The following is a 144,179-nucleotide window of genomic DNA, read 5'->3' on the forward strand; positions in this document are numbered from 1 at the left end:
GAGAGACTAGAACCCTAACAGTGTGTGATAATATCAAATTGAGTATTTGGGGTAACTTAGGAGCCTGATTAATATATATTTTTGCGAATATCTTTGGATTTAAGCTAAGAATCTTACACGACCAAAACCAGGGCATAGTCGTATCGAGCATCTCAAGTTCGACCAGGACCAAAGACCGCCCACATAACCCAACCATAACCTCCCTTTACCGTATGTCGGATGAATTCTGAACATATAACAACATAAGTCAACAATAATTCTAAGACATTAAATAAGTCTTTAGTAATAATCCAACAACCTCAATAAAATATCCAACCGGTGCCAACCCGAAATGCCAATACCAATACAAAGACTGACACCAATACTGACACCACCTATGCCCATAGTTGTCAGACAAATCCTCAATCCATAATCAATAACATCCGGTAGGACATGCACCCCTAACAATAGTAAAATCCAATTCAAAAGAGTAACAAAAACAAAGAAGTCCATAGTATGAAATGGAGCCTTTCGGAATATGGAAGATTACCACTTCTGTCTGACTCAAAGCTATCCCCAAATCTAAGTCACTGAGCAAGAGGTACAGTAGTTTGGCCAATTCCTGCATTACGTGGGCATACAACACTTGAAGATGGCTAGAGGAGTGAACACTAGCATGTACTTACGGATAAAAATAAAATAATTCCACCATTTAAAACTAAGTCAAAGAACCATATGAAATCACATATATACTTATATATCATGCTGGGAAAGGGAATTGGGTTTAGCATGCATTTATACCTTTACCTGGGCTGAGTAGCTTGACCATCCTAAAACTACCCAAGGGCTATATGGATTCACCTCCCCTTCTGAAAGGGCCCCAGTGAGTGCTAGCTTCATGACCGAAGAAAAAAACATGAGATGACTAGTACATCTCCCAAAATATAAAGTGTGATATCATGCACATGGTCACCAAGACCACCCTCACATTGACAAATGTGAGTTTCTTGTGTCGGTCCCCATGAGACCCCTACCTTCCACTATTTTTCTACTAGAACATCTTTAAGCCCATATTAAAACTGTTTACCAATTCCTACAATTTACCAAGGAGTCTTTTATTTTGGCATTAACCGTTGGTATAGTCATACCAAAATTAAAGCTTTGCAAGTCTATCCTTTTATGCCATACTAAAACCATTAAACCAAGTTGACTCCAAAGTTTCCAATTAAATGAAAACCAAGGCCATCAAGGCCTTTCCAAATCATTTAAAATCAACCATACCAATTTAGGTTCCATTACAATTTATGCAATGCAAAGATATAAAGAGTAGTCAAACTATGTGACAAAATCATTCTCATTGGTATTTCAACAAACAAGTTGAGGGAACATAAGTTTCAAATCGATAACCAAGTAATTTGGGGAAATCCAAAGTATCCCTAAATCCATTTACCATAATAACTATTTCCAAAATGTCAAAATCATATTAAAAGCATAAAAGAAATATCATTAAACCACGAGAAACATTATTCAACCATAAACCTCCAAAACCTCCAAACATTAATTCAAACCATAATAATATCATGAAAATCATACATCAAAGCATATGAACTTTGTAAAATAACAATGAGGGAGGAGTAACATGCCTTAGACACTAAGAAAGAAGAAGAGAAAACAACCTTTGAAAGCCTTAATTAGTTATCTTGAAGAAACCATCGGCTTTTGCTTGAGACAGATTTAAAGAGAGATTTTGAGAAAGTTTGATTGAGAATAATAGGTAAATGAAGCCCCAAAGTGTGTTTTGTGTCATGGTATCAAAGGGAGTTACAAATGGAAAATGTCCAGAATGCCCCCAACTTAAAACTGTAAAATTACTACAGGTGGTTTCGAGTCGACCTTTTGACTCATGACCACAACATACGAATCATACTATGGAGTCGTTATAGAGACAATTGGTTGGACCCCCATGCATTGTCCACCATGTCACTCCCTAAACCCCACTAATGACCAGAACATACAACAACCGGTATGGTCCCGTTGCAGCTAAGATAGAAACCAAAGGGGATTGGACACTGGAGATCATACGATTCGAGCTTACCACTCACACTCAATCTTCACAACTCTTAGTGAGCCACTCATACTCAAAGCCAAGTCAAGTCATGAAGTTACTGATTTGATTAAGGGACCTACCAAATGAACTATCCCCACCACTAACAACAAGTACCACCAAATCATGATCAGAATAGAATCCCAACCACAATTCACTAGACACCTTACGAGTTGGGTAACTCGACTCGTGCCCATATTATATACCTTGTATGGTGATTCGTTACAAGGATAGTGGGATTAAAGATCAGGAAATTTCCAAGGATCAAAACTAGGGTGTTTTAATTCTCCCCCACTTTCATCATTCATCCCTGAAATGTGGAACAATGTAGTACAAGTACAATTTGGACCCCACACACCTCTACTCTTACCATTAAATAAGTTAGAAGATAAAGAGACCATGGAATCAGTCTTTCTTTTAACAAAGTTAAAAAAACAAAGATACTAAAATCAACACAAACCTTACACACGATCTTCTAGCACGAAAACAAAGATGGATACTTGGACTTTATGTCCTCTTCAGCTTCTCATGTAGCCTTATCACCTTGTGGTTCCTCCATAGAACCTTTACCGAAGCTACTTCCTTGGTCTGGAACTAATGAACCTGCCGATCCAAGATTTCAAAAGGGACCTTCTCATATGATAGAGAATTCGAAATACCAATATCCTTGATAGGGACAATTGATATGAATTGCTCACACGCTTTCTCAACACAAAAACATGGAATACCAGGTAAATGGAGCTCAAACTAGAAATAAACTCTAAATCATACGCAACATTGCGAACCCTTCTCAAAATCATGTATGGACCATCATACCGGGGACTAAGCTTACCCTTTTTCACAAACCACATCACTCCTTTCATGGGAGGCACCTTCAAGAACACCCAATCCTAACCTTAAACTCTAACTTCTTTCGCCTTACATCCGCATAGGACTTTCAGTGAATTTGGTCATCTTTAAGCATATCCCAAATTACCTTTACCTTTTCTATGGCTTAGGGTACCGAACCCGAGCCAAATAACTCTACCTTACCAAGCTTGAACCACCTAATAGGAGACCTACACCTCCTACCATAAAATGTCTCAAACGAATCCATTCCAATTCTAGAATGATAACAATTATTATAAGAAAACTCTATTAGAGGTAAATGATCAATCCAACCACCACCATAGTCAATCACACAAGATCTAAGCATGTCATCTAATTTCTAAATAGTCCTTTCCTCTTGCCCATCTAACTATAGGTGAAAAACAGTATTAAGACTCATCTTGGTCTCCAAACCCTTCTAAATGACTGCCAAAAGTGCCATGAAAACTACGTACTGCGATTCGAGATGATAGAAACAAGTACCCCATGAAACTTCACAAAATCTTGGAGATACAACCTTGCATAATCTACTATCGAGAAATTAGTCCTCACAGGAAAGAAATGAACAAACTTTGTCATCCTATATATGATGACCCAAACGGAATAAAACTGATTCTGAGATCAAGAAAGATCGGTAATGAAATACATATTGATCACTTCCCACTTTCATATAGAAAACTCAATTTGTTGATACAATCCTCCGAGCCTCATGTTCTCAACCTCCACTTTTTGGGTCACCATGTACTTATCCACAAAACTAGCCACATCCCACATCATATCATTCCACCAGTATATATCCTTAAGGTTATGATACATTTTTATCGAACCAAGATGCATATTATAGCAAGACTTATGCGTCTTAGTCAAGATCCTCTCTCATAACTCATCTATGTTGGGAACACATAACCTTTCTTAGTACCGTAAGATACCATCACCAGTAATATCAAATACCACCACCTTCTGCCACCTATATCACCTTTGATCCTCATCAAGACTGGATCCAACCAGGGAATAGTTGTGTCGGACATCTCAAGTTTTACCAGGACCAAAGACCACCGCCAATACCCAAGCATAAAGCCCTTTACCCTATGTTAGATGAATTTCAAACATTTAACAAGATAAGTCGATAATAATTTAGAGGCTTCAAATAAGTCTTTAATAGTAATCCAAAAACCTCAATCAAATATCCAACTGGTTCCATCCCCAATGCTAATACCAATACCAAGGATGACACCAATACCGCCACCGCCCATGACATAGTTATCTGACAAAGCCTCTATCTAGAATCAATAACATCCTGTCAGGACATGCCCCTGACCATAGCCAAATCCAAACCAAAAGAGTAAAAAAAATAGAAAAATTCCATAGAATAAAATAGAGCCTTTCGGAGTATGGGATCTCACCACTTCAGTCTGACTCAAAGATATCCCCAAAATCCAAGTCACTGTGTAGGAGAAATGGTAGTATGGCCGGTTTCTGTATCATCTAGAGATATATAACCCGAATATGGTTAGAGGAGTGAACTCTAGTATGTACTCAAGGATAAATATAAAATAATTCCATCATTCAACTCCAAGTTCATATGCAATCATATAAATAGATATATCGTGCCAGGAAAGGGAACCGGGTTTAGCAACATTTTAAACCTTTACCTTAGCTGAGTATCTTGACCATCCTTAAACCATCCATAGGCTATATGTGCTCATCTCCCCATTCTGAAGGGGACCCACGTGTTAGCTATACGATTAGAGAAAATAACCTGAGATGACTAGTACATCTCCCAAAATATAAAGTGTGATATCATGAACATGGTCAACTAGGCCACCCTCACCTGCAAACATAAGTTTCCAATGTCGATCTCCTTAGGACCCCCACCTTTCACATTTTTAGTACTCGAACATCTTTATGCCCATATTAAATCCATTTACATATTCCAATCATTTACCAAGGAGTCTTTTCTTAAGGCATTAACCATTGGTATCGTCATACCAAAATTAGAGCTTGTAAGTCTATCCTTTTTGCCATACTGTAACCATTAAACCAAGTTTTCTCTAAAGTATCCACTTAAATTAAAAACCATGGTCATCAAGGCCTTTCCAAACCATTTAAAATCAACAAGACTAACTTAGATTCCATTACTATTTTATGCAATGCAAAGATATAAAAAATAGTTAAGCTATATGACTGACACGACCTGAACTAAAGCCTAGTCATGTCGGGCATCTCAAGTCTAACCCAGAACGGAGGCCACCTCCTATATCCAACACACCCAGCCAATCTACAACTAGTTTTGGATAAATTCTGAACAAATAACTTGATAGTGTATTTAGAATTCAATGACTTTGGGATAAGTCTAAAACCAAGACAGACCCAAAAAAGTTATGCCATCCAAACAAAACAAAATAAACCATAATACGCCTAAGTCCTCAATTGTCCATACAAAGCCTCTAGACCATATCAAATAATATTTAGTCGGGACATGGCCCCGACCATAGCCAAAACCTAATGTCAAAGAAATAGTAAAGGCATAAGATAAACTATAACATGAAATAGGCCATTCGAAGAATTGAATCTCACCACTTCTGTATGACTCAAGTTGTCCCTGAATCACCAAGTCACTAAGCATGAGGTGTGATAGTATTTTTAGTTGCTGCATTGTGTAGGGATACAAAGCCCAAAGATGGGTTAGTGGGTGAAAACTAGCATGTACTCAAGAGTAGAGATAAAATAATTCCATTATTCAAAATCAGAGTATATAACAGTATGCAATCACATACATACATATATATATATATATACACATATATACACAAATCATGTTGGGAAAGGGAACCAGATATAACATGCATTTAAAACCTTAACCTAGGTTGTATAGCTTTACCATCAAAATCCACCCACGGGCTATATGGATCCAGTGTTACCCCTTGAACGAGCCCCAGTGCTTGTAGCCGCACGTACTGGAGAAACTATAGGTGGCCAGAGATTAACTTGTAGCCTTCCCCCTCTATGATACATATGTATGAGTATATACTTGGGGGATTTCTTAGTACTACAGAAGTATGTGGTCATCAATACCAATCCTCATATCAATAAACAAGAGTTTTCAGTGTCAACCTTTTGGACTCACTCCTTTACGATTAGCTATTACGACCTGCTATTATTGCCCAATTAAAACATTTAGCACATAAAAAAACCATCAATTCTAACAGTCAATTATCGAGGCATTATGAAGTAGTATTTTCATACTGACTATAGCTTTCAAGAAATATCATTAGCCAACACTTAGGGGATTCCCATATACCTAGAAATCCATTATTAAAATCACTTGGGGGATTCCGATGTACCCTACAAGGTTTTCATGGATTACTCACTTAGGGGATTACATTGTACCCCATAAGGTTTTCAAGTACACCTTTAACCAAATCCATGGTTACCAATTGATGTTGGTTGTATTTATGAATTCTAGCGTTACAGTTTTAGCATTTTTAACCTTGCTTTGAGGATAATTCTTATTATATATATGTTGATAATGATATAAATGAGATTTTATATGTCCAAGTATGTGTTTACAATGTTTAATGGTGTTTTCACATGATTTTTGATTCAAATTGAACATTTAGAAGTCAACCGAGAAAACTAGTGTAACTATCTTGAGCTAGGTATTTGTCTAGTCTCTTAAGTTGGGTTCTAATGTGTTTAAATAAGTTACTAAGGTTTTTATTATGTGTTTATATGTAAAAAACTTATTTATAATGTTCAATGGTCAATTGGATCAAGAAAAGTGTCAAAACAATGAATTTAAACTCAATGTGAATTTAACCTAGGCTTAGCTCATGTTTTAGTTCATCGATGAGGAAGTTGTGTTGTTTTGAGCTCTAAATTTTAGTGTTTAATACTATATGATGCTTTTTAATGGATTATTATGATATATGAAGGATATACAAGCTTCAAATCAAGTGGAAACATCTCAATATGGTTTGGAATGGCTCAACGAAAGCACAAGGCGCAAGCTGGACGCAATTTGGACCCCTAAAATGTATGGGGTACGTGGAGACTGGAAAGTCAGCAAATATATGAGTTCAAAACACCACTAGATTCAGATGTGGAGGACCTATTTTCTGACAAAGAGGCACGTTTATCTTATAATGGGGATTAAGGAGGCCCCGTGACGCATTGAAATCGCGACTAGCTACTTGAATTTGACAATTTTTTTAACAATTGTGACCTGGAACTATGGCGCGACATGGGGATCACCAAATTTGGGAAAATTTATCCAAGATGAAGGAAAACAGCATGTAAACCTAATCCAACTTGGTATATAACTTGTCTACTATAAATATAACGTCCTAAAAAATGTTTTAAGCATCTTGGAACATTTTGGAACACCCTAGATCACTTGGGACATCATTGGAGGCTACAAAAACTTCTTTTTAGATTTTATCATTATTTAATTTTTTTTTTTTTATAGTTTGTATCATCATTCCAAGGGATTGGATAATGAAAATTTCAATTCAAAGCTAAACCCTCTTTCCGGGTTAATGCCAAGAACATGATTATTATTATTTTGGATAAATTTCATTTAATTTACTTAATATTATTGGTAGTTTGTTTATTCCTTTTTTAATTATTTATGGGTTAATCACCCATAAAATACATATATTGTTGACCTTTTGATCTCGAAAGAGGGAATAGGGAAATAGAACATGGGTATAAATACAGTTTGGATTTTTATTCTTTTATAAAATAAAAAATTAAACTTAGCATCTATGACAAGAATGTAATTAGATGCCTTACTCGATTCAAATGTAGGATGATAGCTTTAATTAACTTAATTGGATTATTGCATTCTCGTTGAACGATGTAGTTGTAATTTCCATATTAGATAAAAGATTAGAGGTTGGGAAACCATGATCATGCAATTAACCCTACGAATTAACAACCAAGATAAGCAAGTTGACGAATGAAGTTCAATACATAGTATGATTGTTCGAAGTGCTTTAACCCTGGGTTTTTATCTATTGATTGTCCCAAGACTTTTATTTTTATGCATTATTTATTTTGTTTACAAAATTACAGACACTCTTCTTGTTTACTTTATCTCAATTAGTTAGACTATAATTAGGTAGGTGGAAAATGCAAGTCCCCATGATATCGATACTTGGGCATCCTTGAAGCCACTTTACTACTTGATAAGATCACATACACTTATGTGTGCTCTTGGATGTTGTCATGTTTTTGGCACTGTTGTCGGAGACTTGTTATTAGGAAACTGTCTTACTTTTAGTTTTTCTATATCGAGTTGTAAATAGTTTTTGTTTAGTTTCTTTTTATTTTCCTTTATTTATATTTTTCTCACACTCTTCACAAGATGTCAATCTGGAATAGATGGTTTTCGAGTGATGACGATTCTTAGTATTTTTGTGGAGGACACCACCTTGTGGCTTATTGTCTCAATTTTTGTGAAAGTATGTGGACGGAACCTTCACAATATGATGCGGATAATTCGAGGATGTCTGAGTACTCAAAAACTGATATTGTGGAAATTATTAAGGAGACACCACTGCCACTATGTCTATAGTGGATAAGCAAAGAAATAAATAGGGAGGATATTAAACAATGTATGGAGAAAACACAAGAATCATAGCCACTCGATTGTCATCTTGATCTTGAGACTGAAATTGAGAAGGTGAATAAAAGTGAAGGTGTTGTTGATTATGTAAATTTTGAAGTAGGATTAGCTGGGTCGTATTAGAAGCACTTTTCTACTTTATGTTTAGATGATGTCTTGTCTGTGGAATCATTTAAAATAGGAAAAAAGTATGAATATGAGGAACAAGAATCCTATATTCTTGATTTTACACCGGACAAGAAATATAAAAATACACCTCACTTCAAGGTTGAGTGGTTTACCATGCACATTCCATTACTTGGTTCTTTAATTTTTGTACCACCACCCTATGAGTAGGTAAAAAGATGGATGCGATGTTTGGGGTGAAATTTATATACTCAAGGTGGAGAAAAAAGTTAATTGGGTTGTACTACGACACTAAATTAGGCGTTTCTTGGGAGACAACTCAAGCTAAGGTTGTTTTCTTTTTAATTTTTAGTTTTTATTTCACGTAGTTTTTATTTTTGGTTGAGCACAGGTTCATGGGAAGTCTAAGTACCATAAACATGAGCTAAGGAGCATGACAAAAATTGAGTATAGGGTTGTACGGATCCCATTTGTGTAAAGATGCTACTAGCTAGGCCTAGAGGCCTCAGGGAGTATTTCTATCTCTTACCTTTAAATTCACTTTGGGGACAAAGTATATTTTTAAGTGTGGGGTGGGGAAATTTTTAAAATTTTGGCTTAGTTTAAAATTTTTTAGTTAGGAATAAGTGAGATTCTTGTTGGTGCTATTTTTGATTACTTGATGTAAATGGGTTTGTTTGATAAAAGCATGTTGAATGAGTGAATTGCTATTTTTGAGACTCCTAGGCTTAAGTTTTTGACTTTTGTACTTGTTGGCTGAAAATTTGAATTTATGCTATGGTTTGGTAGGGAGTATATGATGATCCTATCAAATTGAGCATGTGCCATGTGAGTGTAAGTTTTTTTTTTTTTTTGTATATTCCTTGTTGCATGTGATGTCTAGAACTTGCCCATTATGTATGTGAAGCGAAATAAATAATGTGGGTTTAGGAGATGATATAGGCATTTCTTTGATAGCCCTGTTTTATAACTTCTATTTGACCTACCCTTGTGCATTATCCTAGTTAAACCCTATTGATACTTTAGCTTATTTTCTTTGATAGCCTCATATGTAGAATAATTCTCTTCTTTGATAGACCATAATTTGATCCAAAAAGCTCCTAAGTGCTTTAATAAAATTTTGAAATAGTAAGGAGTTTGAAAAGTTGAAGAAGAAAAAGGTAAAATTGATGCACCAAGGTAATAATTATTGGTGTATATTTGATGTGTGGTGGTTGCAATTGATATAAATGGTGTTAAAAATATTTCCATGATTGTAGAGAATGAGAAAAATTGAATCTTGAAGGAATAAACAATACGCTCACCATGGGTTTGTGAAAATCCTTAAAAGAGATGGGAAAAAAATAAAAGGTATGGGTGGATGAAAAAGTGTAATTTTGGTTGTTGGATATTGATTTTAAATGTTTAATGTAGTGTATTAAAGCGCTTAAGGAGGTTAGTCACTATTCTCAAATAGTTCCTACCCTTTCCTTAGCCTACATTACAATCTGAAAAAGTCCTAATTGGTCCTAAACTTTACATTCGACTATTAGTAGAGCACTACACTAAAGGCAAGCTTATAGTTCATTATGTTTAACTTGTGAATTCTTTGTGAGAGTGAGTGTAACTTGATTCCTATAACTATCATGTTATGAATTGCTTAATTTTGAATGATTATGGGTAACTCTCTTGTTGTGAGGGATGCATGTTTGATGAATATGAGTGATTTGTATGATGTCCTTGATTGAATGAGATACATGAGTTTTCTACTTGTGGAGTCCATTCTTGAGGCTAGGACGTTTTAGAAGTAGGATTCTAGAGCTTTCAATTGTGTATAACATGCTTAGTGTTGTGAACTTGAATTCCGTGTAGTCATTGTAGTGTTAGCTTGAATTTCTTGTAAGTAGTAAAAGTGTGGAGCCTCTTCAGCTCATGGTGTTTATATTTAAGAGTTGTTCGAGGACTAACAAGGCTTTAAGTGTCGGGTGGTAATGTTAGGTGTATTTATGCATTCTAGCGTTACTATTTTAGCCTTTTTAGCCTTGTTTTGAGGATGATTCTTATTATGTATGTGTTGATAATGACCTAAATGAGAATTTATTTGTCCAAGTATGTGTTTACAATGTTTAATGGTGGTTTCACATAAGTTTTGATTCAAATTGATCATTTAGAATTCAACTGAGAAAACTAGTGTAACTAGCTTTAGCTAGGTGTTTGTCTAGTCTCTTGTGTTGGGTTATAATTTATTTTAATAAGTTAATAAGGTTGTTATTATGTATTTATATGTAAAAAACATTATTTATAATGCTCAAGGGTCAATTGGATCAAGAAAAGAGTCAAAACAATGAGTTTAAACTCAATGTGAATTCAGCCTATGCTTAGCTCATGTTTCTAGTTTATCGGTGAGGATGTTGTGTTGTTTAGAGCTATAAATTGTTTTTTTAAATGCTATAGGATTCTTGGTGAATTTATTATGATGATATATTAAGGATATACAAGCTTCAAATCAAGTTTAAACAACTCAATAAGGCTCGGAATGGCTCAACGAAAGCACAAGATGCAAGCTGGATGCAATTTTGACCCCTAAAATTTATGGGGCATGTGTTGACTGTTAAGGTGGATAATGGATGAGGTAAAACATCATTGGAATTATAATATGCCCAATTTGTCGACCCACAGGCATGTGTATCTTATAATGGGGTTTAAGGAGGAGCTGTGATGCGTCGAAATCGCGACTAGCTACAGGAATTTGACAAATTTTTTGACAATTGTGACCTGGAACTATGGCATGACGCGGGGATAACCAAAATTGGGAAAACTTCGCCCAGCTGAAGGAAAACAGCGTGTAAACCTAATCCAACTTGGTATAGAACTTATCTACTATAAATATAATGTCCTAAAAAATGTTTTAAGCATCTTGGGACATCTTGGAACACCCTAGATCACTTGGGACATCATTGGAGGCTACAACTTCTTTTTAGGTTTTATCACTCTTTAATTTAATTTTTTTTACTGGTTTATATCATCATTCCAAGGGATTGGATAATGAATATTTCCATTCAAGGTTAAACTCTCTTTTCGGGGTTAAAGCCAAGAACATTATTATTATTATTTTTGATTAATTTCGTTTAATTTGCTTATCATTATTGGTTGTTTGTTTATTCTTGTTTTAATTATTTTATGGATTGATCGCCCATAAAATACATATATTATCGACCTTTTGATCTTGGGAGAGGGAATAGAGAGATAGAACATGGGAATAAATAAAGTTTGGGCTTTTGTTCTTGTATAAAATCAAAAATTAAACTTAGCATCTAGGACAGGGATGTATTTAGATGCCTTACTCGATTCAAAAGTAGGATGGTAGCTTTAATTAACTTAATTAGATTATTGCATCTCCACTCAACGATGTAGTTTTAGTGTCCATATTAGGTAAAATATTAGAGGTTGCGAAACCATGATCATGCAATTAACCCTACGAATCTACAACTAAGATAAGCAAGTTGACAAATGAAGTTCAACACATAGTATGATTGTTTGAAGTTCTTTAACCCTGGGTTTTTATCCATTGATTGTCCCAAGATTTTTATTTTTATGCATTATTTATTTTATGTACAAAATTACAAACACTCTTCTTGTTTATTTTTTCTCAATTAGTTAGACTAGAATTAGATAGGCGGCGAACACAAGCCTCTCTGAGATCAATACTTGGGCCTCCTTGAAGCCACTTTACTACATGATAAGACCACGTACACTTGTGTGTGCGCTTGGGCACTGTCACCAATGCCTTTCAAAAAATAATTTAAATACCATTTAAACCAATTAAGGTCCCATTACCATATCATGCAATGCAAGGTTTTCAAAAATAGTCAAGCTACGTCACAAAATCATTCTCACAGGCATTTTAACAAACATGTTGAGGGCATATAGTTTCCAAAACCAAAACCAAGTATCACTTGACCATTCCCATGCGACCATATGTTAAAACGACTATTATAATTTGGAAACCATAATAAAAACATGGAAAAAAATTATCCAACAAAGAACAACAAAAACCCTCAACATATAGTACAAAACCCAAGCAATACAATAATAATGCCATGAAAATTATCCATGAAAACATGATTTTAGTTTAACTAACAATGAGGGAGGAGTAATATGCTGGGTTACAAAGATTCACAAAGAAATTTTGATCTGTAAGCCTCTAGATGACCACCTTGAAGAAACCCTAGCCCAATCTTCTTGGAGGTTGTTAGAGAGAGTTTAAAGAGTGTTTTTAATCTTCTAAAGTGAGTAATGAGAGGCCAAAAGGTGTTATAGGATGTGGGGTCTAAAGGGTTTGGGGTGGGAAATGTCCAGAATACCCATAGCTTAAAAATTGTTAAAATAACACGTTGGTATAGTTTGGACCCCTCACCCATATCCAATCATACGAGTAGTAACCCTACCGCGTACCTTAGGCAGAAATTTAGACTACAATTTTGTCCAATATATCACTTCATGGCCTAACTCGTATCAACATCATAAGATTGTACTCTATAGTTATACCTTAGGCATACATGATCAAGAATGCACATTGTTTAACATACAATTGGCCCTACCCTCTCGTACCATCTCCATAAGACTCATATGGAGTCTTGTCATACCTTGGACAAAAAATAACCTAGAACATACTATTTATCGTACGACTTGGGCACCTAAGTCATTAACACAACATGAGATTAGTACGCTTGAGCCATATTGTTCCTAGAGAGTTCAAAAACTCACAAAATATTTAAGGGTCAAAAGTCAGGGTGTTTCAATTCTCCCCCACTTGGATCATTCATCCTCGAATGATGGAGCGAGGTATGACTAGCATTATTTAAACCCCAAAAACCCCTACTCTGACCTTTAACCAGGTTAGAAAACAAGGATGTAAGAAAATCAATCTTTCCTTTAACTAAGTTAGAAAACAAAGATTTGATGAAGAACACCTAGTTTAAGCACGATTATCTAGAATGGAGAGCAAAAATGGGTAGTCGGACTCTATGTCCCCTCTATCTCCTCACAGAGCTCCTTCCTCCATAACCAATGGATCTAATATCCCTTAAATATGACTATACTCTCCACCAAGATTTCAACTATGAGGACAACACCCCTTTATTTCAACCTTCCAACTCCCTCCCCATGAACACAAAACTACGACGGCCTGAGTATAGCTGTATATACATCTCATGTTAAAGACTAAATTTAAGTTAAAGGTGTTAGTCAAAGCCACGTGACCTTATACTTTACACCGCCCTGATAATACTACCCCATCTATCACTATAATCAAGGAGCTGTAGCCGTATAATAGAATGGTTGGGTATTTATCAATCACTACAGTCTTGCCTATCCTCACTACACCCATTATATGGATTTCCTCACCAAAACTAATAACCTTAATTACTATCACAAAGGTTTTCAACACGCCTCCTCTTTTCAACTATTTTATATGACAACATTTATTTTATTCTTCCATCTACATTCATAACCTTAGCTCTAGTAGTCACCCTAGGATTACACAACAAAGGACATATACTCTCTCATCCAACATATTACTATGCTTCCAAGGATACACCATCCTAACATAAGAAGTGTCACTGGGAACTACAGTAAAAACATAAAAAAAGAGGAGGGGTTGCTTCCCAATTACAACTCCTATCTGTCGTACTACCAAAGGTGAGACCTGAGAAATGAGACAAAATACAATAGGCACGAGGTACTCCAAAGAAACCACGTAGGTTTTAAATGAAGGATTACTCCAAAATAAACACACCATAGTATGAGTCCTTAGGTTTGGGAATCGGAAGAAACACGCTGCATACATTAGAGGTAGTGTAACATAAATCCGAGATTCATATTCAGGGAACAAAGCAAGGATAATCACTTAAAACTAATATTTCTTAAAACCAGGCTTAACGTGAGACATGAATATACAGGTCTTGAACACTTGGAAGCTAAGATTTATGAAGACCATTATTTCCTTTGATTTAAGGATCTGGAGTATGGACCTACACGACACATAGAATTCAAACCTTAGGAATAAGCACTATTGGAATACGTGAAACACTATTAGAGTGCCCTCTTAACAAAAATAGGAGGGAATCACTGGAATAGGAGTAAATTCACCCTGACGTTCCCTTGAAGTCCACCGTTAGAAGAAAATTTAAGATCAACCCTTCAATTTCCATCTTACTATAACTACAAGAAAAATACTTTGCTCTAAGGGGTATGACAATGGATATGTTCTCGAGACACTTGGCTTTATTATACTTAAAACCTAATGTATCTAAATTTTACCTGGGGTCTAACATAGACTCACAAACCACATGCCCTAACACATACAATGACTTAGCCCCAATCCATTAGTTCAACCTGGACCTCCGGCCTTTATATCATAACTTTCCCCACCCCTGTATTTACTAAGTCATTAACCTCATTCCTTCTGCACACCATACGAAGCCTACCAATCTCTCCCCATAAATCTCGCATTGCTATCCTCCAGCTAACATACTTTCTTTACCAAAATCAACATCTAAGGTTCAATCACAGTGTTTATCAACCATCATACACTACCTACCTAGTACCCCATGGAAAATATATATATATTCCACCCTACAAGGAGGTTACCCAAATTCCTTATCCACCCTCTAGTAACCTATACATACCTAGAGAAAACCATCCCCCTGTAAAAAGAATGAAAGAACTCCATGAGGACATACTAGGATGGATGAAATCATTGTTTAAAAGATCTTTTAGTTGCTCTTTAAGATTCTTCAACTCAGCTGGGGCTATTCTATAGAGGGAAATAGAAACAAGATAAATGTCTAAAACGAGATCAATCCCAAACTCAATCTCCCTATCAGGAAGAACACCACGAAGGCCATCAGAGAAGACCTTAGGAAATTTATTCACCACTAGGACAAAATGCAAAGAAGGACCATCCAAGTTAGAATCCTTAACCCAGACTAGATAGTAGAGAAACCCCTTGGAGATTAATTTCCTAGCTCTAAGATATGATATAAACTTCCTCTTTCGAGCTAGGGAAACACCTTCACTCAATAACTAACTTATTATTGAATTTAAAAACAACTTTACAGGTCTGAAAGTCTAGAAAAGCATAGAACAAGTGTAATAAATCCATCCGCAATATGATAACAAAATCCTCGATATCTAATTCAAACAGATCAACCAAAGTTTCTTTGCTACCAACAGATACCACACATCCCTTATAGACTCTTCTAGTAATTATAGAGTCACCCACTTAGGTATAAATAAAAAAAAGGTCCAAAACACACTCCGAACTAAAACCAAAATACACAGCCGCAAATGGGGTCATATAAGAGAGATAGGACCCTGGATCAAATAAATAGTACACATCACAGGAAAAGAGTTTCAATGTACCAGTCATGACATTAGGCTTTGCCTTGGACTCCTGTTGGGTAGTGAGAGCATAGAGATAATTGAATAGTGCATAAGCCAGAAGCAACACCCCTTGGCACATTAGATATGGAGGTGGCAACTAGGATTCTATTTTCCCTAGTGGCAATCTTTGTGGGACACTCCCACTGTATGTGACACAAATGACTATAACTAAGAACTAATTCCTCTCTGCATAGCAATAACTATAGTATAACAGACAATAAAATCGACAGGGAGGATAAGGTGTGGCTGACTGAGTTCCACCAGACCAAAAATGATAATCACCAAAAAACTAAGGATAAGTGACACTGACAACCACTTGGGATCTTTCTGGATTCCCTTACTTAGACAAATATCCACCACCTCTCTCACTATTTCTCTAACCCTTCCCCTAGTTTAAATATTGGGACTTCTTACTCTGCTAATTTCTCAACCTTGCCTTATACTTTCTCCCACAAATATGACTGAACTATCATGAAAAAAATATCACTATATAGGTTAAAAATTGAATAGAACATCGAAACTCAGCATTGGTAATATTTTCTTGGGGTAACTGAGCATGAGTGTCACTTTTTAGACTAGGGTCAGTGGAGACCGACAAAACTCCATAGGGTAAATCAAAAATAATGACCCATGACTGGGTCTGTACCCTATGAGTTCGATGAGATCCGTCCATGTCATCCTTGAGTGAGACAAGTGAGTTTTCATAAGCTTTAGATCACTGTAAAGGCATGATCTAAAAAGAAAACAAAAGAAAATTTAGGGAAAAGTTAAAGACCCTAGATCTGTAGCCCAAAAAATAGAATAAAAAAGAAAGTGAAACATTCATAGATATCTCGTATACTCTCCCTAATAAGTGTGGTTCTCTACATACCATAAAAGAGACTCTACTCGACACGGCTTTGTGGATACCCCATGACACCAAAACCTAGGCTCTGATACCAATCTGACATAACCTGAACTAGGGCCTAGTTGTTTTGGGCATCTCAAGTCTAACTGAGACCAGAGACCACCCCCTATACCCAATCTAACTATCTAATATGCAACCCATGTTGGATAAATTCCAAATATATAAAAATATAGCATATTTAGAGTTCAATGACCTTAGGATAAGTCTAATATAAGAACAACCCAACCAAGTCATACCATCCAAAACAAACCAAATAAACCATAATATGCCCAAGTCCATAGTTGTCCATACAAATCCTTTAGACAATATCAAAGAATAGCTTGTCCAGACATGCCCCTGACCATAGCAAAAAGCCAATGTCAAAGGAATAGTAAAGGCATAAGACAAACTATAACATAAAATGGGCCTTTCAAAGAATGGAAGCTCACCACTTCTGTCTATCTCAAGCTATCCTTAAATCACCAAGTTATCGAAATGAGGTGTGATAGTATGGATGATTCCTGCATCGCGTGGGGATACAGTGCCCGAAGATGGGTTGCAGGTGAATGCTAGCATGTACTCAAGAGTAAGGATAAAATAAGAAAGCCGGGTTTAGTATGCATTTACAACCTAAGCCTAGGTTATGTAACTTTACATAATTATACATGGGCTATATAGGCCCAGTGTTACCATTTAAATGAGCCCTAGTCTGTATAGCCGCATGATCTAGAGATACCATAGGTGGCCAGGGATTTCCTTGTGCCCTTCGCCTTCTATGATACATAGGTACGAGTATATACTTGGGGAATTCCTTTGTACCCCATAAGTACGTGGTCATCAAGACCAATCCTCATTTTAGAAAACATGATTTTCTAGTATAAACCTTTTGGACTCACACCTTTATGGTTAGCTATTATGACCTACGATTATTTCTTAATTCCAATATTTTGCACATAACCAAACCACCAATTCCAAGAGTCAATTATCAAGGCATTATAAAGTGGTATCGTCATACCAACTATAGCTTGAAAGAAATGTCATTATCCAACACCTAAGAGATTCCCATGTACCTAAAACTTCATTATTAAAATAACTTGGGGGATTTTCATGTACCCCATAAGGTTTTCATAGATTATGGCACTTAGGGAATTCTATTGTACCCCATAAGGTTTTCAAAACCATATTTAACCAAAGCCATGTTCACCAATGACTTTCCAAAAATCATTTTAAAACGATTTAAACCTAGTTAAGTCCCATTACCATATCATTAAATGGAATGTTTTCAAAAATAGTTAAGCTATGTGACAAAACCATTCTTATAGGCATTTTAACAAACATCTTGAGGGCATATGGTTTCCAAAACCAAAACCAAGTATCAATTCACCATTCCCATGCGACCACATGTTCAAATCACCTTTATAACATGAAAACCATAAGAAAAACATTATCCAATAAAGAACAATTAAAACCCTCAACATATATTTCAAAACCCAAATAACATAACAATAATACCCTGAAAACCATCCATTAAAACATGCTATTAGTTTGAACTAACAATGAGGGAGGAGTAACATGCCTAGGTTATGAAGATTCATGGAGAGATTGTGATCCTCAATCCTTTAGGTGACTACCTTTAAGAAACCCTAGTCTAATCTTCTTGAGAGGTTGTTAGAGAGAGTTTCAAGAGTGTTTTTAATTTTCTAAAGTGAACAATAAAAGGCCAAAAGGTATTAAGGATATGGGGTTTTAAGGGTTTGGGGTGGGAAATTCTAGAATATCCATAGTTTAAAAGCTATAAAAATAACGTAGGTGGGTATGGTTTGAACTCCTCACCCGTATCCAATTATACAAGTAGTACCCCTAAATCGTAGGATGTCTAGTATTTACCTAATTGGGTTCTGTATTGACTATAATTAGACCCTATGAGTTGTATGGATTGATTATGAGTATACTAGTACAGTCATAGGGTCAAAAGTGTGTGGGGGGTACTAGATACAATCTTGGTTACATCATGTGGTGGCAAGTCATAAGGACTGGCTAGGAGTCAAATGTTGCCTCGTAGTTAATGGAAGCACCTTTTTCGCTTTTAAGTTAAGGGCCTTCTAGATATTTCCCCTCTTACCCAAATTGAAACCCATGTCTTATAACCCCTTTAGGGTGTCATTAGCACTCAAAAACAAATCTAAATAAATTCTCAAACACTCCAAAAGGCTCTTTAAATTCCCTCGAGTGAGTCAATCTAGGGTTTTATCAAGTTGGTCATCTAAGGGCTCAAGAGTCAATAAAATATTTTTGTATTTATGGTATGTTACTCTCCCCTCATTGTTTATTTGTTAAAAGTACATATTTTAAAGTATTTTTCATGAGATATTCATATTATTTTTATAGCAAGGGTTGAGGGTTTTTTATTCTTGTTGTTGAACAATATTATTCCTATGGTTTACATATGATTTTTCATGTTTTAGTTATGGTATTGAACTTATTGGTGCATGGGTATGGTGAATGAACTAAGGAATTATGATTTTCCCAAACTTGTGACTTTTAAAGTTGTTATGAACCCAACCCTATAATATAGAACTGGTTTTTAATTATGAAAAATATGAGAATTAATAAAATTGAAGGGGGGAAAGGGTTATGAATTTCCCCAAGTGATGCTATTGTTTTGGCCTATTATTGTTACCTATCAAGTGTTGTTAGTATGACATAACCAACAATGTATCCCTAAATGTTTATTGTGGTTCAGTGAATAAGATTGTGTGATAAATGATTTAAATAGCATTTAATGGGGGTTGTGTAATTGAGTTATCAAAATAGAGGTCTGAATAACCGATTCTGGAAACCGCATTTGCTAATGCAGGGGTTAAAGTTACTAGCAAGGTTCAAGCCCCTCTTATTATTGTTAAATAATTAAGGAGGTTTGAGTCCCCCATAAATCATCATATGATCAGGTGCTTAAGTCACCTTAGTATATGATTGGGAGGTTTGAGTTCCCCGTGCATATATATGAGATTATTCTCTAGTTTGAGCAGCTACACATACTGGGGCCCTACCAGGGGTGAGACTTTGGGTACATGTTATGATGGTTGAGCTACATAATCTAGTCTAAAGTTATAAAGAGCATTTCAAGCTTTGTTCCCTATCCAAATATATCATATATATATGTATATGACTTTGACTGTGCATTAGTTTTGAATGATTTTATACGGTTGACCATGTCCTTATGTTAACCTTGTCCCTGAGTTTTATGCTAGTGCTCCAATAGCTAATCGTCTTTGGATGTTGTATCCCCATGTGATGCAGTAATTGGTTATACTTCTAATGCTCCTTCTAAGTGATTAGGATTTAGGATCATCTTCTGAATTGACATCTATGTGGTTAGCTTTCATACATTTAAAGTATACATTTTATGTTTTGGTTTCTTTTATATAAGACTATTTAGACTTATTTTTGGCAATAGTCGGGGGCATATCCCAACACTTTATTGATATTTAGTTTTGGTTCTTTATTTACAAGGCTTTGTTTGCATTATTATGGATATTAGGCTGTGTTGGTTGAATGTTTGGCCCATCACCGGTCATCAGTTATAGATATATTTGGAATTTCCTTGAGTTGTTTCATGATATCTTGTTTTATGTTCAAAATTCATCAAACCTTGGGTATGATATGTTTGGTTTGGTTAGGTGTAGGGGCTGATCGCCGATCCATGTGGCACTTGATATACCCATTATGACTAGAACCTAATTTAGGTCTTGATATAGATGGTATTAGAGTCAGGTTTGGTATCATTGGGTATCCAACAAAACTGTGTTAGGTAGAGTCTCATTTATGGGTGTGTAGTAAGCCACACTTATAAGGGCTAGCTGTGAGGAATTTAGTAATATTTCCCTTTGTTCTTGTTCTATTTCAAGCTACAGAGTCTAAGGTATTGAATCTTTAATAATTCCTATATGTTCGGTTTTCACATCATGCCTCCCTGAAGATCTGATGCTTGTGACAATTCTTCTATCCTGTATGAGGACAATGTGGATCGAGCTCTTCCAGCTTTAGTTTTTGACTCGGTTAAGGTTTGTTGCTTCTGATTTCCCTGAGAAAGCTCCACTAGTTTCCCCTATCACACCTAAGGCACCTCGAGCTGATGTGTTTAATTTTAAGTTTTGCCAATCAATTCATTTGCTTATCCAGTTGGTGGCCTCCCTGATTTAGAGTGTTACTTTTGTTTCTCCATCATGTGAGGCCACTTTGGTTGGCCAATTTATGAGGTTGAGTCCTCATATTTTCACTAGTTTTAAAGTTGAGGAATAGCCTTAAAACTTTATTAGTGAGATTAAAAATATCTTTTGTGTGATGCATGCTACTAATGTAGAGGGTGTAGAGTTTTCTTCTTATCAGTGAAGGATGTAGCATATAAATAGTATGAGCAGTGGGAACATTCTAGTGGTGATGATGTTGATTCCGCTTTGTGGGATGATTTTTCTAGTACTTTCCTTGAACGCTTCTTTCCTTATGAGTTTAGGGAGGTGAAGGACAAGGAGTTTATTAATCTGAAGCAAGGGAGGGTATCAATAAAGGAGTATTACTTGAAGTTTTATCAATTGTTTTGTCTGTTCCTAAATTGGTTTCTATAATTAGGGATAGAATAAGGAATTTTTCTTTAGGTTATCCCGTGATTTGATCTTGAAGAGAAAGGCTACCTTGTTAAACAAGGATTGGACATCTCTAGACTTGTGGTGTATATGTACTAAATGGAGGAAGAAAAGAAGAAGCAAGTAGGGATGAGTGTATATCTGTTTGGCGGGCCGTCAAGTTTACCGTCGCAACTTTTTAGTAGCTTAAGTGCGCCCAATTTTCCTCGTTGCAGTACTTCTGGTCCTGTACACTTCATACACATATCAAAATTTCCCCAAAACATAAAATAGACTCTACTTATGGTTACAACAACATGTTGTGGGTTGCCTCCCACTAGCTCCTAATTTAACATCACAGAACGACTTAGGTATCTCAAATACTCAGATTGCATCAAGGTAAAAGACATCAACACTTTTTATTAGGTCTTTTGGACCAATATAAAGTTTGATTCTTTGCTTATTCACTTTGAAGACACTACCATCTTCGTTTTCAAGATAGACTACTCTAGATGAGTAGACTTGGCTAATTTTAAATGGGCTTGACCATTTAGACCTCAACTTGCCCGGAGATAGCTTCAGTCTGGAGTTAAAAAGAAGGACCAATCACCTTTCATAAATTCTCTCTGTGTAATACTTTGGTCATGGTATTTCTTCATCCTTTCTTTGTACAAGTCACCTCTTTCATAGGCTCTGAGATAGAATTCATCCATCTCATTGATTTGCTCCAATCTTAGATCAGTTGTTTCCTTCCAATGCATATTCAACCTTTTAAGAGCCCACAAAGCCTTATGTTCCAGCTCAATTGGAAAATGACATGCCTTTCCATAAACTAGCTGATATGGTGACATGCCAATTGGTGTCTTAAAAGCAGTTCGACATACCCACAAGGTGTCATCAAGCTTTCGAGACCAATCTTGTCTACTGGCATTCACCATTTTGATGAGAATGGCCTTGATCTCGCGATTCGACACCTCCACTTGCCCACTAGTTTGTGGGTGGTAAGGAGTTCCTACGCGGTGTTGTTTTACTCCATACTTCGCCAGCACAGCCCTGAAGACTTTATTGCAGAAATGGGATACCCCATCACTTATGATTGTTCTTGGTACTCCAAACCAGGATAATATGTTCTTTTTCAAAAATGCCACAACTCTCATTCCTTCATTGTCAGCCAATGCCACAGCTTCTACCCATTTTGATACATAGTCTACAGCTACTAGGATGTATTTTAACCCATACGAGCTTACAAATGGGCCCATGAAGTCAATTCCCCATACATCAAATAACTCTACTTCTATTATCTTGGACATTGGCATCTCATGACGTTTGGAGATTGATCCTTGTCTCTGATATTGATCACATCTACGAACAAGCTCATATGCATCTCTAAATAGTGTGGGCCAATAGTAGCCACTCTATAGTACTTTCTGAGCAGTGCGGTCGCCTGCATGGTGACCACCAACAGGTGAAGCATGGCATGCTTCCAAAATATGCAGCATCTCCACGTCTGGTACACAATGCCTAATAACACCATCTGCACATTGCCGAAAAAGATAGGGCTCATCCTAGAAATACTGGGTAATATCATGAAGGAACTTTTTCCTTTGATGAAAGGAAAGATTCTCTGGCATTACCACACTTACCACGTAGTTTGGGAAATCAGCATACCACGGAATCTGCTCGAACTTAGCAGCTAGTATCTTTTCACCCAAAAAGGAATCATCAATATCTAATATGTCCTTGATTGCTTGTTTGTATTCAAGTCTAGATAAGTGACCAGCCACCTGATTTTCGCGCCCCTTGCGATCCTTTACCTCAAAGACGAATTCTTGAAGTAACAATACCCACCGGATCAATCTTGGCTTCGCATCTTTCTTAGCCATGAAGTACCTCAGAGCAGCATGATCCGTGTGGACCACCACCTTAGTTCCTAGAAAATACGCCCTGAATTTCTCAAAGGAATAAACTACAGCTAGAATTTCTTTTTCAGTGATAGTGTAGTTCTTTTGAGCCCCATTCAGGGCTTTGCTGGCATAGTAAATTGGATGAAACAACTTATCCTTTTTCTGGCCCAACATAGCTCCAAGCTCCACCCCACTAGCATCGCATATTAGTTCTAACAGCTTTGTCCAGTCGGGAGAAACAATAACTGGAGCCTCTACTAACTTCAGCTTAATGCATTCAAACTCCTGCCTACAGTCATCATCAAAAGAGAACTTGGCCTCTTTTTCAAGAAGTTTGAACAATGGGTTTGCACCTTCGAGAAATCCTTTATAAATCTGTGATAGAATCCTGCATGTCCAAGAAAGCTACGCACCCCTTTTATAGAAATGGGTGGAGGTAGTTTCTCGATAACCTCTACTTTGGCCTTATCCACCTTAATACCATTTGTAGAAATTTTATGACCGAGAACAATTCTCTCTTTTACTATGAAGTGGCATTTTCCCCAATTAAGGACCAGGTTAAACTCTTCATATTGTTGTAATGCTTGACTTAGATTAAGCAAGCATAAGTCAAGGATTCTCCGACCAGTGAAAAGTCATCCATAAACACCTCCAAGGTGTCTTCAACCATATCAAAGAAAATCGACATCATGCACCTCTAGAATGTAGCCGGTGCATTACATAATCTAAAAGGCATCTTTTTAAAAGCAAATGTGCCATATGGGCATGTGAACATCATTTTCTCCTGATCTTCAGGAGCAATGGAGATCTAATTATACCCAGAATATCCATCCAAGAAATAGTACATGCCTCTGCCTACTAATCGATCAAGCATCTCATCCATGAATGGCATTGGAAAGTGATCTTTTAGTATCCATGAATTTAACTTTCGCTAGTCCATACACACCCTCCAACTTGTGACAGTCCTGAGTGGAATTAGCTCATTCTTCTCGTTGGCCACTACTGTCATGGCCCCTTTCTTAGGCACACACTGTACAGGGCTTACCAATTTACTGTCTGAGATTGGGTACACTACCCTTAAATCTAGCTACTTGATGATTTCTTTCTTCACCACCTCTTGCATAAGTGAATTTAGGCGACGCTGATGCTCAATAGTGGGTACACAATCTTCCTCTAATTGAATCTTGTGCATACATATGCCAGGAGAAATACCAATGATATCTGCAATAGTCCAACCAATAGCTCTCTTGTATCTCTTAAGAACAGAGATGAGAGCTTCTACCTACTGTTTCCCAAGATCAGCAGCAATAATAACTGGCAGAATATTTCCACAACCCAAGAACACATACCTCAGATGACTAGGTAGCTCCTTCAAGTCTAACATTGGTGGCTCTTCAATGGATGGCTTTGCCAGTGGTGAAGGCCAATTCTTAAGGTCAAGATCCAGCTTCTTGGGGGCATAAGAATGCGACCTCATTCCTGTCAAACCACAAACAGTTTCTTCGTACTCATTAATATCCTCACGTTCAAAGTTCATAAGCACAGCAGCCAATGGCTCAACAGTAAACTGCTCCTCCAAAGATAATTACAAATCTTCCTCATAATAAATATCAACTATAGAGAACACATTCATTTCTTTGGGTTGCTAAATTGATTTGCATACATCGAAATGCACTACTTTATCAGTCATCCAGAATAAAAGCACATTTGCTCGCAGATCAACAAGCATACTTCTGGTTGCGAGGAAAGGTTGACCCAAGATTATGCGCACCGCAAAGTCCACCTCGTAATCCAAAATAACAAAATCTGCAGGAAAAATGAAGGTAGCCACCTTCACTAACATATCATATAGAACCCCAACAGGCCATTTTACCAACCTATATGCCATTACAGGCAGTATGTTGGTTGGTGTAGGATATCCCAATCCTAACTATTTGTAAATAGCTAGCGGCATCAAATTAATACTAGCCCCGAGATCACATAAGGACTTGGCAAAATCCAAAGACCCAACCTTGCAAGGAATAGTAAAAGCACCTGGATCTGCCTTCTTCTGTACTAAGGACCTTGTGGCAATCGCACTGCAATGATGGAAATTATCTGCTGGTTCATAGCTTGCTGCCCCTTTCTTTTTCAAAAGGTCCTTGATGAATTTGTCATACCCTGGCATCTGCTCTAATTCCTCCACCGAAGGAACATATATAGTCAGCTGCTTCAGCATGGTCATGAATTTACTAAACTTATTATTATCGGCCTTCTTCTTCAATCTCTGAGGAAAAGGGGGTCGTGGTTTTGGAAAAGTTTTCTCCACCACTTCTTTTTCATTGTGCTTCCCATTAACAATCTTTTCAGACTGCTGACAGCTAGGTGTGGTATCATGAATGACCTCATCATGATTTTCAACTTCTACAGAATTATCATAATCTGCTTCAACAATATTCTTCTCATACTATCAATCTTAGACTTACCCTTGGATGGATTTTCCAACACATTAGCACTCCTGGTAGTAATGGCCAAACATGATCTATCTTTACTTGGATTTTGCACCGTGTCACTTGGTAAAGTGCCAGATTTTCTTTGACTGAATGCCATCGATAGTTGACTCATTTGCTGTTCCAACTGTTTTATTGAAGTGGAATGCGAGTCAGCCAATTAATTCATTAAGGACAAATCATTTTTTACCTCAGCTACTCCCATGTTGGTTGCCTCCACTCCTTTCAATAGCTTGGCCATCATGTCCTCCATGGAAAGCTTCCCAGAGCTAGATGCAGCAGCTTCATGATTTCCAGGAGGGACATACAAACCGCTCCTGTCATTCTTATTCTTCCAATTCCCTTGGTCTCGGTGCTTGTATCCAAAATTTTCATTATAGATCCGACCTTGGTTTCCTTGGCCACTACCTCGGAAACCCCCTGATTGTTTAAGTAATTTGCTTTCTCTTTGGAATCGGAGTCAGCTCTTCCCTGTGATGCAATAACTTTAACCTTCTCTATCTTCCTTAATAATAAATGCTTAGTGAGAAGGTCCATCTGCGTTTTCATGTAAGCCATATCTTAGTCATGTTTCTCTTCCCTTTGCCTCTATTCTGCAGTCATTCCAATAGATACAGTAGAGCTTGTTACCTTAAAATCCCTAGTATGCCACGAGCTACTCTGCTTTATCATATAATCTAGCATCTCAGATGCCTCAATAAAGGTGAGATCCATAAATGACCCACCCGCAACATTATCTACCACTGGCTTGGTCACCTAATTCAAGGCTCTATATAATATCTCCATCAAATGGACATTTTTCATCTAATGATTTGGGCACCGTATAAGTTTCTTCTTGAACCTCTCCCAAGTTTCATAGAGAGCCTCAGTTGGAAGCTGTCTGAAATTGCTTATCTCATATCTCAATTATGCTCTCTTGGATGGTGGAAAGAATTTTTCTAGGAAAGCATCTTTCAGTTGCCTCCAATTTGTGATAGAGTCGGGAGTTAGCACATTCAGCCATAGAGTTTCTTCTCCAGATAGAGATAATGGAAATAGGCACAGGCGAATTGCATTCTGACCAACTCCTAGATTGTCAAACGACTTGCATATTGAGATAAAATTAATTAGATGCATATTCAGATCATCACCTGCAAGTCCACCAAATAACCCTTTGAGTTACAGCAGCTGGATCATAGTGCTAGTAATGTTGAACTTGGATCCGGGTGCTAAAGGCGGAGGAATAATAGCCCCTGTGGCACCAGCCCCATCCAGTTCGTCATCGTCATCATCAAAAGCAAACTGCACAACTCTGCGTTCAGGTCTCATTCTAGCATGGCGATCTCTGTTGACAGGTGCAGCCAAATCATCTGCATGCCTTGGATTTAATAGCTCATCATCACCCAGATCTTCATCATTAGAATTTGGTGCCTGACCTGGGTTATTAGTGTTCTACTGATTTACTTGCGCAGCTACCAATGCAGCTAACCTAGCCTGCTCCTGTTGAGCAATTATTCTTTTAGGGTCTCGTTGCGCATCCATTCTGCCAATGAGATGTGGTTCAGGATTTATAGGTAATAATGGTTGACCCGATCTCCATGTATTTGGCATGCACAAGAGTCAGCCTATTCAAAACAAAAACAACAAACAAAAAGTAAAGTTTGAGAATCTTTGACCAAAGGGTCTATTAACTATCACAAACTTAGTTAACAACCGTACTCCCCGGCAACGACGCCAAAATTTGATACGCCCAAATTACAAATCTATTACGAGAATATAAGCGATTGTTGTCAAATATAGAACCCAACTCGAATGGGTGTCGAATCCTATAGGGAATATTGTGCTCACTAAGTGTCGTAATTGTTATTAGACTATTGATCAGAGTTTCTTAACCAAAATGGGGTTTGGTTTTTCTTTAATTTATAAAATGATAAATTGTAACAAGATTCATTCAACTAATGGTTTTCTCCTTATTTTGTAACTTTATGAGATTAATCAAACCAGGGTTATGATCACCAAAATGCCAACATCATTTGGGTTGTGAATTATTTATGAATTCTACTTAACAAATTCAATTGTAAGAAAGGTTAAATCCTATTCTATATCCATTAGTTTCTTAACCTAAATTGATAAATTATCCTATAATTCTCTCAAACTGATAGGATGCCTTATTATTTCAACCTAGTTCTTATGTAAGCTAATCGTATTAGGGAATTAGCTATTACTCTAAAGGTTAAGGCCCTTAGAATTCATGTACACACCTTTTTTTCCCCACAAACATTTTTCTCTCAGAAAAGTGTTGTTCTATGGCTTACTCTTCAAGTTTGCAACCAAGAAAAGTCATGAAATTGAAGAAAGCTTTCTGAAATGTTATTCAATTATGGAACTCAAATTGATTCCCAACCCATAGGTGCATTTCACATTAAGGATCCTATAACCCTAGTTATGGGATTTAATCACAACACTCCATAGAAGATAAAGAATTCATTCTTGTATTATTCATAAATAAATGGAATGTCTACTTACAAAGAATCCCAAGAATCAATTCTTGAATCTTCAATGATCAGTTATTTGATACTAAAATTTCCTAAAGTACTTGGATACCAAGAAGTTCAATAGATGAGAAGAAAACTTGTAAAAGGTAAAAGATGCGTTCTTAACCCTAAAAGTTGGTATATATATCCCAGCTAAAAAAAGAATTTAAAATTTAAAAATGGAAAAAACGCATCCTATTTGACGGTCCATATGACGGACCATCCAAGATCTGACGATCCACCATCTTTCCCATCACTCGACTTATCCGAATGGCAGTTTCTGGATAACATCTGATGGTACGCCTAGCGGTCCATCGATGGACTAATGCTCTGCCATCTTTACCATCATGGAGTCCTTTTAGAAGGAAGATTCTGGATAAGAATTGATGGTACACCTGGCTGTCCATCGATGGACTGACGGTCTGCCATCTTTACCGTCGCGGAGTCCTTTTGGAAGGCAGCTTATGGATAATAACTGACGTTACACCTGGCAGTCCATTGATGGACTGACGGTCCACCATTTTTACTATTGCGGAGTCCTTTTAGAAGAAAGCTTCTAGATAGGAGCTGACGGTCAGTATGGTGGTCCGTCCCATGTCTAACAGTCCGTCATTTTGACCGACAATTCTCTTTTTCTGCTACTTTTTCCATTTTTCTTCTGTGGTTATCCCCTTTCACTGAAACACTAAAAACCTTCATTAAATATCTCTTTGGTTGCTTGAAAACATACAATTTTCCTAAGAAAATGATGCTAAATGTTCTGTAAAACACTAGAACATCAGTGACCCCTACGAGATAGTCAAGCCCAATCTGATGGGTCACTTCTCATATCATACACTGGCTACATAGTTCTGGAGTATAGGCACTGCTGCTAACGACTCTGCCTATCTAATAGGGAAGCTGCCATCCCTACACTCACTCGGTGCTAAATCCTACTCCCAATTGAAAGATACTAAAATACTAGACAGTTCTGAGTTTAACTGACTGGTATCTGACTATTCTGATAATACTCATAGTATGTTCTAAAGACTATTCTGTAATGTACTGAGACTAGAATAAATAAACAACAATGGATTTTGGGTATTTCATACCCTCAGGACTCAAAAACAACAATGGTAAAATGACACAAAAGCTTGGGGGACAAAACATGAAGGCTTTTATTAAATCAATCACTTTTGTAGGAATTTTATCAAACACTTGTAGTTCATGGTTTAAAACAATCATAGGAATGTCATGGAACTTATAGATATAGCATGAATTCAACATAATAGTATTAAACCATTGTTTATTTTAATAAATAATAATATTAAAACATGGAGGATTGAATAACAACAATAACTTCATTGAATAATGGTATAAAATCAACAGTACGTGGAGATTCATGGGTGAAATTACAATTTAAAATCAATTAAATTGAAAATATCACAATTTTGTAATTTAAATAGGATACTTGGACTCCATTGATGAAAGGAATTCATGGATGAATATCTGACATACCTTAATCTAATTAGTTCTTGGAGAAGTTCTTAGGATTGACCTTAATTCTTGAGAGCTAGGGTTTGTATTTTAGAGAGAGAGCTCTTGAATTTGGGGAAAATTGAGTGAATAGTAAAGTAATAGGTTAACTAGGAGGGGATTTTTGTGTTAAAGGCTGACTAGGGTGAGGGGAAAAAGACTTTAATGCCCTTAGATTTAAAACTCAGAATTACTAAAAAATTCCTGATTTTGTGGGCTGGCGCGACACGGCACTATTGCGCCGTGTCACTGGAATTGGACAATTGGGAAAATTCACAGTGGCGTGATTCGGTGCAATTGCGTTGCCATCTTGTTTATGACCTGGAATGTCACTACGACATGGTGGTATCTCCTGGGATTACTGGAAATTGACAATTCTGAACTGAGCCTATCGTGTAACATGCCAACATCATGGAAGCCCATTGGTTTTTGACAATTGTCATTTAGACTGGCTCCGCGACTCGCTAAGAATCTAAATGACGGTGTTTAATTATTGAGGCTTAAAATCACCATAACATCTTACCTGGTTATCAGCTATGGGTAAATCTTTTATCATTGGAAAGCTAATTCAATTTCCTATGGAATGCCAGGATCTAAACTAGTAAATAATGAGTATTTTGAAAATTTTATATACAAATACTCATGCATTGGGACTTAGATTACGCTAAGGAAATATGGGATATTACACTAACCATCTTTAGATATTGTATACCCATGCGATGTAGGAATTTTTCATACTTCTACTCCTTCTACTTATTGATTAGGATTCGAGATCAGCTCGTGTGTTAACATCTATGTGGTGATCTTCTATACATCAGAAGTCTACATTTCATTGTTTGGTCTTATGTCTCAGACAATTTAGATTTGTTTTTGGATATAGTCGGGGGCATGTCCCGACACTTTATTGATATTCAATTTTGGTTCTTTGTTTAGAAGGCTTTGTTTGAATTACTATGGATATTAGGTGGTATTGATTGGTTGTTTTGCTGATCACGGTCGTCGGTTATAGATATGTTTTGAATTTTCTTAAGTTGTTGCATGCTATCTTATTATGTTCGAAATTCATCTAACCTTGAGTGATAATGTATTTTTTTTGTTAGGTGCAGGGGTGATCTCTGATCTACGTGGGACTTGAGATATCCATCACAGCCTAGCCCTGGTTTTCCTCATAACAAACATCCACTATGTCTAATATCTTATGATAAGTATGAGTATCAAACCCTCGAATAGTCATAACACATGAAATAAAAACCCAATCCACTACTAAAGAATCACCCATGGGAGTAGATACACATAATGGCTTAGATAACGAATCCTAAGATAAGTCTAATCATGGATCATAATAAGAAGACACATAAGAATAAGTAGATCCAGAATCAAACAAAGAAAAAGCCTACTGGTGGCACCCAAAATTGTACCTATAATAATAACATCCGAAGACTCAGCTGTAATACCCCAAAAAATCCAAACCAATATTAGAGCCATGTACCAAGATCATGCATAGTAAATCATGGTTATTTTATAGTTTTGTGATTAAGTTTGATGTATATGAAGGCTTCAAATAAATCCCAGCTATCAGACGAATCAAAACATTCCTCACCGATTGAATTCTTGAGAAGGATATTGGTATAATTAGGCTATTTTACTCCAGCATGTCAGGCTAGAAATAGTGTGACGACATTCGTGGTAGCTTACCACATTTGTGATGCCCTATCACGAAGTTCGTCAGCCTTAGGCAGAAACCAGCTCCTAAGTGACGACATTCGTGGTAGCTTACCATATTTATGACGCCCTATCACGAAGGTCATCAGCCTCAGGCAGAAACCAGCTCCTAAGTGATGAAATTTGTGGTAGCTTACCATATTTATGATGCCTTTTCACAAATGTCTCCAGCCTTAGGCATAAACTAGCTCCTAAATGATGACATTCGTGGTATCTTACTACGTTTGTGATGCCTTGTCACAAATATTGTTAGACTTAGGCAGAAACCATCAATTCCAGCTCCTGTGTGACGACATTTTTGACGGCTTACCACATTTTTGACACCTTGTCACCAATGTCGTCACCTATGATTTTCAGCAACTGGGAATTTATTTCAAAAGGGTATTTTGGTCTTTTCCTTCACCTTTCATGACTTATAACCCTAAAGAGGCATAATTTTCTCATTTTTTCTTCAGTTAAGCACCTTAAAAACCCTCTCTTACACTCTTAACCACAAGATTAGGGTTTTCTGTCAAGAACATCTCCTTAAGAGCAAGCCTAAGGAATTCTTCAAGAACCTTCAGAAATATTAGATCTATTTCAAGATTCAATCACTAAGGTATGCGTAGTGTTCATCTATGGATCCAATCCATTCATAGAGCTCAAGAACCATGTTTTAAATATTATTTTGTAAAATTTTAGTAGTGATATGAGTATGTACATGTTTACGATTGTTGTTTAAGTTTCAATGTGATGTCTAAAGGTGTTTTCATGGAATATATATGTTTGTTAATTGAAAACCATGAACTTTAGGTGGTTTAAGATGGTGCAAGTATGAAACCCACCTATGCCTTAAAGAATGCATGCAAGGTGTTTGATAAAATGCTTAGGATGCTAGAAATTCATGTTTGTATGGTTCTATGATGTCTAAATGACAAGTTCATTTTAGCTATATACTTCAATATGAATTCCATGCTTTTCATGTGTTGCTATTGTGGTGGTATGAAGCATGCAAGCTAATGGAGATATATAATATGTACACGAAATATATCCATGCATTCCGTACAATGTTTAAGATATTGAATAACTATATGAAATATGATATCCCCTACTTATGATATTATGTATTGTGGACTCAAATCTTGAGATCAAGTCATGTCATGTGTGTCAGTTTACTTCTATCGAGTCCTGGGGGTATTCGTACCCAAAAAACATAGTTGTATGCCTAGATCCATGTCATGTTGTCATGATAATCTCAGTCAAGCTATAATCTATAGAACTCAGTCAGTTATGTGACTCAGGAAACCTCAGAAATCTTAGTTAACTCTCAGATAATAGTACTACTCTGTCAGTCAACGAAAGTTAATTACTCTGTCCATGTACAGTCAGTTGAATCAAGTTTAGTTTCTTCACATGGGAGTATAAGTTAACACCGAGTGAACCCAAGGATGTGGAATCACCTACCAGTTTAGGGTATGTTTATTAGTAGTCATCCTTGTGTTCCATAACTACGTAGCCAGCGTAGGTTGAGACATTTTAGCCTGTCAGATTAGGGTTGATGAGGTGGTTTAACCTGTTATTTTAGGGTCCTACCATTCTCACTTTGAGTACCTTCCAGATAAGGTTCACTGACAACTGTCCTTACCAATGGCGCGGTATTGGCACCCCTTTAGTCGGGGTAGAGATTAGACCCCAGCTTACCCATAATGGCATACATGGGGCATGTCGGTTAAAAAACTACCTCCCATAGTTTTAGTATCAACCTCAGTAAAGGAAATCAGATAGTTCTTCAGATATCAGTATACCAGGACTATTAGATACAATCAAATTCAGTTATAGCACACGACTCAGGGAGTTCTACTAGATTCAGGACTGTCAGACACAGTCGCTCATGTTATCAAAACTACAGTTCTAGTCATGTATTAGCATATAGATTTAGCTACCACATACTTACAATCTTAGTTTGTATGTATGTATATTTGTACTCTTACGTTCATATCAGTCAGTCAATTAGCATTATTCATATATATAAACCATTTGCATTAGCCTACCTCACTGGTATACTCAGTACTCTAATTGTACTTACCCATTTGCTCTATAGTACTTTCTTTTAATGTTACATCATAGGTTCAAAGACATGAGCTCCAGACCAGCAGCAGTAGTTGTATTTCCAGTCACAGAGATTCAGTGAGTCCTCTTTATTTGAGGACAGTATGATTTGATTTATTTATTATTATTTTTGACAGTTATTAGTTTACAGAGTTAGTTAGACATGTTCCTTCAACTCCTTATTCAGACAGTATTTAGAGGCTTTCAGATTCAGTATTCAGATTTATGTTCAGATTTGATTCAGTTTTCAGCTATTTTGGGTATCTTTCACCTATATGGATATTATGTTTTGACAGATTCTTTATTCAGTTGAACCTTATGGCCTACATGTTTATATTTTCTGTATTATTATGCTATATATGCAGTGTATAGGTACAGATATCAGTCATGGGTTAGCTTGTGGTCCCTCGTGGTCATGAGCACCGTTTAGCATTCCGATTTAGAAAATTATGGCATTACTAATTGGTATCAGAGCCTAAGGTTCAATAGAGTCTTAGGAAGTCTGAACGGCACATCTATTAGTGTCTTGTACACGGGTGTATTGCCCGCCACATTTATGTATAGGAGGCTATAAGATGTTTTAGGAATAGTTTTCCTTCTTTCAGTATTCATGTCGTGCTAGTGAGAATAATCTCAAGTTAAACTCCCAGTCTAATCCGCTCTTCTCTTATTTCAGAAATATGCCTCCAAAGAGAAGAAATCAGCCATCTCCTCAGCCCAAAGATCCTTTGGGTGAACATGTTTCTCATGCAGAGTTAAGGACCGCATTTACCATTCTTGCTCAGTCTGTAGCTGCCCAAAATGAACGACCAGCAGTTATTCCGGCCAACCCCATGGCTAATTCAGCAGTAGCTAAGATTCAGGACTTCACCCGAATGAACCCTTCGTCCTTTTTTGGGTCTAAGCCAGATGAGGATCCTCAGGAATTCATTGACCAATTCTAGAAAGTCATTGATATCATGGGAGTCACTTCTTCTCAGAGTGCTGAGTTAGCCGCATACCAATTGTAGGATGCCGTCACACTTTGTACAAGCAGTGGTTATTAGAAAGGTTAGGGGATGCAGGTCCTGTTGAGTGGGAAGATATTTTCATGGCTTTCCTAGAAAGATTCTTTCCACAAGAGCTGAGAGAGGCCAAAGTTCTTCAGTTCATCAATATCATGCCGGAAAATATGATAGTTAGAGAGTATTCTCTTAGATTTACTCAGCTAGCCAGATATGCCTCTCATGTAGTTACAGACAACAGGGCTATGATGAGCAAGTTCGTGTCAGGGGTGAATGATAGTGTGGTAAATGAGTGTAGGTCTGCGATGCTGAACGACGATATGAATTTAGCAAGGCTTATGACCCATGCACAACAGATAGAGGAGCAGAAGGTTAAGACTAGGGAGAGGCAGAATAAGAGAGCAAGAGTAGGCAGTTTCAGTTTTGCTCAGCCCAGATTAGAGAAAGAAAATTATTCCCTATTTTATCCTAAGTCCGCAGTTCTAACCCCTTCCTCTGCTAGTGTCCCAGTACCAAAGTTTAGGGATGGCAACAGAGATAGAGCACTAGGATCTAAATCTCAGGGCATTGTTAGAAGTGCTCGAACAAACCCCCTTTGTCAGACTTATGTTAAAAACCACAATGGTATTTGCAGAGATAGTAGTGATGTCTATTTTTGTTGTGGTAAGCTAGGCTACAGGATTAGGGAGTGTCCTCAGCCAGGCCCTCAGGGTTAGCAGAATCATTCCACAACTCAGTCCGATCGCCCGAACCAGCAAGGTGCCACTTCCAGTGCTAGTGGGCAATGCCCAAATAGACTCTATGTTCTTTAGACCCAATAGGATCAGGAAAATTCTCCTGATTTCAATACTGGTACGTTACAGATTTTTTATGTTCATATTAATGCTTTGCTAGAACCAGACGCATCCTTGTCTTTTGTCACTCTATATATAGCAGGTGATTTCGGAATGAGTCCCAAAATTTTAGCAGAGCCCTTTTCAGTCTCTACCATAGTGGGTAAAATCATCATAGCTCGGTGGGTATGCAGGAACTGCACGATTATGATATTTCAGAAATCCATGTCAACAGATTTAGTCGAGTTAGAGATAATTGATTCTGATGTCATTCTCGGCATGGATTGGCTTCATTCCTGCTATGCCATAGTTAAGTTTCAGTTATCGAATGAGCCCATCCTAGAATGGAAGGGTAAAACTTCGTCTTTTAGGGGTTAGCTTGTTTCCTACCTTTGGGCAAGGAAAATGATTTCTAAGGGGTGTGTGTATCATCTCGTGCATGTTAAGGAGATGTCTTTCCTGAAGATTTTCCAGGCATTCCTCTCGAAAGAGAAATAGACTTCAGCATAGACCTTCTCCCAGATACTCAACCTATTTCTATTCTGTTATACAGAATGGCACCAGTAGAACTCAAGGAACTGAAACATGATCTCTTAGATAAGGGATTCATCAGGCCCAGTATATCTCTATGGGTTGTGCCAGTCTTATTCATGTGAAAGAAAGATGGTTCTCTCAGAATATGTATTGATTATCGTCAGCTCAACAAAGTCACAGTCAAGAATAGGTATCCGCTGCCTAGAATAGACGACTTATTTGACCAACTTTAGGGTGCCAGTTATTTCTCCAAGATGGACCTCTGATCAGACTATCATCAGCTCAGAGTAAGAGAATGTGACATTTCAAAGACAGCTTTTTGTACTCGGTATGGTCACTTTGAATTTCTAGTCATGTCCTTTGGTCTTACTAATGCCCCTGCATCTTTCATGAAATTGATAAACTGGGTGTTCAAGAAGTACTTGGACACATTTTTCATAGTCTTCATAGATGATATTCTGGTTTATTCTCGCACAGAGCGTAATCATTCAGACCATCTCATAATAGTTCTTCAGACTCTCAGGAATCACCAGCTGTTCGCCAAGTTCAGTAAGTGCGAATTTTGGCTAAGATCAGTAGCATTCCTTGGTCACATTGTTTCTAGTGATGGAATTAGAGTATATCCTTAGAAATTTAAAGTGGTAAGAAACTGGCCTCGCCCTGTCTCTCCATCAGATATCAGGAGTTTCTTGGGTTTGGATGGCTACTACTGATGGTTTGTCGAGGGATTTTCTTCTATTGCATCTCCTATGTCCAGATTGACTCAGAAGAAGGTCAAGTTTCAATGGTCAGAACCTTGCAAGAAGAGTTTTCAGGAGTGGAAAACTCGACTCACCTCAGCTCCTATTTTAGCACTTCTCGATTGTTTTGATGGATTCATAGTATATTGTGATGCATTTAGAGTAGGTTTAGGTTTTTTCCTCATGTAGCAAGGTAGAGTCATAGCCTATACCTCAATACAGTTAAAGCCCCATGAGAAGAGTTATCCTATTCATGACCTTGAGTTAGCAACAGTTGTCTTTGCCATAAAGATATGGAGGAATTATCTATACGGTGTTCATGTAGACGTCTTCACAGATCATAAGATCATTCAGTAGGTATTTTCCCAGAAAGATCTCAATCTTTGTCAGAGAAGGTAGTTAGATCTCTTGAAAGATTATGACATGAGTGTCTTTTATCATCTTGGCAATGACAATGTAGTGGCCAACGCACTTAGTAGACTGTCCATTGGTAGTGTTTCCCATGTTGGGGATAGTAAGAAGAAATTAGCTCAGGAGATTCATCATCTTGCCAGACTAGGCATTCCGTTAGTCGACTTTTTAGAGGGTGGTGTATGTGTTCAGAGTAGTTCGGAGTCGTTTCTAGTTTCGGAGGTAAAAGAGAAGCAAGATAGGGATCCTTGCCTTGTCAAGCTAAAAGATTCAGTTCAGAGTAAAGAAGTAGAGGTTTTCTCCCAAGGGGGAGATGGTGTTCTTCATTTTTAGGGTCATCTGTGTGTTCCTGGTGTAGATGACTTGAGGCAATGAATTCTTGCAGAAGCGCATGGTGCACGATAGTCTATTCATCCAGGGGCCACTAAGATGTACCATGACTTGTGGGAGATCTATTGGCGGAGTGGGATTAAGAGGGATGTTGCAAAGTTTGTGGCTAAGTGCTCTACATGTCGGCAGGTTAAGATAGAGCATCAGAAACTTAGTGGTTCCATGTAGGAGTTCACTATTCCTACTTGGAAGTGGGAAGAAGTGAACATGGACTTCATGACGGGTTTACCTAGAACACATAATCAGCATGATTCAGTTTGGGTCATTATAGAAAGAATGACCAAGTCAGCTCATTTCCTTCCAGTTCATACCTCTTACTCAGCTGAGGATTATACCAAACTCTATATCAGGGAGTTGGTCAGATAACATGGTGTTCCACTATCTATCATCTCATACAGAGGTACCCAGTTCACCTCTCACTTTTGGAAAGCGTTCCAAAAGGGTCTTGGTACCCAAGTTCATCTCAGTACAGTGTTTTATCCTCAGATAGATGGTCAAGCAGAAAGGACCATTTAGACTCTAGAAGATATACTAAGGGCGTGTATAATTTATTTCAGGGGAAGCTGGGATGACCACTTGCCTTTGATTGAGTTCGCATATAATAATAGCTATAATTCCAGTATTCAGATGGCTCCATTCGAAGCTCTCTATGGTAGGAGATGTAGATCTTCTATTGGTTGGTTCAAAGTTAGTAAGACCACAGCCATAGGGCCTGACATAGTATTTGATGCCTTAGAGAAAGTTCAGTTGATCATAGAAAGACTCCGGGCTGCTCAGAGCCGACAGAAGTCTTATGCGGATGTTCTTAGAAAGGATCTCTAAATTTGAGGTCAATTACTATGTCTATCTCAAGATCTCTCCCATGAAGTGAGTGAAGAGATTAGGCAAGAAGGGAAAGATCAGTCCCTGATATGTCAGTCCCTTTAGGATTCTCAGTCACTTCGTCAAGGTAGCCTATGAACTCGAATTGCCTTCAGATCTAGCCCTAGTTTACCCAGTCTTCTACGTTTCTTTGCTCAAGAAGTGCATAGGTGACCTAGCAGTTATAGTCCCTATTAAGAGTGTTGACATTTAGAATAACCTCTCTTATGAAGAGATTCCAGTCGAAATCCTCGAGTATCAGACTCGTAGGCTGAGGAACAAAGAAGTCCCTCTAGTCAAGGTTGTTTGGCGGAATCAGTCTATGGAGGGACTACTTGGGAAGCAGAAGCAAACATGCAAACCAAGTGCCCTCATATTTTCTCCGCTAATTTAGACGTAGCTCTAGGTAATCATTTTCCTTAATCTTATTCAGTTACATGTTCAAAATTCCAGTACAAAATTGGTATCAAGTATCAGTGCATAGCTTATCATGCATTTATGAGTTTAGCTTATCAGTTATGCATCAGATATTTATGTTTAGTTATGCTATATTTATTTTAGAATTCAATTCAATCCTAAAATCATGTGCCAGTTGAGAATGATCAGTGTATGCGTCATTTTATCTCTTATCCCCTCTCAAGCAGTCATCATTCGAGGACGAATGTTTCCAAGGGTGAGATATTTTAATACCCCAAAAGATCCAAACCACTATTAGAGCCACGTACCAAGCTCATGCATAGTAAATCATGGTTCTTTTATAGTTTTAAGAGTAAGATATATATTAAGACTTCAAATAACTCCTAGCTATCAGACGAATCAAAACATTCCTTACCGATTGAATTCTTGAGAAATATATTGGTATAGTCAACTTCAAACGAGCATATCCTTCATTATACTTGGAATTTTTGAGCACATAACCTATCAACAGATAGATAATTGAATTATGTTTCTAATGATACATATTTCTCCTAAATCCGATATCGGAGGAAAAAGTTATTCCTATTTTACTCCAGCATGTCAGGCTAGAAATAGTGTGATGACATTTGTGGTAGCTTACCACATTTGTGATGCCCTATCACGAAGTTCGTCAGCCTTAGGCAGAAACCAGCTCATAAGTGATGACATTCGTGGTAGCTTACCACATTTGTGATGCCCTATCACGGAGGTCATCAGCCTCAGGCAGAAACCAGCTCCTAAGTGATGACATTTGTGGTAACTTACCATATTTGTGATACCTTGTCACAAATGTCGTCAGCCTTAGGCATAAACTAGCTCCTAAATGATGACATTCATGGTATCTTACCTCATTTGTGACGCCTTGTCACAAATGTTGTCAAACTTAGGAAGAAACCATCAATTCCAGCTCCTGTGTGACGACATTTTTGACGGCTTACCACATTTTTGACGCCTTGTCACAAATGTCGTCAGCTATGATTTTCAGCAACTGGAAATTTATTTCAGAAGGGTATTTTGGTCTTTTCCTTCACCTTTCATGACTTATAACCCTAAAGAGACATAATTTTCCTATTTTTTCTTCAGTTAAGCACCTTAAAAACCCTCTCTTACACTCTTAACTACAAGATTAGGGTTTTCTGTCAAGATCATCTCCTCAAGAGCAAGCCTAAGGAATTCTTCAAGAACCTTCAGAAACATTAGATCTCTTTCAAGATTCAATCACTAAGGTATGCGTAGTGTTCATCTATGGATCCAATCCGTTCATAGAGCTCAAGAACCATGTTTTAAATATTATTTTGTAAAATTTTAGTGGTGATATGAGTATGTACATGTTTACGATTGTTGTTTAAGTTTCAATGTGATGTCTAAAGGTGTTTTCATGGAATATATATGTTTGTTAATTGAAAACCATGAACTTTAGGTGGTTTAAGATGGTGCAAGTATGAAATCCACCTATGCCTTAAGGAATGCATGCAAGGTGTTTGATAAAATGCTTAGGATGCTAGAAATTCATGTTTGTATGGTTCTATGATATCTAAATGACAAGTTCATGTTACCTATATACTTCAATATGAATTCCATGCTTTTCATGTGTTGCTATTGTGGTTGTATGAAGCATGCAAGCTAATGGAGATATACAATATGTACACTAAATATATCCATGCATTCCGTACAATGTTTAAGATATTGAATAACTATATGAAATATGATATCCCCTACTCATCATATTATGAATTATGGACTCAAATCTTGTGATCAAGTCATGTCATGTGTGTCAGTTTCCTTCTATCGAGTCTTGGGGGTATTCGTATCCAAAAAACATGGTTTTATGCCTAGAGCCATGTCATGTTGTCACGATAATCTCAGTCAAGCTATAATCTATAGAACTCAGTCGGTCATGTGACTCAGGAAACCTCAGAAATCTCATGATCTCAGTTAACTCTCAGATAATAGTACTGCTGCGTCAGTCAACGGAAGTCAGTTAATCTATCCATGTACAGTCAGTTAAATCATGTTTATTTTCTTCAGATGGGAGTAGAAGTTAGGACCGAGTGAACCCAAGGATGGGGACTCACCTACCAAATTAGGGTGTTTTTCTTAGTAGTCATCCTTGTGTTCCAGAACTATGAAGCCAGCGTAGGTTGAGACATCTTAGCCTGTCAGATTAGGGTTGATGAGGTGGCTTAAACTGTCAGTTTAGTGTCCCACTATTCTCATTTTGAGTACCTTCTAGATAAGAGTCACTCGCAACTATCCTTACCAGTGGCGCGGCATTGACACCCCTCCAGTCGGGGTAAAGATTGGACCCCATCTTATCCATAATGGCATACATGGGGCATGTCGGTTAAACAACTACCTCCTACAATTTCAGTATCAGTCTCAGTAAAAGAACTCAGACAGTTCTTCAGATATCAGTATACCAGGACTGTTAGATACTGTCAAATACATTTATAGCACGGGACTCAGGGAGTTCTACCAGATTCAGGACTGTCAGACACAGTTTCTCATGTTATCATAACTACAGTTCCAGTTATTTATTAGCATACAGATTTAGCTACCACGTACTCAGGATCTCAGTTACTATGTATGTATATTTGTACTCTTACGTTCATATCAATAAGTCAATTAGCATTATTCATGCATGTAAACCCTTTGCATTAGCCTACCTCAATCGTATACCCAATACTTCAGTTGTACTGACGTATTTGCGCTATGGTGATTTCTTTTTAGGTTACACCATAGGTTCAGAGATGCGAGCTCCAGACCAGAAGTAGCAGTAGCATTTCCAGTCGCGGAGATTCAGTGAGTCCTCTTCATTCGAGGACAATATGATTTTATTTATTCATTATTATTTTAGCCAGTTATCATTTTACGGAGTTAGTTTGAGACATGTTCCTTCAACTCCATATTCATATAGTACTTAGAGGCTTTCAAATTCAGTATTCAGACGTATGTTCAGAATTAATTCAGTTTTCAGTTGTTTTGGGTATCTTTCACCTATATGGATATTATGTTTTGACAGATTCTTTCTTCAGTTGAACATTATGGCCTACATGTTCATGTTTTTCGTATTATTACGTTATATATGCAGTTTACAGGTACAAATATCAGTCATGGGTTAGCTTGTGGTCCCTCAGGGTCATGAGCACCGTGTAGCATTTTGATTCAGAAAATCGGGGTGTTACATCAACCTTGGCACTAGTAGGTTCTGCATACAACTAACCATGCCTGCCACCTGGCTGGGCTCCTGATCGATCTCATGTCCTTCTTGCCTTAGAATATCTAAGAGCACCTTTGGGAACACTCCTACGACCACGTATACCACTTCTAACTGGGAAATGAACTACTTTAATAGGTGAAAAAATATGAGCTGAAGTAACAATTGCTCCACAAACGCGGCAATCCCTTAAGAAGGGATAAAAATCTCCACAACCATAACATTCTCTAGGAGTTGGAGTGAAACCAAAAGATCCAGCTGGCCTAGAATAACCACCAAGCCTAGAATATCTAAAAGACAAATCCTCAAAGATAGATCATGATATTAGCCATGATGATCATTGGAGTTAGACTGGCCTACATTGGTTATCTAATATGCAACCTAAAAGGGTCTACTGGACTGACACTAATGATGACATGACTGATGCGGAGTGTACCAAACCTGAGAAGCACTGCCTCTTGACTATGAGCTATTATGTCTCTCACTTAAACCTAACCTGATATCACAGACTCTTATCATTGCCTCCATGGACCTCGTGAAACATCTCTTCCATGAGCTGAGTATGATTAGAAACTTCAAAATAAGACCAACCCACAACAACCAGACACTTATAGACATGTGAAAGAAGTAGTCTCAATCCACAGACAAAGCAACAAACCCTTTCATACTCAGTAGTCAGAATAGAAGTAGCATGCCTAGCCAACTCATAAAAATGAGCCTCATACTCCACAATAGTCATAGAACCCTACTCCAACCTTGAGAATTGATGTCTCAAATAACCCCTAATGTTGTGAGGCATATACTTCTCCAAAATAATCTTAAAGAACTGGTTCCCTGTCAAGGGGGAGATCCAGCTAGCCTAGAATCAAGATGGCCTCTCCACCAATGTCAAGCTTCCATGTCCAACTAAAATGTAGTGCAATCCACACTACGAGTCTTAAATATACCCAAATTATAGAGCCTATCCTTAAAAACAGTCAAGAACTCATACACATCCTTTCTTGATGCACTAGAAAACCTAGGTGGAGTAAACCTTAAGAATCTATCCAATATCTTCTAGTATTCAGTAGAGATAGAAGGCTGGTAAACTATTAGTTGAGAAACTACCTATGTAGGAGGGACCTCAACGCTGGGAGACACAGCTATAGGCTGTTCCCCCACCTTAGTACCTCTCTGGTTTTTAGACTGTACATCATATGGTGCAGCACCAACCAATTAGAAAAGCTAAACCAAATCCTCTCTTAGAACTAAAGAAGATAAAAATCAAGGTGGAGCCTGGGATGGTCCCTAGACCATCTGTGGTGGAAGAATCTCAGACTTGGAAGCAAGAATAAGGTCTGGGGAAGGCAACCTATCCTTGTCTCTAACTAGGGACATATCTATGGTCTATCCACGACCTCTAGTTTGTCCACAAATAGTGACAAGATCCCTAGGCTTGGTCTCGAGACCCTCATCTCGTGTAGCAGTAGCACGTGTCCTAGCATCTGTGAAAGAGTGAAACCAAAGGAATGGTTTAGAAACTAACTCAGACTCAAAGTAGAAAATAAGTGAAAGAAGTTATGAATGACTAATAATGCCTTATAGACTCTCGAAGATAAGAAATGAACATCATCATTCAAATAGAAAGGACTATACTTGACACTTGCTCTTGAACTAAGAAAACCCAGGCTCGGATACCAATTTGTCACTACCCGATTAAAGTGTCATGAACGCACTTACATAATCCCACTAGAAAATATGTCAACCCATATCCCGGAGCTAGATACAATGGGGTGTCTTGGTAGAAAATGGCATAAAATCCAAAAATTAATAATTAAAGACTAAACTAGCAATAGTATAGTCATAAAGGCCTAATAGATAGATATAAAATCAACAACTATCCTAAAACTCAGCAATGTCGGTACAAGAAGTGCTACAAATGAACTATGAGTACTGAATAGTCAAATACAATCTATCTAAAAGACAAAATACCAAAGAAAGTTAAATAGAAGGAAAAAAGAGAACTCTAATTCCAAGAGCTCACCCAATCTATAAAATTAACCCTTTATGAATATTGAAACAACGACAACAACTAGTACTCAGATCTATACCTAAAAGGTATAAAAATGTATTATGAATACTAAAACATGGGTACTCCATAGGCATCATCAACGGACTAAGCTAAATCATCATATAAAAATTATAAGATACAAGATAGAATAAACTAAGTCAAGATAAAAAGAGTCAAACCTAGAAGTACGCTCTGACGCCACTATAGATACATAAATAAATACATATGAGATATTAACATAAAGATTACACAATTATAACTATGAGATTGGCCCTATAAGCCAATAAGTATGGAAAAGTAAATAACGCAACATAGGGCCCCCATAAACCTAGAGGGTACAATCAATGAAACTAAGCAATCGAATATCCATAATCACTAATTTAACATGCCATGATGAATAATCCATCTGAATGGTATTATCTCATACATAGCTCCTAATGTCAAACTTGAACCGAAACTTAATAACATTATTATCACTATCACCATTTGCGAGGCTTAAATCGTGACTCATATTATAAAGATCATTATCAACTGTATGACTTAAACTAGAACTCATATTTAAAAACCTTATAAATAAACAATATCACTAAGTCATACCGATAAACTAATCTACTAGACTATATCATCACTACTGTACATACATAAATAAATACACACGAGATAATAACATAAAAGTCACACAATTATAACTATGACCTTGGCCCCTATAAGCCAATAAATATAGAAGAAAAGTAACCAATGAAGGACCCCATAAGCCTGAGGGTACAATCAAGGAAACTAAGTAATCACATAGCCAGGCCATAACCAAGAATGCATCCAAACATATTTCCTAATATCAGACTTGAAATGAAACTCAATAGTATCATCATCATTATCATAATTTATCGAACATGAACCAGAACTCATATTATAAAGATCATTATCAGATGTCGAACTTGAACTAAAATTCATACTTATAATCCATATAAAAGAACCATATCACCAAGCCATACTAATAAATTGACCTTATAAATTATACCAACACTGCATATATTAAATCATGAAATTATCTATGCCCATAAGCTATGTTAATAGTCATAATCATAAGTTATTTTAATAATCATATATATAAGCACCAATCATATATATAATCAATCCATTAATCGTGTATATAAACTATATTATTTCTATGAGATATATTATATGTATAAGTCATATCATATCTATAAACCATATCATATCTATAAGCCATGTCATTAATTACGTCAATATCTATATCATTAACAATATCGATATGTAATATTATTCATATTTGAAAGCCATTCCAATAATCATATGTATAAGTCATTAATCATATAATGAAGTCATATCAATAATCATATATATAAGTCATTAATTATATCTTAAAACTATATCAATAATCATATATATAAGTCATTAATCATATTCGAAAGCCATACCAATGATCATATATGTAAGACACATAATTAGCCATATTTATAAAATCATATCATTAATTGTGTTTATAAGTAATATCATTAGAAATATTTGACATTACCATGAATCCTTTAATACCCAACTAACATACTCAATAAATATATTCAATCTCCTCAAGTGTCAAAAAAATCATTAATAAGAGTACATTATGCCTAACTATATCCACAAGGATAACAAAAGTCTTTGTTTAAGGTGGGTTAGATAGGGCCACTTCTAATCCTCGAAATCTATTTTAGGCAAATTTTACCCAAACTAGGATAAGGTATCTAAGTTCATTCATAGATGTTTAATAAGCCATGAATATCCTCAAGATAATAATTCTTCCCAAATATGAAAAATTAGGACAATCCTACCTAAAAAATAGCAACTAAGGCAATTTCCCTTAACTTAAGAAACTAAAGATAATTACATTGTAAACATGAATGACTAAGGAAAATTTAACCTAGAATGAGTAATTAAGGAGTTTTCTTTCTAAACATGAACTATGCAACCCAAATCACCTTAGACATGAATAACTTGCTAATTATTTCAAGTTAACAGTTCCAAGATACCCTAAACGGCCCAACTAATCAAATATTCTTAATCATACTTCCAATACCTAAATCCTACCCCATATCCTAAATAATATCACAAACATACAATGAGGTAGCCTAATCTATGAAGAAGCTTAATCTATCCTACCTGGATGTCCAAAAAAAGCCCAAAGAATTTGCTAAATCACTAATTTCCCTTTTTGAGAAGCTTCAACAAAAAGCCACACTATCAAAATCACTATTTACTCGTAAATAGAAGAATATTGAAACTTATAATTATTGAAACTTATATTTAACTATTAAGCTTTGGGTCTAAAGTTACATAAAAATCTCATGTGGGGCCCATTTACGAAACAACATATTTGAAACTAACACAACATCCCACTATGCTCAAAGAACATTTACCGCAAAATAGATGGATTTCGAGTTGGAATGGAGCTAAAATTTAGTCACTTACCTTTTAGGGATTTTAGATAAGAATGGAGAAATCAGCCATGAAAATAATGGAATCTAATTGAATATTTGATAGAAAATAAAATAAATTAATGATATTAAAGCTCCATAATTAGCCACAATTTACTCTCCCAAAAACTCCCACTTTTAGGGTTTAAGATTCTTGAGAATGGATGAAAATTGTGAAAAATTTGGCTAAGTTGGTATTTATACCCTTCCCAAGCACTAGGGTCCCACTAAAGTGGACATTTGGAAACTCTAGTGGTGACCGCTTAAATGCTTGGTGCCGGTAAAGCAATATTCGAGCCCACAGGCTAGGCCACTAAAGCGGACCATGAGCAGCTTTAGCGCTAGCTGCTAAAGTACCCAGGTGCAAATAAAGTGCTACCAGTTTGCTAGGCTAGGCGCTAAAGTACCCAATGGGCTGTTAAAGCATCTTTACTAAAATGCCCAAATGGTCGCTTTAGCATTCACATCAAATATAAAACACCAACTAGAGACTCAAATTTTTTTGAGTTTTCGCTAACCCCTAAGGATTTTTTCCTGATCCAGTATGTGCAAAGTGGGTCCCACACCCACTTGCTATTTTATTAACTTTCAGTCAATAGGCCAAAATGTTTTTGGGATTCTCGGGACCTAAATCAAGGGTCCACCCAACCTAAAATTAATGTTTCAGAGATTTTGGAATAGTTAAAATTGACATACAAGGTCTTTCGACTAAATTTTTCTCCCGATAGCCAACTAGAACTGGCGAAGGATTCAAAATAAATAATTATTCTAAAAACTAAATGAATTGCCCAAAAACTAAACCTTCAGTTCCAGCAAGTCATAAATGACTTGGGGTATCTATAGGAAAGCTCTAAATTGTAACAATGAGTGAAAATACATAAAATGACTTGAAAGGTCATTACAACTTCAAGAATCACTGCCATATAAGTGTAAAACTCAAGTTTTGTTAGACAAATCTTATCACTCTGGCTTCCTCATTCAAACTAATCAAGTGATCCAAGGATATGTTAAGTTATCAACCACAACCAATAGATTAATACATAAAAATTTGGCTAAAATTATAATAATCAGTCAAATGCTAGAGAAAACACAACCATCTATTCATTAATCAACACTCAAATAAATAAGACCCCAAGTTTATTAGCTACTCATGACAAAGCAATAGAGATTTATACTAAATTCTTCTTTCATATGAGCCATAGATTAAAAATACTTTGAGAAATAAATTTAATCTACATCTTAAGAGGTAAATTCTCATAGTATAGTATCAAATTATAATCTTAGAGTCTCCAAAACATATACTAATCTGGGTTTCCATAAACTAAAAATCTTATATTGCAACAGGAAAAATGGGCCACAAAATTATAAGACTGCTGTCCCATGATGCATCGCCTAAGAAAGATCTCCCACTGAATAGATCAATAATGCACTTATTTGCTTTAGGCTTGCAAATTTTTCATAACATTAGGCTCATTTGGGTTGGCTTCTATTCTTTTTGGCAATGTATAACTTGGTGCATCGATTTATCTGGCGAAGCATTAAAATGCTTTCTTACATCACTATTTTGTTTAATTTTCGTTGGCCCTTTTCTATAAAAATGCCAGTGGAAACTCAAATTTGGTGATCCACCATTCACTTTAGTTATATGGTGAAGTATCTTTCATACGTTTTTGTAATTTCTTTCTTTAATACTCTATGTTTTGGTCTCTTTTGGTCCCTTTGTGCTATTTTGATGAATCTTTCGCCTTCACCTTATGATTAAAAAGAAATAACATTCAAAATACTTTAATTTAGCATTGAGTATAGTCTTTTATTCTTATTTTTAGGGAAAAAGAGTCACAATTTGACAACGCATCAAATTGACTTTTGCGGTAAATTTTTGAACCTAGATTAGAGCCACAGTAGTATGAGTATTTTTCAATTTGTTTTTACACATAGATATTGTTTTTATATTGGGTGGGTTTTGAGCCTATTTAGAAGGAGAAGATAAGTTTTGGATAATTAAAGACTTGCAGTTCGACTTTGAGCTAGGCTATGATTTAACTTTCTTGAAACATTGCTTAAGTGGGGACTTAACATGTACAACATGCAATGAGTTGGGTTTTTTAGTTATTTAAAGTGGCATATTCTATCAATTATTGTGTGATGTGCAGATTAGTGCTTATATCATGATAATGATGCAAAATTGGAATTTCGAATTTGAAAGTAAGAGTTGAATCCTGTGTTTATGAGTTATTTGATATTTTAAGCCTTTATCCCTATTTACTGTATCTGTCTTTATCTAATTATTTTTTAGCATGCATATTCATTCATTTAATGGATCTATGTAGAGTGATATTGTAAGGAAGCTTATTTTTAATTGAGTGATTTATTGTGTTTTTCTGGTGGTGAGGTTTGATATTCTAAGTGGTCTATTATGTTTGTCAAACTATGAGCTATGATGTTATTAAGTGATTTTAAGTGATTTCATATAGACCTTGTAAGTACCTTATAGATCCCACCTCACAATAACTGTTGGAGAGGATATATACAGAGTGCTTTGATCATTATCATTATAGTGTATTATTTACTTTAGTTATTCATAGTAATTGAGATAAACTGTGATACTGTTTAATATTTAATGATTAATACTTTTCTACATAAAAGGTTATTTTAGTATTTTTTACTAAATATAGTTTATTAATTCAACTCAGTCAGCCTATGATGTTCACTGAGTACAAGTTTACTAACTATTACAATTTGTATCCTTTTAGTACAAATCCAGATATAGGTACAGATCCCGATATAAATGGTCTCTATGAACTGTGATTGTACTTTTATGTGGTTTTTGAAGTTGTGGTGAGCTCCTTGATTTGGATGCTATTTTAACTTCATCTATATTTGCTTTCTTTCTTAATTTGCATCTCAATAGTATTGTATTTTGATGAAATATGTTATTTTGAGTCACTTTTGTACTGGAGACATTTAGTCTTGAGATTTGGATTAGTTATTCAGTTTCTATAGGGATCACTTTGGGTTGTTATTGTTACATTTATTTTATGTTTCTTATTATGTCACCTATAATTTTTATATTTTGAGATGTTGAGTCGGTCTTACTTACCACAATTGGGTTGACTTAGGTGCCGTCACAATCTATGGATTTTGGGTCCTGGTAGTTAGTCATTAATTTACTTCAATTAGGGAATTATTCTTTCATTCATCCTTATCTCCCCTCAATATTTTCTAACTCTTGAATCTCCCTATCTTGTAATTCTATTTTACATCAACTAGTTGCCAATGCTTTTTTGTTAAAATATGATGACAAGTCATTTAAAGATTGGCATGGTCTAGTTACAAAGCATAATTTCATTCCCTTTTGGATGATATTTTGTTGTTGATACGTTTTTGGGATACTTAAAATGATTCCTGATGTTGTTAAGGATTGAAGTTTATTTTTGATCTTTGTGATATTCCTTGTTGTATTGGCATTTAGTTATATTTACTTATTTATTTTAAAAGACATAACTCAAGGACGATTTCTTTTCAAGAAGGGGAGAATGAATAGTAATCATTGATATGAAAGCCGTCAACTAGATCCGAAGTATTTTGAAAACCTTAAAATATTAATGAAAGAAGCATGAAAGGTATACAATGCACTAAATTGGAAATTTAAGAATGAGATAACTACATTATCAATAATTAATTGGCTAGGCAAAATAGTTTCTTATTTTTATCTCAAGGTTATTATTGTAACTATCTTAGAATGGATTATCTAGTATAATTATTAGTAATTGGGGTTTATTTCATTAGTTAGTATTTGGATGAACTTAGTCTCCTTTGTGAGTTTTGGTAAAGCCCTCTTATATTTCCCATTGAACCACCTTGATTACTTTGGTAAACATCCATGTAGGAGTTTAATTTCTCTTCCCTCTAGGATTAAATCTAATAATTAATATATTATAATTGTTTGATTTTTCCTTATATTCTTCAAAATTCTATTCTCCCTTATTTCTATTTCACTTACTCGTGTATCTTATCTTATTTATTTATCGTGATTTATTGCATCTAGAATCACATAAAATAAGTTGGAGCTGCATCATGTCCTATCTAATCATCTCTCCTCAATCTTATTTAGTCTACCTCTACCTCCCCTAAAACCATCCATCGTCAACTTCTAATACTTATGTACTGGGCATCTATGTATCTCCTCTACAAATTTCCAAACCATCTCAACCTCAACTTCTATATATTTTTCTCTATCAAGGCCACTCCTAACTTATATTAGATATCTTTATTCCTAATAATATCTTTTCTAGTATTCCCATACATCTATATGGGTATCCTCATCCCTAAAACTTTTGACTTTTGATTATGGGACTCTTGATTAGATTATGCTACACTTCATACACCATAGATGATTTAACCAACTCTCTGAAGAAATTTCCTTTAAGTTTTGGTGGTACCTTTTTATCTCACAAAACTCTAGATAAAAGCCTCCATTTCATCCTTCGTGCACCTATACAATGTATGAAGTTATCTTTTATCTCTATATTTTCTTGGAATATAAAGACAAGATATATGAAACTTCCTCTCTTTTGGATGACTTGTGTATCAAGCCTCACATCTATGTTAGCCTCAGGCGTGTCATCATTGAACTTGCACTCCAAGTATACTATCTTAGTTATACTCAATTTAAAGCCTTTTAGATCTAAGGTATGCCTCTAAACCTCAAGTTTAGCATTAAATTTTCCTCAAGTCGCATCATTCAAATCTATTTCATCCATCAATAACACACACCATTGCACCTCTCCCAGTGTTTGTAGCATCAATTCATCCCTCAACAAGGCAAATAAAAATGGGTTGAGAGCTAATCCCTAATGCAACCCATCACATAAGTGCTTTGAGTTACTTTTCATTATCCTTATCCTATTCTTGGATCTACCTTTCATGTCATTAATTTCCCAAATGTACTACTCTTTTAACCTTGTAGAATTTTCATAGAACCTCTCTTGGGACTTTGTTATAAACCCTTTTTGAGTTGATGGACAAAATGTGTAGGACTTTCTACCTCTACCTATACTACTAAACTAGTCCCCTTATAGGTTATGGATTCTTTAGTTAGGCGACCTAACATGAAATCAATCTTGTTCAGAAAATATCCCCACCCCTCGGTACCTTCATCTTTACTACCCCCTCCTAAACTTTTATAGTTTGGCTTACCAGCTCGACACCCATTTAGTTATTGTAATTATAAATGTCACTCTTGTTATTTTAAAACAAATAATCATACTTCGCCTCTATTTTTTTAGCATATTCATTTGCTTAAAATCAATATTAAGCTACCTATTAAGAAACCCTAAAACTACTATGTTTATGCCCTTCCATAATTCTATCACATCTCTTCTAACCTATTACTTTTCCTTTTGCATCATATAGCTAACACCCTAAACCTTCTCAACTTCAATACACCCAAAATCATGATGCCTATTTTAATGCTCCAGCCCCTCTAACAAAATGTCTTTGTTCTCTTATTTGGTTCACAGTTTATGAGAGTATGACTACGCTATGACCCAACTAATCAAATCATTCAGACACCTACTCTAACTAACCTATATAGGAGGCCTCTTTCTACCCAATTAGAATACATATGAAAGTCATAAATAAACCAATAAATCTTTAAATTATTACCAATCTAGTAACAATTCTTTATTTAAAAACAAACAATGTACCCCAAAGATCTAGTCTAAACAAGAACAATAGCTATAATAAAAGAATTCAAAAATACATATGAACCAACTTCCATCATAGGAGAAAACTAACTGTACAAACCAAATGTAATGGTAATCATCATGCACCTACCCAAATTAAATCACAGAAACACCACATAAATATTAAGAAGGAAAACATAAACCTCAAAAGTTCTTATTAGTATATCAACCTTACTCCCCTTAATTCTTTACCTTTCATATTTGTTTGTCAATCTCACTAATCTGTAAATCAACTTCCATACCAAATTCTACTCTAATGCACTACCTTTTAATAATTTTTCCACCTATAGCTATTCATTCAACACTCACTCAATTATGAACTCAATCATCTATAACTACAATTATTTTCAACTCAAATTATTTTACACTCTTCAACAATCATGCGTTATAACTAATGAATAATTTGGGACAACACCCACGTAAAATAAATGTATACCCTACAAGTTTTAAGAAAGTACCACTACTTATACTTTAAGAACTACCTTTCTATGTAGTGTGTGTGAATATATATACATACTATTGAAGCTCTTTCAACCAACAGCATATAATTCAGCCTAGTGTAAATCAATGTAGATAGTAAATCTAGTCAAGATCATGACTACTAATCGATAAAAAAGTCAACAACCCTGATTGAATAATAATAACCAGCACCTAGTCTCAAATACCTAAGTAAGTAGACAATAAAAAAATATATGTCATCCCTATTTATCCTTAGCCTAGATTGCTCAACAACAACAACAACTATAATAGAATAATATTAATAATAGAACATAAACTGCTCAAAGAACTACGACACTGACCAATACCTTGTACACATATGCTAAGGGTATTATGGTGACTCACTAGCAATGAGTACAAGGGGTGAGCTCTTGTCCATGTACTAATCATCCCAAACAAATAGTATCTATCAACCATATACTAAGCAAATCTTTGGAAGATGTCCATTATCCGATCATCCAATAATAATAGTAAATATTGTAAATATGTACATTAGTGGCTCATCTCACAATAATAGAAAATAGCATAACAATCATAATATATGGGATTAAACAACCTTAATTGTACAATCAATAAGCCCTTATTATAATTGTTATGACCCGAGACTACCCCTAGTCATAACATGCAGTGTAGAATCACAAGTGACCCCAAGCTAACCCATGTCCTGAAAAAATGTTAAGAATATAGATAATAACTGATAAAATAGTACTTATGTAGAAGATGAACTGATTAATATTATAAGTATTCAAAGGAAAAAAATCATAAGTGATCAAGTTTGAGATTACAGGCTAAAAATCTAACAATATGTCTGAAAAGACTCTACTAAGATAATTTGTTAGGGCAATCTCCCTGCTAACTCTAATAGACTGAGAATTGGGAAAGACAAAGAGAAAATTAAATAAAATGCTAACTCTAATCCTTGCATCTTGAATACTACCTAAAACTATTATAGCTAATACAGTAAGAGATTATACTAGGCGTAATCCAGCTAGTGAGCATCAAAACCTATATTGTAAGGTAATATAGCATAAAAGAATGTGATTAGTTGTAATGACCCTTCAGGTTATTTTCCATGTTCCTATTTATTTTTACCTTAGAGCTTTCCTATAGCTGCCCTAAGTCATTTATGAATTGCTGGAACGATAGTTTTATTATTTGGTGGTTCGTTTGGTTGTTAGAACTATTTCCCCACTTGAAAGTATTAGTTGGTTCCAAATGTCCACCGAGCAAAAATATTAATAAAATGATATCAGATGGAATATAACTTTTCCAATACATCTGAAACATTGAAATCTATAAGGCTGAATATCTCATTTTTGCGTATTGGACTTTGTATGCATCCTGAGGCTTTCTCCAAAACATGGAATCAAATTCAAACATTCAGCCATCATTTAATGCCTGAGGTACTGTAATTATCTAAGGAGTGGAGCAATCACGATGGCAGTGATTGCGATCTAGTGGGGGTGCATGATCGCTGCTCTTGGGGCCTAGGATGGTCTATTTAAAATCTCTCTTTTGGCCAAAATTTAGTGATTAATTCATTGTTTTGCATCTCAAAAACTCTAATGGAGATAGTAGTCTTTGAAGTATGTATTGGGAGTTGATTGGGAGCTTGTGTTTTCATGATTAACATTAAATCTAAGGTAAGATTCCTTTAATTTTGGTGTTGATTTCCTAATTTTAAGACCCAAAACCCCTAATGGTTAGAGGCTTCATTTTATCCCCAAATAGGGTTGTTTTGCAAATATTTCTTGAGGGCTATAACTCCCTAATGGTATTTGAACAATGAGTTGGTCTCGAAAACTCATTTTTTGTATATGGTCTCCACTTGGTGGGTTTTAGCGTTATTTTAGAATCAAAGCACAATGGTGTAATATGGTTGTTGTTATGTTATATTAACAGATAGATTATGTTGTTGATAGCTTGGCTCATGGGAGAAGCTTTGAGGAAAGGGAAAACAAAGATTATTAGTTCGTAAGCTATTTGGACTCAAGGAAGGTTAGGCTTGCTTTGAGTTAGATTGATCTTTATTTTGGTATGTCTTTGATATCTTGATGAGATTGGGTATAGTCTTAGATGTTGAATTAGTATATGGTAATGCTTGGGATTAGTTGAAACACTTAGGCTATTGAACTTGTTAAGGGTGATAATTGACTATAGTTCAGAACCTTGGTTAGATAGAATTATTACCTTATGAATAGCATGAGAATGATCTAGTTTCTCTAGTTGGATGGGAGTGACCTTGTTCACTCACCTTAACAGTATGTTAGCCTAGATAAGCATAGTTGTTAATTTATATGAGGTGCTTTGGATAACTTAGGAGACTTATTTGAAGAAGAATTGTCCCATAAAACTAGTGTGGATTGGTAAGCTTTTAATGCATAATTTATATTACTTAACTAATTTTAGGTGGAAGTTAGAATTATAGAAGAGAATTTTTGGATATTTAGGACCAGAACTAGACTTGCCTTAAGCTTAGACTATGTAACTTCTTTAGCAACCTAGATATGTGATAAACACCTAGATTATGCATTTGGTGATATGATGGCTAAAGTCGGTAAAGGGTTTATGCATGTTTTTGATATTGGTATAATGTGTATACTTGATTGACTATCATGTTGTCATGATATGGATAGCATTGGAAAGTCTTACGAATTAAATCTATGGTTAGGCAATCACTTAACTTATTATCTAATTTACTATGTGAACCTTTAATTATATTACAACTCGTATTATGATTCAAGCTTAGTGACTAAGCTAATGCTTGTATAAAAGAATCTCTTTGCACTAGTATTGTGAACCATTTAGGTAAAGAAGGATTCTAGAAGGCATACCCATGACTTATAATTGGCTTGTTAATATTCATGATTAATCCCAAAAAAAAGTGGTGGTTGCTCATATCATTTATATATATACATGCCCGTGCATCTAATTATATAATATGGTGATAATTAATGGTGAAGTACTATAATATGTATTTCCTTGTATCCCTTGTACTCTATTGTTATCGGTTTGTAGTTTTTATTAATTTTTCTATATATATGTATGTATTTATTATTGTCTTGGTGGTTATTGATGATGTGATGATGCCTGGTGAATCTATAGAATATATTGATGTTATTATGATGCTTGATGAATACATAAGAGATATTGATGCCCAATAAATTTGAAAGAGATATTGATGTTATGATGATGTCCGATGAATCTGAAAGAGATATTAATGTTTTGATGATGCTCGGTGAATTTAGAAGAGGTATTGATGTTATGATAATACCTAGTGAATCCAAAAGAGGTATTGATGTTATGATGATGCTCGATTAATCTGGAGGATATATTGAGGTTATGATGATGCCCAGTGAATCCAGAGGATATATTGATGTTGTGGTGATACTATGTATGGTAAGCATATTTGAATACATAGGTATATGCATGCTTATGCCATTGTGTGATTAAGTCCATATGTTAACTAAGGATATGATGTTTTCATTAGGAAGTTGTTTATAATTCTCTACTATTAATCACTAGTTAGGTGGTGTGTCTCTTGTTAATACTAAATAGAGAATAGACGTAGAATATGCTTATTATTGTGTTAAGATTATTTGGTAAGATTAATCATGTGTACAACTAATGATTTACCTATTGAATATATTTGGCTTGATCAAATGGTTATGTTATGAAATTTCGCCGAATAAAATAGGTTATTTGATAACTATTGCCTATAAAAGGTGGATATATTACTTGATGGTTAGAAGACTAGTTGGTGGACTTTGTTTAGCTAAAATGTGGTAACTAGTAATTATGGTTGTAACATGGCTAATAATGATAATAGACTTAGCATTGTTAATGATTAGTAATATGATATCTAGTAAGTAATGCCATTGGTTGCTTAATGATGACTTTGATAATTTTGGTGGTAACTAGAAAATGGCACTGGATAATAGATAGATAAGTGTGTTGGCGATATGTAGTTTCTCACTATATGATGATTAGTATACTTATGATAACTAGGAATGAGTTGGTTAAATGGTGATTATGGTTTAGTGATACGTTTTGGCAAGATATGGGTGTTTTCTTTGTAATGAATCATAATTAGTTGCTATTCCATGAAGAAAGAGAATATGAGGTATTGGTTAAGCTAATGGTTGGAGGCTTTATGATGACTAGCAAACTAGTAGCTCAATAATAAATTGTGGTTAGTTAGTATAGACTAGATAGAGAATATTAATACGTTAGAGGTCTAAATAACTATATAACTATGATTATAATTACTTGGGTTGATGTTGGTTCTACTAGTGGTATTTGATGATAAATATGTATCTTGGAAAGTGATCGTAATAGGAAATGTGGAAACCATGGTAAATGTGAGTTGGTTTTGTGCATATATATTTTTATAGCTTGATACATTGATGAATTGATCTATTGGTGCATTCTTCGGTGGTATGGGATGTCGTGATGAGTTCTTTACTTTGTGTTCTTTTGGGCGTACTTCCTGGTGGTATAGGACATTGTGGTAAGTTCTTTTACTTTATGCTTTAATGATTGTATGTGTGATGAACTTGGTATTTATGCTATTGTAATTGTATATACATGTTTCTTGATATTTCTAGATCTATTGTCCACTTTGTATGATGTTTGTGGTACATATTTATATGAGATGTCATATTATTATTCTAGTGGTTAGTTATTTTGTACAGTGACGATGGAGACGCTTCAGGTTTGATTCTGTACCTTGACACATAGATATTGTCTTACTTTATATCATTTTTATATCATAATTAGTTAAGTTGGCCGATGATGCCTACTGAGTTCCTATTGTTTTGGTATTCATACTACACTTTTGTACCTATTTAGTGTAGACCCGAGTACTAGTTTCCACTGCTGTGTTGAGATTGTGCTATATTGATCTTCTAGAGACCGGTTGAGCTGTTAGAGATCGAGTCACTTGTTTCCCTCCTATCTTTATTCTGTATTTTGTATTTGAGATGAATGTATAAAACTTTTTAGACTTCAAACTATATTTCCTATTGTCGAACTTGGATGCTCTTGTACTGATATTACCAGGTCATGTGATTGGTATTTGTATATTAGTCATCTTCTATTATGTGGAACACTGATGCTTATATTTGATTTCTTATATTAGGTCCATGTTAGACGTTTATACCAATGTAACCCATTGCCTTAGCTACGGGTTACAGTGTCGGCTTAGCTACTAATTTGTTTGTATGTTTAATCATGTCTCAAAAATTGGGTGGTGACAAATTGGTATCAAAGCCAGGTTTCACTGGTATTATTGGTACAAAGAAAGTGTCTAATAAAGCCCTATGGATCAGAACATTGCCGTTTATTTCCTATCTTTGGGATGCTATGGGACATTCTTAGGAGTCCTTCACTTCTTTCACTCATATCGTGCTAAGAGGTTGAATTGGTTTGCAGGATGTTTTCTTGAATTTACTCTCTAGAAAATGCCTAGGACACATGCTGCAGCTATGTGTGATGAAGGTCCCCAAACCCAGCCAAGGGATCTCTTCCTTATTCGAGGACAACCTCGAGAACAGGATGGGACTCCCCAGAGCCCATTTCTGTATCTGAGCTAGAGGTTCCTCTTCCACAGCCAGTGGTTCCAGGGACCACCCTAGGATCCACTTGGTTTTATTCCGTCCTCATTACTTAGAGATGCTTTGTTTCAGTTATTGGCTATTGTTGATGGTTTGCAGACTACTAGGGCATGAGTGTGGCATGCAGCTGCAGCTCCTGGTGTTGAGGTTCTCCCTATGCCGACAGTTTCTTAGCTGACAACCTCTCAGATAATTGTGACCTTGCCTGCTATATCTATCGAGGAGCAAACGATGTTGGGTAGTTTCTTGAGGTTGGCTCCCTTGAAATTTGCTAGTGCCGCTGGAGAGGATGCATTTGAGTTTCTGACTGCCTATGAGGAAAGGCTTCATGTATTAGGCCTTGTTGAGACTCGTGGTATGGATTACACAACATTTATATTGGACTTGTCTGTTTGACATTAGTGGATAGGTTTTATGAGTTCTAGGCTAGTTGGATCTTCTCCCCTTTCATGGACTTAGTTCTTCGAGATATTCTTATAGAAGTGTATGCCGCACAACCTTATGGATCAATTGATTGATTAGTTCTCTAGGTTGGAGAAGGGTTCTATGATAGTTGCTGAGTATGAGGCTTGTTTCTATGTGTTGTCCAGTAATGCGACTTCTATCTTGGATATTCCGTATGAGAGAGTTAGCTTCTTTGTAATAGGTTTGAGACTTCCTATTTGGATGGATACTCAGAGTTAAGTTGTTATAAGTAGGAGCTTTGCTAAGGTTTCTGATCATGCTAGAGTAATGGAAGACATGTATCATGAGGGCCATAATAAGAGGCCCAAGTATTAGGGTAGATTTGATGGGAGTAGTAGTAGCTCCTGATTCTAAAGTGATACTTCTTATGCTGGCATCCTCCGCATCTATCTTTTCATCCTTAGATTTAGACTAGTCGACTAGTTTAGGAAGCTCTTTAGACTACTGACGAAGGTCATTTTGATACTCGTGGTCACCCAGGTAAGGGATATGATCAATCTTTGAGAGTTTCATCTACAAGCCATGCTAGGCATAGTGGTTAATCCGGTTTAACCAGATCTGTGAGTTCTAGTTTTGCTTGTGATTTTTGTTTTACTTGAGGGATTCTCAATCATTTCTCGAGAGATTTCCCTAGTCGTGGGACCATGGTTGTTTCAGCCCAGGGTGCTACTCCTATTAGGAAAGTTTATCCCACAGGTAGAGGTGGTTCGCGAGGTCTTAGGGGTGGTTACCAGGTTCTTAAGGTGGTACTCAGGTTGGCTCGATAGGAGGTCAGTCAGTTGCTAAACCAGGTGGCGTGTATGGTCATTTATATGTCCTACCATCTAGACCTGAGGCTGAGACTTGGGATGTTGTTCTGACAGGTATGATTTTGGTGTGCCGCACGTCGACTCTTGCTTTTTTTGATCTCGAATCTGCTTATTCTTATATATCTACTTATTATTGAAATCACTCAACTTGCACGTCAATTTGAGTGCAAGGAGGTTGTTGTTAATATATTTACCCAACTTTGGAGTTGGGGTCGAATCCATGAGGAATAATTTGATTGGCGATCAAATTAATTTGAAATGACAGCTACAATATAAATTCAAATAAGTAATACAAAAAGACAAAATGGGGGAGGTGATTCATACACTAATGTTTCTTTTTGTGATTTTCTTGGATAAATTTGTGGCTTCGAATGATTAGAGTTGTAATAATTACCCATGGATCTTGGGATTATGCACCACTAAGGGAGTAATATGTGGGAGTTAGTCATCAACATGGATTTAGTAAATCAAATATGGGTAGGTTTTGTTATATATTTTGATGCTAGTCTTTTAACAAAATACAAAACTTTCACCTATTGATCCTTTCGAATACCTAATGGGTGTGTTCAACAATTAGCAACCACAACCTCAATCAAGGATTCCCTATTTCTAGGATGATACCCATGGCATAATCAACATCACCTTCACCCTTATTTCCAAGATAGTGAGAATTTTGCAAACTACACACAAAATTGTCAATCATTGCTTTAGTCAACATATCCCTCTTTCGAGGATAATATAGATTCCTAATCTTCACCTAAAACCCTTTTTTTAAAGATAACCTTGGGTTTTCTAGAGCTTGGATCTTTCAACCATCAAACCCATGTGGGTATTTGGAGCTTTCACCTACAAAATACCAACCAAATTTGCATAGCAATAATATAACCCATAAATATGAACTATCAAATAGATGCTAACAATAACAACCCACACATACTTTAATCCCTATTCACACAACCACAAGAGGGAGATTTAGCTACACATAAGATAAATAATCATAGATATACCTATAATCTACATTGAATTAATTTGTGGTAGATCTAAGTGAATGTTACTTCAAACATGGTTCCTCCACAGTATTAAAAATGGAAGTGACCAAATCTTCCACTTGGAGAGTCTCCAATGTATTTCTCACCCAAAATTTATACAATATTTTCTTCTCCAAAAATGGAGTCTACCAAACCCTAAGCTAAACTAGAGAGATATTTGGGAAGATCGAATGTGATAGAATTGAATGATCCATAAAATTAGGGTTAAAGTCATTTTGTTCAAATTGGGATCAGTAAGTGAATTTACAGTTTTGCCCTTGGGCTGAACATTTTCGCCAAGCCGTGATCGTGCAAGTCTGGTTGCGACTGAGTTTGACTTCCGCGGTCATGGTTGATTGACCATATTGACTGACCGAAATAGCAACCCATGGACCCCGACTACGGGTAATTAAGGCTAGTTCACTGCAGGTCTTCAAGTGAACTTTTTCTGCTCCCTTTTGTTCATTTCAAGATCCAATCCACATATTTTGGTCTCTTAAAATCGTACACTCACAATAAGTGGATATTAGTGGATTAAATCACAATTATGACTCATTGACTCATTTGAGACAAGGTAATCTTCACAAAAAATGGGTTTGAATGAATAGTAAAATCACCATCAACACCCCCAACTCAAGACCTTGCATGTCCTTAAGCAACACTACCTTTTTGCCATGATCCACAATCATTTATGCCCAAATTTCATACCATAATAACTATAACGACTTCTATTTGAGTTGCAGGCATAAGTAGCTTATCGTATATGTGCTAGGCTAATTTCTCAACACTCCTCATTATAAAATCTAATAATTCAGGCTACTTCAGACTTTCAGGAGCAACTAGAGGCTCACTTTTTGACTAAAACTAACCCATACTCCACTTGCCTCATTATCCGGGAGGTGACAAAAATCACTCACCTCAACTTGTTTGCATTCCCATTTCACAAGAAATAAAAGTTTCATACACCAAAATACCGAACAAGTAACAAGGAATTTTAGGTGAAAAATTCTCCCCACACAAAAGAAGTCTCAATGCAACAAGTGTCACGTCATAGGCTTACCCCTATTTTTAATCACCACTACATAGAAAGTAAATGGTTTGAGATCTCCAAGGACTTTCTAATCTTGTAAAGTAGGTCCAAGTTAGGGGAGGATATCATTTAAGAAAGTAGGTTACACCCTACCTTGAACATCTACGTCACACTTTACAACACTCCTCCTTTCGACTAAGGGCCATTCTACTTTGTTTTCTCTCTTTTCTTATGCCTACTTTGCTCTTCCTTTGTTCACCAATATTTTTTTCTTTTTCATTTTCTTACAATTTACATGCAAAAATTTCCTTTGTTGAACTTCATCCTATTTCATTCTTTTGCTTTTAAAGCATAGGCACACTTGGAAATTTATTTACAACTTTATGGCTCCAAACTCACTTCCATCAATCTTTACCACCCCCAACTTAGGCTTTTAGCCTCACCTTACATTTTTGAGTTCAAGGAGGATATGGTTCAAAAGAGGGATAAAAGAATGGTTCACAGCTTGTAATGTGTTTGCCAAAGAAATGTTGAAAGGCTCAAAGCGGGTACTAGGAATTACACTTATACATGGGTAGGAGTTTTAGGCTAGAGTGGGTTTCAAACTCACATAGAGGGCCTAAGATTATTTCTCCAACCAAATACAATCAAAATTATTTTTGAAAGACTAATGGGGAAACTTCTAGATAACACAAGTATCCAAGAGATGAATTCAATATTCTCACCACATATGGCATGGAAAATTCGTTAAGGGGGCTCAAATGCCCTTCCCGATGGAAACAATTATAGAGCATTTATTACTAGTCACAAGTCAAAGTTTGTGAAACCATAAAGAGAAAAAGGATTTGTTACAACATTGCTCATGTCCATGCCCTTTATTTTTCAAAAATTTTGGATAAAGAGGGTTTCTTGATTTGCCATAGCATCATGCACAAATTACTAACATATGGCTACGGCTACAACCAAAGCCTTAGTCTCACATCTTTTCTCAATCATGGGTGATTTAACCATCTAGCTACTCAGACTTTGCCAATGGTGTATAAACTGATCCCAATTTATAAATTAAAATTCTATAGGTTCTCAGACTTCCTTCGCATTTTTTGACATTAATGCTATGGATACTCTGAATTCCCCTGCATACTTGTGCCAATATTACTAAATCCATAACAAAATTTAGAGTACGTATAGAATACTAAAACTAGAAATAAAAGAAAAACATGATAATCCATAAAACTTGGCACCATTCGAGTATCCAAAAATATAGCATCATAAAACACAATAAAAACAATGTCCAGGGTGTCATACAAAACACTACCCATGGATTTCCAAGTACTATAAATATAAGGACAGGCACCCCCAACTAACAAGTTAGCAAGGTGAGAGTAAAATATACTCCTTGAATCAGCTTCATCATCTCTGGTATACCCTGTATTATCTCTATTGTCTTCAGCACCAGCCCCTTATTAGCAGCTCTATCATTACTGTCTCTCCTTGACAAAGGTAGTTGTTCTGTATGCTTATGCACCTTGAAGATTCCCTTTACTCCTCTCCACAACATGGTGAAATTTTTTTTTTCTTTTCCCTCTTTAACAACCTTTCCTATGACTTCTAGAGGATCCTATATGATATTTCCAACATTGAATATGCCTTTTCCAATCTGGCAACCCTAGCACCTTGATTTTCAGCTCCTTCTGATATATTTCATATTTGGACTACGTCGTAAATGATTAGCGAGTATTAAAGGATTCTCTTAGTCCTCGAGATAGTCCTGGAGCATCTTCCATGGTAGCATAAATTCTATTAAAGAGTTTTCAGAAGTTAACCGTGACTTTTTCCATAGAAATACTCCATTCTAGGTATATCTTAGACCTTGGGAGGTTTTTGTAATACTGGTAGTGGCTTTCCATAAGCAAGGCTTTGAATTCATCTAAGTTTCCTATTTTGTAGCTGAGTACCTGTATGTAATTAGATCATTTTAAATATTTTTAAAACTAAAACATATGCTAGATTAATAAAAAAATTTCATGTGGCACTATTTTAGGAGATTCGAGGATGAAAAATAGATGAGAAAAAAGTCTGGTTTCTCTAAGAAGCTGTCCTCAGGTATGGCGATCGCGAAGCATTTATCGCGATTGCTACTGTGGTCACAGTCATCAGGATTGTGGTCATGATACCTGAGACCACAACCAACAGTTCTGACATTGCTCAAACGATAGGAACTTAGCACCAACTTTGTCTTCCACTAGGAGCACAATATCATGATTATATAAAAATAAGCCTAGTTTGCTAGATGCAGTCCTAAACTTGAAAGTATCGATGTTGGATTCGCTTGGGAAATGAATGGACACCTATTGTACATATCAATTATAACTATCTAGTTTGGAATATAGGTACTCAAGACTTCCCCAAATAACGTGTACTCACCCTATTTTTGCTAACCATAATTATAATTACAAGCAAGTGTAGTTTTTGCATTATAACACTGTTTTAAGGTTATGTCTAGCTACATGTCCTAAGCCTACAATAACAGTGAATGTAAGGGAGTTTGAGACTACATACCAGGCAACAGATGCAAAAGGTTTGAAATGGAAACTTGGATACTCTTGAGAGGCCACAAATTTGAGGGAGGAAATTTGAAACTAAAGTTCATGAGTGCATGGTAGTCGGATGGTCTTTTTAAATAGAATTAACCACGATCACAATCATATGGTCTCTGCAAATGCCAGGGTACAAACTGCTATCACTATAACTGATACCAAGCACCCAAGGTCCCTCTATGCCCTACTTAGTCTATTTCTCATATTCTCACTTTCATTCTTCAAAATTCAACCGAAATGCCGCTAAGTACCAGTAATTTATGGACTATGCATGCTCATAAATATCAACAAAAATCAAAATCTACCCTAGCATATGTAAATAAAAGGATACAGGCCATTTTTTATTGCATGATGAGTTACCTCCCATCCAGTGCTTAGTTTAACGTCGCTGCAAGATGATTTCACTCCTTTCATTTATGTATCCACTTAGAAAGTTTGAATTTCCATCCCTAGTTTTTCTCACTATGCAATGAGCGGTAGAGGGATAGAAAATTCAAATCTTCCAAGATAAAACGTGGAAGAGGTAGTGGAATGGCGGGCAAGCCTCGATCTTGCCTTTTTGAAGATTTGAACCTTTTACCCAAATTCACATCAAATTTTTGAATTGGTTTCATGGGTAAAAACATGTTCATTAAGTCACCATTCCTTGTACTTCAGAAGTTGAATTGCTCGGCCATTAATGTGTAGGGCTCCTTATGCTTCATGGAAATGTCAAATTCTGAAATATAATGGTGGAGTTCCTTCTCTCCATAATTCATCATTCTCTCCACAATTCATCATTAACTAGGATAGATAAACTTTTGTCCAATACGATAAGCATAAAGTTGAAAAGTTATTAGAATTAGGTCCCTTCTTTAATTTAGGAATTGCATCCAACGTAGCATAGCCACCCTAAAATGAGCTAGAGTCATCAGAAAAGATTATCTTGGCTTCTTCTTTGGACTCTTTCCCCATTTCCTTTATTATGGCTTCTTGTCCTTTATATGAGTTAGATGGTTGTGAAGCCATTGAGGATTCTTCACTACCAAGATCTTTATCATAGTTTGGTTTCTCTTCTTTATAACACACTCCTCATGAGTATTTGGAAAGGTAGTGATAGTTTTAAGCTTTTCTTGTTTGCCCAATATATCTTCCTTGACACCCATCCATTCTTTGTACATGTATTCCACATTGTCTCTTGTTGCATCTACCCAATCAAAGATGGATAGTAACCTTGGGTTATAGCTACTAGACTTGATGCAATGTTTTTTCGGTTTCTCATTATATGACCTAAGAAAATCAATGGAAGAACTTGCAATTTGATTAGCATAATAGGAGAGGGGTGTTTAGACACGTATTCCAATTTCATTGTAGACGGCCACACATAGGGAAACCATACTCCCATTCAGATGAAGATGGTAAAATCTCACACTGAGGAGTATAATTATAATATTTTCTAATATGCGGTACATAACAATATGAACAAAGGGGTCACGGTATGAATTCCAATCATTAAAATCATACTTGTTAGAAAATACCATCAAGAAAAGAAAAACTAAAATAAAATCTACCTACAAAGAAAAATCGCAAACAAATATTTACAATCTTGAATTCAAGCAAGCGTCTAAGATTGCAAACTAACTTAATATGATAAATTTTTCCCCGACAAAGACGCCATTTTTGATAACGCTCAACTTACACATCAATTTGAGTGGAACGCGATCTTCATTAATATATTTACCAAATGTTGGAGTTGGGATCGAATCCACTAGGAACATTGTAAGTGGCGATCAAATTAATTTGAAATGATAGCTACAAGTTAAATTCAAACAAATGGTATAAAAAGATGAAATAGGAGAGGTGAGTTCCTACAATAATGTTTTCTTTTAGGATTTTCTTGTATAAATCTGGGGATACAAATAATTAGAGTGGTAATAATTACAAATGGCTCTTGGTATTATGCAGTGCTAAGGGAGTGACATGTAGAAGCTAGTCATCAACATCGATTTAGTCAATCAAATATTTGTAGGTTTGGTTATAGATTTTGATGCTAGTCTTTCAACAAAATACAAAAATTTCACCCATTGATCCTTTCGAATATCTAATGGGTGTGTTCAACAATTAGGAAATGCAACCGCAATCAAGGCATCCCTATTTCTAGGATGACACCCATGGTATAGTCAACCTCATTTTCACCCTTATTTCTAAGCTAGTGAGAATTTAGTAAACTACATAGATAATTTTCAATCATTTCTTTGGTCTCCATATCCCTCTTTCAAGGATGATATAGATGCCTAATCTTTACCCAAAACCCATCATTTGAAGATAGTCTTGAGTTTTCTAGAACTTGGAGTTTTAACCCATCAAACCCATGTGGGTATTTGGATCTTTCACCCATCAAATCCCAACCAAATTAGCATAGAAATAATAGAACCCATAAACATTATCTACCAAATATATGCTAACAATAAAAACCCATACATACTTTAATCCCTAGTCACATATAAACCCAATAGGAAGATTTACCTACACATAAGATAAATAAGCAAAGATATACCCATAATCTCTATTGAATTAATTTGTGGTTGATCTAAGTGAATGTTACTTCAAACTTGTCTCCTTCACAATATCAACAATGGAAGTGAGCAAATCTTCCACTTAGAGAGTCTCCAATTAAATCTTCACCCAAAATCTATACAATAATTTCTTCTCTAAAAATAAAGTCTGCCAAACCCTAAACTAAACTAGAGAGGAATTGAATGATACATCCAATTAGGGTTAAAGTCATTTTGTTCAAATAGGGATCAGCTCATGAAATTATAGTTTTGTCCCTGGGCTGGACATTTCTGCCAAGCCACGACCGCACAAGTCTCGCTACGACTGCAATTGACTTCTATGGTCATGGTGCATTGAACATTTTAACTGACCATGACCGTTACCCATGGACCGCGACTTCAGTAATTCATGCTAGTTCACTACAGGTCTTTAGGCGTACTTTTTTTGCTCCTTTTTTGGTCATTTCAAGCTCTAATCCATATCTTTTGGTCTCTTCAACTCCTATACTAGCAACAAGTGGATATTTTTTCATTAAATCACAATTATGACTCATTGACTCATTTGAGAGAAGGTAATGTGTACGAAAAATGAGTGCAAATGAGTGGTAAAATCACCACTCATCAATTATGCACCATAGTTGGACTTGAATGGTGATTTATTATCTATTCTATTACAAGTATCTACTCTAATAGATGATACTTTAGAAGTGTATCAAGTAATCAGATCATTTGTTATGACAACTAGTGATGCTAATACTTATGCGGATCTTATTATTTTAGATATGCTGGATTTTAATGTGATTGTAGGAATGGACTAGTTATCCAACTATTATGCTATCATAGATTGTTTTTCCAAGACCGTTACCTTAGTTATGCCTAGTGTACCGCAGTCGTGTGGAAGGGATCAATTATCCATGATACAACAGGGATTATTTCTTATGTTTATGCTAGAAGGCTTATGTCGAGAAGTTGTGAGTCTTATCTCGCTTATGTATGTGATACTTATGTATAGAGTTAGTCGCTTGACTATGTTTATATTATTTGTGAGTTTCCTGAGGTGTTCCAAACTGACCTGCTTGGTATTTCCCCTAACCATAAGATTGAGTTTATTATTGACCTTGAGCCCTACACCCAACCTATTTCTATAACACCTTACTGTATGTCTCTTACTAAGCTTTAGGGGCTCAAAGATCTTCTTAGGGATCTTCTTGGTAATAGTTTTATTAAATCGACCTATTCTTAGCACAAGAATCCCCATGGATTTGATGAACTACTTGTTTAGACAATATCTAAAATCCTTTGCTATTGTTTTAATTGATGACATTCTTGTGTATTCAATGAGTGGTGAGGAGCATGCGTAACACTTGAGGATTATAATCTAAACATTACGAGATCATTTTTTTTTAAACAAGTCCTCAAATTGTGAGTTTTGGCCTATCGTGATCAGGCTAAACCTTTATCTCTGACTGAGGTTTGTAGTTTCATTAGTTTGTCTAGATATTAGATTCTTTGTTGAGATCTTTGCTACTATTTCAGCCCCTATAACTAGATTGACACAGAAGGAAGTTCCTTTTCAGTAGTTCGAGGAGTGTTTGTTGAGCTTTGGGAAGCTCAAGGATTGTCTTACTTTAGTTCTAGTGTTAGCTCTTCCAATTTAGAGTGAGGGATTCACCGTATTTTGTGATACTTATGGTGTTGGTCTTGGTTGTGTTTTGATGCCAAAAGGTTGTGTATTTCTTATGCTACTAGACAGTTTATGGTACATAAGTACAACTACCCCACTCATGATTTTGAGTTGGCAGCGGTAGTTTTCACACTCATGATTTAGACAAACCATTTTTATGGTGTGCATTATGAGATTTTCATTGATCCTTGCAGCCTTAAGCATCTTATAACCTAGTGAGATCTTAATTCTCACTAGTGTAGATGGTTGGTGTTGTTAAAGGATTATGATATTTCTACCTTGTATCATCTGGGTAAGGTAAATATGGTAGTTGATGCCTTGAGTCACAAGGTAGTGAGAATGGGTAGCTTGGATTATATATTTTTTTCTCATAGTTCTATGGCACTGGACATCCAGTCCAAGCTAATTTGATGGTCTGCCTTGATATTTTGCTTCCTGCTAGGATTTTGGATTGTGTAGAGGCAAGGCCCTCCTTATTTAAGCAGATTTGTGATCGCCAATATAAGGATAACAAGTTGTGTTTTCTCTATAAATATGTGATGAGTAGTCAATCTAAGAGGTACACTATCAATTATGAGTTTGTTTTGAGGTTTCAGGGTTGTATTTTTGTTCCTCAGCTTAATGATTTGATTTAGTTGATCCACTATAAGTCTCATAGATCAAGATATTCTATTCACCCATGTATGTCTAAGATATATCAACATTTGAGGTAATATTATTGGTGTAATGGGATAAAGAGAGATGTGGCAGACTTTATGGCTTATTGCCTATATTGTTAACAGGTTAAGGTCGAGCATCAGTATCTAGATGGATTGACTCAAAGATTATCCATTCCAAAGTTGAAGTAGGAATGGATTACTATGGATTTCATTAGTAGTTTGAATCATATTCCCCATGGTCTAGATTGTATTTAGTTTATTGTGGACCGTTTGAGCAAGTTGGCATTTTTCAGTCCTATCTAGATGACCTTCAGTATTGAGAGATTAGCCAAGATTTATGTTTGAGTGATAGTTTATTTGCATGGATTGCCTATTTCTATCATATAAAACCATGGTTTTGTATTTACTTCGAGATTTGTTAGGTCACTTTAGGAGGAGTTGGGTACACGAGTGAATTTGAGTACATCTTTTCATCTACAGACAGATGGTCAATCCAAGAGGACTATTTTGGTGATTGACGATATGCTCCAAGACTGTGTTATAGATTTTAGATGGTAGTGAAATCAACACTTAGCATTTGCAGAGTTCACCTATAATAATAGCTATCTTTTAATTATTGAAATGGTGCCTTATGAGGCATTATATGGTAGGAGATGTAGTTCTTCAATAGGATAGTTTGATACTTCTGAGGTTAGACCTTACAATAGGTATTTAATTTAGGACTCATTATATAGAGTCAGGGTGATTCTGGATAGGCTGAGATCATCCAAGAGTAGGCTGAAGGCCTATGCTGGCCGTAGACTCTGTGACTTCAGATTCAAAGTCGATAACCGTGTGTTCCTGTGTATTTCACCTATGAGAGGCATAATGATATTAAGAAGGAAGGGTAAGCTCAACCCTCATTATATTGGTCCTTTTGAGATTCTCTACGTAGTTGGCTAGGTAGAGTATAAGTTAGCATTGCCTCCAGATTTTTCTTTTTTCCATTTGATTTTCCATGTATCGATATTGCAAAAGTATACTCCTAAACTATCCTATGTTCTTAGGTGGAACTCATTCCAGTTAGATGATGATTTGACCATTGTTGAGGAACCCAGGCTTATTTTGGCTAGTGATGTGAGACAGTTGCATACTAGAGAGATTCCTGTAATTAAGGTTCAGTAGAGTCATCACCTAGTGGAGAAGGACACTTGGGAGTTAGAGAGTGAGATATGGCCCCATATCCTTTTTTTTTTAATAATTTAGGTATTTTTCTCTGTCCTTAACTTTTAGCGATGAAAGTTCCTTAGTAGTGAATGTTGTAATGACCCTTCAGGTCATTTTCCCTCTTTGTTTTTATTTTTGTCGTTAGAGCTTTCCCATAGATGCACCAAGTCATTTATGAGTTGCTGGAACTAATAGTTTGGTTACCTGGCATTTCATTTGGTTGTTAGAACCATTTCCCTACTTAGAAGTCTTCAATGATTCAAAATGGCCAATAAGGAAAAACTTCAATAAAATTATATCATATGGAAAATTCAAATACGCCAACGAATCTTGATCGTCCAAATCTATATGGTTTCATATCTCATTTTCTTGTATTAGACTTTGGATGCATCCCAAGGCTTTGGCCAAAACTTGAAATCAAATTCCAACTTTCAGATATCCTCTAATGCCTGAGGTACCGCAATTGCATCAGGAGTTGTACGATCATGATGGACCATTGCAATCTAGAAGGGGTGCACGATTGCTGCTCCTAGGTCCTAGGTTAGTCCATTTAAAAGCCCTCTTTCATCCCTAATTTTTCAATTTCTTCATTGTTTTTAAGTCTCTAAAACCCTAATAGAGAGAGTAGTCTCTAAAGTGTGTGGTGGGTATTGATTGGGAGCTTCGGTTTACGCAATTAACATCAAATCTAAGGTAAGATTCCTTAAATTTTTGTGTTGATTTCCTTATTTTATGATCCAAAACCCCTAATAGCTAGAGGCTTGATTTTATCCCCAAATATGATTGTTTTGCATAAATTTCTTGAGGGTTATAACTCCCTAATGGTATTTGAACAATAGATTGGTCTCAAAAACTCATTTTTGGTATATGGAACCCACTTGGATTTTTCTAGTATCACTTTGGACCTGAAACACAATGGTTCAATATGGGTATTGTTATTGTCATACTAATGTATATATTATGTTGTTGATAGCTTGGCTTATGGAAGAAGCTTTGAGGAAAGGAAAAACAAATATTGTTGGTTAGTGAGCTATTCTGCTTAAGGTAGGTTAGGCTTACTTGTAATTATATTGAGATTTATTTTGGTATGACTTTGATGTCTTGATAAGATTGGGTGGGGCCTTAGATGTTGAATTAGTAGATAGTAATGCTTGGGAATAGTTAAACACTTTGGCTATTAAACTTGGTATGGGTAATAATCGACTCATAGTTTATAACCTTGGTTAGTTGGACTTGGTATCTCATGAATAGCATGAGAATGATCTAGTTGCTTTAGTTTTATGGGAGTGACCTTGTTCACTCACTTTAAGAGTATATTAGTTTGAAATGCATAGTTATGGATTGATATTATGTGCATTGGATAACTTAGGAGACTTATTTGAAAAAGAATTATCCCATAGAACTAGTGTGGATTGGTAAGCTTTTAAGCATGATTTAGATAACTTAGCTTAATTTTTGATAGAAGTTAGAATTGTAGAAGAGAATTTGGGGATTATTAGAATCGAAACTGGACCCGCCTTAAGCTTGGACTATGTAACTTCTTTAGTGACCAAGATATGTGAAGAACGCCTAGATTATGCTTTTGGTGATATGATGGCTAAACTAAATAATAGGTTTATGCATGTTGTTGATGTTGGGATAATATGTATACTTGATTGATTATTTTGTTGTCAAGATAGCATTGGAAAGCCTTTTTAATTGAATCTATGGTTATGCTATCACTTAACTTATTAGCTAGTTTACTATCTAAGCCTTGAATTATGTTATAACTCTTTTTATGATTCAAGCTTAATGACTAAGCTAATGTTTGTGTAAAAGAATCTCTTTACGCTAGTATTGTGATCCATGTTGGTAAAGGAGGATTCAAGAGAGCATAACCATGACTTATAATTGTCTTGTTAATAGTCATGATTAAGCTAAAAAAGTGGTGGTTGCTCATATCATTTATATATACATACATGCCCATGCATCTACTCATATAATGTAGTGATGATTAACGATAAAGTACCATGATATGTATTTCCTTACATCCCTTATACTCTATTATTGTGGGTTTGCACTTGTTATTAATTTTTCTACATATGTATGTATTTATTATTGTCTTGGAGGCTATTGATAATGTGATGATGCTCGGTGAATCTAGAAAATATATTGATGTTATAAGGAAGAGCGGTGAATCTAAAAGAGATATTAATGTTATGATGACACCAGGTGAATCTGGAAGAGATATTAATGTTATGATTATGCCTAGTGAATCCAAAAGAGGTGTTGATTTTATGATGATGCCCAATAAATTTGGAAGAGGTATTGATGTTATGATCATGCCCGGTAGATCCTCCATCCCTATGAATCCAGAGGATATATTAAAGTAATGATGATCCCAGTAAATCCAGAGGATATATTGATGTTATGGTGATACTATGTTGGTAAGCATATACGAATACATAGTTATATTTATGGTTATGCCATTGTATGATTAAGTCTGTATGTGCATTTATGATATCATGTTTTCCTTAGAAAGTTGGCTATAATTCCCTACCATTAATCACTAGTTAAGTGGTGTGGCTCTTCATAATACTAAATACTGAATAGAAGTAGAATATGTTGATTATTAAGTTAAGACTAATATGTAAGAGTAATCATGTGTAGAACAAAGGATTCGCCTAGTGAATATATTTGTCTTGAACAATTGGTTATGTTATGGAATTTCGCCTAGTAAAATGGGCTATGTGATAACGAGTTGCCTATATAAGGTGGATATATTACTTGATGGCTAGAAGAAGAGAAGACTATTTGGTGGACCTTGTTTAGTTAAAATATGGTAACTAGTAATTATGGTTGTAACATGGCTAATGATATAATTAACTTAGCATTGTTAATGATTAGTGATATTAATGTCTAGCATGGAATATCATTGGTTGCTTAGTGAGGACTTAGATAATTATGGTGCTAACTAGAAAATGACATTGGATAATATATAGATAAGTGTGTTGGTGATATGTAGCTTCTCACTATTTGATGTCTAGTATACTTATGATAACTAGGAATGAGTTGCTTAAATGGTGATTATGGTTTAGTGATACGTCTTGGATGGATATGGATGTTAGACTTTCTAATGAATCGCAATTAGTTGCTACTCCATGAAGAAGGAGTATATGACAAATCAGTTAGGCTAATGGTTTGAGGTTTTATGATTACTAGAAAACTTGTTGCTTAATAGTAAATGGTTGTTAGTTAGTATTCACTAGATAGAGTATATTAATGAGTTAGAGGTCTAAATAACTATATAAATATGATTATGATTACTTGGGTATATGTTGGTTCTACTTGCGGTATTTGATGATGAATATAGATCTTGGCAAGTGACCGTAATGGGAAATGTGGAAACCACGGTATTTGATGATGAATATGGATCTTGGTTTTGTGTGTGTATTTATATATATGTATATCTTTATACATTGGTGAATTTATCAATTGGTGAACTCTCCAGTGGTATGGGACCCTGTGATGAGTTCTTTACTTTTTATTCTTTTGGGTGTACTACCCGGTAGTATTTGACATCGTGGTAAGTTATTTTGCTTTATGCTTTAATGATTTTATAATTGTTGAACTTGGTATTTATGTGATTTTAATTGCATATACACATTGATTTACGCTTCCAGATCAGTTATCCACTTTGTATGACGGTTGTAGTATGTATTGGTATGAGATTCCATATTATTGTTCTAGTTGTTAGTTATTTGAAACAGTGATGATGGAAATGCTTCAGGTTTGATTCTATACCTTGACTTATAGATATTTGCTTATTTTATATCATTTTTATATCATAATTTAGCTCAATTGGTCGATGATCATACTAAGTACCTGTTGTTTTGGTACTCACACAACACTTCTGTACCTTTTTGGTGTAGAACTAAGTACTAGATGCCATCGTTGAGTTGAGATCTGTTATGTTGATCTTCTGGAGATAGGGTGATCTCTTGAAGTTTGAGTCACCTACTTCCCTCTTATATTTATTCAGTTTTTTGTATTTGAGATGAATGTATAAGACTTTTTAGACTTTAAGTTGTATTTCTTATTATCGAACTTGGATGCTCATGTACTGATATTACTAGGTCATAGGTTTGGTAGTCATATATTGGTTGTTGTCTATCATGTGGAACACTATTGCTCATATTTGTATTTGTATCTTTTGTCTATGTTGGACATTTCTGCCTAAGTATCGCAAACCTTAGCTTTGGATAACGGTGTCTGCTTACCTACTGGTGGGTTTTTAAAATACCCTAGATTTTTTCCCTTTCAAATTTCCTGAGTTTTGAACTCACTATCCTCATAACAACCCACTATAAGAGTCGTTTAGTGTGGGTATGGGTCTAGGGACCCTAGTCATATATTGGTTTTAGTGTTGATTGACCAAGTTTTGTCCTTGGTATGATAGACTGCATATGAGTTGTATGTTGATGAAATAAGAGGGTTGAGTCCAATCATATATTATCCAATATCTAACCCTTAGTGATCGGCCTTATATACGACTTGAGGGTACTAGTCGTATGGCATAGTGATGAATTGTGCAAGGGAGTCGTATATTGGAAATAATATGTTGCCCAACCTATTTTTGTGATGGTTTGAGGGTACCACTCATTTGATGTGGTGATGAGTTGGAGGGTCCACTCGTACCCACCTGTGAGTTTTCCATAGCTTTTAAGCTGAGGTTAGTTTGGACATTTCCCACCCCAAGCTCTTAAAACCGCATGTCTTAAAACCCTACTTGGTCATCCTTTATGAACTTTAGAATATGAAAAACACTCTCTAAACTCTTTCTAAAAATCTCTCAAGAAGATTGGGATGGGGTTTCTTCAAGGTGGTCACCTAGAGGCTTAGGGATCAAACTATCTCCATGAATCTTCATAACCCAGGCATGTTAATCCTCCCTTATTGTTAATTTAACTAAAAGCATGTTTCAATGAATGGTTTTCATGGTATTATTGTGGTATTGTTTTGTTTATGAAGTAGATGTTGGGGCTTTTTGTTGTTTATGGTTGGAAAATATTTTCCCATGCTTTTCTGACGGTTTTCATTTATAATTATGGATTGAACATGTGGTTGCATGGGAATGGTCAAATGAAATTTGGTTTTGGTTTTGAAAGTTATATGCCCTCAACGTGATAGTTAAAATGCCATTAGAATGGTTTTGTCACATAGTTAACTATTATTGAAAATTTTGTATTTCATAAGAGGTAATGGAACTTAAATTGGTTTGGTTGGTATTCGCGATCAATGATTGGACCATGCAAACTAGAAATGCTTTTTTTTGGTGAAAGAAACAAATTAATCAATCTATTTCTGTATCGCTCATGATATATATCTTAACTCAGAAATCCATTTCAAGTGCATATCCCATTTTTTCACAGCAGGGTTACGAAAATCCATGAGAAATTTAATGGTTTGGAAAGGCCTTAATGGCCATGGTTTTTGTTTATTTGGAACCTTGGGAGTCAACTTGGTTTAAAGGTTTTGGTATGGCGTAAAAGGATAGACTTGCAAGCTCTAATATTTGTATGACGATAACAATGGTTAAAATGCCTAATAAAAGAATCCTTGGTAAATTGTTGGAATGTGTAAATAGTTTTAATATGGGATTGACGGGGGATTTTTATCAAAGCCATGAAAGGTGGAGGTCCCGAGGGGACCAATACTGGAAACTCATAGTTACCGATGTGAGGTTTGGTTTTGGTGACCCTGTGCATGATGTCACACATATATTTTAGGAATGTACTAGTCATCTGAGGTTTTGTTCTCTGGTTGGTGCGGTTAACATGCACAAGGACTTTTCATTAAGGGAAGCTAAACCCATATAGCCGTGGGTGGTTTTAGGACAACAAGGCTACACAACCAAGGTAAAGGTTTAAAATACATGCTAAACCAGGTTCCTTATCCTGAAATGGTATATATGTATCTATGTGATTGCATATGGTTATTTACTTAGGTTTAGAATAATTGCATTATTTTATCCTTATTCCTAAGTATATGCTAGCATTCACTCCGCTAACTCTCTTTAGGTGTTGTATCCCTATGTAATGCAAGAATCGGCCATACTATCACACTTCCTGCTCAGTGACTTGTTTATTTAGGGACAACTTGAGTTAGACTGAAGTGGTGAGCTTCCATTCTTCAAAAGTGCCATTTCATGTTATTATTTATCTTGTGTCTTTATGATTTATCTAATATTGGTTTTTGGCTAGGGTTGGGGGCATGTCCCGACTAGGTATTCTAAACACTCTGTCTTGTTATAAGTTCAGAATTCCTCTAACATGGGTGGTATATTGGAGGGTAAGATTAGGTATAGGGGATGGTCTCTTGTCTTTGTTGGACTTGAGATGTCGAAAACAACTAGGCCCTGGTTCGGGTTATGTCAGATTGGTATCATAGCCTAGGTTATGGTGTCATGGGATATCCTCAAAGCCGTGTTGACTAGATTCTATTTTGTGTGTGTGGAGAAAGCCACACTTAAACGAGAGAGGCTATAAGAAATTTAGGGATGTTTCACTTTCATGTTGACTTACTTCAAGCTATAGAGTCTAAGGTCTTGGATTCCTCTAATTCCTATTTGTTCCCATTTAGTATTATGCCTCCCAGATAATCTAAAGCTCATGAAAACTCTTCTATTCCACTTGGGGACACTGTTAATGGGACATGTCCTACTTCTAGGGTCCAGACTTGGTCTAGAGATCCAGTTCATAATTATCCTTCTAGAATTCCACTGGTTCTCTCAAGACTTTCTCTAGCTCCTAAGGATGATGTGACAAATGTTAAGTATCATCAGTGTATTCCTATGTTTGCTCAGTGGGTAGCTTATCATCCTGAGTGTAGTGCTCTATCTTTTGTTGCCACAAGGGTTAGCCAGTCCATACGGTTGGATCCTCCAACTTTCATTGGTGTTAAGGTCGGGAAGAATTCTCAAGGTTTTAGTAATAGATATAGAGGGAAGTGGCCTAAGATAAAGTGAGGGAATTCTGGTTCCTTCGAGTGATCATCGCCCTCAACATGATAGGGGATGTAGGGTATTGGGTGCCCAATTTCAGAAAAGTGACGGCTCAGTCAGCCACGTCCTATCATTCCTATAGATTTTATGGTCAGTTGCACCGTGGCCAGTGTGAGAAAGGGAGACACCGATGTTTTATTTATAGTCAGATTGATCATATGCAGTGTGAATTTCCTTCTAGAGTTGCTTCTGGGGCTAACAAGGTTCCTGTTGCCTCTTCATCAATCCCTGCACCAGATAGTGCTACTTCTGCTTTTGTTCCTTCCCCTGTTACCAACATTGGTCGGAATTGCTTATAAGATCTTGTTTCTTCCCAGGACTTTAAGGCATCTCCCGATGACATTACTGGTAAGTTGAAATTCCTTTACCGTGGTATGTATGATTTAATTTATCTAGGGTTAACTCTCTATTATGAGACCCTAATTGTGCATCATGTTTTTGGTCATAAGTCTATTTCAGACCTTTTTTTTGTTTCTAGCTCGGTGGGTGACTCTGTGGTGGCTAGAAAAGTCTATAAGGGTTGTGTAGTATCTGTGGGTAGATTTGTTGGAATTATACATGGCTGATTTTGATGTCATATTGGGTATGGATTGGTTTCACTCGTCCTATTGATACGCCCAAATTACAACTTTCTTATGATAGTGTAAGCGGTCGTTGTCAAATATAGAACCCAACTAGGTTGGTGTCGAATCCCACTGGTAATACTATGTTAACCATGTTATATGACTACTAATAAACTATTGATCAGAGGTTTTCGGATGTAATGGGGGAGTTTTTGTAGTTCAAACAATTTTTACTACTCACTTTGTTTTAGTAAATAACAACAGATTTCAATATTTCAAATTATGATATGGAAAAAGCTGAGTTGTGTTCACTATGAGTATTGATAGCTAACTTGCATTAGTTATAGATTAAGATTCTCATGACATGTAGGAACGAAAAATTAATATTATCGAAGATCTATCTAAATTTCTTTCAACCTATTGAGATATTAGACTACCTAATTTTCTCAAACTTAGAGAATCTCTCTACATAACATGATTTTATCTCGAGTTAACTAACCTTGTTAAAGCGTGAGTCATTAGATGGAACTTAAATGATTCTAGATACTCGTTGATTATTCACTTCCTTTTAAATTGATTTCTAATTTCAAGAAAAAACAATCATAAGGTACCACCTATTGTTTGCAACTAACAGATAACATACAAAACAAAAGAATTATCAAGACGTTCCTACATCCGTTAAATCTTAATCAACTAATGACATTATCGGGCAAAACTCATATATCCCACAACTCACATAATTGAAGTTAGTTTCTCATAATATAGAAGAAGTCAACAGATATTAGATTCAACATTCAGAAGGTATTAACTTACAAATGATAAGAATCAAAGATTGTTATTTCTTCTAATCCAAACAAGGATTCCAAAACCAAAATAATAATCTCCAAAAAAAAACCAAAATAAAAAATTTAGAGAAAAATATCAAAAAGCTGTTGTTTTGCGTAAGTTCAAGATGCTTATGGAAACCTAAGATTTTTATATTAGTAGCCCAGATCTTTTTTTGATATGAAAGTCAAATTCCAGATTTTTTGCAACACAGCTTACAACCTCCTTGACGGCCTATCACATAGTTGACGACCTATCAGAATAGGTCGTCAACTATCCCTCCCATTTATTACTTTCTGTCTATAGCTGACGACCAACCTGATCACCTATCATATCATTAACGGCCTATCATACCAGTTCATCAACTATAACTTCCATTTCTTGAAATTTATCTCATTGTACGGCCAATCCTGACGGCATGTCAAAAGGTTGATGATCTATTAGACAGGTCGTCAACTAAGATCTTTTTTTTCTACTTAGATCAAACCTTGTTCTTCCTGGCATCATAATCAGAGGTTTCCATGCATCTTGACTTCCCTGCAATATCATATGAAATCTAATAAAAAATGATAATAGTTACTTAAGAACTTACAATTATTTCGAGTTAAAAGCCTTAAATGTACTATAACAAATCTAGCATATCAACACCTTCAACTTAAAATACTTTCTTGTCCTCAAGCAACTAAAATAGTATTATGCACATAATCAATATAAGAACATAACGAGTAGTATTTGTTTCATTTGTTTGTACCCATAAGAATGAGAATGTGATCTGTTCCTGCTAAGCAACATCAAAATTTCACGCTATCTTCAAAGTCCAAACAACAAACTGCTACGTAAACTTTGAGTACTCAATCAAATGATTAGCAAGTTCCACAATTCACATGCCCTAACATAGAAGAATAGAAGTTCCTGACTCCACATATTTCTTTATACTTGCAGGAACTATGCATTACAACTCTCACTCTCAAAATAAAGGTTTAAATTCTGTGTCTACAATACCATAAGCTTGCCTTTACCATTTTGCTCAGTTCATCCAATAGTCATACTTAAATCACTACAGGGCTTTCTCGGCATGAAACGTAGGTTATGTGTTGGGAAGGTCAATATAGGATTAGTGACTAATACTCTTTTGGATCACTTGTCCATCGGGCTACAATCACTTATATCTTTAAATACTACGTGCTAACTTTACATCATCCTCAATAATCCTACCTAGCATCATTTATTCACTATATATGAACACATCTTTGTACACACCAAATCAGTTTTTTTTTTCTTTTTTTATAACTTCCACACCTCATCAATCTTCACAATATCTTTTGCACCTTATCAGCACTTCTAGTGTAGCCACCCTCAATGTAGGTGGTTTTCCTGAGTTGATATGTAATATTTCCATAGAGGGCACTAGCTAAAATAAGTTCTAAAGATTGTTGAAACAAAGAAATTATTTTATTGGCATAAACGGGATCAAAATGGATACACTTCTACCGGTTGATTAGCTTTTAGTTAGATGGCTCACTATTTAATAATGGCTTGTGATTACTTCTCAGTTGGCTATTTGAGACCCTAACAGAATGCTTCAAATAAGTTCTAGATACATACAAACAATAGGAACATATTCATGAAAAAATCTCACTCTATCATGGCATGGAATTGCGTGAACCTCACCAAATATTTAACAAAAACGTAAGCTCAAGTACACTTGCTACTCTGTTACTTGTTACTCTTCATACATGCATAGTACACAGACATAACAAATAGGAACAAGCCTAAACATATCGGTTCTCTATATAACACTCAAGGATATAGAACACAGACAACATGTTCTTAAGGCTTCAAGTACCCCCACCCCCACAGATAAGAACATACATTGTCCTTAATTCACAATATGAAATTAAATAACAAAGTAAGGAGATACCTATTGTTACTTAAGCACGTGAATCACCAACCACAAACTCTATTTCTATATCATCAATGGGGGCAATCACATCACTGGCATTAGGCTGTGCTGATGCATCTACCACAGTAGTTGGTGGAGGGAAAAACTCTCCAACAGTCTCACCTGCAGGCAATGAAGGCCTACTAGCTGAAGCTCCCACAAATCTTGCTCCCAATTCTTTCATAAGTGTCTCACCCTCTGCCTTTAATTTTTTTACAGTTTCTTTTAATTTTTTCTTATATGCCTTTTTTCTGTGCTCTTCTCTCAACTCTTCTTTCTTCATCACTGTCACTTTTTTTTGCTTTTATTTGTCTTTTCTGTCTACCTTTCCTTTCTTTTTATCCACTGGTTTTCCAATGATGTCAATCAATAAAGGTTCATCCTAAGATTCTTCAGCTACAGGATTCGAAGATATCACAATTTAATGGCTCTGCAATGCCTCAATATTAGCTTTAGCCTTGTCCAAGGCTACTTGGAAAGCTGCAAGGTTAGGAATCGACATCTCTCTTAAACTTTCATTAACTTTATGGTCCATGTCATTAATGCATCCGTGTAGAGTTAAGAAAGGTTCAATGGCTGCCTATATTCTCTTATCAATAACTAACTCAAACTGGTTTGCAAAAATCTTTAATTGAGCCTCAAACCCCTTTCATTGATTTACCATATTCTTGAAATTATGGAACGTAAGTGCATACTTTGAATTTGGTGCAACAACTACAGGGTTTTCTTCACCTTCAGGAACTAAAGTAGCCCCTGCAGAAGAGGGTACTTGTATAGATTTAGGAACTAACACATGTACCTACTATGTGAATCTAGTTTCAGTAGCAGCTGTTTGAACTCTTTTAATCATGATCACAGCACCCTCTACCTCTACTTCTTTGAACAAAACTACCATAGGTTGATTTTCATCGAACTTGATAGGGTTGTGATCATTTTTGGTAATAACCTCCTGATCTAAGCTTGTAATTTCTGGCGCATGAGCTGCATCACACAACCTCGTAACTAAGCAATGAAATGGGTATGAAGTGTTAGGTATTTTTTCCCTAATCTTTATCTCATCAGCAATAATTTCCCTAAAGTTCAATGGAAAGTTGGACATTAAGCTTGCCACTAGAACTGCTCTATCCTTACCTATGCTACTGTCGTCTACCGTTGGCATCAGTCTTGACCTCACTACTCCTCACCAAAACCTTGCTTCCTAAGTCAAGGATGCTTTAAAGATTCTTTCACTTGGATTATGTAGCCGCTCGGTCTCTCCTTCAACTATCACTTGTGCTAACCAAGGGTGTTAATTTGCCCTATCTACCATTCTATAGTAGAACTCATGCGAAGTGACTGAGGGAGTGAAGGTTAGCCCATACGGGAATCAATTGATAGTTCTGTAAGATAGATCTACCATTATAACCCTCATCGGTATTTTGTCTATGTTCGGCATATCTACAACTTTCTCCCCCTTCTTACATATGTTGTCCAATATCATGTGATAGTTAGCATAAAACTCCCTTACCAAGGTTGGGCTAAATGAGTCACCTCCTTTTGTAGTTCATTCTAAGTTATATTCTTTGAATACCCTCTCCATCCATGGGTACCTGTTCATTCCGGAAGTGATGATCTTTATCTGTTCACATATGGGCCTTTCAAGACTCCTTCTTTTTGTTTCCATCAACCCACTATGATAGATCTTTTTTGCTCCAGCAACCTGCCATCTCACACCATCTCGGATGCCTGGATTTTTTACTTTTATTACGTCCTTCCTTGTATGAGAATCTTTCTTAGTTAATTATTTGGAAGGTTGTTATAATAAATATTGCTCAGAATTGGGCTGCTCCAAAAAAGGATGTTTAGATGGAGTTGAGTCTTCTTCTTTGGAGTTTACTTTCTCAATCACCTTTTCTTCAGGTTGAGTAGGAGGTTTAGTTATCCTTTGACTTTTCCTTGTACGTCTCTGAAGTTGTAGCTCTTCTTGCTCACTTTCAGATTCTTTGAAGAGCCTCTGGGTCAAGTTCTCTTTGGTCACCTTCTTAGTAGCTTTCTTTGACCTTCCTTTAAGTGGCATCGTTAATTTTTCATCAAGAGAAAAGAATCATTTAATACATAAGAATTAATAAGCACACAAAAGTGAATCACCTTCAGTATATGTGTGTGATGACTTGGTCAGTTAAGTCATCACTGGAGTGATGACTCATCAGCTAAATCGTCAGCCTTAAGTAGAGTGACTCATTTCAAAGAAACAAGTGACGACTTGGTCTGATAAGCTGTCACTTAAGTGATGGATCATCATCCATGTCATATTCTCTAGGTAGAATATAATAGATTTTCAGCTCAGTGACTACTTGGACTGGTAAGTCATCACTTAGGTGACAGCTCGTCAGCCTAAACCAGAATGTAACCCCCTTTTTAGCTCATGTGATGACTTGGTTTGATAAGTCATCACTTATGTGATGGCTTATCATCCAGGTCGTCAGCTTACAACAGACTTCTGATCCCTTTTTTCACTTTGCTTTATGAATTATCAACTTCATTATCAGTAAAATTCATTTTCACTAAGCCATTCTTTTCAATTCTTGGGCTGGAATTTTTAACCTTGTTGCCCAATTTTGAACTTCTAACCCTAATTTTCAATTTCAACAAGATAATTCACCTATTTTGATGTGATGAATCTTTGAACACATGGGTGCAATTTTCTTTTCGTGCAATTAAGACTTCAATCTATTACTATAAAATGTGAATTTCAAAACTTAGTGAGAAGTGTGTTCATGGACACTTTGAAATAGTACAAACTTTGGTTGATTTGGGTAACCTTCTCAACTTTGTATTGCTCAAGTTAGTTCATGAACACTTGCACCCTTTTTATGCTCTAAGTTACACTTGATTTCCAACACCAAAAAGAAGAGGTTTTAGATCATACCTTTAGGATGACGTAACTCAGCTCTTCTAACTTTTAAATTTTTAACTTACCCAGGTACACACAGGCTTCAGAATAATTCAAAATGCTTTCTCAAAAGGAGTAGAAAAAATGCTTGCACTTGTCTATCTTCGTTTGATAAGATGAAGAGAGAAAAATGGGTACTTGAATTTTAAAAGAGAGAATATGAGGAAAGGTGAAACGGTTGCACTGATGTTGCCTAATTTTTGTTTTATAAGATTATCAAAAAATAAAACAATTTAAAAAAATTTAAGCTAATAAAGACTAACAATGAGAAAAGAAATGTACCAAAAATAGAAATAGGAAGATTCATTGTCAGGCATTTGAAAGGCTATTGGGTTTTGACCGAGTTATGGTCTTGAATTGGGTCAAAGTCACTTACCTGGGCCATAATTGAGTGGTATCTTATCTCATGTTTGATAGGTCACCGTGTACCTCATCATTGTTACGCAGAGTGTTGCGGAAATTTGGTTCAGCTAAAGACAAGGCTTGATGGATCATCACTTAAGTGACGGCTTATCAGCCTCATCATCACACCTATGCAGTGTGTTAATCTATTGTGGATTAACTGATGAAAAAATGTGACTGCCCGTCACTTAGGTGATGGCTCGTCAATCTTGTCATAACCCTTATTCAGAATTAGTCCACATTTTTCTTCATCTGACAACAAGGCTTGACGGCTCGTCACTTGAGTGACGGCTTATCTACCTTAGTTATCACTCTTGTCCAGAATGTGCCCAGTTTTTTTTACTTTAATTGACAACATCACTTTTCCATTTTCTCGTGCATATCTAAACAATTCATTACATACACAAACTTTAAAAAAATACTTACAACATAACAATTTGGGTTCCTCCCAATAGCACTTGATTTACTGTCACGACATGACTTGGTTATCTAGACTACTTAGACTTCATCGAGATACACTGTGGAAAACATCTTCGTAACATCCATTGGACCAACCTATTTCTTGATTCTTTTCCCGCTAACTTTGAATGAACTTCCATCTTTACTTTCAAGTTCTACCATATCTGATGGAAAAACTTGACTTACTTTGAACGGTCCCGACCATCTTGATTTCTATTTGCATGAAAAGATCTTAAGTCAAGAGTTGAACAATAACATTGAATCACCAGTATGAAAGTTTGTCTTCTGTATTTTTAGATAATGGTAATTGTTTATCCTTTATTTATAAAGGTTATCTCTTTCGTATGCTCTGAGATGGAATTTGTCCATCTAATTTAATTATCCCAACCTTAAATCTGCTGCTTCTTTCTATTTCATGTTCAGTCATTTAAGAGCGCATAAAGCCTTTTGCTCTAGCTCAACCGAAAGGTGACATTCTTTGCCGAAGACTAGATAATATGGTGACATCCTAATAGGTGTCCTGAAAGCTATCCGATATGCCCAGAAGGCATCATCGAGCTTTCAAGATTAGTTTTTTCTACTCGCATTCACTGTCTTAGCCAAGACTTCTTTTATCTCCCGATTCAAGACTTCTACTTGCCCACTATTTTGTGGGAGATATGGAATGGCCACCTTATTCTACTTTACTTTTTATTTAAACAAAGCAGCCCAAAATGTATTTTTATAAAAGTGGGATACCCCATCGCTAATGATAGACCTTGGCACTCCAAAACGGGAGAAGATGTTCGTTTTCAAAAAGGAAATCACTCTATTGCCTTCATTATTAGCCAAAGCAACTGCTTCAACCCGTTTGGACACAAAGTCTACAACCACTAAGATATATTTCAGTCCATAGGAGCTCACAAACGGCCCCATGAAATCAACACCCCAGACGCCAACCAGTTCAACTTCCAACATATTCGCCATAGACATCTCATGATGTTTTGAGATTGATCCTTGTCTCTGGCACTGGTCACATTTCCTCACAAACTCATATGCATCCTTGAATAGGGTTGGCCAATATTAGTCACTTTCCAACACCTTTCTTGTAATATGGTCACTTGCATGGTGACCTCCGACTGGAGAAGCATGACAAACTTCTAGAATATTCAGTATATCAACCTCTGGAATGTACCTTCTAATGATATTATCAGCACAACAGAAAAATAAATATGGCTCATCCCGAAAGTAATACCTCACATAGTGGAGAAATTTCTTTTTCTAATGAAAAGAAAGTTTCTCCAGAATGATCTCACATACCACATAGTTTGCAAAGTCTGCATACCAAGGCACTATTTCAAAAACAGCAGCAAGAATTTGGTCATCAGGGAATGCATCATCAAATTCACATTATCAGTGATTTTCTGATCTCCCTCAATCCTTGATAGGTGGTTTGCGACCTAATTTTTATATCTTTTCCTATCTTTGACCTCAAAGTCAATCTCTTGTAGAAGCAGAATCCATCTAATTAACCTTACTTTCGCATCCTTCTTTTCCATCAAATATCAAAAGGTTGTGTGGTCTGTATGAACCACCAAATTGGTCCCCAATAAGTAAGCACAAAAATTCTTAAAAGCATAAACAACCACGAGAAGTTCCTGCTCAATAATAGTTTAATTCTTCTACACCCCATCAATGACATTCTTGAATAGTAAATGATGTGAAATATCTTCCCCAATTTCCGAACCCGGACTGCTCCAAGTTCCACTCCACTCCTGCCCTTCACTGAGATAGGAGAGGGTAGTTTCTCAATCAATTCTACCTAAGCACGATCACATCAACTCCCTTAGCTAAAATTTGATGACCCAGTACTATGCCTTCCTTAACCAAGAAGTGGCATTTCTCCCAGTTCAGCACCAGATTGAACTTTTCACATCTCTTAAGTTCTCTACTCATATTCTTCGATACCATCACTGTCAAAGGTCATCAACACAGCAACCAAAGTTTCAACAACAAATTTTTTCTCAATTGGCACTTCATGCTCATCTTCATAGTATACATCCACAATAGATAAAACACTCGTCTCTTTGTGCTACTTCATTGACTGACAAACATCAAACCAAACTATTTCATCATTGAGCGAAAATTGTAGTTCATTTACCTGCAAATCAATCAACTCACTCTCGGTTGCAAGGAAAGGTATACCCAGGGTACCTCAAAGTCTACCTCATAATCCAGAATCACAAAATCTGTAGGGAAGATATAGCTTAACACTTTCACTAGCATATCATATAATATCCTGATTGGCCGCTTTACTGATCTGTCTACCATTATAGGTCTTATGTTCGTGGGCGTAGGATCTACTAATTCCAATTCTTGTAAACTGCCAACGACATCAGGTCACACAGGGTTTTTGCAAAATCTAGCGATCCAACAGTACACGGGATGGTAAATTCTCCAAGATCTACTTTCTTTTGTGCTAAGGATCTTGTATAAATGGCACTGCAATAGTGAAGATTATCCACCAACTCATATCCCACAGTCCTCTTATTCGTGACAAGATCCTTCATGAATTTAGCATACCTAGGTATTTGTCCCACTACCTCTACCAAAGGCACATTCACAGTCAACTATTTTAGCATTGCCATGAACTTGCTAAACTTCATGTCATCCACCTTTTCTTTAATCTACGGGGAAATAGAGGGAGTGATTTTTTCATTACTTTCACTACTGCTTCTCCTTCCTTTCCCTTATCTTTATCTGACTCATCCTGCTGCTGGGTAAGTGAAATCTCATTATTTTTTAGCTTTTTAGACCACACTTCATGGTGTTCTTCTGCTTCTACATCTAACTCTACCTTATCATCAACCACAAATTTGCCTACAGAAGAGCCCAATAATACTTTTCCACTTCGGGTGGTAATCACCATGCTATAGCCATCATCCTGAGGGGTTTGCACTATATCACCAGACAACATTCCACTCTTTATTTGATTAAATACGGTGGATAACTGGTTCATCTACTATTTTAGTTGCTTGATGGAAGTCGAATGTGAGTCTATTTGATAAGTCACTTTTTAATTCTATCACTCCACTATTAGTTGACTCAAACCCTTTCAATAACTTCACCATCATATCTTCCATAGACATCTTACCCGAACTAGTAGCAGTAGTATCATGACTTCTAGGAGGTACATACAATCCACTCTGATCATTTTTGCTCTTCCAGTTCCCTTGGTCACTATACCTATAACTAGACTTATCATAATAGTTCCAACCTTGGTTATTCAAATAATTACCCTCCTTATCAAAGTTAGAATCCACTATACATTATGGCCCAATAGCTTTCACCTTCTCAATCTTCCTAGATAGCAAATGTTTAGTGAGCAAATCTATCTGGGTCTTCATATGTGCCATATCTTGGTCACGTTCTTCTTCCTTCTGGTATTGATCTATAGTCATATCATTTGACATAGTAGTGCTTGTTAGATATGAATTTCTTGTATGCCAAGCTCTACTCTATTTGGTCATCCTATCAAGCAGTTCTAAAGCTTCCAAAAAAGTAAGATCCATTAATGCTCTACCTGCAGTATTATCCACAACCGGCTTCGTGACAGAATTCAAAGCTCTATACAAAGTCTCCATCAAATGTATATCAATCATTTTGTGGTTGGGGTACTACATCAACTTCTTCTTAAACCTCTCTTATAAAAAGTTTCAGTTGGGAGCTACTTGAAGTTACTGATCTCATCCCTTAACTCTAACATCTTAGATGGTGGAAAGAACCTTTTAAGAAAGCTCCTTTCAACTACCTTCAGTTTGTTATAGAATCAGGAGTCAACCCATTCAGCCATAGTGTTTGTTCCCTAGACACAGACAAAAGAAATATTTGCATTCGGATTGTCTTCTACCCTACTCTTGAATTATCAAAAGATTTGAAAATGGTGATGAATTAACTTAATGCATTTTAGGATCTTCACCCGCAAGTCCATCAATGTCTTTTAATATGTAGCAACTGAATTATGGTGCTTGTAATATTGAACTTATCTCCAGGAGCCAAAGGTGGAGGGATAATAGCTCCAGTAACACTTTTTCCATCCATCTCATCCTCATCCTCATCAAGGTCAAACTGCATAGCTTAGCGGTTTGGCCTCTTTCTAAATGGGAAATTTCTATACATATTTTAGTTAATAGGTGCAGCCACATCCTCTGCACGTCTTTGGTTGTCCTGATTCAAAAAATCATCATCTCCCAAATCCTTATCCTCTGGATTAGGATGACGAGCTTGTTGACCATTATTTTTTTTGTTCAATTGAGCTCTAGCCAAAGAGGATAGTCTATCTACTTTTTGTTGATCATCCATTCATCCAATAAGATGAGGTTCTGGGTAGAAGGGTAATAATGGTTCTCCTAACGTCCTTGTACTTGGCATACACAAAAATTATCCAACAAAGAGCAAAAACAACAAATAAAAGTAAAATTAGGAAACTTGACCAAATATTAATTAACATTGATAAACTTAATTGACAACTGTATTCCTCGGCAATGGCGCTAAAATTTTGATATGCCCAAATTATAACTTTCTTATGAAAGTGTATGCGGTTGTCATCAAATATAGAACCCAACTAGGTTGGGGTCGAATCTGTAATGACCTGATTGGCTGAACTGAAATGCTACACGGTGCTCATAACCCTAAGGGACCACAAGCTAACCCATGACTGATATCTGTACCTATATACTGCATAAGATAACTTAATAATGTGGAAACATGCACTAAAAAGCCATAAGGATCTATCATGAACATAACAAAATAACATAAGATCTATGTGGAGTAATAGAATACCCAAAACAAAACTGAAGTTTAAAACATGATAGTCTGTATCTAGTCTTTATCTAGTCTGAAAGCCTCTATTGGCTGAAGAATCTGAATAAGGAGTTGATAGTACATGTCCCCAACTAACTCTAACTAATAAGCTAACCAATGAGATACTATAAAATCATTATGTCATCGAAGGATAAGGACTCACTTTTTCTCTGACTGCTGAAACTGGAATCAACTGCTGATCAGGAAGTCATGTCTCTGAACCTATGGTGTAATATAAAAAAAAAGCACCATAGAGTGGATGCGTCAGTACATATGTACTGAGTATACATGTGAGGTAGGCTAAATGCAAGGGTTCACATGTATGCTAATGCTAACTGACTGTCTAACATAAACGTAAAAATACATACATAATTACATAACTGTAATTGACAATGTGATATCGTGATTACTAAATATGAATACCGATAACATGACATAATTGATAACATTAATGGCTGTATCTTAGTATAACTGGTAATGTGGGTGGTTGTAGCTGACAGTCCTAAATCTGATGGAACTATCTAAGTTTTGTACTATATCTGAGTTGACTGTATCTGACAGTCCTAAAATTTGAAGAACTATCTGAGTTCTATTACTGAGACTTATTGACTGTATCTGATAGTCATGATTCTATAACATGAAACTATGGGAAGTAGTATCGAACCGACATGCCACAAATATGGTATAATAGCTGAGCGGGGGTCCAATCTATGTGCTGATTGGAAGAGTGTAAATATTGTGCCACTGGTAAGGACAACATGTGAGTAACCCTTATATAATAGGTAACACTAGCGAGAATGGTGGGAACCCTCACATAACAGGTTAAGCCACCTCATCTACCCTCATATAACAGGCTACGATGTCTCAACCTATGCTGGCTACATAGTTCTAGAATGCAAGGATTGCTTCTAAGAATCACACCCTCGTATAACAGGTGAGTCCCCATCCTTGGGTTCACTCGGTGCAAATTCCTACTACCATTTGAATGGACACTGAACATAATTTACTGAACTGAACTGAGCATGGACTGAGTTACTGAATTTTAGTGGCTGACGGAATACTAATAATTTCTGACAACTGACTAACTCATGAGATCATGGAGATTTTTCCTGAGTCATAAGACTATCTGAAGTCTAAGAGTTCATAGCTTGACTGAGAGTATCATGAAAACATGACATGGATCTAGGTACACAGCTAATATTTTGGCTATAAGTACCCCTAGGACTCAATGAGAACAAACTGACATAGCATGGCTTACTTGAACACATGACCAACAACACAATTCATAATTCATATATTGAAGCACTTCATCAAACATGTGATATGCATAAGCTTGAACATACATGGATATTTCATTATATCATACTTATTGGGCATTGTTCCTTCAACAAGGCATTTAATCATACACATAATAGATATAGAATGTGTAAACAACATTATACAACAATCAAACATCATGATTCATCCCAATTTCATCATTCAAGGGTTTAAATCTTAGGGTTACATAAATCTATGGCTATAGTAATTAAACCCACATAAAAACTATCAACAATCATAGAGTAGAATCTAATTTCACATTTATCAACATGAAAGAGAACATACAAAGCATGAAAACATGAAGAAAATACATAACTTGTAGTTAAAAAGGATTCTTGGACTTGATGAACGAAATGAGTGCATGAATGAACACTATGCATACCTTAGATCATGATTTCATGAAGATTAATGGTAAAAACTTCTTTAAATTGGACCTTCTATGAAAACCCTAGCTGGAGTTCTTGAGAGTATTTAAGAAAAATATCAATATTTTTGATAAATAATGGCTAAATCCCATGTTTGGAAGCTTATATAGGGGGGAAATTGACCCTTTTAATCCTGGACACGTAATTTATTTTTCAGTAAAATTTTCCAAATTGGTCCCTTGGCACGATGTGGCGTTATCACGTCGTGTCACTGGAAATTGAAAATTGGAAAACTGCACGTTGGCACGATGCGGACCTATTGTATTGCCACCTTTTATATGACCTAGAAGTTTGACGCGATGCACCACTATCATGGAGTAATACTGGAATTTGACAATTGCCATTTGAGCTATCTCTACAACGCGCTGAAGGCTCAGGTCAAACACTGTCTCACTAAAAAGGCTCTAACTCTTCGCCCGAGTGTCCAATTTGGGAAAATTATATATCGATGGAAATCTTATTCAATTAAACACATAATAGGAAGTTAAAATTATGGAAATACCATATTTCTAAGAATAAATTCTTATCTCAAAGTAAGTTCTAACATCCTTGAGAGGATTTTCAAGCTAAGAAAAAATACGGGTATTGCAGAATCCCACAGGAAATACTGTGTTAACCAAGTTATATGATTATTAATAAACTATTAATCGACAGTTTTTAGATGTAATGGGGCAGCTCTTGTAGTTCAAACAATTTTTACTACTCACTTTGTTTTAGTAACTAACAACAGAGATTTCATTATTTCAAATTATGATATGGAAAAACCTGAGTTGTGTTCACTATGAGTATTGACACCTAATTTGCATTAGTCATAGCTTAATATTCTCATGACATGTAGGAACAATAGATTATCATTATCGAAGATCTATCTAAATGTCTTTCAACCTATTTAGATATTAGACTACCTAATTTTTTCAAACTTAGGGAATCTCTCTATGTAACATGATTTTATCTTGAGTTAACTAACCTTGTTAAAGCGTTAGTCATTAGATGTAACTTAAATAATTCCAAATACTCATTGATAATTCACTTTCTTTTAAATTAATTTCTTAGTTCAAGCAAACCAATCATAAGGTACCACCAATTATTTGTAACCAACACATAACATACATAATAGAAAACTTATTAAGATGTTTCTACAGTTAATTAAATCTTAATTAACTAATGACATTATGAATAAAAACTCATAGATCCCACAACTCAGGTAATAGAAGTTAGTTCCTCACAATATAAAAGAAGACAACGAATATTAGGTTCAACATTCAGAAGGTATTAACTTACAAACTATAAGAATCAAAGATTGTTTTTTATTTTTAATCCAAACAAGGATTCCAAAAACAAAATAATAATCTCAAAAAAGTAAAATTCAGAGAAAAATATCAAAAAGTTGTTTTTTTGAGTAAGTTCAAGATTCTTATGGAAACCTAAGATTTTCCTATAAATAGTCCAGATCTTTTTTCTAATATAAAATTCAAATTCTAGATTTTTTACCTCACAGCTGACGACCCTTTGATGGACTATCACATAGTTGATGACCTATCAAAATAGGTCATTATCTATCCTTCCTATTTTGTACTTTCTATCTTCAGCTAATGACCAAATTGATGACCTATCATATAGTTGATGGCCTATCAGACTAGGTCGTCAACTATTCCTTCCATTTCTTGAAATCTGTCTTATGGTGATAGCTAATCCTGACAGCTTATCTGAAGGTTGACGACCTATCAGACAGATCGTCAACTAAGATCTATTTTCCTACTTTGATCAAAACTTTTTCTTCTTGGTATCATATTCATAGGTTTCCATGCATCTTGACTTCCCTAGAATATCATATGAAATCTAATCAAAAATCATAATAGTTACTTAAGAATGCATATTTATTTTGAGTTAAAAGCCGTTAATGTGCTATAACAAAGCTAGCACATCAGTTATGCATCTCTAGACTATCAGACCTATAAGGTCATCTTTAAATGCTCTAGCAAGATGGTTATTAAGTGGGAGGGTAGTTTCTTAGCTCCAAAGTACAGGTTTATATTGTATCTTAAACCTCAGAGATTAATCTCAAAAAAGGTATCTATCATCTGGTTTGAGTTAAAGATTTTAACTTGGAGGGTCCTTCTTAGCATTCCATCCCGGTGGTGAATGAACTTCCTAAGGTATTCCCTGATGACCTACCTGGTATCCTAATAGTGAAATTGAGTTTGAGAATTGATATTATTCTAGACCCTCATCGAATTTCTATTCCCCCATATAGAATAGCTTCAATTGAGTTGAAAGAAGCTTAAAGAACAGTGGAAATATCATATTGATAAAGAATTTGTCTTCCCTACTATTTTTTGTGCGGTGCTCTCATTTCTTATACGTATGGAGGTTGTGGTTTCCTCTAGGTATATATAGGTTGTCAGTTGGTGAATAAGTAATTTATGGTGACCTCCTTATGGGGTAGACCATATATTTGTATTTTTTAAATACCCTGGGTTTCTGGCCCTTAGAAAATTTCTTGAATTTCTGATCTCTGGAAAGGTACAACTAGGGGAAATGACACATAAACTGGGATAAAAGGGTATGGGTTAGTCGTATGATGACCAGTATTAGTTGGTGGATTGGATTTGGTTTTTGGAATGGATATGACTTGGGTGGTATGAGTTGTATCAGGGAATATGGGTTGTTTGGCTATTTTACTTAATCTTATAATTGGTATACTAACTTGGATCTGGGTACGAGTGACTCAAAATGAGCCATAAGTCAGGTATGAGTCGTAAAATGGACTCATATGATGGTAAGTATTCAGTCCTCTTTAGATTCTATTCTGCCAGAGAAATGGATTATGGGTATTAGCCTTATGCATGGATACAACATGGTTTGGGGTGAGTCATACCTTGGATAGTGTTTTTTCTAAGGGAGATGGTCTTGGGTATGAGTGGTTGGTACCACTCGTATTAGAGGATAGGAATAGTATGGATAGTCGTATCCCCCTTACGAGATTTTGGTGCAATTTAATGAGTAGTTAATCTAGTCTTTTCCCCACTTAACCTAATAAGTCCCCACGACTTTTAATTCACTTGGGAGGTTATTTTCCCTATTATTCTATTCATTAACCCTTAAAAAACACTCTCTAATCCTCTCTAAAGTTCTTGGGCAAATGAATTTAGGCTTTTATCTTAAGGATTAATTTGGAGCTTGTGTTGGTGATTTCTCTCCATCATTTATGCAATTTAAGTCATGTTCTCTTTCCTCATTGTTAGTTCCAACTAAAGGTATGGTTTTATACAATGTTTTTATGGTTTTATTATTATATGTCTTTGTGATTTCCAAATATAATTTGGGGGTTTTGGTTATAAATGCTTGGTTATGATTTTCCCATATTTAAGTTATTCTTTTATATGATTTAATGGTGGTTTTGGATGACTGGTTGCATGGTATGGTTATTTTGTAATTGGCTTTGGTTTTGTAAATACTATTCCCCTAGTATGTTTAATCAAATTCCTATGAGAATGTCTTCATTATATTATTGGATTTTAAATGGAACATGGTCATGGTTTAAACTTAGTAATGGCACCCTAAATGGTTATATGATTTGGAATGGTCAAAATGGAATTGTTTTGGGTTTAACAATCATTCTTGTGGGGTACAATGGAATCCCCTAAGTAATCATAATAATAGAACACTTGTGGGGTACATGGGACTTTTCTAAGTTAATTGGATAATGTGATCTATGGGTACATGGGAATCCCTTGATCTCTAAAAGGTTTGGCTAGGGACATTACTTGCAATTTATATTCGGTATGACGATACCACTATTAAAAGCCTTCATTAATAATAAATGGAATAATAGATTAGTTAGTTGAAAATGGTTTTAATTTGGTAATAATTGTTAGGTGTGATATCTAACCGTGAAGGTGAGAGTTTAATGAACGACCTCTGGAAACACATATTTTCTGACATAAGAGGTAGGTTATGGAAACCTTATACGATACTATGAGGCATATCAGAATCCTCTAAGTATATTGTACATATGTATCATGGAGGGTAAGGGTACTTGGGAATCCCCTACTCTAATAGTATCTCCGGCTCGTGCGGCTACACGTATTGAGGCCCATTTAGGAGGTTACACTAGATCAATATAACCCCTGGGTGGTTAAGGATGGTTAAGCTACACATACCCAGGTTAATGATTTCAAATGCATACTAAGACCGATCCTCTTTCCCAGCATGGTTTTATATATATATATATATATATGATTTGTATGCATATGGTTGGTTTACTTAGTTTTACTAGTTGGCATTATTTTATCCTTATCGTAAGCTTATGCTATTGTTCACCCACTAACCCATCATTGGTCTATTGTATTCCCATGCGATGCAGGAATCAGTTGTTCTACTTTTCCTACATAGTGATCAAAATTTGGGATCAGCTTTTGGATTGAAGTGGTAATCTTTCATCTTTTTGAAAGTCTTCATTTCATGTTATGAAAATTTTCATATACTTTGGTTTATTTATGTATATTTATTTTGCCTATGGTTGGGGCATGTCCCGACCGGATATTGGTTGTTTTTTGTTAAAAGCTTGTGTGGAACTACTATGGTTTGGAATGACCAGGATCATTAGTAGTGTCATCCTTTGTATTGGTATTGGTATTGGCACTAATATCGGTTGACAGTACTATTAGTTATTCTATCCTTTCATGTTATATTACAGAACTCAATTTTATTATTTTTTTTGTTTCGGTTTACGGTTTGGTTATGGTTGTTAGTAAGTTTGGGACTGTTGGATACATTTAGGTCGGTCATGGTTATAGACCTATCCCAGAGTCTAGATTTAGATTTTTATATGCTATCTTGTTATATTCTTAGAATTCATCCAACTCGGGGTATGCGTTGGATGTTTAGGCTGGGTATTAGGGGTGGTCCCCGATCCTGGTTGGACTTGGGATGCCAATTACGACAAAGCCCCTGGTTGGTTCATGTTAAGTTGGTAGAAGAGATTTAGTTTCATTGTCAATTTGAATTCTATAAAGCTATGATAAGTAGAGTCTCATTTAGGGGTATGCAATGCACCATATTCATAAGGGGGAGGCTATAAGGAATTTTAGAATGTTATGCTTTCTTGGTATTTTGTTTCAAGCTATAAGATCTAAGGTCTTTTCTAATACTAGTTTGTTTGCTCTTTAGATCATGCCTCGATGATCTGAGATGCAAAGTAACTCTTCTATCCTATTTGGGGGCAATTCGGAAGGGACACAGAGGATCCATACTCCGTCTAGGGGTCCACTCCCTGATAATTCTAGAGTTCCACTGGTTTCTACTAGTCCTTTTTTAGGGTGAAGTGATGAATATGGAATTTCAACAATCGATTCATACAATTGCTCAGTTGGTTGCTTCTCAGGCTGAGCGAGATGTATTTAGTGTTTCTTCTGCTGAGGCCAGAAGGGTTAGCTAATTTATGAAGATGAATCCTCCTACTTTTGCTGGTGTAAAGGTTGAGAAGGATATATTGGGTTTCTTGGATGAAATAGAGAAGATACGCAGGGTGATGTAGGCTACAAGTAAGGAAGGGGTGAATTTGTAGCTTATCAGCTCAATGATATTGTGTACTAGTGGTACGAGGAGTGGGATAGGGTTAGGGGTGATGATGATGAGTTGTCCTTATGGGATACTTTCTCAAATACTTTTCTAGACAGCTTCTTTCCTCAGGAGCGGAGGGAAGCGAAGGCGGAGGAATTTGTCAATCTAAGACAAGGAAAAATGTCAGTCAAGGAATATGCCTTGAAATTTCATCAGTTGTAAAGGTATGCTCCTAAATTAGTGACTGATATGAGGTGAGGATGAAAAAGTTATCTTTTGGATTGTATCGAGAATTGGTCCTTGAAAGTAAGATTGTGTTGTTAATCAAGGAAAGATATTTGTTATCTAATATTCAGTTTTGCAAAACTTCATACAGATAGCCCCTTTCTTAATATTGTCTCTCAGTAAGTGATGTCTTATATCAATATGCTTAGTACTCTAGTGTTGTACTGGATTCTTAGCCATGCTTAGAGAACTTGTGTTGTCACACATCAAAGGGATAATGTTTATGACCATCATAAAATCTTTTAATTGCTACTTGATCCATAGCAATTGAGCAAAACAAGAAGATGTAGCCGTATATTCACCTAAAGCAGTATATAGAGCAACTGAGTTTTGCTTCTTAGAAACCCAAGAAATTAAGGATGAGCCAAGAAAATGTGCCCTTCCTGAAGTGCTTTTCCTATCTACCAAATATCTAGCATAGTTAGCATAAGCATATCCCACCAAGTTAAAACTATCTCCTGATGGATAATATAAGAACAGGTCTCCTGTTCACTTCAGATACCAACTAATTATTTTTGCACCTTTCAAATAATACTCTTTTGGACAGGCTTGAAATCTGGCAGACATTTCTACACTGAATAAATGCCTGGCCTGTTTGTAGTGAGGTACAGTAAGAATTTAATAATCCCTCTATACATTATCTCATTTACTGAAGGACCTAGTTCATCACAATCCAATTTCGAGCTGGTTTCAATTGGAGTATCAATTGGATTGACATCTCCCATGCTATATTTTTTCAGTATCTCCTTGATATACTTATCTTGACAAATCATTATCCCTTCACATAGGGATTCAGAAGTACCTCTAAAGATTATGTCATCAATATATATCTGAACGATCAATAAGATGCTATCTCTGGTCTTTAAGAATATAGTATTATCTATTTTCTCTCTTTTTAATTCATTTTCTAGGAGAAACTTTGAGAGTCTCTCATACCAAGCCCTTGGGGCTTGCTTCAAACCATAAAGATTTTTGTCCAATTTAAGCACATGATGAGGAAAATCTATATCTTCAAAACCTGGTGATTGTTTGACATAGACTTCTTCCATCAGGTTTTCCTTTAGAAAGGCACATTTGACATCCATTTGGAACAGTCTGAATCCCATATATGTAGCAAATACAACAAGAATTTTGGTTGCCTTTATTCTTGCTTTAGAAGTAAAGTCTCATCATATTCAATCCCTTCTTCTTAGTTATGACCTTGAACAAATAGTCTTTCTGTATTTCTATTAATATTTCCATTCTTATCTTGCTTGTTTCTTTACACCTATTTGGTCACAATAATTGTTTTATGAACAGGCCAGGGACCAGCTGCCAGACTTTTCTTCTTTCAAATTACTAGAGTTTTTCCTACACTTCATTGATCCAATCAGCATCTTTCAGAGCTTCTTTTACATTCTTAGGCTTAATTTAGGTAAAAAGGTTAAAAATGTCGTAATATTTCTAGCTTGAGCTCTTGTTTGGACTCCTGTTTCCAAAGGTGTAGTCAGATCCTTTGATCATCATCAGCAGCAATATCATCCCTTTGAAGAATAATAAGTTCTTGATCTTCTGAATCTTTACCATCTCCGGAGTTCATTTTATTTCCTGACTCATCAAAGATCACATAAACACTTTCTTCAACACATAAAGTTCTTTTATTTGAAACTTTGTAAGCATTTTTTGTTGAGAAATAAACTACAAACACTGCTTCATCACCTTTGGAGTCAAATTTTCCTAATTCTTTCTTGTCATTATTCAGCACAAATCACTTGCACCCAAATGGTCTGAAGTAGTCTATCTTAGGATTTCTATTAAATACCAGCTCATATGGAGTCTTATTCAAAAGTTATCTAATCAAGCACCTATTAGTCACATGACAAGCATGTTTACTGCTTCAGCCCAAAAACTCTTTGGAAGATCATTATCAATCATCATGGTTGTAGCAATCTCTATAAGAGTTCTGTTCTTTCTTTCAAAACCTCAACTCTGTTGTGGAATTCCAGAAGCATAGAAGTTGTGACTTATTCCATGCCCGGCACAATATTCTGCAACTTGAGAGTTCTCAAATTCAGTTCTATAATCAGATCTGAATTCTACAACTTTGCAACTTAGATTCATTTGAATCAGCTCGATGAAAGCTACCAGAACCTCATATGTTTCATCCTTTGTTCTTGTAAACATTGTTCAGGTGAACCTGGAGTAGTAATCTACAATGACCAATACATATTTCCTCCCTCTTCTACTTAGAACTTTAATGGGACCACATAAATCCATATGCAGCATCTTAAGGGGCCTGAAAGTGCTCACCTGCTTCTTCAATTTTAAGAAAGATCTGGTCTATGTACCTTTAACACAGGCAGGAAAAACTTTGTTGTTTGGAAATTTTAATTTTGGCCTGCCACAGTACAGGTACTTTGAAATCAACTTGTTCAGTATGGAGAAGTTTATATGTCCCAGCCTTCTATGCCATAAGTCTGCATCTTCACTTTGCACACTTAAGCAATTCAATTCATTTTTAGCCACACAAATCAGCTACATATATATATTTTTGACCGTTTTGGCTTTGAGAATAATTCTTCCAAATTTCATGTCTGATATAGTACATTTATTATATGAGGACATTGTCTCATTTCCTTTGTCATAAATTTCAGATACACTTAGAAGACTGTACTTTGATTTTCTAATTCTTCCAACACCTTAGATATACCTCTTTTTACCATTTCCAAAAGAAATACCCCCTCACCCCCACCCCCCCCCCCCCCCCCCCCCCCCCCCCCCCGTGCTGAAGTATTTTGAGGGAAAGAAAACAATCAACTTTTCCAATCATATGTCTTGAATGACCACTGTCCTTAAACCAATTTTGGATGCAATTTCCTTTTTCTACCCTATTTTCTTCTTTATCTTTAATAGTTTCCATAAGGGAAAACAATGAACCAGAGGTGATTTTCTTGTCATTTTTTTTTAAGCATGAAACCATCTCCATACTCTTTATTTTTCTCAGATTTACTGGAGGTGTCTTCTCATGCAGCCAACACATTCTTAAATATATAGCTAGTTGCATCCTTTCTTATTGACTTTTTAAGATTTTGATCCTTCTTTTGCAATTGGCAGTCCCTAATGAAATATTCAGAACTACCACCTTTGTGACAGATTTCAAATTTGCCATTCTTTTTTCTAAGTTGACCACTTTCTCCATTGCTCAAACAAACCTTGTTTCCAGAAAGGCAATATCAGTGTCTTCCTTACTTAAGTCAGATGCTAAAGTCTTTAATGTCAATAATGTCTCCTTTTCTACTTTCTTTCTCTCCAACCCTTACATAGTGATAGCATTTATTTTGCTTTCCTAGGATTTTGGAATAACTCCACCAATTGTTGTCACTTTCTTGTATAAGGTAATTTTTTCTCCTTTTTTCAGATTAAGTGAAGTAGTCATGATAACTAGAACACTATAGCTGTGAAACAATTTAGAGTGAACATGGCTCTAATACCAATTGTTTGAACCTTGGAGGTTGCACTACACAGTGAGGGACCAGGTCCCGATAAATCAGTCACATGCTATAAATTAGTAAAGAACTAAGGAAGGTACAACTTTGTTGAAAATAAAGGAATACAATAATTTAACGTGTAAACTCCCTTACTCCAAGAAGGAAAAATCACTGCTTGGCCTTACAAGATCTCCAAAATCCACTATAATTAAGCTCTTGATTATAGACTCGGCTTGAATCTAACTCTAGGTTTCTCCTGCTTGTAATAACTCTACTACAAGCCTAGCTTGACAACTCTGTCAAGACTCTCTCAACACTGATTAACTCCAACCAGTATCGAGCTTAGGAAACTCTACCTAAGCACTCTCAAAACAAGAAGAAAAGATCATTACTCTTATAGATTGAGTAATTCATTTACAGACTCACACTAGACTAAAGAACATTTGCTATTTTAGCATACAAAGACGAAGAAGTTAGTTCTTAATACTTTTTTGCTATTTTCAGTTAAATTTGAAAACCATAGTTTTACTGAATAGTACAAGCAACACCTGCACAGTTTGTTACACAAGAGGATAAAACTGTGCAGACGCGTGCCAGCTGTACTTTAGCCTTGAACATCCAGGAACCTGGTCCCTTGTAGTCAGCTGCTCATCATCAAAACAAGATACAACAGGACGTTTGGGGGTGCGCTGATTCAATATATCAAATAGATTTAGTAGGTTTCTAGTGAATCTATTTTTATTAGTGCGTGGATATTTTTTAAATTTTGTTTCAATATCTTTTAATAATTTACTTTTTTCGTAAGATATATTCATCAATTATTTTATCCTGTAGTAATTGCAGAGTTACAAATTTCTGTATAATAATTTATCCTATCTGTGCTATAATGTATATCTAATTCTAGATTTTCAATGTTATTTATTATCTTGTGTTGTTCTTCTCGTAGTGAGTTTTTTAAACTATATAAACTATCACATGTGCTTTTATCTAAATTTTCTAAGGTTTTTTCTATCCATGCTAATTTTTCTTTTAGGTCTTCCATTATTTTTCTAATTCGATTTCTATAATTAATTTCATTATTTAGATTTTCTTGATTTTCTCTAGTTTGTCTAATATATTCTAACATTTTTTAATCTGAATAATATCCTTCTGGGTAAATTTCTTCGTATAACTGTTCTAGACAATTTGTAGTTTCAATTTCATAGTTTATTACTTCTTCTAATATTATTTTCTTAATATCTATTATTTTTATATCTTTAAGTATATATAAGATTGAAACTTTAAGATAATCTAGGTAATCTATCTTTTAAAATTAATTTTATTATAATATTTTGTAGTTGTTTGTTTTAGCCTTAGTAGATTTTTATCAAGAAATTTTATAGCTTTATTTTCCATGTATTTATTTATATTTATTTTTATCTGTTTTTCTAGTAACTGTATGTCTTTCATATTTCTTTCTAAAAATTCTATGTAACTTATCATCGTAAGTATTTGTAAGAGTAGTTAGGTAGATATGGTATATAATTTACTCTAGTCATGTAGTATTTACCAAAAGCTTTTTCTAATATGATTTTTCTTATATCTGCTACTTTTATATTTCTAAGTGCATACAAAATAAGTATTTTGAATTTATCTACCATCACATCAGATAAATTATCATTCATTTTCATAAAATTGTTTTTTTCAAAATATTCCCTTCAATCATGTACATAAAATATAGTCATCTTAGCTTACTATATACTAGATTATTCTTAAATAATATGTTCTTCCGTCACTATTAACATGGTAATCTGGATACTTTTTCCCTTAAACAGCGCCTCTACTCTGGTTACTCCCCGCCATGGCTTCTTGCCTCATTGGTTTCACCTTTAGGATGGCATAGTCCTTAGGGATATTTCTCCGTTTCCTCTTTATTAATAAACTTCTTAACATATTATTCTTCGAATAATTCTACTATAAAGTAACTAATATGAATTTATTTTATCATATCATGATTGTTGGGAATTATGAAATTAGCTATTCATAATCATAAATAGATATACCTGTTCGGGTAGCTTTGATATTTCTGAGTTTTGTTGCTCCATAGCTTTTTCCATTGAAATATGTTTATCTAATTAACTGAGTAAAATATTTTTTGCGGAGTGGAGAGAGGAAAGTTGCTTCAACGCATGAAGGCTTGCTTTTGCAATGCCTTCTGCCTTTGTTATATATAGAATGAAAAAGTAAGTTTTACAATCACGTGTTTCTAAAACTTAAAACTAAAGAAAGAAAAAAAAGTCAACAAAAGTGGCCTTATGGCCTAACCTACTCTAAGAAAAGTCTTAAATGTAAGGAAAAGTAATAATTGCTTTACATTATTGTATCGTAAAAAATTTGTACAATAAGTCCAAATATCTTCCGTTGTCGTATCTGCTCCATTATTGCTCTTTATCTGCTCCATTATTGCTCTTTATCTTATCTTTCCAGCTGGCATTTTGTCTTCTTTATTCTAGATGTACTTCTGGAATAATATTATCTTCTCCATTGCACCTCGAACATTGGTGGTCTGGATATTTATGTCCAATTATTTTACAGTATCTTATTAGCAGTCCGTCTGAAATAAATCCTTTTTTGATTGCTCTTGCGGTAGATTGTTTTTCTGGGTTGAGTAGCGTCATTATCCATTGTATTACGTCTTCCATATCTGCTTGTCATAGCTCTTTTGAATTTGAATATATCATTTGATGATCTCTTGAATAGTAGCTCCATATTGGGTTTTCGTTAGTATAATTATTTGCTAGTTCTTGAATGATCGTAGCTAATCCAATAAGTCGTTTATTTGCATAAAAATCTGGTATCTCAATTCTGGGTATCTCCGGTTGTTGCGTAATATCTTCTGGTATAATCATATCTCTTGTTAATCCTATCTTTACAACTTGTATAACTGGTTTTATTTCATCATATAATATCTCTGCTGGTGCAGTATAACACTTTATATAAAATAAATTTCCTTTTGTTATTCTTTTGTAGGTAGTGAATATCTTGTATAACTCTTCCATAGCTATTAGCTCTTCTCCGTCTTGGGTATATATGGTATTTAGTAGTCCATAGTCAAAACAGGTTTTAACTAGGCTTGGGTTAGTTTTGGGTAGTGCAATTAATTTATTATATCCTTGTAATTTTTGGGTTATATAATTGGTATTTGTTCTTTGATGTCTGTAGCTCTGGGGTTATGGTTTAGAAAGGTTTGTACTCTGTATATATTTTCTATGTATTTCTGGGCGGTGTAGTTGTATACTTTTTTGTCTTGGTTTAGGCTATCTCGGTATGTATTAACTTGTGGGGGTATGAATAAATGGTTTTTTTGTGTTTTTGGTGTAAATGGTTTTTCAAATATTTTATTCATATTTACATTCTGGTATCTTGGTCTATTAACTCCTTTGCTTGTACCTGCAGAAGTAGATTGATAAATGTTATGGGTTTTATGGAGTGTCCCAACGTCTCCTTTTAGCTCTGGATTTTTAATGTCTTCCGATCGACATAGCTCTGCACACTGCTGAGTTAGTTGATTTGTAGCTATAGACTTCAGTTTATCTTCATTAGTCTTTAGCTTTTCTATCTCATTACCCATACTGTCCACTTTCATTGAAAGCGTAGTTAGGGTGTTAAGTATTTATTTCTAGAGTATCTTCCTCTACTATTTCAGTCTGTGTAGCTTTGTCTTGATATGTAATCTGCAATAACATTTTTGTTAGTACTGATCACTTCAATTGTAAATGTGAAATTTAATATATTTAAAACTAGTCTCCGAATCTCTTTTGTTGTAACTGAATTTTGTATTTTCTTTGTTAACCACCAGCGTACCTGTGTATTATCTGTTCGTACAATAAATTTATTATATACAATATATGGCTCAAATGCTAATAAACATTTATATAATGAACATAATTCTTTCCTATTTATTTCCCATTTTATTTCTGTCTCGTTGAACGTACCTGAGTAGTATCTACAATGGTGTTCTATTTTTTCTGCTTCATATCGATATTTAAGTACTCCTCCGTAACTATATTCACTAGCATCTGCTTCTACTATATATATAAATTTTTTATTTTCATCTAGAAATTGTAATTTCGGTAATTCTCTACAAAGTAATTTTATTTTTTGAACTTGTTTTTTATCTTTTTCATCATAGTTATATTCTATATCCTTTTTTAATTTTTTCTGTAGTGGTTTTAAAGTTTCTGCTAATTTTGGAATATATTCTCTTACTTGGTTTACTAGTCCTAAAAATGATTGTAATTTCTTTTTTGTATCTAATTCTTCTTTCGAATTTATTATTTTTTGTACTATGTGTTGTTGCATTTTTACTCCACTTTTATCTATTTGTATTCCTAAAAATTCTATCTGATTTTTCATAATTTCAGCTTTCTTTTTGCTTAGACTTATTCCAGATTTTTCTATTATATCTGTGAACTGTTCTAATAATTTTAAATGTTCTTCTTTGGTTTTTGTGTATAATAATATATCATCTATGTATACTATACAATTAGATGATTGTTTAAAATAATTATCCATAAAATGTTGATATCTACCTGGTGCATTTTTATATCCAAATGGTAACACGTTCCATTCATAAAATCCTTGTGGTACCGTAAATGCGGTTAATTCTTTAGATTCTTCTTCTAGCTTTAGGTGGTAAAATCCTGATTTACAATCAAATTTGCTAAAATAATTATATCCTTGGATTTGTCTTATTTTTAATATCTTATTTGGTATTGGGTAATTATATGTTATAGTTTTTGCATTTAAATTTCTATAGTCAATAACCATCCTACTTTTTCCTCTTTTTTGTTCACTATGTTTATTTACTATAAATGCTGGACTATTATGTTTACTATTACTTTTTTGTATATATTGTTTTTCTAATAATTCATCTATGTGCATTTTAAATTCTTTTAAATCATCAAATTATATGTTAATGGTTTTTGTGTTATTATGCTATTTTTATCTATTAATTCAATTTTTATAGTAGTTTTATGTTTTTCCCATCCTTTTAATGGATCTTCACTATATAATTGTTCTAATTTTTTCTGAATTATTTCTATTTTATTTATTGAAAATATAGTTATTTCTGTTTTATTTATCGAAAATACTACTAGTTCTATTGTATCTTCAGTATTTTTTATATTTTCTAACTTTTGTGTAATTTTTTCACTTCCTTTTATCCAATCAGTTTTCTTTCTTATTTTATTATTAACTCTTTTTGCTCTTACTTTTTGTTTACATGGTGTTGTAAACCACCAGTCTGTTTTGGTTATTATATGTGGGTATAATTTATCTAAGAATGGCATTCCTAAAAGTATATCTTTTGATGTTAATTCATAATTATAAATTTCTTCTATTGTTAATATCTTATCTCATACTTGTATTTTTACATTCCTAGCTTTATAAGTAATTAAGCTTCCTTCATTATTAAATCCTTTAACTATTATTGGTGTTTTTAATTTATTCCATTTGCTTTCTGGTAAGCAATTATATCTGCATAAATTAGCTTCTGCTCCTGTATCTATCATAGGCGTATAATATCTACTGTAATATCCTTCTACTACTATCTTCATTAATACATATATCTTCATTTCATGTTAAGGCTCTTTTTAAGAATAACTTTTCTTTGTTATATGTTAAGGTTAATTGTGTATGTTCTATATTATATGGTTTTACTTGTTCTAACCATTTTATTCCTAATATTATATCTGCTTTTTGCATTTCTTCCTTTACTTCGAATTCTATTTTTATTTTTCTCACTCCTAATATTATTTCTTTTTCTGCTATATTTTTATTATTTATTAAACTTCTTGGTAGATCTGGGCATATATCATTGTCAGTTTTTATTTCTTCATTTTTTACTAGATATTTTGCTATATGATTTTCTTCTTGTCCTGTATTCAAAAGTATTAGATATTCTTTTTCATTTATTTTTCCCGTTATGTAATATTGGTTTAAATTACTTATTGAATTTATTTCATAACTTGTTCTTTTTTATGAGCTTGATGATTCTGGTTTTTCATTAGCTATTCTTTTTGTTGTACTTATTCTATCATTTATTATTTCTAAATTTTCTTCTGTATCTATGTCTCTATAGGTATAATCATTATAATCTATTGTTTTTACTATTTGTTCGAATGGGCTTTCTATTTGTATTTTGTTAATCTTATTTTTTCCTGTTATTTTATGTTTTGTTGTTAATACATATAGATTTTTACATCTTGCTGTAAATATTTTACTTCCTGGGGTTAATTCTATTCCTGATATTTTTCCAATATAATACTAATGATTTGTCTATATTTCTATCTGTTACTGTTACTGAATAATTTGCACTTATTATAAATTTAAATTTTTGATATATTAGATTTCCTTTTACGGCAGTTATTATGCTCTTTTCTATAGGTTTTATAATTCTATCGTCTGCTAAATATAATTCTATTGGTGTATCTATTCCTTCTCTAAAACATGCTTTTATTAATATCTCTGTACCTCCAAGGTGTACATATTTTATTGGATCTCCTTTACTTTTTATATCATTTATCTCTTTATTAATTATTCTTTTTGTTACTAGTGGTATACTAGCTTTTCCTCTTGCATATCTGCAGTCTATTACATGTTCTTTTTGGCATACTACATAATATTCATCCTTTTTTCTAGTAAAAATATTTTTTATTGTTGGTATTTTAAATATTTTCTCTACACTTAAATCTAATTCTTTTCCTTTTATTTCATCAAATATGTTACTATCAAATATTATTTTTTGTTCCGTTCCTTCATCATTTAAATATTCTTCCTTTTTTATTATTTTTATATCTTCTTCAGTCATTTAATTCATCTATTTCGCTATCTATTTCATTATCTGTTTCATTTTCTGAAATTTCATATATACTATCTTCACTTTCTAATTCATAGTCTATATAATCTATCTGCATATATTCGGTATTATCTATTTTTATTTCTGATATTTGTTTATTTTTTGGATTTTTAGGTAATTTACAATCTCTAGCTAAATGTCCTAACTTTCCACAATTATAACAAGTACATTCTTTTATAGATTTCTTCTTTCTATATGGTCTTTTATGTTTATAATTTTTTACATAATATCTTTTTCTTGGTTTCTTATATTTATATTTTGATTTTTTATATTTTTTATATTTCTTATGTCTTTTTCTTTTCTTATAATATCTTTCTTCGCATTCAAATTGGGGTGCTATCTTATTTTTGCAACATGCTAAATTTCTTATTAATGTTTTTTCCATTTTTAATTGTTCTCTATATTTTTCACATAAGTTTCTATACCATTGTTGTAAATATTTTATTCTTGCTCCTAACGTATCTACTATTTTTGCTTCTTCCCAACTTTTTATTATTTTTGAACTAAATGGCTCGGGTAATTTATTAAAATATAATTTTCTTATTTCTTTACTTTCTTCTATACTATATGCTCCTTTGTAATAATATTCTTTAAATGCGCAAGTATATTCATCTATATAACACATATTACATATTGCTAATTTTAACATTAAATTCCTATTTGTATCTTTTTCTTCATTTTGTTCTTCTTCGATTGTTGTCGTACTACCAAATTCATCTTTTATAGCTGTTTCATATTTTTTTAATAATTCTATAGGTGTTAGTTTAGTTGTTGTCGATGATGTTCCTTCTATAGGTTTATTAGTTCTTAATACTTTTTTGCTATTTTCGGTTAAATTTGCAAACCATAGCTTTACTGATCCTATTAGTGTTTTTTCTATATATTCCGGTCCATCTGTTATATTTATATTATTATCTAATAATTGTTTTGTCATATATCCTATCCATAATTGTATTGTTTTTTCTGTATCTATTACACAGTCTAGATCTAAAAAGTTATAATTTTTATTCACTATTTGTTTTGGTATCCATTTATCATATTTATTATATTTTTTAAACTTATTCTTATAATATATAGGTTTTCTTATTTCTATTGTTTTAGGTATTATATTTTCATTTTCTTTTTTATCAAGAGTATTTATTTCTGTGTGGGTATTTTCTAAGTTTTCCTCATTAATTTCTTTTTGTTTTTCATTGATTTCTAGATTTTTTGTATTTGTTAATATTTCTGTATATGTTTCACTATCTTCGGAATCGTAATTATCTGTTTCTGTCTCTTCAATATCTATATTATTTATTTCTAACTCTTCGTTTTTCATTTCTAATTTTTCCTTAAATTGATTTATTTCGTTTAATAATTTCTGTTCTCTATCTTTTTCTTCTTTTTCTTTTTGTCTTTGTTCATACAGTTCTTTTAACATTTGTAATTCTTTTTCTAATTCAGCAATTCTACTATTTTTGGTTTCTTCTATTTTTCGTATTTCTTCCGTAGTTTGTTGTTTTATTTTTTCTATTTCTTTTTTCTTATCTATCTCTTCATTTTCTTTTTCTATTCTTACCATTGCTGTCAATTTATCTTCTAATTTTAATTCTTCTTTTTCTAACATTAAATATAAATGTTCACCTATTTTCTTATATCTTCGTCCTAGATTAGAAAATACTATTTTTATTTTTGATCCTTCGTAGTTTTCATATATTTTTTCATCTATTATAAATTCTTCTTTATTCATTTTATTGTGAATAGGTCATGTTGATATACATATTCTAAACTATCTATTTGTGATTCTAATTTTGATATTTCATCTTTTTGTGTATCTATTGAATTTTTACTAACTCCGGCAAATATATTATAATGTAGTCTTTTTATTCTTATTTTTAATTCTTTACGTTTTTCAGAGATAATTTGTTTTAGTTTTTGTATTGTTGTATTTTATTCATTTTAAATTATATTTATAATATCTTGGTGGATATCTAAATCTAATTTTATCATAATTAGGTGGTATATATCTCATTCTTCTGGATTTTAAATGTGCTATTAATTTTGATTCTATACTAGATATTAATGTAATTAAGTCGGCTAGTTTTTGTGGATTTTCTTTTGTTTTATTTAGACTTATATATTCTGAATAATTACTAATTAAAGATTCTTTAATTTTTCTAAAAGCTTCTCTATTTTTAAATGGTCTTCGCATAATTAATTAATTATAAGTAAAAATTTTTAACTCTAAATCTAATTTTAACTCTAACATGTATATTCTATCTCCAATATATATCTCTTGTTCTCTTTTGGTATTCTTCTCATGTTTTTCGTTAATATTTTATTTTTTTCCACTAAAGAGCCTTAAAATATAGTTTTATTCAATATAGTCCTAAACGTCCTACATAAGATCGTAGCTCAATAAGCTTTTGGTTAAAATCAGAAATGAAAACGTCCTACATAAGATCGTAGCTCAATAAGCTTTTGGTTAAAATCAGAAATGAAAAGAAATATTTAATCTCTATCTACATGACTAAAATTCATATTTTTTTCATAAGAGTAGAGTAATTTATATTTTTTGTATCTTAAATTACTAAGTAACTTATTCGAAAGAGTGAGTACAAGCATCATTAAATTTACTATTCTTTAAACTAATAAATGTTTAAAATTTTCTTTTTAATCATCAAGTTCTAAAAGTAAAACAATTATCATAAAACTAGTGAATATATTTGCACTTCGCGCTGTTAAAAATAATACTAGTATATCGGCAAAATGATCAAAACTCAACAATGAATATAAATATATATTTTGTGTGAATTCATATATTAGAAATATGTAATACACATATTTCTATATAAAATATAGTCAATTATACATCCTTACTGAAGCTTGTTTAAGTAGTACTAATCAAGAATGATTTAAGGAGTATTATGAACGCAATAAGATAAAATTAAAATGATACAACTAATAATTAACATGCCAGTGAAACATTCAAGTCATTCTTATTGTAAAATGAGAAGATATAATTTTATATAGAAAAAATTAAATATTTTGATGAACAAAAGTCCTGTTTAGCAATTGAATAGGATTGTTGTTGGGAAAAAAAGAAATCAAAGAGCATATTCAGTTCTTCAACATTCCTCAAAGTCAAATGCATATGTCTAGAAACAATTATAGTCTTATTTTTATCAAACTACTCATTGAAAGCACGAGTCAAAAGTAATAAGATGAATTTATCAATGTCAATTATATATACAAAATTTTTATATTTTTTATCGTGACTAAATTTCAGATTCCTAAATTGACACTATTAAAATTAATTTTTTTTCTTCAATAATAGTGATGGACAATAAAACTTCGTGATCGAAAATAAATAATTGGGACACGAAAAATATTGCAACAATCAATTTATTGATTTCAATGTGAGTGTTATAATCTCTATGAATCCTCCGATTCTCCTTTTCAAATATAAATTTAACGTCTTAAAGCTTGATCTTGAATTTGAACTTGAGTTGTTAATTTGATGGATTCGATCTGGACTTGCGCTTGAATTCAAGGACTTTTTGGCTTGTTCTTGAATCTTCCGGTCTTAATCTTGAATCTTGATGAACTGGATTTGAATGCTTGAGTTTTGTAGAGAAATTGTGGCATTTAATTCACCAGCTTTCTCTTGCTTCTTGTTAGAGTTCTTGGTGTTCTTTTTTGAATTATGACATCCCTATTTATATTTGTGGAAAGGAAAGAGTCATAATGAATATAGACTTCCTTTGACCAATTAGATTTAAGTGACATTGCATCTTTTATGGGATTTTAATTTCACTAGGTCTGCTGCATCATTTTGACACATGGAATGATCCTATTGGTTCCTTCACTTGACTTGGCATGCTATGTCATTTGACATGTGGTGCTCATTTTGAGCCTCTAAAATAAGATAATATTTTGGGCTTAGAAAATGGTTTATTATTTGTAGTCCATATTAATGGACTAGCCCCATTAATATTGGATCTTGTTTAAATCTATATGTTTGAAGTTAAATAATTAATTTAATTATATTAATCTTCAATATTTATTTAGGACTAATATATTTTGAATTTAATATAATATGAATTTCGTATGGATTTAAATTTAATAAAAAGTCATTGCCCACAAATGCCCCTACTTCAAGACTTGTCGAGACATTTAATATTTTGGAGATTAGCCTTGAAGTATGATTTATTTTAATATGCTTCCTTCGTGTTTCAACAATTTCCATACATATGAACACCTCATTCATTAGTTGAGAAAATTTAAAGATGAATCATATTGATATTGCATCTCAAAAATACTTTTTTTTTCTTGAATCTGTACATGTAAGACCCATTGGTGAGGCATGATATCCAATTCTAAATAGATTATGAAAAAACTTTTTACCACCTTACTTAACTAGGAATAAAACTCTTCTAATTTTATTTTATATTGAATAAGGAAACAACCTCCAGTTTGAATTTGTCTGAGAGAAGGAAACAACCTCCAATTTGAATTTGTATTGAAGATGGAAACAACCTCCAATTTGAATTTATATTGAAAAAGGAAAAAACATCCAATTTGAATTTGTATTGGAGGTGAAAGGACTTCTAATTTTAATTTATGTTGGCAAAGAAAACATTCATCCTAGAACTCTATAAAAGGATGTAGGTTTTCAACTTTTTCAATATCAATTTTGGGGTTTTCAAGCCATGAGTAATGTTGAGGTAATTTCTTTCCCTCCTACTTTTCTTATATTTTTCATTTTTTTCAGCACAATAAGCTAGTGGTAGAAAATTAATATATCATTGTAAGAATATCAAAATTATGAACCATTTGATATGACAGAAACCATAATTCGAGATCTACAACATATCCAAAGTTCATCTTTAAATTTCATCAATACAATTCTCGATAATTTTTTGAAGTTAGTCCTAAATTTTATCATGCTAAAAATTTTAGATATGTACGCCTTTATCAAAACATTGATATCTTGAAGTAGGAAGGGCAAAATCATAAGTCATTTGATTCTTGTGAAACTAGACACAAAGATTTATAACATCCAAAATTCATAATTTAATACAATTGATATTTTTTAGGTGTTATCCCACATTTACCATTGAGTTTTAAATCAGCACTTTCATATTAGAGAGATGACACTAAAAAAATTATATCTCACTATGGGAGTGTCAAAATCATGATCCTCTTGGTTCTATAGATGTAGGAATATGCATATCTAACATATCCAAGATTTGAATTTTAAAACTTATTGAATTATTCTATATAAATTTTTAAAGTTGATCCTATATTCGTCTGATAGAGGATTTCAGATTTTCATCACCTCACTAAATAATTTATATCTTAATATGGGACCATCACCACCAAATAGCGTTTTGATTGCTTCAAACTATATTCTGAGGTCTTAATCTCATCAAATTATCTTTTCTCAATCCAAGTTGGTGATATACGACTTTCAAGGTCTCAATGCTCTGACAAGTAACATCTCTTCTATTTGTGTTTTTACTTTCTTTCTTGCTTTCCTTCTTTTTGTAGGGTTGAAACAAATAGCTATATGTAATAATTGGCTTATGATGCAAGAGTTTAGCTTCACCTCTATCACCTTAAGATCTGACTAATTTTACTTGAAGATGGTGGCTATGCAACAATTGGCATATGGCGCGAGAGTTTAACTTCGCCTCTATCACCTTAAGACCCGACCAATTTCGCTTGAAGATGGTGGCTATGAAACAATCATCTTAAGGAGAGAGAGGTTAACTTTCCATTCCGTACCTTAAGACCCAACCAATTTTTCTTGAAGATGGTGGCTATGCAATAATTGGCTTAAGGTGCAAGAATTTAACTTCACCTATGTCCCCTTAAGACCTGACCAATTTTGCTTGAAGACGGTGCCTTGTCACCAATGCACTTATGCAATGGCCTTCTTTAAGTATGGTCCCTTTCAATGATGAACTTATGCAATGGTATTCTTTAAGTATGAGCCCTTTCACTGATACACTTATGCAATGGTTTTCTTTACGTATGGGACCTTTCATTGATGCACTTACACAATGATCTTCTTTAAATATGAGCCCTTTCGCCAATGTACTTATGCAATGGTGTTCTTTAAGTATGGGCCCTTTCAACAATAAACTTACGCAATAGTCTTCTTTATGTATGGGCTCTTTCACCGATGCACTTATGCAATGGTCTTCTTTGAGTATGGGCCTTTTCATCGATGCACTTATGAAATTGTCTTATTTAAGTATGAGCCGTTTCACTAATGCACTTATACAATGGTCTTCCTTAAGTATGGTTCTTATCACCAATGCTCTTACGCAATGGTCTTCTTTAAGTATGAGCCCTTTCATCGATGCATTTATGCAATGGTCTTCTTTAAGTATAGGTTCTTTCACCGAAGCACTTACGCAATAGTCTTCTTTAATACGGTCCCTATTCAATGGTCAGCTTAAGGTGTGAAAGTTTAAATTTGCCTCCATCATCTTGAGACGTGACAAGTTCGGTTACAAGTATGGTCTCTTTCCAATAGACAACTTAAAGTATGAGATTTTAACTTTACCTCCGTCACCTTGAGACCTAAAACACCTTAGTTGCTGGACCTTAGAAAATTTCATAGAATTCTAATCTCTGAACCTAATATGACTCATGGGTACAAGCCATATATTGGGGTATGGATGGTATGGTCCTATCATATACTGACCAATGTTGTTGGTGGGATGGATTTTGTTTACTGGAATGGGTACGACTTAAAGGTACAAATTATATTGGTGATTATGGATTATTTGGTTCCTTAAATTAATTTTAGACATGGTAACTTAGGTTAAATCTGATTACGAGTGGCTCACCATGAGCCGTATGCTAAGGTATGAATCATACTAGGGACTCGTGTGGTAGGCAGTGTCCAATCCTCTAGGTATTTTACTCTGCCTGGGATACAGGTTAAGTATTTGGATTGTATGTTGTGGTTACGACTTATTTGAATGAGATATATGCTAGACATCATTTGATCATAAGGTTGAGACAAGGTTATGAATAATGGATACCGATCGTATTGGATGGTACGACTCGTGTGGGTCAGTCGTATCCTAGCGATGGAATTTTGGTGCAACTTAAGTGAAGGCATTCTGGACATTTCTCCATTTATCCTAATAGGGTCCTACGAATTCCAACCTACTTGGGAGGTTATTTACTCTATAATTCTATTCATTAACACTTAGAATCTCTTTCTAAACACTCCATAATTCTCTCAAGAGATTTTAGGAAAGGGAAGATAGGGTTTCAACCGAGGGATTAATTTTGGCCTTGTCTATGTGATTTATTTTTTCTATCATCATGGTTTACTGTATGTTCTCTTCCCTCATTGTTAATTTTACTTAAAGGCCTGGTTTATTTGAATGTTTTTATGGTTTTACTATGGCATGATTTTGGGTTTCAAATATGATTTGGGGTTTTGATGCTAAATTGTAAGTTATGATTTCCCATGGTTTTAATTATGTTTTCATATGCATTAATGGTGGTCTTAGATAATTGGATTGAATGGGAATCGTTTATTGGTAATTGGAATTAGTTTTGGTCATATTATGCCCCCAATATGTTTGACAAAATATTTATAAAGATATGTTCACTGCATTGACTTCTTTTAATGGAACTTCTGTATGTTTTAAACTTTGTAAATGAATTATACATGATTTAAATAGTTTGGAAAGGTTAAAGGTTAATTGGTTATGTATAATACCCCGAGAACTCTAACTAATAGTGCCACCATAACTCAAGATTATGAGAAATAAATGATAGTTCTTTGGATGTTTTCTGATCAAGGGTGATGTGTATTAAGGCCTCAAAAATTTCCTAGTTATTAGGTAAATCAAAACATCCCTTACCGATTGAATTCTTGAGAAGGATTTTGGCATAGTCAACTTCAAATGAGCATATATATTGTTACAATAAGAAATTATGTGCTCATGAGCAACCAACAGATATATAATTTAATTAGCTTTCCAACAGAACCAATTTCACCAAAATCCGATATCGGAGCAAAAATTTATGTCTAATTTACTCCAGTGTGTCAGCCTAGAAATTGTGTGACGATATTTTTTGATGACTTGTCACAAGTCTGACGGCTTGTCACAAAATGTCGTCACCCTTAAGCAGAAATTCATAAATTCCACTCTTTTGTGATGATATTTTGTGAAGACTTGTCACAAGCCTAACGAGTTGTCACAAATGTCGTCAGCTATTTTCTTAGCAATTAAAGTACATTTTTGCAAGGGTATTTTGGTCTTATTCCATCTTTTGGAGGCCCCTATACATATGAGAATCCCCATCCAAACCCGAATTTCTTCATTTTCTCTATCAATTATCTTAAGAAAATATATCTAGGGTTTTATTCAAGAACATTAGTCTTTCAAAAATCATCCATAAATCTTCAAGATTTCATCAAGAACGAAGCTCCTCTTAGTGTGGGCTTTGAGAATCATTTATTACAAGTGTGGATAGAGTCTCAAGCAATAGAATTCAACCGATTTCAAAGATTAAGGTACGCGGGATTTTGAACAAGAGCAATCCTTTCGTTCTTTTTCCCAAAGCTTTGATTTCTATTATGGATTTGTATTATTTTGCAGGTGGGTTTATACCCAAATTACTTCATCATGGGAAAATGAGAATATAAATTGTTCAAGCTTTGTTATACATGATTATTTTACTATTCCCAAGTTATGACTTGATATCTAGTATTATGAATTTCATATTTCTACCATGAGTTGATATATCATGTTCTTTTAAGATATGGGTCAAGCTTTAAGATTCCTTATGACAAATTGGATTATTGAGTATATTGATTCGTGAGGTTGAGTTGTTACAATGAGTCTTGATATTTCCTCAAAGTTATTGATGTTGGCATGATTTAATGAATTGATACATTTTGATATTGAGAAAGATTAATTTGATTTGAGTCGAGCTAGGAATTCACAAATTGATTATTATTTGATAAATGAAAAAAAGATTTGATTTGATATTCATGATAGACCCTTGTAATGTTTGTGATATATTTTCTAACACGTTTTGAGCTTGTTTCTGGGAGTAGTATTTAGCACCGAGCGGGAAATGTAGTATTTCCCCTAAAACTATGTGCCACCATAGGATTGGTATTGATATTTGTGGGCCAGAGGCCTAGTATGAGGTTGTGATTACTAAATTGAAGCTGTACTCCCTGGCAAGAGTACGACGCTCCCGTCAATGTGGGGTTCTCATCTTAGGAGGGAAAAACGTTGGACTCCATGTAGGTCACATGGTTTATATTTGTTATAAGAACCTCCCATGTCCATAAGAGTTGAGTTTCTTGAATTACCGAGTCACTCCGAGTCTTGAGTTGAAGAGTTGAGTTGTTTATGATGATTTATGAGATTTTTATCGTATGATTTATTTACTATGAGATCATGAAAATTATGTGTCAATCTAACTCAAGCCAAGTGATCCATCATTTTAGATATGCATATTTTTATGAAATTGATAATGATATTTACTTTGTTGCATGCACCCCCACATACTCAGTACATTCCGAAGTGCTGACCTACATATTTCCCTATAAGCTACATTTTCTCGTAATGTAGGTTTAGGTACTCATCCGCAACCGTGTTAGCAATATTTGGGTACCTCACTACGTTTCCTCAGTGGTGAGTCTTCATGGTTCGAGGATCGTGTCTATATTTTTGTGGTATCATTTTGTTGTTATGGCTTTTAGTACTGTTGATTCAGTTAGGGGTTTGTCCCAAAGACTCCTTGATTTTGATGTATAGAGGCTTTGTCATACTTGAGGGATGGTATGTACAGACATTAAATATATATTTTGGTTGTACAATTTAGTATTCTCCAGTATCTCTCTTGAACCCGATGTGATATATCTCTTTATTATGCATGACTACTATTGAATTGAGTTTCTTAAGGTAGTGTCTGGCTCTGAGGGTTAGCTTGGGGCTACGTATGGCCCTAATCACTGTGTGACATCTCGAGATGGAAAATTTCAGGTCATTACAAAGCTTGGTATCAGTGCCTAAGGTTTAAGGAGTCCTAGGTCATTGGGAGTCTGACAAGCCGCATTTCATAGATTCTTGATCATCGGTGTATAGCACACCACATCTATGAGCAAGAGGCTATGGGGCATTTTAAGAAAAGTCATTTCTCTCTTTGTAAAGTTTATTGGGCCTACAACTGTCTCTTTATTTGCGATTAACTCATGCTCTTTTATAATAGAAAATGTCTCCTCATCGAGCTCGTAGAAATAGCGAGCAACCTCAACCTGTTGATCACTTGAACGAGCATGTGTCTCATACAGAATTTTGGGAAGCTTTTTAGGTGCTAGCCCAGGAAGTTACCGCTAATGCTCAAGCTAACACCTAGGCTTCTGTTCCGCCTCTGTAAGAGAATAATTCTGCTGCAGCTTGAGTTCGTGACTTTTTGCAGATGAATCTGCCTGATTTTTATAGGTCAAAGGTAGGTGATGACCCATAGATATACTTGGATGAAGTGAGAAAGATCACTCAGATTATTCACGTAAATGAGGAGAAGAGTATTAAATTGGCTACCTATCGAATGAAAGATGTTGCATATGATTGGGTGGAGATGTGGAGGAAGATTAGAAGGGAGGATAATGCTCCCATGACTTGGTAGTTATTCCAGGATGCATTCTTGGATAGATTTTTTCCTCTTGAGATAAGGGAAGCAAAGATAGAAGAATTTATGAATTTGAAACAAACCTCTATGACTATTAAGGAGTATTGTCTTAGATTCAATCAGTTATCCAAATATGCTCCTAGTATGATAGCTGACTCCAGGACCATCATGAGCAAGTTGTGACCGGCGTATTAAGTTATGTTATGAAAGAGTGTACATATACTATGCTTAATAGGGAGATGGACCTTTCTCGATTGATGATATATGCCCAATAGATTGAAGTTGATAAGGTGAAAGAGAGGGAGAGAGTAAGAGTGAATAAAAGAGCTAGATTAGAATAGCAGGGATTTGATTAGTCCAGATTCTATGGAGGGAACCGCCCTCAATCTAGAGATTTCCATTTATGACAGCGCCTTCCTTAGTTAGTGCTCCTGTACCTAAAAGTAGCCAGAAGTAGGGGAACAGGTCTATTCCGTCCAGGTCTCAAGAAATTGTAAGTAATAGACCTCATCCTTCTTTATGTGTCAAGTGTGGTAGAGATTATTTTGGTGAGTGCTTTATTGATCAGAGGATTTTCTTTGGTTTTGGAAAGTTGGGCCACTGACTTAGAGATTGTCCGTATGCTAGATAGGGGAGTCGAGATGCTCATCCCTAGAGTTAGGCTACCAGTGCCCCCGCTCCAGTAGTCCGCCCAGTTTCTCCTCAGGGCGCCTCTTCTAGTACTGCTGATGGTTCATGCCAGAATCGCTTCTATGCTATCCCACCTCACCAAGAACAGAAGGACTCTCCTGATTTTGTCACTGGTATGCTTCGTGTCTCTCATTTTTATGTGTAATTATTGATGAACTCTAGTTTGAGTTTCTCTTATGTGACACCTTAAGTTGCTGTAAATTTTGAGATGGACCTAAAATATATTCTTGAGCCTATTCTGGTTTCTACCCCGGTAGGACAATCTGTTATTGCTAAGCGAGTGTATAAGAAGTGTCCTATCACTGTCCTTCATCGAGTCATATATGCTGATTTGATTGAGCTAGATATGGTTGATTTTGATATCATTCTGGGTATAGATTGGCTTCACTTGTGTTATGCGTCTATAGAATGTCGTACCTGAGTGGTCAAGTTTCAGTTTCCTGACGAACCTATTTTTTAGTGGTACGGGAGTTTTGTAACTCTAAAGAGCCATTTCATATCCTACCTCAAAGCTAGGAAGTTGATTTCCAAGAGTTGCATATGTCACCTAGTTTGAGTTAAACACCTCAAGTCTAAGACTCCGACTATTCAGTTAGTTAGCATTGTTAATGAGTTTCCCGATGTTTTTCGAAAGATGTCCCAGGGGTCCCACCTGATAGAGAAATAGAATTTGGGATTGATCTTCTTCCTAGAACTCAGCCTATTTCTATTCCTCCATACCGTATGGATCCCGCAGAATATAAAGATTTGAAGGAGAAACTCAAAGATCTCTTAGACAAAGGTTTTATCTGACCTAGTGTTTCCCCATCGGGTGCACCTGTTCTATTCGTGCATAAGAAAGATGGTACATTGCATATGTGCATTGACTACCATCAACTCAACAAGGTAACTATCAAGAACAAGTACCTTTTTCCTAGAATCGATGATTTATTTGATCAACTACATGGTGCAAGTTATTTCTCAAAGATAGACCTTAGATTCGACTATCATCAACTTAAAGTGAGAGAGTATGATATTCCAAAGACATCCTTTCGAAACCATTATGGTCACTTTGAGTTTTTTGTCAAATCCTTTTGGTTAACCAATGCTCTAGCAGCCTTTATAGACCTCATGAATAGAGTGTTCAAGCAATATCTTGATATGTTTGTCATTGTATTCATAGATGATATTCTTGTATATTCCTAAAGAGGGGATGATCATGCCGACCATCTTAGAATTATCTTACAAACTCTTAGAGATCATCAAGTATTTGCTAAATTTAGAAAGTATGAATTTTGGATAAGGTCAGTTGCTTTTATAGGTCACATTGTTTTCGCCAAAGGCATTAGAGTCGATCCCCAAAAGACAGAAGCTGTCAAGAATTGGCCTAGACCTACCTTCCCATCTGACGTTAGGATTTTCTTGGTTCTAGCTGGTTACTACCATTATTTTGTGAGGGCTTCTCTTCCATTACATCTCCCATGACCTGATTGACCCAAAAAAAAAGTTTTTAGGAGTTGAAGACTCGACTCACTTCAGCCCCAGTATTAGCTTTATCCGATGGTACTGATGGTTTTGTGGTGTATTGTGATGCTTCTAGAATTGGTTTGGGTTTTGTGTTGAGGAAGAGGGGTAAAGTTATAGCTTATGCCTTTAGACATTTGAAGCCTTATAAGAAAAATTACCCAACCTATGATCTTGAATTAGCACCTATAGTTTTTGATTTGAAAATCTGGAGACATTATTTGTATGGTGTTCATGTTGATGTGTTTACTGATTACAAAAACCTATAGTATGTGTTCACTCAGAGGGAGTTGAATCTTAGACAAAGAAAATGGTTAGAGTTGCTAGAAGACTATGATATGAGTGTGTTGTATCACCTGGGCAAGGCCAATATTGTGGAAAATGCTCTTAACAGGTTGTCTAAGGGTAGTGTAGCTCATGTAGAGAATGATAATAAAGAATTGGATTATGATGTGCATCGTTTGGCTAGGTTGGGTGTTAGATTGCTTGATTCCGCTGAAGGGAGTATGTTAGTATAGAGTAGTTCCAAGTCCTCTTTGGTATCAGAGGTAAAGGAGAAGCAAGACAAATATTCTAGTTTGGTCAGACTGAAGGAGTCAGTTAAGGACCAAAAGGTAGAGGTTTTCTCCCAAGGGGGAGATAGTGTGTTGAGATTGCAAGATAGATTACATGTCCCCGATGTTGATGATCTAAGGCATAGAAATATGACTGAAGCACATGGCGTGCGATATTCTATTCATCCTAGTGCTACCAAGATATACCGCGATTTGCAGGAAATCTATTGGTGGAATGGTATAAAAAAAGACATAGCAGGATTTATGGCAAAGTATTCTACTTTTCAATAGGTTAAAGTAGAGCACCAAAGGCCCGGTGGTGTAATACAATAGTTTAGCATTCCTACTTGGAAGTGGGAAGAAGTGAATATGAATTTCATAATTGGTTTGCCTCCTTCTTGTTGTCATCATGATTCGATTTGGGTTGTTGTAGATCGGTTGACTAAATTAGCTCATTTCTTGCCAGTGCATTTGTCTTATATAGCTGAGGATTATACTAGATTGTATATCTATGAGTTAGTCAGATTGCATGGAGTTCCTTTGTCTATCATCTCAAATAATGGTACTCAGTTTACTTCATAATTTTGGAGAGCCTTTCAGAAGGGTCTTGGTACCCAAGTTCATTTGAGTTCTACTTTTCATCCACAGACTGATGGTCAAGCTGAGAGGACTATTAAAACTTTGGAGGACATGTTGAGGTCTTGTGTTCTTGATTTCAAAGGTATTTGGGATGAGCACTTGTCATTGATCGAATTTGTGTATAACAATAGTTTCCATGCTAGTATTCAGATAGCCCCATTTGAAGCTTTGTATGGGAGAAGATGTGGATCGCCTATAGATTGGTTTGAAGTAGGAGAAGTATTTGTGATTAGGACTAATATTGTGTTGGAGCATATGGAAAAATTTAAGTTGATTTAAGAAAGATTGAAGACCGCTCAAAGTCGCCAGAAGTCATATGCGGATGTGAGAAGAAAAGATCTTAAGTTTAATGTTAATGATTTGATGTACTTGAAGGTTTCACCCATGAAATAGGTGAAGAGATTTGGGAATAAGGGAAAGCTTAGTCCTCATTATGTTGGTCCATACAGGATTCTGAGCCATGTTGGGAAACTAGCATATGAGGTGGAGTTACCCGCGGAGTTGTCCAGCATTTATCCGGTATTCCATGTTTCTATGCTTAAGAAGTGTTTTGGTGATTTTGTCATGGTTGATTCTTCTGAAAGCTTAGATATTCAGGATAGCCTTTCATTCGAGGAGATTTTGGTTGAGATTTTGGATTTTCAGATCTGTAGGCTAAGGAAAAAGAAGTTCCTTGGGTTAAAGTGGTTTGGCAAAATCAATTTGTTGAGGATGCTACTTGGGAAGCCGAAGCTGATATGTAAGCCAAGTACCCTTACCTCTTTTTTGTGAGTTTAGAGCGAGCAGAAGGTACCATTCTTTCATAATTCCACCCTCTTCTTATTAAAGATTCAGCTGTGTGTCTACTTCCATCACGAATTCATGCATTTTGTGTAGTATCCAAAGGTATATATTGAAGGAAGTCCTTTGAGTGAGTCTTCCCAGCTATAAGTCCTCATTTTTTTCTTATTCTTGGCCTATCTGGCAACATTGGGGATGAATGTTTCCATTGGGGAGATATTATATTACCCCAAGAACTCTAACCAATAGTGTCACCATGACTCGAGCTCATGAGACATAAATTATAGTACTTTGGTTGTTTTCTGATCAAGGGTGATATGTATTAAGGCCTCAAAGATGTCCTAGCGATTAGGTGAATTAAAACATCCCTTACCGATTGAATTCTTAAGAATGATTTTGGATTAGTCAAATTCAAACGAGCATATCTCTTGTTACAATAAAAAATTTTGAGCTCATGACACACCAACAGATAGATAATTGAATTAGCTTTCCAACGGTACCAATTTTACCCAAATCTGGTATTGGAGCAAAACGTGATGCCTATTTTACTCTAGCGTGTCAGCCTGGAAATTGTGGGACGACATTTTCTGATGACTTGTCACAAGTCTGACAACTTGACCCTTAAGCAGAAAGTAATAAATTCCACCCTTTTGTGAGGACATTTCGTGAAGACTTGTCACAAGCCTAACGACTTGTCACAAATATCATCAACTATTTTTTTTTAGCAATTAAAGGACATTTTTGCAAGGGTATTTTGGTCTTTTCCCGTCTTTTGGAGGACCCTATATATATGAGAATCCCCATCTAAACCCTAATATCTTCATTTTCTCTTCCAATTCTCTTAAGAAAATATATCTAGGGTTTCATTCAAGAACATTAATCTTTCAAAAATCATCCATAAATCTTCAAGATTTCATCAAGAACCAAGTTCCTCATAGTGTGGGCTTCGAGAATTATTTATTACAAGTGCGGATAGAGTCCCAACCACTAGAATTCATCTAATTTCAAAGATTAAGCTATGTATAGTTTGAACAAGAGTAATCCTTTCGTTCTTGTGCCCAAAGCTTTGATTTCTATTATGGATTTATATGATTTTGCAAGTGGGTTTATACCCAAATTATTTCATCATGAGACTATGAGAATATAAATTGTTCAAGCTTTGTTATACATCATTATTTTACTATTCCCAAGTTATGACTTGATAATTAATATTGTGAATTTCATATTTCTACCATGAGTTCATATATCAAGTGCTTTCAAGATATGTGTCAAGCTTTAAGCTTCCTTATGACAAATTGGATTATTGAGTATATTGATTCATGAGATTGAATTGTAACAATGGGTCTTGATATTTCCTCAAAGTTATTGATGTTTTCATGATTTAATGAATTGATACATTTTGATATTGAGAAAGATTAATTTGATTTGAGTCGAGTTAGGAATCCACAAATTGATTATGATTTGATAAATGAGAAAGAGATTCGATTTGATCTTCATGATAGACCCTTGTGATGTTTATGGTGGATTTCCTAACACATTCTGAGCTTTTTTCTGGGAGTAGTATTTAGCACCGAGCGGGAAATATGGTATTTCCTCTAAAACTACGTGCCACAGTAGGATTGGTATTGATATTTGTAGGCCAGAGGCCGAGTATGAGATTGCGTTCACTAAATTAAGGTTGTACTCCTTGGCAAGAGTTCGACGGTCCCATCAATGTGGGGTTCTCTTCTTAGGAAGGGAAAACGTTGGACTCCATGTAGCTCACATAGTTTATATCGGTTATAAGAACCTCCCATTTCCATTAGAGTTGAGTTTCTTGAATTATTGAGTCACTCTGAGTCTTGAATTTAAGAGTTAAGTTGTTTATGATTATTTATGAGGTTTTTATCATATGGATTAATTACTATGAGATCATGAAAAGTATGTTTCAATCTAACTCAAGCCAAGTGAGCCATCATTGTACATATGCATATTTTCATGAAATTGATGATGATATTTACATTGTTGTATGCACCCCCACATACTCAATACATTCCAAAGTATTGACCCATATATTTTTCTATAGGCTATATTTTCTCAGAATGTAGGTTCAGGTACTCAGCTGCAGTTGCGTTAGCGATATTCAGGTGCCTCACTACATTTCCTCAGTGGTGAGTCCTTATAGTTCGAGGACCATATCTATATTTTTGTGGTATTGTTTTGTTGTTATGGCTTTCAGTACTGTTTAGTCAGTTGGGGGTTGGTCCCAAAAGCTCCTTGATTTTGATGTATAGAGGCTTTGTCAGACTAGAAGGATGGTTTGTACAGACATTCAATATATATTTTGGTTGTACAGTTTAGTATTCTCCAGTATCTCTCTTGAACCCAATGTGATATATCTCTTTATTATGCATGACTATCGTCGAATTGAGCTCCTTGAGGTAGTGTTTGGCTCCGAGGGTTAGCTTAGTGCTACGTGTATCCCTAAGCACCATGTGACATCTCAGGATGGAAATTTTGGGGCATTACATTATGCCTATGGAGAATATAAAAGTCTCCCAAGTTGTTTAATACGGTAAATGGAAGGGCACTTTAAAGTCTCCTTAAACCTATAAATGTTGGCTATGAATGATACTTGAAAGTTAGGATTGGTATGACGATTTCAATATCAATATCCTTGATTAATAAATGGATAATGGTTTGGTTATTTTGAAATTGGTTTTAATTAGGCAATAATAGAGGGAGATGTATCTAAGTCAAGGAAGGTGGAGGTGCCGGGGGGTTCAAAATTGGAAACTTATTTTTACCGATATGAGGTTGGTCTTGGTTACCATGTGCATGATGTCAGACTTTATTTTTGGAATATACTAGTCATACCATGGGATACCTCCCTGGTCGTACGGCTGGAAGAACTGGGGCCCTTTTAGTTGGGAGAGCTAAAACCATATAGCCCATGGGTAGCTTAGGACCTACAAAGCTACACAATATAGGTAAAGGTTTTAAAGGCATGCTAAAGCTGATCCCTTTTTCTCAGCATGATTATATATTTATGTCTGTGTTTGGTTGTGTGTATATGAATGGTTTACTTGGTTTTATAAATGGCATTATTTAATCCTTACCCTGAGATCATTCTAGTGGTCACTCTTTAACCCTGTCTAATGGCAGCTATATACCCATGCTATGCAGGAACCAATTGTTCTACTTCTCTTTTATAGTGATTGACCCAGAATTAGCATTTGGACTAAAGGGGTGAACTTCCATCCTTTCAAAAGGAATCATTTCATGTTATGGATATTTATAAACATTTTTGGTTTATTTTGGATATTAGTTTTGTCTATGGTTGGGGCCATGTCCCAATCGTATTTCATTACTCTTTTGGTTAGAGGCTTTGTGGTACTTTTATAGGTTACAATGGAAGACATCGATATAGGTATCGGCCTTGGCATTAGATAGGCTAGGAAGCTGGCCTTATTAGATATAATTTCCTACTACTCTGTCATATTTCATTTTGGGATTAATTATATTATGTTTTTTAATGTGTTTGGTTATGGCCTGATTTATGGTCTTATGTGGAATGGTTTAGTATGGTTATATTATGGTTATGGGATGGTTGGACTTAATTGGTTTGGTCACGGTGGTGATCTATTACCACAGTCTTTATGTAAGTTGTTAGACTATTTTTTTGCATGCTCAAAATTCAGCCAACTCAGGGCAGGCGGCTGGAGGTTGGGTTGGTTAATAAAGGTAGTCTCTTGTCCCGATCAGACATAGGACACCCATTATGACAAGGCCCCTAGGTAGTTCGTGTCAAGTTAGTATCAGAGCCTAGGTTCATGGTTAATTGGAAGTCCACAAATCCGTGTTGAGTAGAGTCTCTTTTAGGGGTGTGTAGCACTCCACACTCATAAGGGAGAGGCTACAAGACATTTTGGAATATTTTACTTTCTTGGTATTCTATTTTAAAGCTTGGAGTCTCAATACTGGAATCTTCTCTAATCATTATTCGTTCATCTTTTATATTATGTCGCGGTGATCTGAAATGTAAGAAAGTTCTTCTATCCTATCTGGGGTAATGTGAAGGGGTGCATCCTACTTCTGGGTTCATATTTAATCTCATGGTCCTATCTCTGATAATTTTGGAGTTCCATAATTTTCTGCTAGTCCTCCTTAAGGTGAGGGACTAATGTTGAATTCCGTCAATCTATTCATGTTATTGCTAAACTGGTCACTGCTTAGGCCGAGCAGGATATGCCTAGTGCTTTATCTGCTGAGGGTACAAGGGTTAATAATTTATAAAGATAGGTCGTGCCACTCTTTCTGGAGTGTAGGTGGAGGAGGATCCACAAAGCTTTTTCAATAAGGTAGAATAGATATTTTAAGTAATGCCTGCCATTAATATGGATGGGGTAAACTTTGTAGTTAATAAGCTCAAAGATATTGCATATTAGAGGAATAAAGAGTGGGATAGGGATAGAGTAGATGTGGAGGAGTCATACTTATGGGATGCCTTAGCTGGTGCTTTTTTGGATCGTTTCTTTCCCAAAAAGTTAAAGAAAGCGAATATGGATGAGTTTGTGAACCTCAATCAGGGTAGAATATCTGTTAAGGAATTATTTTTTGAAATTCCACCAATTATCAAGGTATGCTCCTGACTTAGTGGCTGACCTACGGGCTAAAATGAGGAAGTTCGCTTATTGGTTGAATTGAGATTTGATTTTGGAGAGCAAGACTTCCTTGCTAATTAAGGATATACACATCTCTAGGTTGACTGTTCATATGCAGTAGGTAGAGGATGAGAACAGAAAATAGGAGGAGTTTGGGGATCGGCAGGGTAAGAGGAACAGGTTAACTAATCAGGGAGGTGATTAGTCTCAGGGTGGTTGGGATGGTGGCAAATGGCAAAAAAATAAGTGGGGTAGTTCTGGTTCCTATTCTTTTGCTAGTTCTCCCTACCAGTCGGGTGATAGGTGTCATCATGGTGGTGATAATTTTTGGGTGTAGGGTGCCGAATCTCAGGCAAACAGAGGTCAGCCAGTTTCTCCATGCCTTCTTTGTTAGTTACATGGTCATCTTTATTGAGATTATTGCAATGAAAGAAAAGATAAATTCTTCAAGTATGGCCAGGCAAGTCATTGACTCAGGAATTATTCGTTTAATAAGGTTGCTATTGGGGCGAATAAGATTCATGTGGCTTTATCTTCTGCTGCTACACCTAGTGGTGTGGCATCTCCTTCTATTATTGCTCTGGATTCTATTTTTTGTTGGAACAGGTTATATGCTTTGGCATCTCGATAGGATTTTGAAGCATCACTTATGTTATTACTGGTATGTTATAGCTTTTCACTCGTGACGTATATTGTTTGCTTGATTCGGGATCTACTCTCTCTTATATCTCCTTATATGGCTGTATCTTTTTGTTTCAATCCAAAAGTTATTTCAAATCTTTTTTCTATTTTTACCCAGTAGGGGACTCAATTATTGCCAAGATATACAGAGCGTATGGTATCTGTTGGTGGCAAGAAGACCTTGGTAGATCTATTTCAGTTGGATATGGTGGATTTTGATGTTATTCTGGTATGGACTGGCTACACTCTTGTTACGCATCTTTGGATTGTCAGACCCGTAAGGTTATCCTTAGGTTCCCAGGTGAACTGGTTATAGAATAGAAGGGTGTTTCTTTAGCTCCTAGTGGGAGATTTATTTCTTATCTTAGAGCTCGAAGGTTGATCTATAAAGGTTGTCTTTATCACATGGTATGAGTTAAAGATTCTAACTCGGAAGGACCTTCCTTTCAGTCAGTTCTTGTGGTTAATGAGTTTTTAGAGGTCTTTTTGGATGATCTTCCTAGTTTTCCTCTGGATAAGGAAATAGAGTTTGGTATTGATCTAATTCTAGACACTCATCTAATTTCTATTCTCCGTATAGAATATAGTTGGTTGAGTTAAGGGAATTGAAGGAGTAACTTAAGTATCTTTTGGATAAGGGGTTTATTCATCCTAGTGAAACTTCTTGGGGTGCACCGGTGTTGTTTGTGTGCAAGAAGGACGGTTCCCTTTGGTGTGCATTGACTATAGGAAGCTGAACAAGGTGACAATTAAGAAATATCCTCTTTCAAAGATAGATGATCTGTTAGACCAGTTTCAAGGTGCTAAGTTCTTTTCTAAGATAGATCTTCAGTTTGGGTACCATCAGTTAAAGATTAGGGAGGTGGATATCTCTAAGATAGTTTTTTGTACTCGGTATGGGCACTTCAAGTTTTTGGTGATGTCATATGGATTGACTAATGCTCTGAAGATGTTTATGGATATGATGAACATAGTTTTTGTCAGTATTTGAATCTCTTCATTATTGTGTTTATTGGTGACATTTTGGTCTATTTGAAGAGTGAGATGGATCATGCTAATCACTTCCATGTGGTATTGTGGACCTTACAAGAACAATAGTTGTATGCCAAGTTCTCCAAGTGTGAGTTTTGGTTTAATGTTGTAACTTTCCTGGGTCATTTTATTTCTTGTAAAGGTATCATAGTGGATCAACAAAAGGTTGTTGGGGTAAAGAGGTGGCCTAGACCTATAACTCCATCTGACATTCAGAACTTCTTGGGTTTATTCAAGTATTACAGATGGTTTGTGAAAAGCTTTTCGTTGATAGTTGCTCCTTTGACTAAGTTAACTCAGAAGAAGGTTAAGATTTTTTAGTCAGATGCTAGTGATGGGAGTTTCGAGAAGTTGAAGGATAAGTTAAATTCAGCTTGAATTCTGACTTTGTCAGAAGGCAATAATGGGTTTGTGGTTTACAGTGATGCATCTCGAGTAGGTCTAGGTTGTGTGATAATGTAGCATGGGAAGGTGATTACCTATTCTTCTAAGAATTTAAAGGTACATAAGAGAAATTATCCTACTTATGATTTAGAGCTGTTGGCGGTTGTGTTTGCTTCTAAAATATGGTGGCATTATTTGTATGGTGTTCATATGGATATCTTTTCTGATCATAAGAGTCTACAGTATATGTTCACTCAGAAAGAGCTTAATCTCAGGTAGAGAAGATGGCTTAAGCTTATCAAAAATTAGGATATGACTCCTCACTATCACTTAGGTAAGGCTAATATGGTTACTGATGCTCTTAGTAGGTTATCCATGGAGAGTTTGCCTTATATGGAGGAAGGAAAGTAGGAATTAGCGAAGGATATTCACCGCTTGGCTAATCTTGGAGTTCACCTCTTGGACTTCAACGATGGTGGCATGGTGGTGCATGAAGTTGTTCTACCATCTTTTTGTGTGAAGATTAATAAGAAGAAAGTGTTGGATCCTATCTTGATGAAAATCAAGAGTAACGTTGGTAGGTAAAAGGTAGTGGTGTTTGAGATCAGTTGTGATGGTACTTTATGGTACCAAGGAAGGTTGTGTGTTCCTGATGTCAATGGGTTGTGACAAAGGGTTTTGGCTGAGGAGCATGAGTCAAGCTATATTGTTCATCCCATATCGACTAAGACGTATAATGATATCAAGGAGATCTATTAGTGGAATGGCATGAAGAGAGATGCTGCTAGTTTATGACCAAGTTCATGGTGTATCAATAGGTTAAGGTTAAGCAGATGAGGCTAGGAGGGTAGTATTGAGAAATTGATTTGCCTGAGTGGAAATGGGAAGTGATGATATAGACTTTGTTACCAATCTTCCTTGGTCCCAGAGTCAATATGATTCTATTTGGGTCATCGTGAATAGGATGACTAAGTCTATGCTTTTTTTTAGTATGGACTGCTTTCTCGGCGGAGGATTATACAAAGTTGTATCTTCAGGAGATTGTGAAGCTGCATGAGGTACCTGTTTTGATTATTTCTAATAGTGGCACACAATTTATTTCTCACTTCTTTCGGTTTTTTAAGAGAGGGTTGGGGACTAAGGTTAGTCTGAGTACTGCTTTCATCCGCAGATGGATGAGCAAGTGGAGATAACTATTTAGATATTAGAGGATATGCTTAGGTACTGTGTGATTGATTATGGTGGCAATTGGGTTGAGAATCTACCTTTGGTGGAGTTTTCTTACAACAATAGCTATCATTCTAGTATTGGTATGGCCCCTTTGAGGCATTGTATGGTAGGAGGTATAGATCTCATATTTTTTAGTTTAAGCTTAGTAAAGTGGACATGTTTGGTCCTGACTTGGTTTACCAAGCTATAGAGAAGGTGAAGGTAATTCGGTATTAGCTTAAGGCTTCCTAAAGTTGCCAAAAGTCCTATCCTCATGTTAGGTATAGAGACTTGGAGTTTGAGGTTGGGGATCAGGCTTTTCTCAATGTATCTCCCATGAAGAGAGTACTGCGGTTTGGAAAGAAGGGAAAGCTCAAACCCCAAAATGTGGGTCCTTATGAGATTTTGTGGAAAGTTGGTAATGTTGCTTATTAGTTGGAGTTGCCTTCTAGCTTAAGTTTGGTTCATTTGGTCTTTCATTTTTCTATGTTGAGGAAGTACATTGGTGATCCTTCTTAGGTTGTTCCATTGGAAGGACTGGGTCTCACGGATTCTTTGTCTTATGAAGAAGTCCCAATTGAGATTTTGGATAGGCAGGTTCATTGATTATGGACCATGGATGTAGCTTTGGTTAAGGTTCTTGTGCAGAACCCTAAGGTGGAATAAGCTACTTGAACCTTGTAAAATATTTTGAATATGTTTGATAACATAAACCAAATGACTCTTGCATGTGGTTACCCTACCTTGTCCGCCATTCATTGATGAATGTTCCTAATGGAGGAGACTGAAACACCCTAGTTTTTGGACCTTAGAAAATTTCCTAGAATTTTGATCTCTAGAACTAATACAACTCAGCAGTACGAGCTGTATGTTGGGGTACGGATGGTATAGTCAAGTTGTATACTGACCAGTGCTGGTTAGTGGGATGGATTCTGGTTACTGGAACGGATACGACTTATGGGTACAAGTTGTATTGGTGGTTATGGATCCTTTGGTTCCTTAACTTAATCTTAGACTTGGTTACTTAGGTTGGATCTGAGTACGAGTAGCTCACCATGATCCATAAGCCAAGATGCAAATCATACCAGTCACTCGTGTGGTAGGTAGTGTCCAATCCTCTAGCTATTTTATTCTGCTGGGGATATAGATCATGTATATGGATCGTGTTTTGTGGTTACAAGTTGGTTGGATGATTCTTATATTGGACAATATTTGATCCTAGGGTTGAGGCCAGGTTATGAATGGTGGATACCGATTGTATCGGAAGGTATGACTCATGTGGGTCAGTCGTATCCCTACGATGGAATTTTGGTACAACTTAAGTGGGGGTATTCTGGACATTTTTTCACTTATCCTAATAGGGTCCCATGACTTCTAACCTACTTAGGAGGTTATTTACCCTATAATTCTATTTATTAACACTTTAAAACTCTTCCTAAACATTCCATAATTCTGTTAAAAGCTTTTGGGCAAGGGGAGCTAGGGTTTTAATTAAGGGATCAATTTGGGGCTTGTCTTGTTGATTTCTTTCTGTCATCATCTTGATTTAAGGATTGTTCTCTTCCCCCATTGTTAATTTAACTGAAAGGTATGGTTTATATTAATGTTTTCAAGGTTTTACTAATACATTATTTTGGCTGTCAAATATGATTTGGGGGTTTGTATGCTATATGCATTAATGGTAATTTTGGATAATTGTATTGAATGGGAATGGTTTGTCAGTAATTGGAATTGGTTTTGATCATATTATATCCCCAATGTGTTTTACAAAATTCTTATAAAGATATGTTCATTGTATTGACTTCTTCTAATGGAATCTTGGATGCTTTAAACTTGGTAAAGGAATTATGAATGGTTTAAATAGTTTCAAAAGGCTAAAGGCCAATTGGTTATGCTTGTGGGTAGCAAGGAAGTGTCCCAAGTTGTTTAATAGTGTAAATGGAAAGGCACTTGAAAGTCCCCTTAAACCTATAAATAGTTGGCTATGGATGATACTTGCAACTAAAGGTTGGTATGACGATACCAATATCAATAGCCTTGGTTAATAAATGGATAATGGTTTGGTTATTTTGAAATTGGTTTTAGTTGGACAATAATAGCGGGAGGTGTAGCTAAGCCGAAGAAGGTGGAGGTCCCGAGGGAACCAAAACTAGAAGTTCATATTTACCATTATGATGTTTTTCTTAGAGACCGTGTGCATGATGTCACATTATATCTTGGGGATGTACTAGTCATCCTATGGGATACTTCCCTATCCGCGTGGCTACACGCACTGGGTCCCTTCCAACAGAGAGAGCTGAACCCATATATCCCGTGAGTAGCTTAGGACGACAAACCTACACAACCCAAGTAAAGGTTTTAAAGGTATGCTATACTTGGTCCCTTTTTCCCGGTATGGTTATATATATATATATATATATATTTATATATATGATATGTTTGGTTTTGTGCATATGGATGGTTATACTTGGTTTTATTAATGGCATTATTTTATCCTTACCCTGAGATCATGCTATAGGTCACTTGCTATAACGAAACGAGACTACCCCCTAGTCGTCACATGGTACTTACGACCCCGAAGGACCACAAGCTAACCCATGAATAATATTTGCTGTGAGCACTAAATAATAATACTGTTATTAATGTAGAAAATAGGTTGAAATACCATAAGGTTCAAAACATCTGAAATACTGATAAATAACAACATTTGATAAAAACTTAACACTGTTTGAAAATTAATCTGAAAAGCCTCTAACTGAATCTGTCAGAAAGTGGAGTTGATGGGATAATTCCACAACTAACTCTATCTACTGAACTAATACATCTACTAAAAATATGAAATAGTATAATATCCTCGAATGATGAGGACTCACTGGTAAATTTACTATTGCTGGCTGAACTTGAATCTACTATGCGTGATCGGGAACTTGAGCATCTGAACCTATGATATGAAATATTATAGCACACAAAAGTATAAGTCAGTGCGTGGAAATGTACTGGTATGCTAGATGAGGTAAGTCTGAATGCAAGGGTTCATATGCATGAGGATATCACTGACTGAATGAGAATAACTGAACATGAGAGTACGTGGAGAATCTGAGAATACTGTAAATACTGAGAATGCAATATGTGCATATACATATACATATATATATATAAAAACCGTAATTGAGCTTTTCTTATGCTAAGTATTTAATTCTAATAACTGATTAACTAGTACTGATTGATTGTATCTGACAGTCCTAATTCTATAAAACTGAGCTGAGTTTTGAACTGAAGACAGAAACTGTAGGAGGTAATCATCTAACCGACATGCCCCAAATCTGCATTTATAGGGTTCCAACCTGTAACCCCAGTTGGAATGGTTCTAATACCATGTCATGGTTACTAACAATAGAAAACCAGGATGCCAAACCTAACTGACGGGTGACACCTGGGCGGAGCCAAACCTAATCTAACGGGTGAAACCTGGGAGGTAGTCAAGCCTAGTCTGATGGGTGACTCCTCATCCTGCACTGGCTACGCAGTTCTATAGTACAGGGATTGGTACTAACAACTCTGCCTATCTGATGGGGAAGCCATCAACCCTTCTCTCACTCGATGCTGAATCCTACTCCCAACTGAAAGACATTGAACTGAGTATACTAGACTGGACTAGACTGAGACTAAGTTTACAGAGTTTTCCTAAGTTTTGTAATTAACTGAGTTCTACTGAGTTTTGTATTGAACTTAGAGTACTGATCATGACATGACTGATACTATTCTATAACTGACACTGGCTCTAGGTAAACAGCTAAATTGTAGGGTATTAAATACCCCCAGGACTCGATAGCATGAGAATTAAACCAAAGCATAATCTTGAATAATATAACAATGTTCACTTGGTCATAATTCATTCATAGATTCATTTCATCAAACACTGGTAATGCATTAACTTGTACATGAATGGGATCTGATAATAACATCTCATGATTCCTCTATCTACTTCACATAGGCATTTTAGCAAATACTTGGGTAGTATGAGTATTTCACTTGATAATGGTCATCACATAAACATCATTAATACAATACTTAAATGCAAATTCAAGGGTTTAGCATGTAATTCATATAATTCCCCCTAAATACTATTCTATTTATCATGAATCTTATCATAATCATTGATTAAAAACCAAATCAACATCATAGATGCATTAATCACTTTATAAATTTAAGGGTCTATCAAGAAAATCACATATTTGTTATACATGCTATTTAATTTCATGAAACTTGCATGTAAATCATGGATTGGAACTCTACTAATATTATAAATATGAATTCAATCTAATTCAAACATGGAAACCATAAATACATCATCTTTGTACTTTGAAAAAGGATTCTTAGACTTCATGGGTGAAAGGGACCCATGAATCAACATCTAGCATACATTAATTTGTGAGATTCTTGAAGTTCTTGAAGGATTTCTTGAGCTTGTACTTGATTTATTGAACTAGGGTTTTGCCCCTTTGAGAGAGAATGGCTTACTTCTTGAAAAAAATAGTGAATTAATGAGCAATTTATGCTCTTTTAGGGTTTGATTATTTGTTTATCCTGACTGGGGTGAGGGAAAAAGACCTTAGTGATATAAAAATTAAAACTCTGAACTGACTGGAAATCCTGATTTGGATGCTGGCGCGGTGCGGAGCTATCGCGCCATGTCACTGGAAACTGACGATTGGGAACTGGGCTAATGGCGCGATGCGGCGCCATCGCGGTGCCTCACTGGTTGCAAATTTTTCCTTTGGCGCGATGTGCCATGATAGCAGAGTCATTTGTATAGTGACAATTTGGAAAAATGCTAGTAGTGCAATATGGTGGTATCGCGTTGTCTCACTAGAAAGTGACAAATGCCATTTGGACTTCCTCCGCGACGCGCTGGAGTACCAGGTGATACACTGTCTTACTAAAATGGCTCTAACTCTTTGCTCGGGTATCGGATTTGGGTAAATTTGGTATCGATGGAAATCTTATTCAATTTCTCACGTAATGAAAAGTAAAAATCTTTAAAATTCCATATGTATAAAAGTGTATTATTCTTTAAAGCAAGTCTTTAACATTCTAGGGAAGAATTTTAAGCTAAGAAAAAACTTCTGGTGTTACACTTGCTAACCCCGTCTACTGGTGGTTGTATAACTATGCTATGTAGGAACCAGGTGTTCTAGTTCTCCTACATAATGATTGACCTGGGATCAACATTTGGAATTAAGTGGTGAGCTTCCATTCCTTTGAAAGGCATTGTTTCATAGTATGGATATTTGTAGACATTTTGGCTTTATTTTGGATATTGGTTTTCGCTATGGGTTGGGGCATGTCCCAATCGGATTTCATTACTTCTTTTTTTAGAGGCTTTGTGATACTTCTATAGGTTGAAATTAGCAGGATTGGTATAGGTTTCAGCCTTGGCATTGGAATAGGCTAAGAGTCTGGCATCATCGGACATAATTTATCACTATTCCATCATATTTCATTTTAGAATAAATTATATTATGTTTTAGAATGTCTTCGGTTATGGCCTGGTTTATGGCCTTTTTTGGTGTCGCTTAGTATGGTTGGATTATGGTTATGGGATGGTTGAACTTGGTTGGGTTGATCATGGTTGTGATCTATTCCCAAAGTCTTTATATGAGATGTTACACTATTTTGTTACATGCTTGGAATTCAGCCAACTCACTACAGGTGGCTGGAGGCTAGGTTAGGTAACGGGGCGTCTCTGATCCCGATCAAACTTGGAACGCCCTATACGACAAGGCCCCAGGGTGGGTAATATCGACTAGTTTAGCTGCTTTACATAGTAAATCCATCAAAATGCCAGCTTAGGGTGCAAAGGGGAAAATGTTGTCCATCTTAAGGCATAAAATTTTTTTATATCTCCTTAAGGATAAATCCATAAATAAACCATCTTAACGTGAAAAGGGACAAATCTATTCCACCTTAAGTCATGGAAGTTTTGGAGATCCTTTTAAGGGTAAACCCAAAAGAGGCCAACTTAAGGTGCAAAGGGACGAATCTTGTCTACCTTAAGGCATGAAAACTTTATTTATATATTCTTAAAGATAAATGTGCAAAGAGACCATCTTAAGGTGTAAAGAGACAAATCTTGTCTACCTTAAGACATGGAAATTTTAGAGGCCTTGATTTGAAGACTTGGAGATTTTGTCAACTTTCACTCATAAATTTAGCGATTTGAGCAGTTTATCATTCTAATTTGGTGACTTTATCTTATGTGAATGAAGCTCATATTTCATTGGGTGTTTCCCCCATTAAGCCATCAATACTTGGAGTGAGTCCCAAAATTTAATTAGAATATTTTTAAAATTGATATTAATAATGACGGATACTATAGGAACATATTTTTTTGACACTCATGCAACTAAACTCAGAATAAAATTTCAAGTGCCTATGTACCTCAGTAAAGAGGATAAAGTCACAACGTATTTATGGATAAGTGTTTTTTTATTATTTTTTTCTAACATCCTAATTTTTGCCTAGGCCACCTTTTTCAAGGTTTTCAACCTAGCAGACATTTTCTTTTGTTTTGAGACGTACACAGTTTATACTCTTGCGAGCCAGGAGTGGACATCAAGTTTATTCTCGTGACATAAAGGGTTCCATATTCCTTCAAGGATAGTACTTCTTCAAGAACTTGGTGTTGATAAGACCAATTTTCATACCATCTGCATCGATAGGCTTGTAAGAACCATTTGAATATGCTTCTTGTACGACATATGGTCCATCCACTTTGGAGTGAATTTTACCTCAGACTTGCGAAAAGTAATAATGGGCCTCCTTACTACAATGACTTGATCTCTAACTAGAAAGAACCTTAAGTGGGCTCTTTTGTTGAAAGAACGGGATAGATGAGCTTGATTATATTTGAGATTTTGCCAATCCTCTAACCTCTTATCATCAAGAGCTTCTAACTCAACAAAACGCAACTTGGCATTTTCTTCATTGGTGAGCCCTTCTTTAATAGCCCATCTCAAATAAAGTATTTGATGCTCAAGTGGTAGGATTGCTTCAACTCCAAAAGCAAGGAAATATGGGGTTGCTTGAATCGGTGTGTGGTAAGTCATTCTATTTGCCAACAAAGTTTCTTCCACTCATTCATGCCAGTCTCATTTGGATTTGGAGATAACTTTCTTCAACAGATTACATAAAGTCTTATTATATGCTTCGGTTAGACCATTGGAGGTAGCATGGTACATTGAAGACTCGCACTACTTGAAACAAAGAGATCACAAATTTTGTTCATCAGCTAGTTATCAAATAGTTTGCCATTGTTGGGTACTATGTACTGAGGGATTCTAAAGTGGTAGATGATATTTACTCAAATGAAGTTTGCAATATTTTATTTCTTTACTTCCTTGATAGCAATATCTTAGCCTATTTTAAGAAGTAATCTATCACAACAAAGATGTACAAGTGTCCACCAGAAGATTTTGGCAGTGGTCCAATGACATCCAATCCCCAAGTGTTGAATGGCCAGGATGCTATGGTCGGGTGTAATACTTTAGGTGGTTGATGTATGAAATTAGCATAGAATTGACAAGCTTTGCATCTTCTAGAATAGTCCAAGAAATCTTTCACCATCATAGGACAATAATACACCTCCTTTTAATGTGAAAATGAAGCTTCATTCCAGACTGATGAGATCCACAAACTCCCCAGTGTGCTTCTTGTAAATCTTGAATTGCTTCTTCCTCTCATAAACATCACAAGATTACTCCTTTAAATGATCTTCTATAAAGCATGTCTTTATAGTAAAGGAAGCGAGATGCACGATAATAGATATTTGTCCTTCTCTTTGGATCTTCTGGAAGTATCCCATAACATAAATAGTTAATGATAGGTTGTTGCCAATCTTTCTTTACATCTTTGGACGCGGATATGAGGTATTCAACCTAATTTTACACATCCTCATACTCATTCAATGGCGGCACTACCCATTCTTGGTGGATAGTAACTCATGTCTGATTCAGAAGAGTTAGGGTTGAGGCCAAAAAAGCTAGGGCATTGACTTGCTTATTTTCTTTCCTTGGTACATAATGGAGGGTTACTTCTCTAAGCCATACTATCAACTTTTGTGCATAATCATGATATGGTCGTAGCTAAGGATTTTTGACTTTATAACTTTCCAAAACCTTCTTGATCACCACTAGGGAGTCACCAAAGAGTTGTAATTGTAGTTGCTTCATGTCGATAACCATCTCAAGTCCGAGTATTAGCGCTTAATATTCAACAACATTATTGGATAAATGATTGTTCAAGGTAAAAGAGTATGGGATGAACTCTCCCTGTGGAGTGAAAAACACTATGCCATAACTAGCTCTATCTCAATTAGTGACACCATCAAAGTACATCTTCCATTAGGATCTAACTTCAACAACCATTGTATCTTCATTAGAAAGTTCATTGGTTAGTTCCCAATCCGCCAATGGTTGTCATTTTACAACCTTTTGGGGGATGTACACGATCTCAAACTATTGAAATTGGAGGTACCACCTTGCAAGTCGGTCACTAAGGACTGGTTTTGACATTACAAAATTGATGGGATTTTCCCTAGAAATATGATGAACAACATAAGCTTGAAAGTAGTGTTTCGTATTTTGGATTGAGAAATCCAATGCCAACTGTTTTCTTCTCAATTGGAGAATACTTTAGCTTATTTGGTGCCATCATTCTACTCAGATAGTAAAGAGAGTTTTCTTTGCCTTCATATTTTCTTTAGCCAATAAGGATCCAACAGACCTTTCTTGTTTCGTGATATATAGTATTAATTAAATTTGAGGTATAAGTGCCGCAAGAAGTGGTGTCATCATTAAGTATGATTTGATACTCTCAAAGACCTTGCTACAAGCTTTATCCCATTGAAAGGAGTATCATTTTCATGAAACATCTAAATAGTTAACATTTTTTTGCTATGTTAGAGATAAACCTCCTTAAATATGCAAGGCTTACTTGTAGGCCTTTTAACTCGTGAATGTTTTGAGTCTCATTCATCTTTAAAATTACATCAACCTAGGCCTGATCAATTTTAATTCCTCGGTGTCTTACAATAAAGCCAAGGAACTTTCCCAAAGTAACTCCAAAGGCACATTTTAATGGATTCATCCTAAGTTGATATCTTCAAAGAAATATGAATATCATTCTTAGGTTTTTTAAATGGTTCTCTCTTTCTTAACTTCACTACTAGAACATCCACATAATATTAAAATTTTTTATGCATTAGTCCGTCAAAGATGTTTTCCATAGCTCTTTGATAAGTGGCACCATCATTAAATAAAAAGGTATCACCTTGTAGCAATAAATACCTTTGGGTTTATGGAATGCAGTGATTTCTTCATCTTTTTGTGCCATGTGGAATTGGATGTAGCCGGATGAACCATCAATAAAAGATATTGACTCATAACTTGCGGTGGCATCAATTATCAATTTTGGTATGGGGATTGGAAAATCATCTTTAGGGCAGGCATTACTGAGGTCCCGAAAGTCGACATAGACTCGAATTTGGTCATTCTTCTTTTATACTAGAACAACAATTGAAATCCACATGGGGTATTTAACTTCATGAATAAATCCATATTCGATGAGTTTATTGACCTTATTTTCTATCAATGGAACCAACTCTTGCCTAAAGCACCTATTGGCTTGCTTGAAAGGACAAGCACCATTCTAGACTGCCAACTGATAGACTACTACTTTTAGATCTACACCAGGAATTTCCTTATAGCTCTAAGCGAAGACATCCATATAATCTTTGAGTATATCCGTATAATTGATTTTGTCGTCCATTTTTAGAAATGCACTCAGGTAAGTTAGTCTTTGGTCTTTATTGGTTCCAAAATTAACTTTATTTAAGGGATCTATTGTGGCTTTCACTCTTTCTTCAAGTTAAAATAGAGCATCTCCAACATCTTCCTCCTTTTAGGGGTCATCATCGTTGATGGATATATGTTAACACCAGGAGGCATCTTCTATCTCCTCATCAACCTTCATTTGAGATGAGACATCTTTCTCATTCTGGGTCGTAACACGATATGCCAAGCTAATACTTTATTCATCATCCTCATGTTCATCAGTATAAACCACAATATGAGTTTTTGATTTTAACAACTTATTTCATGAAACCACTATTTTCATTTGCCGCCTTATTCTAGAAGGAATCAAACTTTGAAAATACTTCTAGATCTTAGGCGAAGAATGCACTGTTGTACTTTGATGACTTCTCCATCACTTGTTATGTTTCTTTTAATTTAGAGGATCTAACCTTTTGAACACAAAAGTTCTTCCAGTTGATTCTCTAAGACGATCAAAGATAGAAGGTATTTTATTAGATGCAGTGGATTCTTCTTCCATGGTGATGTAATTGCAAATTACCCTTCTTATAGAGATGCAAACTAGTGGTGACAGCGTGTACCCTAGGCCTTCACATGCCTACCTAGTTGTATTTTCTGAAGAAAGCTTACCCAACCTGGATGTCTAATTAGGATTTTATCTATACTTTACGAATAACTTATGAGCATTAGAATTTAAGCCTTCATTTGTGCATTTCATAGGAAGTGTCATATCTTGTGGTGGATTTTAAGCCATAGACTCTCTAAGTAGCATTGAGGATGGATTTATTATTTCAATCTGCCAGATAGGTACGGTTAGCCCCTTTAGCACATTATCTTGGGTATCAGATGGATGATCTTTCTCTTTCTTTATCTTTGGTACATAGCGGAGAATAAGAGTTTCCATATTTTTCATGGATGCAACACTTTCTTTATTCAAAGTGAAGATAGGCTTCTTGATAGTGACTTTTTCAACAGTCACTGCGACCTTCTTATATGCACGATCATGACACTTGGTATTCTTGACAGCATCAACCCTTTTATCATTTACCACATAGTTCTTTAAGTAGAATTTTGCATCAGAAAAGTGTGATTCAGCTTCAGGAAAGCCTTATCATCAGCCACTATATTTCTTTCTACACTACCTTCAAGATACGTTAAGAATTTATAGTAAGAGGATGATAGAATTTTGTTCTCATGTATCCAAGGACTACCCAGCAATATATTATATGAAGTTTTGGTATCGATCACATGTATCACCGTATTTGATTGCAAATCATCCATATAAATCCCCAACTTGATAGATCCTATTGCCCTCTGATCCCCTTGGTTGAAGCCCTGGATCATCAAATCACTTTAGCTAAGTTCTTCAATAGTGATGTCAAGTTCCTTCATTGTTCAAATTTGTAGTATATTAACTTTGGATCCCTCATCTATCAAGATTCTATTTATTTTCTTTCCTAGAATTTGACACACCATGTATAAGAGAAGATTGCGTAAGGTTTCACCAAGCAGAAGATCATTATTTGTAAATATGATTTTTGTATCACCTACTTGTGCCTCTTATCTAAGACGTTTAGTAGGCTGTTCGGATGGAGGAACTTCCGTGGGTAGGTTCTCACCCTTTTCCTCATCTTTGCTAGTATTAAAACAAGATGCCTCAATGTTTTCTTGAGCCATTTTTGCACTGAACCAACTTGGTAAGTATTCTTCAAAAGTCACTACACGTCGTGATTTTTGATGGTGAAGCTCCATTACCTTCGTCTTATTTGGAAGCTCAACTAGCATCTTTTTTTCAACTTCTCACCATCCTCTTTCTAGTTAACTGATCAAATGACTCCTTTCGTAGACATGTCTTCTTACATCTGCGACTAGTCACCAAATTCTAACCTTCATTAACCAAAGACTTATCATGCTCTAATGGTTCCTTCTTATGTTTCTCAATGCATATTTGAATTGGATCGAATGAGTGAACAGTGATAAAAATTTGATAAGAACTGACTGTCTCATTATCGAAGAAGGTCTTCTTCTCATTTGTCAATTGCATGACTTTCTCTTTAAAGGCATCAGACTTTTCCAGAGGGTGACTCACAAGCTTATGATACTTGCAATAATTTGGGTCATTAGTCCTTCCTGCTTAATCGAGTTAATTTATCTCTAGGAGTTCAATGAGCTTATGCTCTAGGAGTTTATTGAAAATCTCAACAACATCAAAATCAAGGAAGGGGTATTTCTTTTCTAATATCTCCTTTAAAGTTAACTTCTAATTTGGACATGCTCGAGAAGTCGTCATCAAGCTTTCCTTCTTTCTCGTTTTTGTGGTGACCTTCACCATCGTCATGTCAACATTTATGGATTCCTTATTATCATTTTTGGGACAAACTTGCCCCATCTTTTAGGTTCTTACTTATCCTTTCCCTTTCGTAGTTCATGGATAGGCACTCCTCCCTTTCCAACAGAAGACATGCTCAACTCCACATTTTGAGCACAAGTAGCTAACTCTTTAAAGGATTTTGGCTTAATTACTTGCAAGATATAGAGAAGCTTCCAGCATATTCTTTGGATGCACATCTCTATTACAGAAGTTTTATTGATCCTTTCTTTGCTGTTTAGACTCGTATTTCCATCGATTGGTGAAGTCAATGACTAGCTAATCCTTTATTTGATGAGTATTCGTAAGATCTACCATGCTCACTATATGCCTTGTGATATAAAATCGATTTAGGAAATCATGTTCCAATTTCTCCCAACTATCGATGGAGTTAGGATCAAGGTCTATATCCAATTAAAGGTATTTCCCTTTAGGGAATGAACAAATTGGTTTGACAAGATAGTCACTATAAGTTCCAGCATTATTACATGTCTCAACAAAGTGTGTGACATGTTGTTTTGGGTTATCTTTTCCCTCAAATTATTAGAATTTAGGGAGTTAATAGCCAGTAGGCATTTTGAGGCTATTAATTTTTGTAGTGTAGGGCTTGGCATATGTCAAGGAAGACTTGGTGACAACATCATACTTTTCTTTCAGTGTCCCTTCAATAAACTCCCTTAATTAATCCATTGGGATCAATCCCTTAGAAGTAACTTGTACTTCGTCAATAGGTGGTGTTTATTTTATGGGATGCTTTATCTCCTAAACTTCTAGAGGTTTCCCATGTCCATGGCTAGACTCTCCGTCTATTAAGCCATCCATCCTCTATACCAAATTTTCAATCCAAGTATCTTGATTTTGCAAATACTTAGTGATACCTTCTATTTCCCTCGTCAAGTTTGCAAGTTGCTCCTCTACAGATGAAGAATCGTCACCATTGCTTGCATGATCAATGATGATATTGGAGAGTAACATGAATTGTCGCATAAGATGATCTTTGAAGTACCCAGCTTATGCCTTGTAGTTGGAGATGATGATTTGGTTGAATGGTCACCATTCTTTGTGCCAGAGTATTTTGACCCAGATGCTCAAGTAGAGATAGAGTTTTCTTAAGTGACTCTTCCACATTGCTTCCTCCTTCTGAAGTAGTTCCATAGGATCCCGCTCTTTTTAGGGTTGAAGATGTAAAAATTAGAGTTGGAGCGGATGACACATGATGTGTTTGTTCTCCTGGCAAGCTGGCCTTGCTCCTCATGACAGCTTCAAAGCTTCCAAAAGTAATGCCAAGGATGCTCTCTACTTTAGTAAATAATTTGAAATCAGTAGCCTTGGAAATAGTTTATTGAGAATTTACCTTCTGAGAAGTCATTTCATTGTTCTTAAACTATGAAGTTGGAAAAGTTGAGATGAGAGATAGAGATTGTCCCACTAGATGTGCCAGAATTTATTGGACAATAAAATTTTGAGAATGAAAATAAATAATTGGG

This window comes from Capsicum annuum, chromosome 4, assembly GCF_002878395.1.
Source record: "Capsicum annuum cultivar UCD-10X-F1 chromosome 4, UCD10Xv1.1, whole genome shotgun sequence".
NCBI lineage: Eukaryota > Viridiplantae > Streptophyta > Magnoliopsida > Solanales > Solanaceae > Capsicum > Capsicum annuum.